The sequence below is a fragment of the Camelus dromedarius genome, chromosome 14 (genome assembly GCF_036321535.1).
Source record: "Camelus dromedarius isolate mCamDro1 chromosome 14, mCamDro1.pat, whole genome shotgun sequence".
Lineage (NCBI taxonomy): Eukaryota > Metazoa > Chordata > Mammalia > Artiodactyla > Camelidae > Camelus > Camelus dromedarius.
This window is the reverse complement of record NC_087449.1, coordinates 69,652,614-69,759,542: the sequence shown is the minus strand read 5'-3', so window position 1 is coordinate 69,759,542 and position 106,929 is coordinate 69,652,614. Positions and strand designations below refer to the sequence as shown.

The window sequence follows — 106,929 nt, the reverse complement described above, 5'->3', positions numbered from 1 at the left end:
CAGTGGATGCTTGGGGGCCATGAGCGCCACCCTGGGTCCCTAGGGGAGGGCCTGCTGGGAGCCCCCCACCGCCACCTGGAACACTTTCCTTTGATTCTCTGCAGCCAGGAATCCAGTTCTGCCAGGACAGAGGTGGGGGGGGGTGGAGATGGGGCAAATTCTAGGAGCAGGGCGGAACACAGCCAGATTCATGGGGCAGGCAGGGCTTCAGCCAGGGGACCCAGCAGCTGGCATCAGGGTTCTTTAACCAGAGGTAAAATCCAGGAGTGCAGTTCCCCGGCCGACAGCCACATCTGAGCATGGCTGGGAATTGAAGGGCCTTAACAAGAGGCTTGGCAGTGACTCATGGTGATAAGCGGCCTGTTTGGTGGGCCTGCTCAAGAAGTCTGAAGCACAGGGAACCTTGGGTCACCCAGAGAGGGGTCCGTCGGGAAGCAGGAGGAAGGTGCCAGGGCAAGCGTGGCTTGGAGCCAGTGCAAGGCAGCCCCCGAACCAGCCGGCCACCCGCTGGGGTGGGTGAGGCCTGGGGGGGCTCCTGAGGTGGAACTTTCAGGTGACTCTGGAAGGGGATGGAAGGCAGCCCCTGTTCACCCTTTGGTACCTGCTCTCCCCCCAAGCATCTCTCTTGAAGGGGACACAGGCCCCAGGCTGGCTGTGGGACGCAAGTGACACTGAGGTCTTGAGTAGGCTCCCCCTGAGCCTGGGATTCTCTCTGAGCAGATGGGACCCCACGACAGATATCTAGCCCTCATTTGGTGCAAAAGAGCAGAGGGCACCTGGGCAAACTGGGGAGGGGCCTGCCCCACCCTCTGCTCTACAGCCCCAGGTGTTGACAGTGGCTGGCAGGTCCCACAGGTAGCAAGGGGGACCCAGTGATGCTCAGTGGAGCCATTTTTGCAGCCAGAGTGGGGCTGGTGCTGGGCAGCCAGCACATTTTGGTGGGTCCCTTGCCTGCGTGTGGGTGGGCTCTGGAGGGGAGGGCAGGATGACTTAGGTGCTGGTTTCCCTGTCGCCCACACCCTGCCAGCTCCGCACCTGCACTAAGGAGGTGCTCTGGCCGAGGCAGAGGGAAGGCAGGACAAGGGGCAGGCCCCACTGGCAGGAAACGAACCTGAGCCCGCGTGTGCCTGCCCGTCTGGCGCTGGCAGTGGCGGTGGGGGGGGGGGGGCAGGTGTCTGCCCAGAACCAAGGGCAGCAGGCAGACCAGGCCCGTCCCCCTGCCCCCAGCTGCGGAGGGGGCAGTTGGCTGGGGCGTGTGTCCTGCCCTGGCCGCTTCCCCCAAGCCAGCTCTCAGCCCAAGTAAGACACGTGCCAGGAGACGTGGTCCAGCCCCCACCCCACCCCAGCTGCCCGCGTGCCCACCCGCGGCGGGATGGCGTGGAGGTGAGGGTTGGGGGGAGGGGGCCGGGGGGGCTGCTCCTCCCCACTTCTTCCCCGTCCCCTTTGGCGGGGAGCAGCTTTGATCCAATTTTGAGTTGTGGGAAATATGAAATGAATGCTGTTAAGTCCCAGCCTGGCCGGATGAAAGGCGCGTTCCCTCCCCAAGTGCGGGCCAGATGGCAGCGCGGCCTCCAAGGCACACGCCTGGCCTTTGTGGGCCGTTTAACACTGTGAATGGGGCCAAAGTGTGGGAAAGTCGCTGGGCTCCCGGCTCACACGTCCGAGGTGAGTGGCCCAGCAGCCTGGGGGGGCTGCGGAGGAGGGAGGGGAGGGGAGAGCTGCAGGCTGCTCCTGGCTGGCAAGCTTTGCGCAGAAGGATCCTAGAATGTAGAGGGGGGTCAGATCCTCCGCCTTGTCTGTCCCCAGAAGCTGGGGAGGGCGTCTTTCCTCCAGCTGAGGCTATAAGGAGGAGGGAGCATCTGTCCTACCCCTGTCCTGAAGAGCTTGGTAAGTCTGAGAGGCAGAAGGTTCCGGTGGGGTGTCTGGAGGTGGTGATGCCCCCCCGCCAGAAATACCCTTTGAAGCGAGGTGCCTTCCTGTGGACATGGGAGCAAAACCACTCATGGGTACAGGGATGCTAGAATTCAGGAACCTGGGATCATAACCCACACCCCTGACTCCACCCTTCCCAGACTGGCTGCAAAGCAAAGGGCACCTTGGTCAGGATGGGGGTGTCCAGGGACATTTGCTCCCAGTGTCAGATGAAGACTTCTGGTTGGGAATGACGCCGTGGAAGCGTGTGGTGGTTCCTCAGCATCAGAGTTACTGTGCGATCCAGCAACAACACCTGTGCTAAGAACCCAACAGAATTGAAAGCAGGGTCAGAAGACACCCTTGTTCACTCACGTTCACAGCAGCATGGCTGGCAATCACCCAGAGGGGGAAACAGCCCAAGGGTCCATCAACAGATGAGTGGATGAGCAAAGCGTGTTATATCCATTGGATGGAATATGATTCAGCCTTAAAAAGGGAGGAGGTTCTGACACCTGCTACATGAGTGGCCCTCGGGAACCACCCACTGAGCACAGTAAGCCAGTCGCAGAAGGACCAGTCCTTCCCCGTCCCACCTCTGTGAGGTTCCCGGAGGAGTCAGAGTCACTGAGACAGGAAGCAGGAGGGTGGGGGCCGGGGGCTGGGGAGGGGCGGGGAGTGAGTGTTTCGTGGGGACAGAGTTTGAGTTTGGGAAGGTGAGAAGGTTCTGGAGGTGACAGTGGGGGTGGTTGCACAAAACAGGTGAATGTGCTTAACGCTGCTGAGCTGTGCCCTTGAAAATGGTTGAGGTGGTAACTTTTATGTTATGTGTTTTTACCATGATTTTAAAAAATAAAAAAAAAGAGGACTCCTTGGAGAACAGTCACACACTTCCTCCCACCAGCACTCCCCCGTCCAGCCCCAGGCCACCCTGCTCCAGACCTCCCAGTGCCCTGCAGGCAGGACTGGGCTGGAGGGACACTGCCTTACCCACCCTGCCTCCACCCCTACCCAGACAAGAGAGTCCCCAGAGCAGGCTGTGCCATCCCCGAGGTCTCATGGAGTACCAGGCTGTCCCCTGCCTGGGCGTTTCTGGTCCCAAGAGGGTTTTTTTCTTGGAGTGTGGGGAGTGGGCAGGCTGGGGAGGGTCAGGTGCGAGGCTGGCCTTCTAGTGGCCAGGTGGGACCCCTGGAGGCACCAGAGGGGTGGCATCTAGGCTGCCGAGTCTGGCTGGGGGTTGGGAGGGGGTTAGGGTCTCTCCTTGGGGGTCCAGGCACGAGTCGGATGGAGGGGAGGTAAGAGTCTCAGTTTTCGAGCACCCACTACGCACCAGGCAGGGAACACGGAGTCCTCCTCGGAACTGTCCTGCAGGGAGTGCCCCTGCCCCACTTCACAGGCAGGAGTCAGAGGGTCGCAGGGGTCCTACGTCCTCAGGGTCAGCTGGCACGGGGATGATGATAAGCTGACGTTTCTGAGGATGAGGATGACACACTGGGCAGGGCACAGGGCTCTGGTCTGTTCACCAGTGTAGGCAGGGTAGACCTGAGGACAGTAGCATTTCCCCAAGAGCCCACTGGCACAGAGAGGTTGCTGAGGCCACACGCTGAGGGAGAGGGCGGGAGCTGGGACTTGAACCTGCGGAGGCGGGGGTGGGGTGGGGGGGAAGGAGTGTGCAGGGCCCAGGCTGGGGGCCCTGGGCGCTGATGGGAGTGGAGCCTGCCCGGAGACTGGACCCAGGAGGGGTGATGCGAACTCCGGGTGTTGGGGGCCGGCCGCATCGATCGTCGGGCCGGAGCCGAGCTCCAGATGGCGGGTGGCCAGGACAGTGGACAAAGGGCAGCCACAGCTCCCAGGCGGCCTGTGAGGCATGTGGCCTGCCTTTGTCCCTGCGAAGGCAGAGAGCCCAGGGTGTGGGAACCTCCGGCCCCCGGAGGAAGTGGGGAGCACCGTGGTGGGGGCCCTGGAGGAAGGGTGCTCTGGGGGGCAGCAGGGAGGAAACCCTGGCCCTCGCCCTCCACTCCCAGGCCCCTCCACCTTAGCTCCCGAACCCAGACCAAAGAACTGGATACAGAGGGGTTCTTTCCTCCCCCGCCCCCCACTGTAGGACACTTCCCTTCCCTGGGGCAGCAGACACCTGGGGACATCTGGGCTGAGAGGGGACTGAAGTCTGGCCCCTGCCCTGGGGGGTTGAGGTGGCTGGAGGAAGGCTGAAGTTGGGGCTGGGGAGACCCTTACACGGAGGAGGTAGCTTTGGGGATACAGTTTGGTCCACGGTGGAGGTACACTGAGAACAGGCCAACTCATGGCCAGAACGCCCACCTGACATGGCAGGGAGGTGGAGGGACACCTCCCCACTGCCAACAGTTCTGGGGCAAAAATTCGATTCATTTTTCTTGTGTCTGTATTCTCCAGGTTTTCTTGAAGGAGCACCTCCTACTTGTGTAATTTCTCAAAGGGAATCTATCCGTTTTGGCTCCTGCAGGGGCCTGGGGAGCACGTGGGCATTTTGGGGAAGGCTGAGACGCTGCTGCTTTTCAGAAGAACTGCATTTAGGGGGTGAGGGGAAAGGCAGGGGCGCTAAGGGAGGGCTTCCTGGAGAAGGCGATGCTTGAGGAAGTCCTTGAAGGGAGACTGGGGGTGTCTCAGGTGAGGAATTCTGGGACGCTTTATCCAGGCAAAGAGAATGGTGGGATATGGACTTGGGGGTGAGCTGAAGCAGGGACCGGAAGTCTCCAATTCTGGTTGGAAGAGGCTCCCCTGCGTATGTGCCAGTATGTGTGCCCGGGTGTGAGATCTGGGCTCTGGAGATGAAGGGCCTGGCACTGTGCCCCAGACCCTCAGCCTGGCACTGTGCCCCAGACCCTCTTTTCTTGGCGGGTCAGTGTGTGGACACATCTTAGGCACCCTTTCCAGCCCTGCCCCACTGCCCTGCCCTGCTGCCCGGCCGTTAGTGACCCCGGCTGGAGGAGCCCCTGGGCTGGGGCCATGCCACCCCTCCTGGAACAAGTGGGCCCCAGGCCCCAGGGGGAGTGTGGGGACCCCCTCCGCTGACCTCCTGCACCATCTGGGGTCAGCGCCCTGCCCAGTGCAACACCATGGCTCTTCTGGGCCTCCAGCCATGTTCAGAGGCAGGAGAGATTATCCCCATTTCATAGGGAAAACCCAGGAAAGCTGAGGTGACAAGAGTGCAGCAACTTGCTAACAGGACGGTGCCGCTGCCGGCCACCTCCTTCCCTGGGAGGGGGCCTTGGCCCAGGGCCACCTGGCTGGTCAGTCAACAGCAGAACCAAGAAGGGGACTGGGGGCTCAGGATGGCCGGGGAGGGGCCTTTCCCCCAGCATGGCCCTCAGTGCTCAGCCCCAGTCCCTCCTCCCCAGGGTCATGCTAGACCCGGGAGACGGACTTGGGGTGCCTGGAATCTGGTGACTGGGGGGGGGGGGGGTGTTACACAGAGCAGGGAGCCCAGGCCCTGAGGAAAGGCGGGCAGGGGCTGGTGGCAATAGTGGGGTCGGATGACTTCTCCTGCCCCCTCAGCCTGGGGCCCTCATAACGGGGCCGCCTCTGCCCAGGGCAGCTGGGGTTCCACAGATGGCTCCTCAGCTGAGTCTGGGTGCTGCTGGCAGGGGTTCCTGGGCGCAGACTCCCTTTTGCCACAGGACGGAACGCTGGCTACAGTAGGTGACTTGGGAGGAGGCCTGCGCTCCTGTCTCCACACCCCCAACATTGAGTGATCGCCTCTGTCGGGGGCTGGGCATCTTGTCACCCCAGGCAGACACCAGTCAGTCCCAGAGGCCAGGCTGCCCGTCGCGCACACTGCCTAGAGGAAAGCTGGCCTTCCATGAGCACCTAGCGCCACCGAGCCCCGAAGGAGGGGCCTCGGCGCCCTGGGGCTTAAGGGCAATTGTTATCAGGTCCATTGCACAAACATGGAAACTGAGGCTTCCAAAGGGGAAGGGACTGGGCCCGAGGCTGCACAGTGAGCCAGCCGGCGGGGGCCTGCAGCTCCTCCTGCCCACAGGGCAGAGGAGGTGCAGGCTGGAGGGACAGGGCCGGGGCGGACAGCCTTGTCTTCTGCGCTCGCTTGCCTCCTTTCCACCCACCCATGAGCCCCGGCCTCTGTTTCTCCTCCTGTGCCCTGAGGCCCAGATCCCCCCGCCCAGGTCCGGCCCTGGGGTCAGACTCCCAGCTGCTGTCTTGCAGAGGCTCCCCAAGGTCCGAGTTCTCCAGGCTGGGCGCCCTCCCTGGAGACCTCACTTCCCCATCCAAAAGGGGTGATTGCTGAGGGTGTCGCTGGGGGCACAAGCAGCTCCGCTGATGGCACTTGGCCCTGTGTGCTGAGCAGGCCGAGGCGGCCTCCAGCAATGAGCCTCTCTGCAGCCGCTGCTGGTTTCCGGGGTCTGCACCGCGCCCACCCGTGTAGGTATGGACCGTCCTCCTGGAAGGAGGCCTCCCTCGGGCCTTTCGGCAGTGCGCCGGGAACTGGGTCCTGGGGGAGCAGGGACTGCAGGGATGGGTGCAGGGTGTGGAGTCCAGGCTGAGTCTGTGCTCTGCCCTTGGCTTTCTGGGCCTCAGTTTACCTGGATAAGATTGGGCTTTCCCTGCCAAGACCACCTGATGGAGGGACTGGCTCCACGTTGCTAGAGGTGACTGAGGGCGGCGAAGGAGGGGCTGGGGTGTGGTCACTAGGCCCCACCACCTAGAAGGAGCCCCCACTGCTGGGGGTCACTGCCAGGGGCCGTCTGTGATTCTCACCTGAAATTCGACCAGTGCACTGAGTCAGGGCCACCGAGTCAGGGGACAGGGCCCTCCATGCCACCCTCCACTGGCTATGCACCAACCTCACCCTCTGCAGTGGGGAGCCAGCGGGAGCTCTGAGCAGAGAAGAGAGGCTCAGGAAGGGCCGTGTGCGGTGCCCAGGAGGCAGACCTGGGCTGGGCTGCGGCGGCAGATGTCTGTTTCCTGGGCCTGCCGGGCTGGGGCCTGGCCACTGGGGTCAGGTCACAAACATGGAACTCAGTCAGACTCTGTGATTCTAGGGTGCTTGGACCCTTCCCCTTAAGGTGTTCTCAGCTGGCCCTCAGCTTCCCCCAGCCTCCCTTCCCTCGTCTGGTCAAGGCCAGACTCTACCCTGGGACCTGACTGGGGTTGGGGCAAGGTGTGGGTAGATATGAGGGACTCCTGTCCTCCATGGAGCGACGGGGAGTCAGCCAGAAACTGCAGGCCTGCCAATCCCCCCTCGGACTTGGGGAGCCCAGCTTTTGTGGAACGGGCCAGGCCCGACGTTCCAAAAAGGGCCTAGCTGCGGACTCCGAGCTGCCTGGGCAGAGGCCCCAGGCCCCGCCGGCCCCAGGTGCGAAGCGAGGCCAGGGCGGCGGCGGCCGGGATGCGCGGAGGTGGGCGGTGGGAAAGCGCGGGGTCCGCGCGTCTCACGGGCGCCTCCGGATTAGGGGCCGCACGCCCACGTGGCCGCGCCCCGCCCCCGCCCCTCGAGGCCGGGGCAGGGCCGGGTCGCTGTCCCCAGCTGGTTAAAAACCCCGCGGTGTCAGAGAGCAGCTCGTTCCCAACCTCTGAAAGGCAGACGAGCCCTTTATTGCTCTATTATAACGCGGAGCCAGATGGTCTTTTGGGAGTTGCCCCCCCCCCGCCCCCCGCGGCCGCCCTCATTCATTCGGAGGCAGACCCCGGCACTAATGCCGCGGGGCGCAGGCACGCTTCCGTGGCCGCCGCCGCCGCAGTGTGGGAACCGCCGGGCCGCGCGGACCCGCAGCCCGCGCCCGCCGGGGAGGGGCGCGCCGGGGCTGGGGCGGCGGCCTCCGGCAGACCCTCCCGGGGGGGGGGGGTCTCTGCACGGTGACCCAGGGCAAGGCACTAACCCTATCCGCGCCTCGGTCTCCTTATCTGTAAAGCGGGCAGATGCCAGTGCCCGCCTCCTACGCTTTGGGGAATCAACGCGTGAACGTAAAGCGCTTAGAAACAGGGTGGGCGCCGCGCCCTCCGCCGTTTCTGCGCCTTCCGACAGGGACGTTGTTCCATTTTTAAATCCTTGAAAACACATCTGAAGAAGAAAAATATTTTGAGACACGTAAAGAGGAGATGAAATTCAAATTTCAGCATCCATAAATAAAATTGTTTTGGAACGCAGCCAGGCCATTCCCTCACTCCAAGGAAGGCTGCTTTCCTGATGCAAGGCGGGGTGGAGTAGGTGGGACACAGTCACCTCAAGCCCTAACACACTTACTAAGGGGGCACCTTTCGGAGGACGTTCGCCCCACCTGCCCTGTAGAGCAGAAACCTCCAACCGCGGAAGCTCTACACCGTCCCTGTGTTACCTGCTGTCCTTCCCACCCCCGGGGCGGCCCCGCCCATCCTTCTAGCTTCCAGGGGGCTGGTGTGGGAGCTCCGCTCAGGAGTGGCCTCCTTGTCGGGGCTGGGCACCTTCGTGCCCAGTGTCCAGGTAAGCAAACTGAGGCTCAGTTGGTACCTCAGGCCAAGCAACTAGTTGGTGGCTTAGGCCAACTGGACGCTGGGTCAGGGCAGATGGGGCACCAGGGTGTGTTCCTGGATCCGTTCCTACTTTGTTACTCAGCCCCCAGGCCCCAAGCTGTGCTTCCTCCTGGCCTGGCGGGGCCCTTCCCCCTGAGTCACCCCCATCAGGTGGGCCCGTGCCCCGGAGCAAGTGTGCAGCTGTGCGCGTGGGCAAGATCGATTCTGTCCTAGCTGCTCCCTCTGGCTCAGGTCACCGTCCTGCCACCTGCCCCTACTTGCTCACTGGGAGCCCCTTCCTCCGCAGCGCTCCAGCTCCCGGCCTGCTGGAGATGCAGCAGCTCGCCCTGGACCTCATTTTCGCCATCTGATTGTCAGGGGGTTGGCCTGGCTGATCTTTAAGGAGCTCCCCTGCCACCTGGTCAGGTCACTGGGGCTTGTGAAACAAGCATGGGGGTGGGGGGCACCCTGCTCTCTTAAGGGGTAGGAAATATAGGAGAGCAGCAGCTCAGAGGAAGAGGGCTTTGCGGGGATGGCAAAAGAGGACAAAGGGCCCCGTGGGGGGACTGCCCACTGGTGGGTCAGTTACAAGGGGTGGGGGCGGCCGGGTGCAGCTCTGGGGTGCTGAGTTTGGAAGTCCTTTCTCTTTGCTTCACTGGACTGACACAGAGCCCACTCCTCACCTAGGACGGCAGAGAGGAGAGGGGAAGCCCTGCTCTGTAGGAACCATCCCAGCCGGGACCCTCTGCTCCCTGAAATTATGGGGACCTGAGGGGTCACAGATGTGAGGTTCAGGCTCCAGGCTCCTCATGGTCATTTCTCTCTGATCCTGGGACTCTCCAGCTCCTCTCCAACCCCCTAGAGGACCCTTGCCCTGACTCCAAGCAACAGACTTCATCAACATCCTCTTTGGGTACCTGCTGGGGCTCCCACCTCCTGCAGACCCCTTATTATAACTGGTAGTGAGAGCCAGGTGTCAGGGGCTCAGGGTTTCCAGCCCATTCTGGGGACCCCTCTGTGAGACTCACCACGGCCAGTGAGCTTCCCTGAGCCCCAACCCCACCCGTGGCCCAGGGCACACCTGATGCTCCCCACAGCCACTGGGCTGGGGGGTCTCCTTGGACCCACTCCGTGGGGCAGGGGACCTGACACCCTGGCTCACAGGTGAAGGCAAGGCAGGCCAGAGCAGCCCTGGGACCCCGGCTGGCCACAGGGTTAGGGCAGGAGGCAAGAAGGAGCTTGCTCAGCCCTAGTCAGACAGTACTCACCCGCTTTTAGTGGTTGCTGTGTGCCAGGCTGAGTGCCCAGAGCCTGGCCGTGGGATGGGACTCGGGGAGGTGGCAGGTAGACAGGCGAGGGTACTGGGTAGAGGAGAGGGCTCTGAAATTTGGCCCTTCCTACTCTGGTTGCCCCCCAAGTCTGGCAGTGACCTCACCTTCAGTCTCCTGCCCCTATCCTCCAGGACTCAGAGGGCGCCTAGTCTCAACCAGGGGGTCCAGCAGGCGACCACCTGGGCTTGCCCAACAGGCTCTGGACCCCAAGGGGAAGCCGTCACCTCCCCTGGAGCCCTCTCTCCGCAGGGAGTGACGACAGCCCCAGTCAGCCCCCCAGGGGTCCGGCTCTCTCGTGCTGGGTGGCGGGGTGGGAACCTCTGAGGTCTCGGGGCCCTGCGGACCCCGTCTGTCCGATGCCACTTGAGAAGGCCCGGGAGTGTGGGGCACAGAGGGTGTGCGCTACCATGGCTCCTGGCTCCCCGGATTCTTTCCAGGCAGCGGCCGCACAGCCCTGCCCGCCCCACCATCCGGCGGGAATTTGGGCGGGAGGCCCCGCTCCGGGTGGCTTCCCACACCCCGCCCCCCCGCCGAGGACATTCATCGAGCACAAAAGGCGCGTGCCCGGCGACAAACTCATTCACAAGTGCCGCCTGGCTTTGTGTGCGGAGTTGCCGGCCCAGAGGCCATCTGGGGAGCAGTCGTCCCAGCGGGGCGGGGCCCCGGGCTGCCTTTGAAAGCTGGGAAAGCCGCAGCAGCCCCGAGCGAGGAGCTGAGGGCCACACATCTGGCCTGGCATTGCCTTCCTGTCCCCCAGCCCCTGGGTGTCCCGTGCCACCCTGGCCTGGAACAGCCAGGCATGATGAGGGGGGCAAGGGGCCTGCCTCCCGCCCCCACCCTTTCAGATTGCTGCTACCCCTTGGGTGCGCCTGCGGGGCCCTTCTGGAGGCAGCATGGCCTGGGGACAGGGCTCAGGATTCAGATCCAGACACTGACACTTAGTAGCTAGGCTCTCTGGACCTCAGTTTCTTCATCTGTAAAATGGGGCTACTAACAGCTCCCCACAGGCATGGGCTGAGGAGGAAGGGAGTGAGTAAAGGCAGAGTATGCAGGCGGCCTCACAGCCTTTGCCTCCACCCACCCCACTGCCTCCCAGTTCCTGGGTGGGCAGTCCCTGCCCACGTCTGGGCTGCCTGGAAGCCGGCTGATGCAACAGGAGAAGGCCGGGCATTGGGGCCAAAGGCGCCCGGGATGGTGCGACTTCAGCAGGAAGCTCAGCCCAGGTCTGTCCGCCGTTCAGTGGAGTAGGAGCGGTCCTGCCTCCTTCTTGGGATTCCGGGCAATGCCAGGGAGAAGGTGCACACCCCACTCAGCCTGCATGCAGAAGGTGCTAAATAAGTATGCCCGCCTTCCCCATCCAGGCCCCCTGAGCACCCTCGAGTCTGGCCTCAGCCCCGGGCCTGCCTTGAGTGAACCTAGCTGTGGGCCTGGCCTCGTGAGCAGGGTTGGGTAGGGGGCTGTCAGCCCCAAGCATCCCCTTGTGCTGACCAATCGCCCAAAGGGCCAGGGGCCCGGACAGTCAGAAGGGAGAGCCCCGCGGGGCAAGGTGGAGGAGGGCTCTGGAAACCCTAGACTGCTGGGGGCAGGGAGCAGGGTGTCAGGGTTTCCACTCAGGGGACCCTTCCTGGCCAAGGGACTTGTGGGGCCAGGGCTTGGCAGACAGGACCGCTGTGGCGGTGCCCTGCCCCCACCCCTGCTGGGAGGGATGTCCTTGAGAGGGTGTCCTGCAGGCCCCGAGATAATCCCTGCCTTTGAGAGGCTGTGAGAGGCTGGCCCGGGGACTTTCCCACAGCCCCACATAAAGGCCGGGCCGCCAGCTGCTCTCCCACAAAAGGCTTCCAGCCTTTCAGGGCCTGGAGACGGGCGGGGTGAGCAGAGGCACGGCCACAGCCTACCTGGCCACCCCCAAGCACCGCCCGCGGCCACAGGGGCAGCGCCTGCCCGCTGACCGCTGAGGGCCCTGGAGGTCCCCAGGGCTGGGCGCTTGGGAGAGTCTCGCACAGCCACCCAGCCCGGCCACCCGCCCCTCCCCGCCACTTGCCCAGGGCTGGCACAGCTCCTGGGCCTCCCGTCTCCCGGCACACGGCACACGCCCGCCAGCCCCTCCCCTGCAGCCCTGGCCTTGCCTCACTTCTCAGCCCCCAAGCCCGCCCGGGCCGCTCCTACCTCCCACTTACATCTACCTCTCACCGCCCCCACCCCAGCCCAGTCTGCCGCACGGTGTACAGACCGCAGGACCGGGACATGGGGAGGGCGGAGGGCTGGGCAAAGCCTCCTTCCCGGGGACCTCAGCTTCCTCATCTGAGATGTGGGACAGCACTGCCACTTTCCTGGGCCAGTCGAAGAGCTCCCTAAGGTTAGCTGTCTAAAAATACTAGGTCCTGGAGAAGCGGGAGGCCGGCAGGACCCCTGCCCCCAGGAATCAACTGCCCAGAACGCATCTGATGATGACCTTGTAATACGGGGACCAGCCTGGGGGAGGGAGGGGAAAGTCAGGGGAGCTTCCTGGAGGAGATGGCAGCTGGGGTCTGGCTTCTCAAAAGCAGGGGGGAGGGTGGGAACGCTCAGAGGCAAAGGCTCTGGCTGACCCCTCTGCGCAGCCCTGCTGGTCAGGACCCTGCTCTGATTCAGCTTGTGTCTCCACGCTGCCCTCACGTCTTGGATGGCCCCTGCAGACACTTTTGTCACCCACTGAGAATGGCCAGGCCCAGCAGGTCCCCTGGCTGGGAGAGCTCTTGGTCATGTGTGAGGAGCTGGGGACGTTCATAGGCGGGACCAAGTGTGTCACCGGTGGACAGGCCGGTGGTGATCAGAGTGGCCGGTGGGGACACCTGTCTGGAGGACAGGAAGGTGGTATCAGGGAAGGAGCTGCCCTGGATTCTGACCCCCCAGGGAGGACACCACCCCTGGCCCTGCATTCTGGGCAGGTGGCTGGACCATGTGGCGGCGGGGGTGGGTGGGTGCATATGGTGCAGGGGGCTGCTCTGTGGCAGTTTGAGGGCTGGACTCCCCCACAACCCCGCCCACAACCCCCGCTGAGGGCGGAGGCAAGTCGTTACCCGAGCCCACAGCCTCTGCCATCAGGAGATTTGTCCAGCTCTGGCTGCCGACTGGCTGCTGGATCAGGGAGGCACACTTGCCCTGCACCCCACTGCCGCCTCCTTCACTCTCATGGCATAAAGGCACTGTCACCGCCGCCTTCCTGCCACCCTCCTACACCAGGTGCTCCAGCCCCTCGTGCCCGGCAGCAGGTGTGGCCCCCTGAGTAGCCCCAAAGTGAACCTCGATCAGGGTCTGTGAGACAGAGGTGCAGGTGCGGTCTGGCAGGGTCCAGCGGACGCCCCGCCACCGCTCCCCTCTCCCTCCTGTTTGAGAAGTTTGCGCGGTGCCAACCCAGCTCCAAGCTGGGGAAGGGAGTTCGGGGAGATGGAGGTGGGGCCATCTTGGGTGAGCACGGCGCCGGCCTGGGGGGGGGGGGGGTCGGGGGCCCTATGGCCCGTGCTACCCCCCCAGCTCCCCTGGCGCCGCCTCACCATCCCAGCTCTCTCCTCACAGCCCCTCTCCCCGCAGCCCCTCTCCCCCGCCCCCACTGCGAGTGCCAGGTATGGCTTCAGGGAAGGTGTGGTGCCTGGGAGAAGCCTTCCCGACCTCTCCCTTCACCAAGTGAGGATGGAGACCCAGGCAGAACTGAAGCTTGCAGAACTCCCCACCCTGCCCCCACCACCCCAGGTCAGCGTGCTCGCGCAGCCCCCTCCCACAAGGGTCCAGCTGAGGGCCCCGGTGGGGAGTTTGCCAGGCCCCTTGGTCCTAAAGGAGAGGGCCTGGGCTGGCCAGCCACTCCCCTTGAAGAAGGGAAAGTGGTTTCCCCTCCTTTTCCTGAACAGGTGGGGCCGTCAGTGTGGGCCATGCCAGGTCTTCACTTTGAAGGAGGGGTCCTGGGACAAGAACTTTGTATGTTACAAAGGCCGTAAGTGGCCGAGATTGTCTGTGGTGGGGGTTGGGTGGGGCAGCGCCTCTGCGGGGCTGGTGTGTCGGGAGGGCACCTTGCAGCTGGACCTCTGCTTCTCCCGGGCTGGGATGGATGGATGCTTTATGTTAGAGCCAGAGCCGGGTGGGGGCGGGGTGCTGTGCTTCTGAAGGGCGTGGCCGCCTGCTGGACACCGGTGGGGGTGTGGTACAGGGGAGCTCTCCGTGGGATTGGTCATGGTCAGTGTCGGACGTGCGGGGCACATACGGTGTCTGCCTCAGGAATGGACTATGTGGGGCTTGAATAAAGGTGCTGGTCTGCAGACTTCCCCTGGGTCTCTGCCTGGCCCCCAGCGGAGCACCACCCCTGAGATTCAGGGTCCCTGCCCAGTGCATGGGAGGGATCTGGGCCTCCTTGGGTGGGGCACCATGCCAGGGTATCGTGGGCTGGACCCCTGCCCTGGATACCTCTTCCCTGGAACCGTGGTCAGTGCTCCCAGAGGGTCCCCTGGCCCCCAGTGACAAGGAAGACCCTCAGGACTCTCTGAGCCAGGGATAGCTAATTCCCGCCAAGGCCCTCCTGGGAGGGGTCTCCCGTTTATGTGTGCCCCCCAGGGGCCAGGCAGTGTGCTAGATGCCCAAGTCATGGGTTCGGAGGCGGAAACGCCATTGTCCCCAGTTCACAGAAAAGCAGAATGGGACCCTGATGACTCAGGCACCCTGCCAAGGACACACCAGGAGTTGGGGGTGGGCTGGAGCCCCTCAGCAGTGAGGCTGGCCTCCTCTGCCCCCACCGTGCCTGCCCAGCCTGGCTGCCCAGCAGAGCAAGGAGTGGGGCTCCCCAGCGTAGCTCTTCCTGGTCCCCCAAGTCTTGCCCCCCCATTTATTCCCTAAGATAAGAGTCATCTCCTCCCAGGTTGGCTGCAGGACTGAGAAGTCACTTGGTCCTGGGCACAGTCAGGGTCCCACACTGAACCGGGGTGTGGGGTGGGAGGGGGAGCAGCGGCCTGCATTTGCCTGAGGCGGGGTATGGTCACAATCCCAAAGGGAGTGTGGCCCCAAACCCCACCCACCACCCACCGGCTCCCAGACGCTGAGGTGGAGGCCGAAGACCACCCAGGAGGGACCAGGACCCAGGGCTGGGGTTTGCTGCCCCCTGGTGTCATGCGGCAGGTCCGCGGGGCAGGAAGCCTGGCCCCGCCACCTGGCAGCTCCTGGGAAGAGAAGCTCCGAGGCCTTCCCCGGGCAGAGGTGGAGGAGGAGGGTCCCTCGGGCGGGCGGGGCACAGTGGGGACTGAAAACCAGGGAACACCTGGGCCTGGGGGGAACTTCAGGCAAGTTCTGGGAAAGAGGGTGGGGAGATGCTGAGAGCCAGACGGGAGCTGTCTTCTGGGGAAGCACCGCCCCATGGAGGAGGGCTAGGGCCCGGCCTCACCAGGACGGGACGCGAGAGGGCCGGGCAGTGACTACAGCAGCCTGCGGCCACCTTGTTAATGTGGCTGCTGCTTCTGTGCCTGGGGCAGCTCCAGCTCCTGGGGTCATGAGCCGCCCCCCCCTTCACACTCAGCATTCTAGTCACCCCATTTACCGGGATGTCACTCCTCTGTGGGAGGGAACAGCCCCAACAGCCATCCCTCAGCTCCATCCCCTGGTATGCAGCAGGTGCTTAATAAATGTGGGCTAACCTGAGCATGGCTTCGGAGGCCTGAGGAGCCTGGACTCAGGGTAAGGCCCCGCTGGCTCAGGGCCCTCCCGGCTTCCCCATGGCGGGGGGCAGGTAGAGGCCCTCAGCCATGCAGTGACCACCGGGTGCCTGGGCAGATGATGCCCCCTCGTCTTCTGGCCAGGCCGATCTCAGGGCCTTTGCCGAGGGGCGGGGCTGGGGCTGTGGACATGGCCCTCTGCTTCCGGGTCGCATGGGCTGTTGGTCAGCATGGCTGGCTGGCAAATCCAGGGAGCTGATCTGTCACCTGCAGTCTTGAGAGGGTCTCCCTGACAAGATAGCATCTTTGGGGACAATTGAGAGCTCGTGCCGAGGGCCTTCGGTGGGACATGGGAGTGCAGACGTGGGGACGGCTACCGAGTGAGGGCAGCAGCCCGCAACCGGCCCAGGTGTCCCTGCCTCTTTAGCTGGCGATGAGCGTCAGGTGTCCCTTTCCATTTGGGAGGCAGGGTGGGGACTCAGGCCTGCCCCATGAATGCTGCTCGCGGGGGCCAGAGTACATGAGTGAGTGGGTGGGGCCTCCCATCACACCGACACCCCCTTCGCTGTCCCAGGTCTTCTTTGTGACAACACATCCCGTGGCCAGGTGGGTGATGATGATTCAGGGGCAAAACATGATTACGGCTCACACTGAAAGAAAAGAAAAGAAACACACGACATTGCAAATCAACTATACTTCCATAAAAAAATGGACACAAAAGAAGGAGCTACGGCTATCCCATACATCCGTCCGCAGAGAGCCCTCTTCCCGCCCTCCACAGGGCTCTCGTCCTTCAGCGCCCCACTGGGCACCTGCCGCCCAGAAGCGTGCTTTCACCACGTGAAGCCGCTCCGGCTCGTGGACGCAGCTTCCTCACTAGACCACGAGCCCCAGGGGGGTGAGGACCCGGCTGCTTTGCTTCCAGCCCCACGCCCAGCCCAGGGCTCACACGGAGCAGGGGGCGCTGCGGCCAGCCTGCAGGCCGGGGAGAGGAGGGGGAGCCTCCTCCCACCCCCAGGACGGGGCTCAGGCGCCGTGGTTCTCATAGTCTGTCTCCAGCTTCAGTACCCTGCAAACCTCCCTCCTGAGAGGAAAGGAGAAATGTGATCGGACTTCCAGAAAGTCCGCCGGGAGACGTCTTGACAGGGTGGCCGGGTGCTGCGTGCCACGGTGGGACAGGCAGCCCCCTGGAAGGCACAGACGGGGCTGCGGGGGACCCCGAGAGGACAGCAGGCTGGTGGAGGCTGGGTTGGGGGAGACTCGGCCTCCTCTTAGGGTCTGGGATCCTGACCAGGCACAGCCTCAGTTTCTCTGTCTGCGCTGGGGGAGGCGTGCGCAGGGCGCCTCTAAAGCTGCTGCCTGGCTCCCCCCGGGCCTCAGGGAGTAGGCACCTGCAGGAGCAACCTGGGGGGTCTCTGAGCACGGTCAGAAGTGGGGAGAGGGGCCCCTGGGTCCCCATGGCCAAGTCACAAGGGGTAGTGGAAGGAGATTGGGGCTCTGCCTTCACCTCCCAGGTAAGATTGGGTGCAGGAGCCCCACAGAGTCTCAGACAGGCACGGGGCTCCCTAAGGGCTCTCCCCAGTCTTGCCCTACTGTCTGATCCTGGGGGCCTGGGGCCAAGGGAGGAGAGGGAACACCCAGCAGGTGACAGCCAGTGACAGGGACACGTGGTGGGTGAGGAAGAGCCCCACCCCAGCCTCCTCCTCCTGTCTCACTTCCTCACAGGTGAATCCTGCGCCCAGAACGGGGCCAGCCTGAAAAGTCGGTGCTGAGGAATGAATGAGTGAATGAATGAGTGCGTGATGAGTGAGCGAGTCAGTGAGTGACGGTGGCTAACAGTGAGCTCTGGAAGCCTGTCTTTTCCTACGTGCGCAGTAGACGCCCAGCACTGACAGTCAGAGTCTGCATCAAGGAGGCAGGGCAGACAATGAACACACAAGACAACAGGGTCACAGGGCAAGAGGAGGGAGCAGGGGAGTGGCTGTAAGTTCAGCAGTCGGGGAGAGCCTTCTGGCAGAGGCCATGTTTTAATAGCAGCTGGGCAGACAGCACGCTGGGTACGTGGCCCCTCGCCCCCTTTGAGGCCGGACACTCAAACCCAAGACCTTGAGACTTGATGTTGGGGTGTGGTGGTGGGGCGCATGGGGAGGTCCAAAAGCGCGCCTCCCCATTCAGGCTGAGACTCACAGATGGGTAATTCCGAGCCCTTGCTGGGCCTCAGTTTCCCCACCTGCCATGGGCGGGTGGATGGAACGATCTCTGAGGCTGTCTCCGATGGGGGGTGGGGAGGTTGAGAGTCAGAGGCTGGGGGTGGGTCCCAGGGCCCTCACCAGGTGTTGGGAGGTGGTCTAGCCCTCGGGAACCCTCCGGCCCACCCCCATCTTGAGAAGCATCCCGGGAGCTGGGAGGGCGGGAGGGCATGGAGTGGAACAGGGGAGGGCCCAGCAGCCCAGACCGTGCCCTAGGCCCCTGCTGTGTGCTCCGAGGCTCCTGTGTACTAGCGGGGTTTCCAGAGCATTCTAGAGCACCCCTCAGCTCATCAGGGCTGAGCAGAGGGTGCAGGGGTACCCCCTTCCTTGGGAACCCCCAGTGGCCTGCAGGCAGCGGGGAGTGGGTGCACGTGTAGATAGCAGGCCAGGAGCCTGTGCTGCTAATCATCTCCCCGGGGCTCCCAAGCTGCCCTGCCTGAGACCCCTGGCGTCTGTGGGGCTGCGCTGGTTGTCCTGGAGGGTAGGGGCCAAGGGTTAACTCTGCCTCTGAGCACAGGGACAGTGGTCAGTCCCCATGCCGATCACCAAACCTGCATCCCTGTCCTGTTCCTTCCCCAGTGTCCCCACTTTCCTCCCCAGGGTCCCCTGGGGATGGAAGTAGGTGGTGACCATGAGGACACTGTTCGACCAGCATAACTCCTGCCTGATGACATCCAGGCAAACCCTGCTGATCGCACGTGCCTGCAGCCTGGGGACTGTGAGCCTTCGGGTGGGTCCCTGTCCTCCTGGTGTCCTGCTCCAGCGTCTTGAGAGGTGGTGCTGTTCCGTCCTCCTCCGGCCCAGGTGCCCAAGAGGGTGGGTATGGTGGCCACCCCCCCCCCCCAAGCCGGCCCCTGTCCACCGGCTCTGAGGACAGCAGTGGAGCTGAGAGGCCCGGGCAGGGAGGGCCCCAGACTGGGCTTTGGGTCCAAGTGCAGCTTGCTCCTGGGAGCCTCTGGGCAAGGCCTGTCCCTTTCTGAGCCCCTGGTTCCCCTTCAGTGAGATGGAGCCTGAATGTTACCCAGCCCCATCCCTTTCCAGGAACAGGTGGGCTGTGGGCACAGTGGGAAGCCCCCTGGGTGATCCAAGATGGCAAAGTACCCCCTCCCTTGCCCCCACAGGGGACTCAGGGTGCCCCCTAGCGTCCCGTGGTCAGGGAGGAGCCCCCTCTGCAGAGCTGTGCTCGGGAGTACGCAGGGGGCAACAACCAGACCTGCACCAGGCAGAGGGGCAGACCCGCCTGGGGCACACCGATGGGGGCCGGCCTTCCGTGCAGGGCTGGCCACCTGCTCCTGCAGAGGATGAGACCCGTAAGCAGAAGCCGAGCTGGGCGCCTTGTTTGCGCAGTGCTGTAGGGAGGCAGCGGGTGGGTTCTCTGGGTGGGGCAGAGCACAGTGGGGAGAACATGGACTTTGGGGGGGCCGCCCACTTCTCTAGGAGCTGAAATGATCCTGCCGTTGAACAGAAGAGGGACCAGGAGGGTGGGCTCAGCCCCAAAGCTGGGCTGGCTCGGTCGGGCAGGAGGGTCAGGGCCGCCTCCTGACTTCCCACGGCCCGCGCTCTCTGCCTGGTCAACTCCTGCCTCCCGCAGAGCCTGCCCCGCACCCCCAGCCTGACTCTGGTCTCCCCAGCCTCGCCCCTGTGCGCAGCCCTGCACCCCAGCTGGGGGCCCAGGAGCCGCTCACTTGGGACTGGAGAGCAAACACCTGCCACAGATGACCCTACTTCACTGGCTTTCCATGGCAGCTTCTCTTCACCGCGGGGGGGCCGCAGTCAGGGTATGAAGGGTCCTGAGGAGGGACACGGAGCCTCTGCCAGGCGGCGGGCCACCACCCTGGTGCCTGTGCCCAAGGCTGACGCTCTGAGCCTGGCAAGATCCCCCAGCCTCTCTGTCTGTCCCACCATCCCCCAGTGTCCCCACTCCTGCCCCCTGGGTGTGCCCCAGCCATGTCCTCTTCCTCATCCCTGGGCCATGTCCCTGTCCTGATCTCACAAGGGCCTTTGGCCCCCAGTATTGGGATTGTCTGGGCCGACCTGGGCCCTGACACCCAGTCCCCCTGGCCTCAGGGACTGGGGGGGACACAAGCAGGAAAGCCAGGCCCACCACCAGCAGAAACTCTCCTCTGCGGGCCCCTCCCCCACAGCCCCACTCAGGGGCCTCAGGTGGGCCCCACTGCAGGTGAGGGCGCTTCCCGGCCTGGCTACTCTCAGGAAGCCTGAGCTGGGACGTGCCCTTGGGTGGGGGCCCTGCGGCAGGTGGCTGATCTCCACCCGCAGCCGGCAGCCCTGTCCTGGTCGATAAGCCCAGACGTTTGTGAGGTCGGGTGGAGACCCCGGGCGGTGGGAGGGTCGAGGGAGATACTCCTTGCCAGTGTGGCTCCCCTGCCAGTCCAGGCTGTGACTCCTCAGGGAGGCCCCCTGACTGCCAGGCAGCATCAGCCCTGGAACCAGGGCCACCAGCATGCTCCCCGCTCCCAGCACCAGGCCCAGAGCAGCCTGTCTCCCTGCTGGGAGTGGAGCCCCAGGACCTCCCCTGCTGGGAATCTGCTGGCTTCCCAGGGCCCGGCAGGCCCCACACAAGCCAGCAGGGCGGCTGGCAGGCTGTCCAGCCCAGAGGCCTCAGGGTTCCCCAGGGTGGGGTTCCCAAGCATCCTGAGGAGGGCGGTCATATTTAGTCAGTCCCAGAGCCTGTCCCAGCTATTTCACAGAGAGTGAGACTGAGGTCCTGGGGCAGCCCAGGGGCTCCTTTCCAACTCCCCCAGCTCCCCTGTGCCCTCTTCCTTGAGAGCTGCACTTCCTCCTCTTGGGGTTCCCCACTGCGCCCTGGCCATGATGCTGTGCAAAGAGGAGGGGCACACATTGGGGTCTGAGTGCTGCCAAGTGCAGCCCCAGAGGGAGCCCCACGAGCCAGCAGTGTGGACTGAGGGCAGACCCCCGACCCCTTCCCAGTCCAGGAGTCCCTCTGATCACAGGGCCCACTACCAAGGGGCATGAAGCCCCTGGCAGGGGGCACAGATGCGGGGGCGGGTGCTCAAGCCCTGCAGGGGACCCCCTGCAGCTTCCACTCTTCCCAGGGACTGGCACAGCCACACTGCACGGATACCTGGGTACCGGCTTGCCCATTTATGGCCAGAGACTGGGGCTCAGAACCAGGCCTAGTGTCCCAGGAGGGCCCCGCATTCTCTCGGCCTGAACTGGCTTTCCCCCAGTGGGCTCACTGGTGGGAGGCGGCATGAGGGGCACGACGGGAGGGGTGGGGAAGCGTTCAGGTGCCTTTCAGTCCCTGCGGGTGGTGTTGTGCCCGCTGGGGATGTCCAGGTGGCAGTGATGGGTGGGCTCCCTCTGGCCCTCCCAGCCCTGAGTGCCACGGACCCGTGGGCGGCAGGGCACCGGATGAAGCAGCCCCGTGGAGAGCTGGCGGACGCTGTGTGCTCCCTCTGCCCCTGGGACCCTGACCACCCACCTCAGTGGCCTGCATGAGTGTCTTACCCGTGACCCGATAAGAGATCTGACCCCGACCCTGAAGCTGTCACAGCACACCCACATCTCCAGGACCACATGCTGCCCCCGGCCCCGCCCCAGCCCATCTCCCAGAGGTGCTCCCTGCCAGAGAGCCCTTCAAAGGACCCCTCGGCCTCTATCCATACCTGTCTGACCCCCGATGGGGGCTGAAGCCCCTCCCTCCATCACCCTGTCACCTGGGCCCTGAGCTCCAGGACACATTTGTGTCACTTGGGCACCCAAACCCAGGACAATCCCTGATGGAGAAGAGGGTCTGGCAATGTGTCCCCCAGCCTGCGGTCTCCAGGGGCTGGGCCTTGTCCACCCACAGGGCCCCCACACCGCACCCCAAGGGCTCCTCTTCGCGGGCTCAGCACTCGGACCCTTGGCCTTCTTCATACCTGGGGCGGGTGGTCTGGGGAGGGGGGGGCTCAGGAGGAAGGGAAGACAAAGGGGGAGGCTGGAATGCTTTGGGTTCAGGGGTGGGGTTTAGGGGCTCAGAGCCTCGAGATCCACACAGATCTCCCACCTGCCGCAGAAAGCACCCCTCTGATCAGGCTGAGGTCTAGGGGCCCAGGCCCACACTGCCCCATGCCCCCGCCAGCTGAGGGAGGGGGTCTCACTGTTCTGTCTCTGCCATCTGACTGGCCTGGTTGGCATGATGGAACCCTGTCTGAGGGGCGAGTCCTCAGGGGTAAATGGCCTGGGACTGGGACCTGCCTCCGGGGCCCACCAGAGAGCTGACTAAGGTTCTCACTTCTTGTCTGGGCCCAGCTGGGGGAAAGTCTCAGCTTCCCCATGAGGCTGTGCCCCCCTTGTGAAGGAGGCCCCTCTGCTATCCTCTCGCTGGACAGCCGTTCCCACTGCGCTGCTGCTGATACAAACATCCTTAAGGCTTTCGGGACGAATGCCCTCTGTGTGCAGCATCCCTGGGCACCATGAGTGGTGGCTGAGCTGGGGGTGCACCTGGCAGATTCCCTGGTAGGGGCAGAGCTGGGCCCAGACACACACACCTGGGCTGCAAAGCCAGGCTGAGATCCTGTCCTTCAGCCCCTGCCCGGACCCTAGAGACACTCTTGGGGTCCACCTCCTGTGTATTTGAGGGATAGAGTGTAGAGGGTCCCTGGGTTGTGACTCCTTGAGACCTGAGTCCTGACAGGACCATATGCTATTGCTCACCAGGTGGACTTCTGGTTTCCATGCACCGTCAATATATTATGCCAAGTCCCAGGATAAGGACAGGGGTGATAACCACAACAAGATAAACACTGCAGCAGAAATGTGGTGTCTGTGCTGCTGGTCCCAGGGTTTGCTTCCATCTCAAAAGGGCTGCTGCACCTTGGAGAGAGGAGAGGTGGGGTGAGCAGCAGCAACGCACAGCACCCGGACACCTGACGCTCAGCAGACCCAGGAGGTGGGCACCACGGCCTCTGGGGGCTGCTCTCCTGGGTTCTGGAACTGCGGCATCTTCCCCCTTGTTTCTTCCTCCCTGCTGGGCAGGGGGCCCTGCCACTGTTAATCTCCGTGTGGCCTCCCCTTACTCTATTCGCTCTGCCTGTTTTCAATAACCAGGAAGTGAAATCCTTCTTTTTCTGACATAAGTCGATTTTGGGTCCTGGACCTTCAGCCACTCCTGCTGCCCTCATCCTCCCAGGCCCAGGGCAGGCTAAGGAGGCAGCAGCACCCCTCTTGGGCCCCAGTTTTCCCCCTCTCTACTGGGGGTCCTGTGGAATACAGCGGCATGAAGAGGGGGCCTCCCCCCTCCCCAAACCCGAGGCGGGCCACTGCATGGTCCAGGCCCTGGGGCTGTCTGCAGGCCTGGGGAGTGAGGCCGGGCGACAGGAGCCCCCCCGGGTGGGCATGGACGCCCAGGTGGGCAAACCCCACTGCCCTGGTTGTCTCGGCTGCACCTCTCTGCCTCTGGCCCTCATCGGCAAAATTGGGTGATACTGAAAGGTGTCACAGGGCTGTCGCGAGTAAAAAACAAGACGAATTCGCAAGGCACCTCGTCAACTGCTGTTATTTCTTTCGGGTCCATTTTATCCAAAGTTTGGGGGTTAAAAGCAGATATTTAGCTGGCATGAAATAGTATTTTATGATTAAAGCCAACAATGACACGTAATTGAGAAAACGCTGCATTCTCATGGGTTTTTAAGATGAAGCAAGATCATAGGGAAAGGCCAAGCCCTCGGACTCCTCTGCCAGCTGGGACCCCTCCACCGGGCCCCCACCCGACCTCCCATCCACGACAGAACTCTCACTCCGCTCGCCTTAACCTTGTCCTGCAAACCGCGCACCACGTCGCCCCCGCGCCTCCTTCGGACTGGAGCTCCGGCTTCCGCGTTCCCCGGGGACGCACGGATCGGGGAATGTGGGGACCCCGGGGGGACCTCGGCCGCCCCGCCCCTCATTACTCCTCAAACCAGGACGGAGCCCGCCCCCGGCCCAGCGTGGCACTGCGCAGGCGCACCGCGTTTCTGCGGCTGAGCCACCAAGCTCCGCCCACTACCAGCGCGGTGACTCCATTGGCTGATAGGCTCCTGCATATACAAAATGGGTGACTGGGAGCCTATTCTGTAAACGGGCGGCTGCCGTAGGCGGGGCTGGGGCCGGGGCCTGGGCCAGGGCGGAGGGGCGGGGCGGGCGGCGACCAGGGGCGTGTCTGGAGGGCGGAGCCGGGCCGCGCGCTGTCCCCTGGAGGGGCGGGGTCTGGGGACGTGTCCGGGGCGGAGCCGGGTGGCGCTCAGGGAGGGACGCTGAACCAGGTGGAGCTCCGGACGCGAGGCTGACCCGGCTGGCGGGGAGAGGGGCTGTGGCAGGGATCCTGGGCGGCCGCCGCCATGAGCACGGTGGACCTTGCCCGCGTGGGCGCATGTGTCCTGAAGCACGCGGTGACCGGGGAGGTGAGGCCAAACGGGCTCCGGGCGGTGGGCGCGCCCGGCACCTGGCAGCTGCATCCGTGGCCGGCGCCGGGGCACGGGGCGGTCGGGGGCGCCGGCTGGGCGTGCGCGGCGCTGGCCGCTGGGGCGGGGCGGGGCTGGAGGTGTAGACGAGCGCTCAGGTCTCGGTCTGCCGCCGCCCCTCACCCGCCCCGGCACAGGCCGTGGAGCTGCGGAGCCTGTGGCAGGAGCAGGCGTGCGTGGTGGCCGGCTTGCGGCGCTTCGGCTGCATGGTGTGTCGCTGGATCGCTCGGGACCTCAGCAGCCTCAAGGGGCTCCTGGAGCAGCACGGCGTGCGCCTGGTGGGCGTGGGGCCCGAGGCCCTGGGCCTGCAGGAATTCCTGGACGGTGGCTACTTCGCTGGAGGTGCCCGCGCCCCCACCCGCCTCCCTCTGCAGCAACCCCTTCTCCAACCGCCCAATCGCCCTGAGACCCTCCTCAGACTCAGGGCTTTCACTGCCTCCTCCTCTCCCAGCCCTGGCCCTTCTGTCTCCAGGAGTGTTCCTTCCCCTCACCTCTCGCGCTTCCTTCAGCTGCGGCCCCTACTCGCTCCCCCAGCCATGATGCTCTTCCCGCTGTGGGGGAACAGTGTGGCCGGGCTCTGGGGTGACTCTGGCCTCGAATCAGGACCAGAAGTCTTTACTGGGTCAGTAGCATGCTCCCCACTGCCCCAGGAGCCAAATCCTGAACTTCCCCAGATGCTTCTCCCCAACCCCAGGAGTAGCAGCTGCCTCCCACCCCCCCCACCCCTCCTCCCTGCACCCATGATGTGTCCTCGCAGAGCCCTGAGCCCAGTGGCAGAGTTTAGATGAGTCCTGCCCCTCCCTTTCCACCTGTCACCCTCTGGGCCTCTTCCCTCCCAGCCATGGGGACACTCAGCTCTGCTCTGCCCCTCCTGGCCCTGGATGGGTGACTGAGCTGGGCACCAAGGGTGGACAGAGGGCCGGATGCAGGAGGGGGAGCCAGGGTGGCAGGTGGGCCTGGGGCACACACCTGTCACCTCTGCTTTCCAGAGCTCTACCTGGATGAGAGCAAGCAGTTTTACAAGGAGCTGGGCTTCAAGCGGTGAGCTGGGGGCTCTGGGTTCACTGCTCCCGTATTCTTCTTCTCCCTGCCCCCTTCCCTGGCCAGGTGGGCTCTGCGGCACCCACTGCTCCAGCCAGCCCTGCCAGGCTCTCTCTTGGGTGCCGGGTGTCTGTAATGGGCTGTAGGTTAGGCTTCTCAACCAGGGCCTCCTGGCAACTGGCTGCAGAGGGGGCTTGGATCCAAGTGCCCTAGTCAGGGGCCATTCCAATCACCTTGGGTGCCGGTGCCACAGGCTGGCTGGCTCATCTGATTGGCAGCGCCAGCTGAGCCAGCTCTCCGGGCTCACTCAGTCCACACTCCCCCAACCTCTCCAGGGCCCCAGGCCCGCCAGCCCCCAGGCTGGGTGCCCCATGGCTCTGGCAGCTGCTTCTGGCTGGGCCAGTTGCTAGCCTGGCTGCCCTGTGCCTCCTGAGCCCCTGGCGAGATGGGGTGGGGCCTGCTTGTGGAAACTGGTGTGTACATCTTGTGGAGACTGGGGGCAGACCCTGGCAGGGTGGGGCGAGGTGCTGGGCCTCAGTCTTTGCTGAAGACACAGAGCCTAGACAAGCCAGCGTATCTTGGCAGGTACAACAGCCTGAGCATCCTGCCGGCCGCCCTGGGGAAGCCCGTTCGTGACGTGGCCGCCAAGGTTTGTGACGGCCAAGGTCCTGTGGGATTTGGGTGTCAGGGCTTGTCTGGGGCTGATGTGGGCCTGCTCCCCTCCCTCCAGGCCAAGGCTGTTGGCATCCAGGGGAATCTGTCTGGGGATCTGCTGCAGAGCGGAGGGCTGCTGGTGGTTGCCAAAGGTGAGAGGCATCAGAGGCCAACACCTGTCCAAGGGTAGGGGGTGGCAGGGCCACATACTCAGGTGGGAAGGTCTTGCTGAACTTGACCCTGCCCTGCCCCTCCCTTCCTCCCCCTGGCTTGTCAGTCTGGTCAGATTTGCCCTTTTGTGGTGTGGTTCAGCTTTGAGTGTCCTCTTAGCTGGGCAGGGTGTGGCCAGAACAGCTCATTCATCTCGGTAACCAGGTGGGGTGGTGGCCACACAGAGCCCCCCTGACTCACCCCCCTCCCACTGCTGCAGGTGGTGACAAAGTCCTGCTACACTTTGTCCAGAAGTCCCCAGGTGACTACGCCCCCCAGGAGACCATCTTGCAGGCCCTGGGCATCTCTGCAGAGGCCTGCACCAGCGAGCCACCCCGGGTGAGCCCCAGCCTGGGGAGGTCCCTGCTTGCTAAGAATGCCCCTCTCCCCAGCCCCTCCTGGGTCGAATGTGTGATGTGGCCAGACGCTGACCTTCATCTTGCAGGCTTCTGTCCACTCAGTGCTCACTGTAGCCCCAGGATGTCACTGTCACCTCACTTTGCATTGATAGGTCAGGGACAGGGTGGACGAGTGGGCAGGCACAGCAGGGCCCTCTTCAGAGGATGGTGGGCTGCTCAGGGGCTGCAGGTCAGAGGAGCAGCCTGTCCTGTCAGCCTTGGGAGGACAGGGGTGTCCAAGGTGACCGCAGCCGGCCGTAACTGCTGGCTGACCTCCTGTGCCCCGAATGGAAGGAAGTGTCCAGCACACTCCTTCCTCTCCTTGGCCATGGACCCCTGGACAGTGGGACCAGCTGCTCGTGGCCCTGGGGGGTGTGGCTGGCCTGATGGGGCTTCTGCTGCCTCCCCAGTGCGACGAAGAAGCGTGCTCGAGGTGAGGGCCCAGGCCTCCGGAGATCTGGGCGGCGCCTCCTGCCCTGGGCGCACTGCAGCTGGATACGAAGAGACTTCCTGGGATCTCTGGGCTGGGGCTGAACTCTGCCTGGACTGCAGCAGCAGTGAGCATTAAAAGGCGGTTGCTGGGCAGTGATTCTTCTTTGCCTCTGAACCCTGCGTCCTCGGCAGCCCCCGTCTTGATCGCTGTTGGTTTCATCCGGGCCGGCGGGGAGGCCGTGTGTCCTGGGTGTGACCTTCCCCGCTAGGGGAACCGCTCTCCCTGGCGAGTTGGGGGTTGTTGACATGCCCCCGCAGCCTTCCTGGAGACTGCACACCTTTGGCACATGCGGGTCAGGGGGCTGAGAACAGGCCCAGGGTGTGGGAGACCAGGGCAGGGATGGGCTCTGTCTGACGGTGAGGAAACTGCCCAGGCCCCAGGTGGGAGCCCTGCCTGAGGGGCCGAGGTCAGAACTCCCGTCTGGTGGGAGCTAACTGGCTTTCCAGGGAGGGGATGGTTTCTGTTCCACGCACTGGGGTCTGGTGGATGGTCAGGGACTTTCAGGGAAAGGGCTGCTCTGCGGGAAGGACCTTCACTCATGTGAGAATCATCATTTGTGCCCTCCTGGGCGTGGTTGGCCTGGGGGCGAGTCTTGGACTAGCTGGAACGTCCAGCTCCCCCAGTGCGGATGCCACATATGATGGGGCAACAGGCAGAACTCCTGTCCCGCTCCCCTCAGGGGCCCTCTCGTCTGAGTGAGTCCGCATGGCCTTCTCAGCACCTCCCCTGTGTCCCCTGGCCCAGGCCTGGATGGCCACAGTGGCCTTCCAGCTGACCTCTCTGCTCTCCCCTTCCCCCAACAGACAGTCTCTGTGGTTATTTAAAAACTCAGGGCAGGTGACAGGGTTGCAGCAGGTTAAGCTCACTGGCTCCCAGTTACACAAAACCCCAAATCCAGATTCTGGGCTGCGTCTCGGGTCCCCTGTGCCCACCTCCTGGACCTCCGCTCCTTCCTGAATCAGTAGCTCCTCCCCCTTAAACGTGGTCCCCCAGGGCGGGCATCCGGGGGCATCCTGCTCAGTGCTGTGTCCCCAGCACAAAGACCCTGGGGAGACTGTCAGGAATGCCCACCGCCTCCTGGTCGAAGCAGTCAGCAAGCGGCAGAGCCTGGTGCAGCCCAGGAGAACTGGGCACTTTCTGGGGTCCTGTCACCCTGACTGCCCTTCCTGGGCACTGCCACACAAACACAGCAGCCAACGGCTTCTTTAAAGCATTTACTTAGCTCAAATCTGAAGCTTGTGGACAACTGAGGAGGACGCGCTTTGGAGAGCGAGCGGAAGACTGATAACCGTGTCTACGGGGCTGCGGTGGGCGGCGGAGGGGGCGCTGGGCTGGGTTGCGCTTATCCTGATGGTCACCCCCGATGGTCCAGGGCGGCGGCTGCACTCCAGGCCGGGCGCGGAGGCAGGGAGTGGTGCGGGTCGGCCACTGGGCGCGGGGCACACGCCGGGTCCCCACCAGCTGCACTGTCTCCGCGAGGACCAGTCGCCTCCTGGTGGCGGGTGGGCGTGGGCTGCACAGTGTGGCTCGGCCTTGGCTACCAGATGCGGCATCGCACCTTCGGGTGCATGGGGGTGCCCGGGGCACAGTGGAACGCATCCGCGAATGCGGCCAGGTTTTGCAGTGAGCCCAGCACCCTGCGGGTGGACGGAGGGGCCTAAGAGGGTGCCAGAGCAGGCGCTGGGCGCGGGGAACCGAGGGCCACTTGCCTGTACTTCAGGGGGCTGTGGACGTCAGTCTTGATGGACTGGACGGCGAACTCTGGCCGGTAGGACCCGCACCACACCTGGGGGGGGGGTCACGAGAGGCATGGCTGCGGGACGCGGTGGGTGGGGCGGGCCTGGGGGGATGGGAGGAGGGGTAAGGGGGGACCTGAGGGGATACTGGAGGGGGCTGCCCCGGCCTGAGGGCCAGGAGGTGGGGCGCCCAGCGGGCTGTGGCAGGGATGGAGTGTGGTCCAGCGCCTCCTGCCAGGCCCCAGCTGCGCTCTCCTGGGTGGGGAGAGGGAAGCCAGCTGATCCTTCCCCCCCTCTGCAGCTACATCTTCCCCAGCTCCAGCGCCCCTGCCATCCTTTTGCCCGAGGAAGCCTTCCTGGCCCGGGAATTCTGGTTCTGCCTAGCTTGCCTGCCCACGGTATCCCCGGAGGCACCCCGCAGCCAGGGCTCTCCGAGGATCTGAGCTGGGAGCCAGTTCCTGGCTGGTGTGGGGGCAGGTGGGACGGGGGCTCGGGCTCCTGCCTGGGCATAGCTGACGAAGAACAGCTGGGTGTAAGTCAGCTCCAGTCCTGGCAGCTGCCGATCCTTGCCGCCCTCTGCCATCCACTTCAGGTAAGCCTGCGGGCACCAAGTGGGGGCTGGGCCCAGGCCTGCCCTCCCTCCTGGGGGCAGCACCAGCCTGGCCAGGGCTCCGGAGTCCTTGGATCGGGGCAGAATGGAGGTCTGGCTCCCGGGCCTACCCTGGTGGGGGTCCTGCCTCTGCTGTGCAGGGCCCTCTGGGTACCCCCAGAGACGAGGGCTCCCCGTCTTGATGACTCAGTGGCCATCCGAGCACGACACCGGCGGGGCTCTGTGGGGACTCACCGCCTAGGCGTCCTGCCATATGGCACCCACCCAGAATGGTCTCCAGACGCCCAGTGCCCGAGGCTGTAGGTGCAGGGGTGCTGCTGAGGCTGACGGGTAACCTGGGCCCAGTTGCTTCCTTCCTAGCCTCCTTGAGGGGCCCCCGCACGGACCCACCTTGTAGGCCTGCCGCAGCCCTCCGTTGTCGGCGATGTTCTCCCCGAGCGTGCTGAAGCCGTTCACCTGCTCGCAGGAGACAGGATGGCGGGGCAGCCTGGGCGCCCCTCCCCCGCCCTCTCCCTGGGCCAGGGCTGCGGCGCGGGGTGCGGGCGGTGGGGGCTCACGTTTTGATCTTCAGCCACGTCCCAGGAGTAGTTCCCGTACTGGTGGACCATGCACTCCGACCGCTGCTGGAAGTGCTGCGCGGAGAAGTTGCTCCACCAGTCCAGCATGTTGCCGTCCTTGTCGAAGTTCCGGCCTGGGGCGTGGGGGCAGGGGGGCTGCCCTCGGGGCCTCTCCCAAATGCCCTCCCGGGAACCCCAGTGTCCAGGGCTCATGTTTGTGGGAGAGAACGGGCCTCTGAGGGGCTGCTCAGGCTTGGGGAGGAAAGGCAGCAGTGGTGTCTGTGCCACCCCGAGATCAGGGCCTGGGGGCTCGGGTTCCAGGATCCTGCAGGCACTGTGCACTCTTGACCCTTGCTGGGATGTCCAAACTCTGTAAACCCCAGGTGAGGGGGGCACAGGGACCCTGGGGAGGGTCCTCCAGCACGTGCCCTCTGAGGGTCCCTGTGGTTTAGCCCCGTGGGAAAGCCAGCCTCCCTGGGGTGCAGCCGGAGGCCCCTGGATCCAGGCAGGGGCCCCGCCCTGCAGCGGGAGGGGTGCATTTGTGACTTTGAGGTGCAGCTCTGACCCCCAGGCAGCCCCTACCGTTGTCGTCAAAGCCGTGGATGATCTCGTGCCCGATCACCATCCCAATGCCCCCGAAGTTCAAGGCCTGTGGCTGCTCCTTGCTGAAGAAAGGGGGCTGGAGGATGCCGGCGGGAAACACTGCTCCGGCGGGGTTGGGGAGGGCAGAATAAACTGTGAGAGCGCACATCTGTGCCCCAGCTCAGGGTGGGCACCTCTAGGAGTCCTGTCTTCAACCCCACAGCCCAGGGGGGAGAGGTTACAGCACACACCCCCATTTTACAGAGGAGAAGACCGAGGCTCAGAAGCCAGAAAGGCAGGGCTAGTATGTGGCTGACCCAGGACTCTGGATCCTTGTACCATCCTATGCTGCCTCCAGTCTCCTCTGGCACTGGAGGGATGGGGGCAGGTGGGGAACGTACCAATCTGGTTTCGGTTTGGGGAGTAGAAGGCGTTAACCACGGCAGCTCCGATGATCCAGCTGTGAGCAACAAGAGGGTCACCTACAGCCCCAGTCTCTGGGGGCCCTCCCCTCAGGGCCCCCTACTCCGCTGACCAGAACCCACCCCGTGGGCCCAGCCATAGCAGCCACGCCACGGGCCCAGCGCCGCCAACAGCCAGGGCAGGTCTGGGCCAATCCAGAGATCTGGCACGTCCCTGGGGCCCCATCAGCAGAAGGTGGGCAGGGGGCTTTGAGTCAGACCCACTGCCGTCCCCAGCTGTCCTGGCCCATCGGTGCCCACATGCTGGCGCCACTCACACGTTCTGGTCCACCTTTTCCCGAAGCTTCTTAAGGCTTCGCTGGGCGCCAGCCTTGAGGTTCTGCAGACCATTCTCGAAGTACAGGTCCTCCGAGAAGTTCAGCTACAGGAGAGGGGTGGTCACTTACGGGCATGTGTGTGGGGTCCTTCAGGGGCCTGGGGCAGGGCATGGTCAAGGGCAGCTGGGCACTGGCCTTGGGACCCACCAGGCAGGCCCACACGCAGCCCACAGGCTCTGGGTGCAGGGGGACTGGGGCCAGCCCAGGCTCTGCACATTTACGTGCGTGGGGGAGACCCCAGTCCCTCCTGGCCTCAGTTTCCCCGTCGGTAACAAAAGGTAATGCTAGGACCCCAGCAGGTGGCTAGGTGGCTGAGTTAGTGATGGAAAACTACCCCTCAGGTAGTTGAGGGCCCATGGTCCATGGGGGCTGGTTCGGGGCAGGCTGGGTGGGGGCGAGGGGACGGGGCTCTTGGGGGCACCCCGGCTGGGGATGGGGCACACTTTGGAATACTCCTCATCCAGGTGTCTGTTCTTCTCCTCCAGGATGTAGTCGGGGTACCCAATCTGCTCCCGGATGCTCATGGCCTGGGGAGGAGGTGGGGGGCCGGTCCGTGCCTGCCACACAGAGAGCATCCTGGCTGTGCCCTCCCCGCCCCTGCCATGTGGGTAAGGGGCTAAGGGACTGAGCACTCCGTGCAGGCTGTGGGGACATTAATGGGGACAGAATGTGGAAGGGTGCAACCAGAGACTGAGCTTCTGTGCCCGCCAGCCAGCCACGGGTCTGGGGAGGAGGCCAGGCAGAGCTGCTCAGCTCTGTTTGTCACCCTGGCCCCGAGGGGCTCCTGTTCCCTGTGTCCGTGGCCACCCCCGAGTGCTGGGGGTCTCCTGGGCCTCGCTTTGGTCTCGCCTCTGCCCACAGTCCCTTCCTGAGCGAGCCGCCCAGGCTCACTGTCCTCGTGTCTGAAGTGGGTGTGGAGACCCTCACCCCAGCCCCTCGCGCTGGGGCTGCCCTCTCCTGGCAGGAGGCCCTGGCCGGGGGACTCCAGCCCCCGCCCACCTTCTCCTTGGCTTTCTTCTTGGATGACTCGTCCATCCAGCTCAGCTCGTCCAGGGTCTCCAGGAACACTGCCCGCATCTTGCTGATGAGCTCTCTGACCTGGGGGAGTGCACGGCCCTGCTGCCTGGAAGGCCAGCACTGGGGTCTGCAGGGGGCGGGCCTAAAGCCTCGTGTGGGCCGCCCCGAATGTGCTGGGGGTTGGGGGTGGGCTACGGCCCCCGGGACAGGGTCCCCGCTGCTGCACTGTGTCCGAGGTGGGCCTCGGGCCCGCCAGCCCCTGCACGCACACCCTGTACAGTTTCTGCCCTTCCCAGGCCTGCAGGGGTGGGGGCTGCTGGCTGGCAGGGGGCCCGGGCTGCGGGGCAGGCGAGGCTTCCCTGCGCCACTGAGCACGTGCGTGCTGCTAGAGCCAGCTCCCCTCGCCGGGAGCCCAGGGTCACCGTGCTGGGGTGGAGCTGTGACCCGCCCCCCGCCCCCACTGCCTCGGCCAAGGCACCCACGGCGCGCTTGCCGTCCTCGGGGAAGGCCTCCCGCACGTAGAGTGAGCCCACGGCGCTCTCCATGTTGCTGTTGACGTAGTTGACGCACTCCCGCCAGCGCACCTCCTCCACCGTCGTGCCGTACAGCGCCTGGCCGCCGTTCATGTCACCATGTCACCGCCATCGACCTCCCCGTCCTTGGCCTCAGGTGCCCAGCGGCCAGTGCAACACGGGCGAGCTCGGAGGCTCCCTTTGAACACTGGGCCCAGGTGTGCGAGGGCCGGGTGTGCAGTTTGGAGGGGACGGCTCCCCACCCAGGCCACCCTAGGGTCAGGGGAGGGTGGGGGCACTGCTCCACCCTGAGTTCTTCCTTGTCCCGTCCCTGCCACTCAGGCCTGGCTGGACTCTGCTCTCAAGGACTCCAGTCCCAGCCCCGAGCACAGGCTGGCATTGACCTTGGGGGCCTTGTCTAGCTCAGCCGATAGCCAGCAGCTCCCTGGGCCCCGGTTTTCCCATCTCCAAGGTCTGATGAGGATGTCTGCCAACCTGTCCCCAGGGACACAGGCCACAGGATGGAAACATGTCCCCCGTCAGATTTCTGGCCCCAAATCTCGGCCAGCCTGGAACTCTGCCCGGCATCTGACCATAGGTTCTTGGGCTGCAGGGTTTCCTGCCCCCTAAGAAGTCAGTGTGACTCCTTCTCTGTCCTCTGAGCTCTGGGACTCAGCTCCCCTCCTGAGTCTTGGCCAGTAGAGTCTCCAGCCCAACAGGAAGGCAGGGGGCCTGACTTGCCCCCAACCTGTCCTGCCGCCATCTCCCTGGTCAGCGTTGGACCTCTGCCCACCCCACGTCTCTGGTGAAGAATGTCAGAGTCCCCTCTGACTCCGCAGGTCCTCATCCCCTCATCCACACTTCAGCTGTCTGCTGTCAGCACCTCCATCTACTGCTGACGGCGCGGTCCAACCCCCACCCCCACCCGGATGGTGGCACCGCCTCCACTCTGCCCGTGCCCCCCAGCAGCAGAATGGCCACGCTGCAGGACATCAGGCTTTGGCTCCCACTCTTAACGCCTCGGTGGCTTTTGCTGCACGTGGGATCCCATGCTGCCCTGGCCCACGATTGCCCCGCGCACCTCCCGCCTTGGCCTCCCTTCCTCCCCCCTGTGTGGCTCCGTGTCCCCGCCCCAGGACCTCCGCACGAGCTGTTTCTGCTCCCTGGGAACCTGCCCTCAGTCTCTTCATGCCTGGGTCATTCTTGCCTCAAGGTCTCCCTGGTCACTCTCACCGAGAGGCTCTCCCTGCTCGCATCTCTTCCTTGCCCCCCGTCCTACTTGTTGGTTTTGGGAGAGTAGGTCTCCAGTTTGCTGACTGCGTGTTGTTCAACTGCCCCATGAGGGCAGGTGCCTGGTCAGCCTCAATCACGGCCCTGGCCCCAGTGTGGACCTCGGCGCTTGGCCCACAGCAGGTGCTCAGTGTCAGAAATGAGCAAATGACAAGCCAGGCTCGGCACAGGGGCGAGAGCCACGCACGTGGGGTGTCTCTCACCTTGCGGTAGTTGGCACGTGCGTCCTTGAATCGCTGGCTCAGGCTGCTGATGCGGTCCAGCACCAGGCGCCAGACCAGGTAGTTCTGCATGGTCCTGGGGCAGGAGGCAGAGGGCGGGGGTGGAATGGCTGGGTCGTGTCTGCCCAGGAGAGGATATGGCTCATGGGCCCTTGGGCAGCAGGTTCCACATCCAGTAGGGGTTCACGGTGGTGCAGAAAACTTCCAAGACAACCCCTGGATACACCCTGCCTGCCCCTGGCCGCCTCAGGAGGGGCTCACAGCTCTCATGTTGGGTTCCATTGACCACTATCGTTTTATCCCATCGTGTCCCTCAGGCCTCAGAGTGAATGCTCTCTGGGGTCCTCTCCTGAGAGGAGCAGCTGCTGGGAGTGGGGAGGGGGGAGCAGGGGGAGATGCGAGGCCTCTCGGGCTCCTCCTCGGCCTCACCTGGCTGAGTAGATGTCAATGATGTCTTCCAGGTTCTGGAGGTAGGGGGCGCCATAGACCACCACCTCTTCATTGGGCAGCAGCTCGATGTTGACATGGGATAGCACAGACTGAATGAAGAGGGTCCAGTTAAATCCCTGGGGAAGGAGGGAGTGGGGAGAGAGAGACATAGTTCTTGGGCATCCAAGAAACCCAGCCCTCACCAAAGAACATTCAAGAACTAAGAGGAGGGGGAGGGTATAGCTGAGTGGCAAGAGTACATGCCTAGCAAGCATGAGGTCCTAGGTTCAGTCCCCAGTACCTCCACTGAATAAATAAATAAAAATCTAATTACCTCCCCCTCGCCAAAAAAAAAGTATACAGTGCTATACATCAATTGTATTTCACTAAACCTGGAAGGAAAAAAAAAAAAGCAACAGAGAAGGTGCAGGTAATCAAAATCAGGAAAAAGGCGGACGTCACTGCCGAGCCTACAAACCATGAACAGAGATTGTGGCAATCTATCTGAGAGCTCGAGCACAGCGGAAGACTCCCGGGAGAAGCACAACTTAGCAAAATGAAAGAAGAAATAGAAAATACAGTTTTATATGTAATAACCTGGATATTTAATTTAAAATATTCCCACACAGAAATTTCCAGACTCATCTGGCTTCTCCGGTGGATGCCATCTGACATTTAATAAAGACACACTGTCAAAAAAAAGAAAAACCAAAACACCACTAACTGGCTGTATTCTGGGCTATCGTCCTCATTAATACCCCGAATAAAACATGATTCTTAAAGAAATACTGTCACTCTTACTCACTTTCCAGAGAAAGGAAAAAGAGAAAACTCAGCCTGAGTCGTGAGGCCAAGAATAACCTTAATACAAAATAAAGACATTGCAGAAAAAGGAAATAATAGGCCAGTCTCATTTACTGTAATTGGAACAAAAAAATCTAAGCAAAATAGTAGCAATTGGGATTCACCCACACCTGCATGAAACAGACAATGCAGCGCAGCCAAACTCGAATACAAGTGTGGCGCAGCATCTGAAGATCAAATCAATACAATTCACCATGGTAACTGAATAAAGAAGGAAAATCACGTGGTAATCTCAACAGACGCAGAAAAGGAATTTTAAGAATCGACTACTCGTGATAAAGATGCTCAGTGAATTAGAAACAGAAGATACGCTGCACGATCTAATAAAAGGATCTGAACAACCGCAGCAGTGACAACAAACAGAAACCAGTCCAGCAGACAGAATCACAGGGCGAAACGCTGCAGGCTTCTCCTCTGAGCTGGGGAAGGAAACAAGGCATCTTCTGTCACGACGCCAGCTCTAGGCTCAAAGCCCTAGCCAGTTCAATAAGACAAGAAAAAATAAGTCAATCAGGATTGAAAGGGAAGAAATAAAACTTATTTTTCACGAAGGACAGGATTCTGTGTATGTAAAACATGAAAGGACAAACTCTTAGAACCAAGATGTGCATCGAGTAAAACTGCTGGATACAAAGTATTTCCGGATGCTAGCAACGCAACGGTAAGAGCAATGACCAAATGACACCACTTACAATAATACTAAAAAACCAAACACCTAGGAGCAAACCTCACGAAAGATGTGTACGGCCTTGAAATTGAGAAGTATAAAACATATTGAGAGAAATCAGAGAAAACGTGAATATCTAGAAGTAAACGTCCAGAAGGGTCACGGATCAGGAGACTCAGCCTTGCGAAGGCGCTGCTCTGCCCCAGATGGATGCTCAGGCTCCAGGCCGTCCCCAGCAGAATCCCAGCAGGACTGCCTGTGGAATTGCCTAGCTGACTCTGAGTCTCCTAAGGAAATGCAAAAGGCCAAAAACAATCATTTTGATCTTGGAGAACAAAGCTGGTAGACTTGTTCTATTGGATGTCAAACCGTGTCACAGAACGGCAGCAGCGGAGACAGTAGGGGCCGGCGCGTGGACAGACAGGGAGGCGGAGAGAGGTCAGAAGTCCAGGTGCACACGCCCGGTGCACACACACAGACACAAACAGGCACGCAGTTTTTAACAAAAGCAGCACACAGCACAATGGCTAATGAGGGAGACTTTTCAGTAAATGGTGCTGGACGGTCTGGACAGCCACAAGGAAGAGCTGAAACAATCCGTCCTTCTCACTGCGTGCAGAAGCACCACCTCCAGGCGGACTGTTCACCTGACCGGCCTTGGCAGGCAGAGATTTCTAAAGCGGAACACAAAAAACACAAGCCAGAACGAAACTCTTGCCCCATCTTTGTTCCGTTGATAAATTGGACCATTTAAAAAAAAAAAAGGACTATTTTAAAACCTCCTTTAGAAAAGAAGCAGTACAGGCTAAAACAGCAAGCTGCTGAGCGGAGAGGGGGGTCTGCTCCGCAGAAGCTGACCAAGGGGTCCCACCCAGCACATACAAAGAGCTCAGCGTCAGCGAGAAGAAGGCAGAGATCCCAGGAAACAATGGGCAACAGACTGGAGCAGACACTTCACAAAAGGGGGCCGCCGCTGGCCAGTCAACACGAAGCAGAGGTCAACTCCGCTGGCCACAGGGAAAGTCAGACGCAGCCCCGATGGAGATCCCACAGCACACCCCAGATGGGCTGAGATGGATGGGACGGACCCCGCTGAGCACTGGGGAGTGTGAGTCTGTGCAGGGACGCTGGTGTGACCCGTGAACGCTGGACACGCGCCTGTCCTATGACCTGACAGGGATGTGCGCGTGCACGTGCCACAAGACGTGCCCGAGAATGAGCGTAGCAACACTGCTCAGAAAAGTCCAGAGCTGGGACTGACCGGAGGCCCGGCAAGAGTAGACCAGGGGCTCAAACTGCCGTGTGTTCTTAGGATCGGCGTGAGTGACGAGCGAGAGGGGACATGCGACGGGAGGATGGTGAGATGCGGTCTCACCCGCAAAACGGAGAGCGAGAGAAGCCGGGTGCACACTCGTAGGGGGAGCATTCAGCTGGTGGTCGCTTTGCGGGGAGGTGGGGGGACATGCGGTGGGGCATCAGTAACGGCTTGAGTCCTAAGCTGAGCCATGGCTGTGCGGATGTGCGCGTGTGGCAACTCTAAGCATGGTAAACGCGTTATAATCCAGACACCCCAAGCCCTGGGTCCCTGGACGCTCCCACACGCCTGCTCCAGGGCCGTCTCCACGCACCTTCCGGCTGTTTGAGGCGCCTTCTTTCCCTTTCCATATTCAGTCCGCAAGGCCTGTGGGTTCTCCCTTCCAAACAGATCTGGAAGCCACCCCTCTCAGCACTCGGCTGCCATGTGTCCCAGGCTGCCACCCTGTCCAGCCTGGGCTGTGCTGCACCCTCTGGACCCCTCTGCCTGCCTCTGGCCCTCAGTCCCTTTAGACTGTTTCCTCGGCAGCCAGATCCCATTCAGTATGAGTCAAGTCCTGTTCCAACAAAGCCAGTGCCTTCATGACGGCCCTGGAGGCCCAACGCAGTCCACCCCTCCCTCCCCGGCCTCCTCCAGTCGCCCTGCAGCCCCTGCCTCAGCACCTTAGCACTTGCTGTTCCTCCCTCAAGACCATGCCTGGCCCTCGTCCAGGTCTTCTCGGACTCAGCCTCCGGGCTGCCCTCGACTCCCCCCTGCCTGCCCTCTGACACGCTCTGCAGGCCACTTCTCTTTTCCCTGACCCGAGCTCCAGGCAGGGTTCGCGTGCTTTGTTCGCTGACGGAGCTGGTGCCAGAGCAGGGCTGGCCCCGCCTCGTGCCTACCTGAGGGGTGGGCCAGCCACTGGGCTGTGTGGGGGAGGGCCATCACAGCAGGCCGCCGCGGGGAGCCGGGAAGGAAGGGCAGGACGCGGGGACCGCAGGGCCTTCTGGGGCCCCAGGTGCCATGAGCCCTGGGCAGGGGCTCCCCTAAATTTTCCCATCTTGTTTCATGGCTCTAGACATTTAGCCTTTCTGGTGGAGGCAGGGCTTTGGGCCCTGCCTCCGGCCTTGCCTTTCTCCCTGTGACGCTGGGCGCTCGCCCATCGGCCCCTCCTCCCTCTGGCTTGAGCCCCCAGTTGCCGCAGTCGGTCCGCGGGGCCCTGAAGCGTGTTCCGGCCCCTCCTTCTGCAGCAGGAGGCCCTCCGACTGCTCGGCTGGGCTGCCCCTCCCCAGCTCCAGCTCCTAAGCAGAAGTCCTGGCTGGAGAGGAGCGGAGGGTCCAAGGGTCTGGTTGTGGGGGGCAGAGCTATGGTGGGGTTCTGAGCGGGCCTTGGGGACAGAAAGCCCTGGGTGAGGGTCTGCCCAATTCAGGCGGGCAAGTCTGCAGCCCTTCCCAGCCTGTTACCTGCTCAGAAAAGGGGGACCTCACAGCAGCCACCTCACAGACCGGGTGGCCCCCATCCCCAGACAGCCAGCTGACCCCAGCTGTCCCGGCGTGGAAACGTCGTGGTTTGGGTGACCAGTTCCATGGCCCCTGCTCGGGTGGGTGTGTCTGGGGCTTACAGGAGAGCAGTAGGGGCGGCGGGTGGCCCAGGCCTTACCTTCAGACCGAACTTGCCCTGGAGCTCCTCCAGGTCCATCTTGCAGTACAGGGTGGTGACATCATGCCGCTCCTCCTGGGGGGCTGTGGCCTGCACCAGGCGGGTGGGTGGTCACATGGGGCGGGGTGGTCAGGTCAGGGGACACTTCCCCCACCCCACCCCGCCCAGGGCCGCAGCCTCACGTTGGCCAGATGCGTCTCCAGCTCCAGCACGTGCTCCATGTCCTCCCGCACCAGGTAGCTGTTCGTAGGAAGATTCAGGTCTGCCCGCAGCATTGTGGCCACCGACACCATGAGCTGCAGGTAGGCTTCCCGGACCTAGGCCAGAGGACGCAGGACACCGTCTGGCGGCCTCGGCCACTTTGCCCCCACGGAGCTCTCTGTGGGGGTGGGGAGGGCACATGACACAGAGCAGCCCTTGGAACACTCGTTGGGTGCAGTTCTGGACGGTCCGTGCCCCCCAGAGCAGGGCCCTCAGTGCTGGGGCTCACACTCCCCAGCAAGGCGGGGTGCTGTGAGCTCCGTGGGGGGACCGTGCCTACTTCCCAGACCTGCACAATGGAACCCCGTGCAGATACTCGGGCCGGGCTGGGCTCCCCTCCCCGTCCCTTCTGTGTGTCACCCTGTCCCTGAGCTCACCCAGGGCCCAAAGACCTATTCTGGTGGGCTGCTTGGCTGTCTATAAAGTGCTGGGGACACAGTGGCTGCTCAGCAAAGGCCCAAGGTCAAGGGTGGGCTGCCTGAGCCAGGCTCACGTCGACCTGGGCACCAGGAACTGGGTCCTGAGGATGCATGCCGTCTCGGACCCGCCTTCTTCACGGCCAGTCTGGGAGGGGCTTTCCTTACTGCAGGCAGGGGCCGTGGAAACCACCTCCGCCGAGTGACTTGGCCTCGGGCTGGGCTGACCCCCCAGGCCAGGCTTGGCTGCAGCTGTCTGGTCTGACCGGCGGCTGCCAGGCTCAAGCCCTTCCAGGCACCCAGGCCCGGCGGCCCTGAGCTGGGCTCCCTGGTCTGCTCTCCTCGTCCCACTGCCTCACTTGTCTTTCCTCTTGGCTGGACCCGTCCTTCACAGCCCAGCTCACAGCCCGCCTCTGCCAGGAGCACCCCCCCCCACGTGGCTTCCTGGCTGTGGGTCACGTCACCTCCTGCCTTTCCAGTTTGCTCCCCATCCTTCCTCCCCGCTGGCCCTGTCCTGTCTGCCTTGCTGCATGTCTGGTTCCCCATTTCTCTCCTCCCAGGTACAGGAGCAGGATGGCTCAGGGAGCAGGCCCAGGGCCCAGGCAGCCTGTGCTGGGATCTTAGTGAGCTGGCAGCGTGGGACCGCAGTCTGGCTCTGGTGAGATGGGATGACATGTGTACCCCTCAGGGCTGCTGGGCTGGGCTTATCCCTGAGCCTGGCTCCAGGTGTTCAGGGACACCCTTATGATGGTGACAAAGGCAGAGGTCCTCATCTGCATTCCTAGCCCTCAGTGCCAGGCTCGATCCGCATGGGTGCCTCCAAAGGCTGGCTTTGAGGGCAAAGGTCAGGTGGACACGCAGGGAGCTGGGCCACAGGTGGGCCCGAAGTGATGGGAGGAGGGCAGTGCCCAGAGCAGAGGAGGCTGGCAGGAAGGCGCCAGGGGGCAGGTCCGGCAGCCCTGACTTACCTTCTGGTTGTTGCCGTCGTTGAAGTAATATTCTCGGGACGGCATGCCCAGGGTGGGCTGGTCTATCTGGAGACACAGAGTGTGGGAACCTGGGCATGGAGCGGGGGGTCCCCACAGCCTGGCCAAGGCGCTCCCAGCCCTGCCCCTGCCCCCTACACCGCCCACCTGGAGTGCATGCTGGTGGTGGGCCCGGGTGCCCTGGGGCTGGGCTGTGGGGGGCTGCGGGGTGGCGGGGGTGGTGTGCGGACCACCCGCATGCCTTGCTGTGCTCCCCACTCCCGGAGGGCCGTGCACGTGCCACCCAGGGTCCTGTTTGGCCTGCTAGCTGTGGCCAGCATTGGCTCTTTGAGGTCAGGTTTCCTGCACCGGGTGCCGAAGGCCTGGACAGACGGTCCCGAGGACCATCCCGGCACCTGGGCTGCCCCTTGGTCGGGACACAGGCCTCAGAAGGCCCGACCTGGACCAGCGGCAGTGCCAGTCCCCTGAACAGCAGAGGTGGACAAGAACCCGGCCCCGGGAGCACACTGAGGGCACACCCGGCCCCTCTGGCCACATCTCCCCACTGCGCTGCGAGAGCGCCCAGCCAGGCACGGGGGGCCCGCCTACCCCGGCCCCCCATGCGGCTCGTACGTAGATGATGTGCTGGCTGGAGTTCTGGTCATCGTTCCAGATGAAGAGGTCGATGAGCACACGCTTGTTGAACTGCGCGTTCATCACGGCCAGCTGCTGCTCCAGCTCCCACTTGGGGCCTGGGGGGTCAGCGCCCTGTGCTGGAGACCCGCCGGGCCCCTCGGGTCCCAGCCCAGTCCTTCGCTGGCTGGTGAAGCCTGGCCTAAGCCCAGAACTCCAGGGCACAGGGGACCCCTGCCAGGCTCATGGCAGCGGGCGCACTGGAGGGCCTCGGGGTCATGCTTCCCCAGATAGTCCACGGGGAGCCCCCCTGTGTGCTGGGGGCTGCTGACCACTTGGTGACCCTGCCCCCTGGTGCAGAGAGCAGAGCATGTGCTGAGAGCTGGGAGCCTGGGTCCCTCTCTAGGGCGCTGGAAGGGATGCCTCTCTGCAGAGCTGGAGAGGACCAGCCCCACGGAGCCCGCCAGCCGCGGGAGCAAACTCCCCGGCACGGGCCTGGAAGGCCTCGGCTCCGAGGAGCCCCAGGCCCAGGGCCACCCATCTGCGCGAGGTGCCCCCTGCCCTGGCCTCACCTATGCTCTCGTTCCACTTGTCCATGGCCACCGGCCAGCCTCCCACCGCCTCTAAGATGTCCAGCAGGGGCTGCGAGTCTCGCTTCTCTATCACACCTGGGAAGGGGGAAGCGGTCCCTCACCAGAGGCCTGGTGGGTGTGACACCCGCCTTCATGCACACCTCGGGGTGCTGCCTGCTCAGCACACAGCCCCGCCCTCCCGTCACACCCTATGGTGCAGGACTTGGAGAGGCCTGGAAAGAGCAGGGACGGGACACAGGCGGGAAAGGGGACAGGGAGTGGATGAAAGCACAAGGGCCACCAGGACAGAGGGTGCGGGAGGCAAGGCAGGCGGGCGGGTGGGTGGTGGGTGAGGAGCCAGCCTGGGGGGCCTGTGGCCAGGAGCAGGCGCAGCTCAGAGCGGCTCAGAGAGGCCTGGGCAATACTCTGAAAGGGGCAGAGTATTGTGTGCTCTGCAGGGGTGAGGGACCAACCCGGCTGGGAAGCCCTCAAGACCACCATCTCCAGCACACACTGGACAGAGGACAAAACATAACTTTCCCCGCGTGATGTTGATCTGGCAGGAAGTCTGGGAGAACTTCAGTCAAGAACCAAGTGAAGGGGGGAAGAAAGGTGGCCCACAGAGGGGCAGAGGTGAAGGAGGGCCTGGCCTGGCCACTTGATCTGGGGAGACTCGATGAGACGGGCCGTGGGCCTGGGTGAGCTCCGAGGCTCACTAGAAGCAGGGTGTCCCATGTGGCCGGTGGGGGAGCAATGAACTTTCTTTTTTTGGTCCTGAGTCGGAAGCAGGGACTGAACTCAGGGAGCCGCCAGTGATGGGTTAAGTCCCGGCCGTCTTGGGCTGATGGTTACAGGAGTTACTGTTCAGCTTCCTGGCTGGTTCCTGTAGGTGACGGATGGGCCTTCTGGCTGCAGACTGTGGCTCAGAGTTGTGTTTCTATACATGGTCTGGCCACCATCTTTTTGTACATTCAGTCTCTCTAGCCAGACCTTCCCGAAAGGTGGGAACACAGGACATCACCTTCACCTGGCAGGTACTGGCCAGACTGGATGAAGTGACCCTCTCCTCCCACGGGGAGAAGTGCGCAAGCCGGGGACCCCACAGAGACACCCCTGAGAACGCTGCAGTCCCTACCGTCGGGTGCCCGGAAAGAAACCTCGCCCTCTGGGAGACCCTCAAGGAAATAGCCTCGAACCCCGGTGCCAAGGAGAGGGAAGCAGTCCCCCCAGAGTAGCCGAAACTGCAGGCTGGGTTTGCAAGTCCTCAAGCAGGTGCTTAAGGGCAGATAGGCTGGAAGTACCCCAAGTGTGTGAATCCTCTTAATAGGAACCAAAGCACTGAGAAGTCCCCAAGCCCCCACAGCACACACATACACACAGACACACACAGACACACACAGACATATGCATACACATGCAAACTTACACACAGACGGACATACACACATAAGACACATACACACAGACACACACAGACATATGCATACACATGCAAACTTACACACAGACGGACATACACACATAAGACACATACACACACACACGTATACACATACACACACATGCAGACATACGTACACATACATACAAAGACACACGTTCCTACATAGACACAGAGACATATACACACACATGCACACATATGCCTACCCACAAACACATACACACAGACATATATACACATCAACAGACCTACACACACACACACACACACGCACACACACTGACGCTGGCAAAGATTCTTGACCAGACGTCAGTCAGGCCGGGCCCATCTTGCTAAACGCAGTTTTAGCAAGAACTCTGTGCGGTCATTTGAACCAGAACTCCCTGCTGCGAGTCTGACCCCTCTGGAGAGCTGATCAGGGTCCTTGGCCCTCTGTCCCCCCAGTGACTTCTGACCACCCGTCTGCCTTCAGCATGAACCCTATTAGCTTCGTTTAACCAGATCTGCACCCCACCCCGTTGCGGATGTCTCCTTTCAGTGATTTTCCGTTGTGCGAGCGCCACCTGCTCTGGGGCCACGCCTCCCCACCTGCCCACACTGCATCTGGAGTGGAGCCACATCCCCTGCCCCTCTTGCAAAACCCCACTGCAGTGGCCCTGCGCCTGTTGAGATGGCCCTGAACAGTCTGCCTCACTGTCTTTCACATGTGTCATGAACAGGCATTTTAACACACGCACGCACACACACGCGTGCACACACACATGCAGACGCATGCACACGTGCACGCACACACGTGCACACACGCACATGCACATTCCCTGGGGCTCCCAGCAGGCCCCCCACTGTCTTCCTCCTGCCTGAATACAGTGCGGCCTGCTGACATCAGGGTGTGAGCTGGTCATGGGCAGCTGGCAGTAAGTCTGTGCCCCAGAGGGAGCCTGGAGCCAGCAGCCAGGTCAGGGCAGCACACAGCCCCCTGGTGTCAGTTTGGAGTGGCGGCCACTCCGCCCTGCTCTGCAGCAGGGCCGTGGGGTCCCGGGGCTGGCGGCAGCCCCCCCCCCCCACTCACTCTCGTTCACGCAGGAGCGGTACAGCGTCTTGGCCTTCTGCACGGCTGGCCGGTCCTCGGAGGCGGGATTCTCCAGCACCCCTGCGGGCGAGGAGAAAGCCGGACACTGGCCTGAAGTGGCTCCTGCGGGGCCCCTGCCCCTGCCACACTGAGTCAGAGGCGGTCCCTCTAGCCCTGCGGGGCCTTTATCCCAGGGGGACCCTCTCCCCTGTGCCCGCTGGACCAGGGTGGGCTCGGCGGGCTGTGCCCCCTCCCCACCGTGGCCAGGCGCACAGTCGTCCCCCCGCCCCGCCCCGAGAGCCGAGCAGGCGCACCGCGCACCGGCCGCCCCCGTGGGCGCGGCTGCTGCCACCTTTGAGGATGATCTCCAGCTCGTCTCGGAGGATGTCGAAGATGCTGTATCGTGAGTTGGTCTCGGGGATCACGTGGCGCCGCAGCCAGCCTCCGCACGCGTACTGGTAGAAGTCGTTGCACGGTTCCTTGGATGGGTCCATGTTCTGGAGGATCCTGGCGGCTGCGTGTCCCGGAGCGGGGAGAGGGGAGACCCCGATGGGCTGCGGGGTGTTCAGTCACAGCCCTGTGCCCCTGGGAGTCAGTCACCCCGGGGAGGTCGTAAGCAGGGATTTCAGTCCCAGGGGGATCACTTAGCCACGCGACCTTGGACCCCTGTGAGCTCGCTGATCCTCCATTTCCACACCCGCAAATCCCAGCCAAGACTGCCCCGCACACAGGAAGGCTCAGCTGCTGGCCCCGCCCCTCGTGCCCCCTCCTGGTCACCGTGTCTGCAGGGTCTGTTTTCTGTTGGAGGGGAAGGCTTTGTCCCCAGGCGTGCAGGGACAGTGGGGCCCCGAGGCTCCCGGCAGAATGCTTTCAGTAGAGGTGGCCGAGATGGACACCCCACCCCAGACCCTCCCTCGCGTCCTGTTCCACTTGGCTGGGAGCTCGCTGGAGCGCACTTCTGAGTTTTTACACTAGCGTTTCTTTGCATCATTTTCCCTGTGTTTTATCTGCCAATAAGGGCACACGGTGCCCAGTTCTAAGGCAAGTTCCTGGGAGAAAGCTTGAGAGTGTGTATGTTTGTGTGACCTTCTTCCTGTAAATGCAGAAAAGGACCTCTGGGGTCCCACGCCAGCTTCGCTGTGGTCACAGGGGCCTCAGCGGGCAGCGGGGAGGCTTCCTGGGGGGCCTGGGCGTGGGGGTGAGAAATGGGAGCAGACCCCTTTCCTCCACCTGCCCTAGAGCCCCTACCTGCACGCACGCCCGGGGTCCGCTCAGCAGCATGGGGGACCCCAGCCCTGGTCGGGGTGTGGAGGGCTGAGAGGGAAGCGGGCCTTACCTGCCATCACGCAGCCAGGGGTGGTGCAGACTTCAGCCGCCTCCTTGCGGGTTTGGATGTCTGCAGGCAAGGAGCAGCATGAGCACGTGGAGAGGTGGGTCAGGGCGCAGGTGGGGTGGGGAGGAACAGGGGTGGGCAGGGTTGAGCCTCAGTGCCACCCCCACCCCCGTGGTCGGTCCAGCCCAGGGCCATGAGGGCATCTGGAGGGCAGCCCGCATGCTCCCCGGGTGGCCTGTGCCTGGGGCCTTGAGTGAAAGCTCATTCTGGCTTGACCTCGGCAGTGACCTGGGAGACCCTTTATACTCTCTCCCTCCACCGACCTCCGCAGCTGCCCAGGCCCCGGAGGGCTGAAGCCAGCCATTCTGCCCTCCTGCCTGTCTGCTCAGCCAGCTCTCACCCTGTCAGGGGTCACCTCCTCCAGGCAGCCTGCCTGTGCTGCCCCGCCTTTGCACGCCCTTACTCTCTCCCAGCCACCCCACCCCCTCGCCAGCTGGTTGTATCAATGTGTACCTGCCGGCCCTCAGGAGCAGCGCCCAAGATCCAGGAGCAGCGTGACTCCTACTGGCTCCCAGGTGCCCAGGAGGCAGCCTGCGTCCAGCATCCCTGCCTCTGTCCTCTCTTCCCATGGACTCTGTGGCCCCACCCTCCTGCTGCACACCCCGGGCCTGACTGCCAGCTCCCCGGCCCTCCACTGGTGGCCCGGCCCATGGGGGTGCAGTTCCCTAGCCCGCCGCTCAGGCATGTTGGTAGGGAAGGCAGGGCTACCTCTGGATGCTCGTTTTATAATGGTCTTCTTTTCCTTTGAGAAGCAAAGCCGGCTAGTAAAGAGTGGCAGCTGCTTCCCTGGGGAGAAACACAGCACTCAGCTCTCCGACTCCAGCCACCTGTTCCTGGGGCGGCACTGGCATTCTCCTGCAGTGGGGAGTCCGGGGTGCTCCGGGGGGGTCCCTGCATGGGGCTGTCACCTAGTGAGGGCTGGGCACCAGGGAGTCAGGACATGGGTAGCCCAGTAGAGCTCAAATCTGAGCAGAGGGGGAGGAGGGCTGTGGGGAGGAGGGGGCTGTGGGGAGGATGGGCGCCAGGAGGAGGGCTGTGGGGAGGAGGGGGCTGTGGGAAGGATGGGCGCCAGGAGGAGGGGGCGTGGGGAGGAGGGGAGCGGGGAGGAGGGGCCTGGAGGTGGGGCCTGGGGTAGGGGTGGGGAGGAGGGGGTGTGGTGTAAGTGGGAGCTCTGTGTTCTCTAGTAATAATTCTGTAAACCTAAAACTGCTTCAAAATTTAGAAAAATGACTTTTGAAACAACCTGAGTAGAGGATCTGAGACCTGCGGAACCATATTAAATGGCTTAACATTTGTGTAGCTGGAGCCCCAGAGGAAGACTGTATGAGTCAGGGCATTCGTTGAAGAGATGATGGCCAGGAATTTCTCAAAACTGACGAAAGACATACACCTACAGATGCAAGAAGTGCCGTCTATTCCAAGCAGCATGAGCACGGAGAAAGCCACACATGTAGCCGCACCACGGGCAGCTCCCCGAGAACCAGAGGGAGAGAAGCAGCCAGCGCAGGGAGAGGACATTACATCAGGGGGGCAGCAGAAAGAGGCATGGCTGGCTTCTCGTCATGAAGGATGGAGGTCGGAAGACGATGGCACAGACCCTCGAAGGAAACAGACCGCCAACTTAGAAAGGATGCGGCGAGAGCGAAGCAGACACCGCAGGTAAAGGCTGCGGGGATGTGTCTTCATTGTGCACTCAGCACAACACGTGCTAAGAAAGGCTTCCCGCAGAAGGAACAGGCGGCCGGTCGGAGGCCAGGTTGGCGGGAAGGAACCACGGGGCCCAGGAAGGGAAACTCAGGGGAAATGGGGTGAGTGAAGTGTGGTGGGGACCCGGCAGTGCCTCCGGTGGATCTGCTCCCTGGCTGGTCAGAGAAAACCAGAACAAACGACCAGCACCGCAGGGGCCACGTCCCCCCGCGTCCTCGGCGGCTGCCAGCCTTCTGGTTGGGGGAGGTTCCGGGGCTAAGTTTACCAGATGCTCCAGCTCAGGACTGGCCGGAGGACACAGTGGGCTCTGGAGGTGACACTTCCAAAACTGAATTAGACGGGGCAGTCGTGTTTTGCTCATCACCCTTTACCTTACGCCGCCTCGCCTAATTGTCACAAGAAGCTCGCGCGTGTCGCCACCTCCATCTCCTGATGAGAGACCTGGCGGGCACGTGGGGCGGTGCGCCCGAGGCCAGTCACCAGCAAGGGGCGAGGTTTGGGCTGCCAGCCCCCGTGTGTAACCTCATCCAAACGCTCCATATTTCTGAGCAAGAGGAAAACCAGACCAACGAGGCCTGCGACACAAAGGCTGCATAGAAGCGACATCATCCCCTGACGCCGAAATGGGGTCAACAGGGCACGAAGCAGACAGGCCACAAGCAGGGGTCTCTCCCCATCAGCTCCCAGCAGCTCTCCCTGTAGCCAAGGGACACCTGGCTACTCTTTGTTCTTTTGACGTTTGCTTGAATAACTTCTGTAATGTGCTAATTATTTGCACGTAGACTGTCTATATTAAAAGGAAAACCAAACTGATGTTCCCTTTGAAAGCCTTGTCCTCCTAGAGGCTAAACTTGATGTGAGCAAGTTGTTTCTTCTTCCTGTCTCTGTCTCTGTCTCTGTCTCTGTCTCTGTCTCTCTCTGTCTCTCTCTGTCTCTGTCTCTGTCTGTCTCTGTCTCTGTCTCTCTCTGTCTCTGTCTCTCTCTGTCTCTGTCTCTGTCTCTCTCTGTCTCTCTCTGTCTCTGTCTCTGTCTCTCTCTGTCTCTCTCTCTGTCTCTCTCTGTCTCTCTCTCTGTCTCTCTCTGTCTCTCTCTGTCTCTCTCTGTCTCTGTCTCTGTCTCTGTCTCTCTCTGTCTCTGTCTCTGTCTCTGTCTCTGTGTCTCTCTCTGACAGAAGTGGGCTATGGGGAACTCTCTTGGGATCCTCTCTGGGGAACGTATGCTCGCAGGCTGGTTGCCACGCTGGTGTGGGCTGCGAGTTTACGTGACCCTGTGGTCAAGGAAACCCCAAGCCGGGAAGTTAATGTTCAGCAGCCCCAGGCCGGCAGCGCCCCAGCGCGCCTGATGGAGGCGCACACACACGTCCCCTGGAGGGAAACCTCAGCCCGAGGGACCTGGGGTTCTCGCAGGTAACGCTGATCTGAACGTAAACTTGGCTGTATGAAAGGAGGCTTCCGTGAGTGAGAAACAGCAAACCGCAGGACTGGAGCCCCAGTCCTTCACATTTTGGGATTATCTGATCCAGAATGTGTGGAAGCTGGCATCACAGGCCGGGAACCTCGATGCCTCTCTGGCTCCGTGCCTTCGCACGTGGCTGTGCAGCTGCTCCCACTGAGGGGCAGAGAGCCTTCCTCCCGCTCCTCACTGTGGGTTTGCCCCTGTGGCTCTGGGAATAGAATGAGGTGGAAATGAAGTACTCCGCTTCTGAGCCTAGGCCCTCCGAGGCCTGTGTGTGTTCTCCTGTCCCCTCGAACTTCTGCAAGGAGAGGGGTGTGCTTGCTGGTCCTCGGAGGAGGGTGAGATTCACGGCACTGGGCCTGACCCTCAGCAGCAGGCCCCGGCCGTCCCAGGTGTGTCGTGACAAATAGCTCTTGTTTTATGCCCCTGAGTGTTGGAGTGGTTTGTCAGGCAGCAACAGCCAGCCAGTGCAGAAATAACCCAAGCGTGTTTGAATTATTGAAAGAAATAAAAATTAAAAACAAAGACAAAGAAGATTTGCAAATGTTAGCTACTGTATATAAAAATAGATTTAAAAAATGGCTTCTGTATGGCACAAGAAATTCAGTATCTCGTAATAACCTTTATGAAAATGAGTGTGAAAATGAATGCATGTATGCATATGCCTGACTGGAACAGGGTGCTGCACACCAGAAACGGACGCATGGTTACTGACGGTACTTCAGTTAGGGAAAAAAGGCCAAGAAAAATGCATCTAGGCACAGCCAACTGCTGTAAACCAAAGATAAAGAGAGCATCTTGAGGGAGGCCCCGAAAGGGAGGCACCTACTGGTGGGGGGGGCGAAGCTGGGAAGTACAGCAGGCTCCTCGTCAGAAGCCACGTGGGCCAGAAGGCAGCAGAGCGACTGAGAGGGAAAAACCTTGTCAACCCAGATTCTATGCCCGGAGCAAGTAGCTTTCAAAATGCAAATGAAATAAAGGCTTTCCCAGACAAATGAAAGCCGAGAGAGTTCTTCCCGGCACACTCGCACCGCAACAGGTGCTCAAGGAAGCTCTTCAGGAAGACCGCGACGCAGGCGGGGATCTGGGTCTACACCAAGAACGAAGCGCACGCAGACGGTGAAAAAAGAACGGTGAGCGAGACGGTGAGGCTCACCCAGACCTAGGGTTCGTGGAGCTCTGGAAAGATAATTACTTCACACTTGTGCGGGCCCCTTCACATAGCACACCTGGTAGCTGCCTACAAACTGCTGGCTCTCAGGCATGGAGAGCATCCCCCGGAGGCGCGGTGAGTCACGCGGGGTCAGGGCCGGTACACACGAAGTTCGAGGCCGTGTCCCAGGTTAGGAACTGTCAGAACGGCATTTCCATCGGAGCTTGGGACCTTTGTAACCACTGGGCAAGATGAAAAGTGGCTGTTTTTAAGAACTGTTTGAAGGGAAGGTCAGAGAGGAATGGAAAAGAACTTTGAAACTGAGAAATGTCATTTGAATGGCCTTGAACCCAGAGTATGTTATCGTGAGTGACATCTGCCAACCGTTAGTACCCTGTGCCCAGGCCGCATGGGATGACATCCCACACTGAACTAAAACACGTTTTATAAGCACGAGATTGATATCTGAGATGGATGAAGATGGGCCTGTGATTAACTAACTTGACAGGAAAAAAACAAACTGAAACAAGTTAGCTCCGAATGATGAGAAAACCGAGCAGCAACAAGGACAGGAAGTACGACCCAGCTATCGCCCGTAGCGCAGCTGTGAGAAGCTCTCCCCCGCAGAACTCCTGTGACGGTGAGCACGGATTTGTCCCAAAGCAACAGCACACCTGCCCGGGCCAGCAGAAGCCTGGGCGCTTCTATCTGCCTCCCAGTCGGGATGTCAGGAACCATTCTGACAGTGAGTCAGCGACACAGTCCAGTATTTTATTATTAAACCTGGCCACAGACAGCACGACAGACATTTTTTAAAGTGTTCCTGATGTATGAAATCACCGAGCCCTCAAGGGAGGTTCTGCCATGTGTGCACTGTTCTGTTCCATTTTACAGATAAGGAAACTGAGGCACAGAGGTAAGCAGAAAGCCTTCCAAGGTCACACAGCTGGGATGTGGGGCTGGGGGGTGGGGATGGCATCACCAGCCAGGCTGTCGGCCTTCGGAGCCTGGTTTTTAACCGCAAACCAAGAATGCCGCCAAGTGATCTAACACTGATGACAAGGAGAGAAGGTCCAAAGATAAGGTTTAGACACACGAGGGGACACTCCAGGCCAGGGGTTGGCAATATTTGTCTGTAAAAGGCCAGATAATAAGTATTTTAGCCTTCGTGAACCACCTACAGACTGATCTATTCGACTTAGCTCTTGGTGCGTGAAACCATCCACAGGCAATACAGACATGAATGGGCACAGCTGTGTTCCAATAAAAAGTTATTTACAGAAACAGGCAGGGGCCAGGTTTGGTCCCTGGGCCGTGGTTTGCTGACCTCTGCACTAGACAGTGAGTGTGGCTGTTTCCGAGGAGCAGAATTCCAGGGTGGGTGGGGATGCGGGCATGGCACCGGATTTCCTGCTTTAAATTTCATAAAGAATTGGTTTTCTGGAAAAGATTTATCTATAACTTCTGGAATAAATATGAAAAGAACAAATCTAAGACAAGCATTAAAAAGACACCGATATAAAACTTCCAAGCCAGTGGAGGGAAAACAGAGTGAAAAAACAATAGATTGACCCAAAAGAAGGCAAGAAAAAAGACAAAAGAGGCATGAGAAGCACGCAAGAACAGAAAGAAACAAGCGTTTCAATGATCACAGTGAACTAAACCCTTCCGGTAAAAGACAGGCCAAAATCTAGCTACACACGCACCTAAAGATGACGAAACAACGTTTGAAAGAAAAAGAATGGAAAAAGTAGACAGCAAATGTTAACTCGTATCAGCAGAACAGAATTTAAATAAAAAAAAACTGAAGGCAAAAGGCACTGTTAAGCTAGAAAGGGTCGCCACGCAGTGACACACAGTGAAGATACGCTGATTCGAAATTTGTGTTCACGTTACAATGTAGACTTAAAATACGCAAATTAATACTTGACATAAAGACAAGGAAAGTTGTTAGTTCAACTATCAGTTTGCCCCAGAGGGCAAGATTTTAGCACATGGGTCTTTGAAAAATGGAAAGAAAAAGAAAATAGAAAAAAGCGAATATATAGAAGATTTGACCGACCTGACGAATAGATCTCTCTCTCTCCCTGTGTCTCTGCTCCCCCCCGGCGGGCGGGGTGTTCCCTGTAAGCGCACACGGATTACTTATAAACCTGGCCCTGTGTGAGCCCTAAAGCCTCAGCAAACAGCAAGGAATCAGGTTCACATAAACCACGGTTTCTGATAACAATGCAGTTAAATTAGAAACCAGTTAAAGAAGGCAATTAAGAAAAATCTCCATGCATCTAGAAATTTAAAAAATGATTCCTAAATACATCATGAAGTGATGAAAAAGACCATAGCGGAAACGAGAAAGTGCTTAGAAATGGGTAGCAGCGTGTGAGCCCGTTAATGAGCTGAACCGGGACCTGAGGCCGCGCTGGGCTGCGGGTCCTTTCTGGGGGGCGGGGCAGGAGTCCTGACCGAGCGGCTTGGCGGGCACCCCACTCGTGTTTAGGGGGCCGTGAGGCGGCGGCGGCTGGGCAGGGAAGGCCCCTCCTGTCAGGACGGAGCTGAGGAGCCCTGCGGCGGGGGTGCGGCCAGGGTCTCACCCCGTCCCCTGGAAGCCTCCAAACCAGGTGTTCGCAGCCCAGGGGCCCCCAGTGAGGCTCCCTGGGGTCTGGGCTCTCCAGGGCTCTCCAGGCAGCGAGCGATCGACCCCCCACCCCGTGCCCAGGGCACTGCAGGGTCCGTCTCTGCTGATAGGTGCCCGCAGGGGCCAGAGCCCGCCGCGGCTGGCACGGTCTGCCAGGCACCCGTTCGGGTGGGAGCAGCCCGGGCAGGTCCTGCTGCAGTGCCGGTGGCTCTGGCCAGTGAGGGGACTTTCTGGTAAGAAAGGCAGTGCTGCTCTATTGCTGAGGGCACCTGGTGAGCACCCCTCCTGCCGATCCTCGAGTCCTGAGCTGCGCCCCGCCGCCTGCCCCTCTGCTGGAGGAGCCAACTCAACGCGGGCAGCCGGGTGCGGCTGGGCTCTGACCTGGGCCGCCTGGTGCCCCGGTGCAGGGCCTGCTGACCTGAGAGGGGGATGGTCCTGGCTCCTGCACCTGGGCCTTGGTGGGGACGGGGAAGACTGTGAGAGGGGGTGCTCCCGCAGGGCGTCCAGCACCCCCCAATCTCCCTAGGACCCCAGCCGGGCCCCTCCCACCATTCTGCTCTCAGCAGAGCCTGGGAAGCCACGAGGCCCCAGGACCCAGGTCTTCAGAGGGGTGGGGGAGGACCAGGGGGTCCGCTCCGCAGGCCGGCAGCCAGCCGCGGAGAGGCCGGCGAGGCCGGCTGGCGGGAGCGATGCCGCCGCGGTCCCCAGCGCTGGAGCGTGGGCTCCTGCTGCTGGGCCGGCCGGGAACTGCAGCGCCCCGGGCAGCAGGGCCGCGCTTCCAGCCCGGAGTGGAGGGGGCCTCACGGATGGGGCAGGGGACGGGTCTGCCCCCTCTCAGGAGTCCCCCAGAGGACCGCCGGCTCAGAGCCTGCAGAACTAGCCTTGTGCCAGCCCACGCCTGGGCAGAGCCTTCTGGAAGGGGACCCCGGCCCCCGCAGGTCAGTGCCCCTCCTTCCCAGTCTGCAGCGCAGCCCTGCAGCCTCCGTCCCTGGTGCAGACCCTGCCTGCCGCATTGGACACTGCTGGCTCGCCCGTCCGGGGTGGGCGGGCACGCAGACCTTCCGGAGGTTGGGGAGGGGCCCGCAGCAGTGAGCAGGGTGCTGGGTGGCGGGTCTCGGGGAGGGGGCGCCCCCACTCACCTCTGCTGTTGGCGTAGAGGAGGCCCAGGGTCACCAGGGCGCCTGTCACCAGGAGCAGGAGCAGAAGCAGCCCCCACTCCAGGAAGCCTCGGTGCTTCGGCCCCGACCGGCCAGCGAGCTCCACTGTCCCCACTGGGCTCTCAGGCTTTCCCATCACAAGTCTCTGGATGGGGAAAGCACACTGCTGAGGAACTCCAAGGCCAAGGGCAGGGCAGCGTCCACCCAGGGTGGGGCACCAGGCAGAGGGGATGTGGTGAGGAGCTTTTGAGGCCCTGCCTGAGGCTGGCTGGGAGCAGGCGCTGGGTTGTTTCGGGTGCTCAGCCCTGCTCTCCATCACCAAGTCCACGCCTGGCCCAGTGTGTCGGGGCCTTCCTCGCTCTCCCGAGGCCAGAGTCTGAGTGCTGGGGGCACCTGCTAGGGGGCAGGCCCGGCCTGCTGGCCCTGGTGGAGGTCCCTTCTCCAGCTTGGCCTCTGCAAGGCTGCTCTCTGGCAGGGGGTGGCCTGCAGGGGCTGCTCTGCTCACAGCTTGGGGTGGGCACTCTGGACCCAGGAGGCCCAGGGGCTCTTGTGCCGAGAGGGGTCCTGGAACTGTGACCCTGGGTGCCGGGTCAGGGACACCATCTGGGAGGTGGCTTGGGCCACCTGCCAGCTTTCCTGCCTGGAGCCCAGGAGCTGCCAGGGGCGGGGCGAGAATGACCGGCACCCATGCAGCAGTGACCACGTAGGCCAAGAAGAGACCCGGTTGGGCACCTCCAGCAGTCACCTCGCTGGTGTGCGGGTCTGGCTGTCTCCCACCTTGTCACTACAGAGAGGGCGCCTTTTCCTGCCAGCCAGGTGGTAAGCAACAGTGGGAGACACCTGGGGCTGCTGCTGTGTGCAGAGAAGGTGCACTGCCCAGGCTGGCCGGGACAACAGATGAGGGCTCTGAGGGCCGCACGTGCTGCCCTGTGTGTGTGCGTGCACGTGTGTGTGAGCACGCATGTGCACATGTACACGTTTGTGCACATGCTCCTGGGGATACGCGTACAAGTGTGTAGCGTGCACTCCTCGTTGCTGGCACTCAGAGCCCTGCCCCAGAAAGGTGCGAGAGGGCCCTGGAGAGCGGGCTGTCCCCTCGTGCTTCAGGCTTCCGGTCCGCACACAGGCTCACGCTCCGGATATTGGAGCCTGGTCCTCACTCAGGACAGAGGAAGGCAGACCCAGGCCTGGCTGCGGGCAGGTAAGCACAGCCCAGAGACCCACCAGGACTGGGTGGGATGCTCTCGTGCACCAACACCGAGGGCTCTGCCTGAGTTCTGTCCTGACTCACGGGGTGGCGGGTGGAGGGGTGGGTCTCAACTCTCGGGCATCACCCGCCACAGCTTGAGAGGAGAAGCCAGGCTCTGATCTCAGGAGCCCTTATCTCCTCTCTGCACGCCTACCGTCCTCTTGCCCCATCCCAGATCCCCACTTGTCCCTCACCCCCCCAGGGGCCCCCGTTCAAGGTCACCTCCAGACAGGCCTTCCCTGGGTCTGGCCCCCACCTTGGCCCCAGCCCTGACCTGTTTCACCAGCTCACCTGTGATTCTGCATCTACGGCCCCTATTTCTATTTCTGTGCCCACCTCCCCCTCAGAGACATCGGCGCCCAGGGGCAGGGGCTCCTTCTGCCTGAGCCCCAGGACCCAGACTGGTGCCCACAACCCCGGAGGCATCCATCCTCATCTGTTGAGTGAATGGATGAATGATGAATGATGAATGAGTGAATAGGGCTGGACAGGGCTGGCCTCGCCCAGCACTTGTGGCTCTGGTTTCACCAGCGTCCTCTTTCTTTGATCAGAGCTGGTGAGTCCACTCACTCTGTGAACCCCCTTCACTCTGTCCTGCTGGTGTCTGGGGACTCCATGTGAGAGAAGGCACATTCATGCACTGGGGGCTGAGGACAAAGCCAAGTGCTTGAGGGTGGGAGAAGGGGGCTGTGGTGGCCAGCAGCCGACAGCCTCCCTGGAGATGTGCCTGTGGCCCCTCTGTGCCTTTGTGGCCGGCTGGGCCGACAGGAGTCCTGACGGGCGGGCACTGGGCCGGGGGCTGCCTGCCCAGGTTCTGGGGTAGCTGCCCTGCACACGGCCTGGGAGCCGGGCTGGCGCTCGGAGGGGGTGGCCCCGCGCGCTGCCCGGGAGAGCCGGCCCAGCAGGCAGGCCCCTCGCGTGGCTCACCGTTAGGTCTCTCAGGAATGGCCGCTGCCCCAAGGCAGGTCTCGGAAGGCTGGGTCAGGGTGGCCCAGAGCTCTGGTGAGCCAGGACGGGAGGGCTCCCAGCGTGGGGAGAAGTGAGGCTGGTGTGGCTTCCTGCCTCCTTTGTGATGCAGGCGTGGGTTCCCTGGCGGTGACCCCCTCCTGCTCACAGTCAGCAAGTTCCATCTGGGTTTGGTGTCGGGGGAGGGGGCCCTGCTCCCTGCTGGGAGGTGTCCTTCAGAGGCTGAGGTCCTGCCTCCTGTCTCGTCCTCCCTCCTTCTTGATTTCTTGGTCCAAAGGGGCCGCAAGGCTCCGGGAAAGGAAGGCCAGGCCCTTCTCCTCACCCTGCCCACCTGCCCACCCTGTCTGAAAGGTTGGAACAGAGAACCACCCTGCCCGTGGGATTCTTTCCCCTTCCATCTCCACGGAGGGTGGTGGGTCCTGGGGGCCGTGGCAGGGCGTGAGGGGAGGGGCATCTCTACTCTTCATGATGGGGGGGCTGCCAGAGAGGGCCTCTGCCCAGAGACACCCCCATCCAGCTGGTGTGGGGCTCGGCTGCGGCCCTCTGCCCTAGAAAGTCTTGAGGCTCAGACCCCAACTCCCCTAACGCCCGGGGGGCAGGCAGCCTGGCCGGGGGAGCAGGAGAGGGCTTTTGGGGTACCCCAGAGTGTTCATCAGGCACCTGGGCCTGCTGATGGGGTTGGAGGTGGGGGGCTCTGGGCAGAGCGGAACCCAGACTTCCCTTCCTCAGGCCTGTCGCGGTCACCAGCGTGGTTCTGCTTCGTTTCAGAATCCTGTGAACTGTGCCGTCTCCCAGGCTCCTGGGAGTCTGCAAGGGTGTCTGCATTGGGCCAGGCTACTGAGCCAGGGGTCTGATGGTGAATAGCCCCTCATGGCCACCCCCTCACTGGGAGGCCCTCACTGGGTCCTGCTGGAATATTCCAGTCCACATTCAGGTGGCCCCTTCGATTGGCTCCCTCCCTGGGAGAAAGGCAGCCCTGTGGGGGCTCAGATCCCCCAAACCACCCCTGGACCTCAGGCAATGCCCTCCTTAGCCCCCTGGCTACCCTGGATCCCCCCCGCCCCCGTCCCAAGGCCCAGAAGCCCAGCCAGAGCAAGGAGCTGGCACCTGGCCTGGAAGCTGCCTGGGCTGCTGGCCTGTATGGGGAGGAGGTCAAGGTCAGGGGACTGAGGAGCAGGAACTGCCCTTCCTGAGGACCGGGGGTGCAGTCCAGCCAGAACGGCCCCCGCCCTCGCCCCAGGCTGCTGGATGCAGGGCCTGGTCCCTGCAGCTCAGCTGCGGTTCCCACCCACGCCATCCCATTCCTGGTTCTCCTGGCTGTAGCTGGGCCACTGAGAGCTAGAACTATGAGTGTGCAAGGGGCCCGGGGGCCCAGCCTGGCATCCCAGTGGGCGCTGCGCTGAGCCTGGCAGGTTCTGGGGGAACCCAGGGACGCTTTGCTGGTGCCCTCCTGGAGAAGCTGGGAGAAGGGTCTACAGGCGAAGGAGCTACAGGTCCCCAGCCCTGGGCAAGTCTGCCCACTGCGGGGGCACGTGCAAGGGACGCCCCCCGGGTGGGTTCTAATCCTTTCTCCTACGTGAGCTCACGGGCCAGCACAGGCTCCCTGCCCACCACTCCCCATCTCTCGGGCAGTAGATGTTGGGTGTGAAGGTCTGAGGTCCAGCCTCAGCTCTGGGGTGCAAGGAGGCAGCCCTTCATGGGGGAAGGGGTTGGGCGCCCCCTTCCTTGTCAGTGCTGGGACCAGGGCAGGTCTGGAGGGTGTTAGCCTCTGTACCTGGGGCTGCCCTCAGACCCTGTAGACCCCTGCCCTTTACTGCTGGGTCCATGCCTTCCCTGCCCCATGCCCTCTGGCCGGGCACTCAGGGGCAGGTTCTGTCCTCTGCATGGAGCCTAGCCCCACCTGGCAGGTGTGTCTCTGGGCCTCAGCATGGCAGGAACTAGACCCCTCACCAGTCTGCCTGGCCATGCGTCAGGTGGGCATGGGGGCCCCGCTTGGAGAAGACAGACTGGAAAAGGTTAAATATTTTCAAGGCACCTGGGGAGCTGGGATGAGAGCTGGGCCTCTGGGGGTCCCCCCGCACACCCACCCTGCTAGCTGCTCCTGAAGTCAGGCCCTAGGGAACCTGGACAGGAGGGAAGTGGCCAGGACAGTCTGCCCCTGCCTGAGGTCTCCATCACCGAGCCCCCAGCCCAGCCCCAAGAGCTAGAACATCAGTCGCCTTCCCTTTAAGATTTGTCATGGAATCAGACGAGAGGACGGATGTGCGGTGCCTGGCACAATGATGTGGCTGGGGAGTACCTGGGAGGGGGCGAGGGGCACAGGCAGAGGAGCTGACGGGGGTGGGTGACGGCTGACAGCCCCGGTGGCGAGGCTGGGCATCTGTCTTGGAACTCAGGGCTGCTACTTCAACGACCTCTAGAGTTATTTCACCCCATAACATAATTAACTCCCTGAAACTAGGAATGGGGCATCTGGTCAGGCTCAGATGAAGCTGAGAACCTTGAACCCTCGGGGTCTCTGAGCCCCTCCAGTGTCCGAGGAGATGAGCCCTTTATCATTATAAACCCTGTGAGACCCTCACGTGGATCAGGTGCCTAGAAAGAGGAGCCTCATTCTATTCAGCCTTCACAGGCATGCCCAGCCCCCACAGACCCCGGACCCATCAGCAGGGTCCAATCTCAGCATGCTCGGGTTGTGGGCTGGGGAGCACAAAGCCTGACCCAGGAGGAAACAGCATGTACACCCAAACAATTTCAACATGTAATTATTGACACTGAGAAGCCTGGGACGTCTGTGTGGGGTTGAAGACTAGGGGTGTCAGACCACGGCAGGGGGAAGGAACACCGTGCTGGGCTGGGTTGGCTCTGTCGATACGGGTGCACCTGCCAGAGATCCTGAATGTGCGTGTTAACTCACATCAGCTTGGGGAGTGACTCCAACAGTTCGCCTGGCTGAGTGAGTTCTGCACCAGACCGTGGTCTGCGGTTAACGAGGCTGAGATGTCAGAACCTCCCGATGTCATGTACAGGAAGAGACCCAAAGGCACGGGGAGATAGAGTGTCAGGGTGGATTTATCGCATGTGGCCGAGCCCTCTGCCACAGCCCCCAGGAGGGGTCCCAGGACTGACTTCTTCCTTAGCTCTGCTCCCGTGGTGATTTTGAACCGTCCTTGCATTCCTGTATACGTTGCTCATACCGCCTCTTTTCAATGTGCTGTTGGACTCAGGTTTGTTGGTGTTTCCTTCGGGCTCTCTGAACCGGGAATTTGTAAATGAAGTTGGTTGGCGGCTTTCACTTGGGCGAGATTATGCTTTCTTCCAAAAAGAACTTGGAAGCTTCTCTGCTTTTTCTTGGCTGTGAAGGAGTTTGAAGGAATTAGGATCCGACTGTTCTTTAAAGGCTGGCAGGTCTCCCCTGACACCATCTGGAACTGGAGTTGCTTTGGGGGAAAAGCTCCTTAACAGCTTTCTCTTTCCCTCCGTGGTAATTGTCCTGTGTAATTTTTGTATCTATTCTGGACTCAGTTTAGTTAAATAATATTTTCCTAGGAACCAATACATTTCATCCAGACTCCACATTTACTTGCAGAGTTGAGAAAATTAATGTCTTATGATTCTTTAAATTTCCCCCATGTGATTTGGTTCTTGTCATCTTTAAAAATTTTGGTTCCTTTGTGCTCTTCTGTCTTTCTAGATTAAGTTAGCTATTGGCTCATCTATTCAATTTTTGAAGCATTATATTATGGATTTATTCTTCTGTCTTTCTATTCCTAACTTATTCATTTCTGCTTTTATTGTTACTAATTCCTGCCTTCTGATTTCTTCTATTGTCTTTTTCTAATTTCTCAAATTGAATGTGTACTTCATTTTCACTGGCTAGTAATGTACTCCAGGCTTGAACTTCCCTCTGGACACGGCCGTGACTGTTTCCCAGAGGTGACTGCCTGGACTGTTTTTGTTACTACGATGTTTCCAATATTCTGCAATTGCAGATTTGATATCCTCTAGGACCCAAGAGCTGTTTTACCTGCAAGGAATTTTTAAAATTTAATTCATATCTTTATTGTCTTGAGAGTAGGTAACGCTGTCTATACCATATACGAACATCACGAACATTTTCTTGGTCAATTAAAACGTGATTTTGTGAGAATAAGGTGCAGCCTCCATTCTCGGTAAGAGTCTGATTTGCATTGTTAGCCATGCCATCGTTCTGCTGCCGGGGCTGTCAGAGCCTGCTAGTTCTTGTCCACATGCGTGCCACGGCGGGAGGCCGGGATAACAGACACCCCCACACGTACCCGCAGATGTGGGACCGTCGCCCGGCCCAGGTGGAGGTGGGAGGACTTGGGCAGGACAACTTTGCCCCTGGAGCTGGCAGGATGAGCCCGTCTCTGCAGGTCCCCCAGCCTGCCTTCTGTTGAAGCTGCCTCGAGAGCTGGGAGCTTGGGTGTGGTTCCTAGACTTCACAGCTAAGTTGACTATGAACCTGGGCAAATCTTTGGATCTTTCCGACCTTAGCTTTCAAAACGGGACGAGGCTTTCTTCTGTCCCCAGGGAGGAAAGGAGAGCAGTAACAGACGTGAAGACCGGGGAAAGGCGCGCAGGGCCACTTCAGCGCTTGGCCGTGAGCTTGCTGGCCAGCAGTCAGCTCCATCCTCCCGGCTCCTGCCCAGGGAGGCGGGGGGGTGGGGTGGGGAGAGGCCCGTCGCGAGCAGTCCTGGTGCCAGGCAGCGGCAGGGCAGACGTGAGAGGTGAGGCCAGGCAGCCAGGCTGCAAGGAGACGGCTGCCCTCTGTCCAGGCACATTCAGGCCTGGCTTCTCAGCCTCCAACTCAGCAGTGAGGAGCCGGGAGTGGGGCAGGTCGGGGCTGCTCAGGGAGCGTTGGGGGCGGGGTCTGCAAAGAGCACCAGGTCCTGGAAAGCGGTGGCAGCAGTCGGGCACCCACACGCTCAGTGTGATGGGCTCCAGCCTTGAGTGGACGCAAGAGGCAGGACGTCTTGGATAGAGGACAGCAGGGGGAATGCGTGGGGTGGGGTTGGGGGGAGGGCACCCACAGGGACATCTCCCCCCTGCCTCCGACCTTCCCGGCAGTTCTGAGGCTGGCCCTTTTCGGCTGACCTTGGGCCCTGGACCAGCTCTCACCTCATGGCCTCAGAAAAGCCAACTGACCCACTCAGACCCTTGTGTGTGTGTCCCTGAACTAAGGTCCACACTGGCTCCTGGAGCTCACTGAGCCAATGAACACGCAGCTGGACACGGCGATGGACAGGTGGATGGGGTGATCCAGCGAGGATCACGCATGGGGAAATGCTAGAGACATGGGAACGGCTCAAAGATCCTGAGAGAGGCTGGCCAAGCAGAGGAATCCAGTGGCAGTGCCCCCGTGGAGCCCTCTCCCCACTCTCCTGGCTCCCTTCCCTGGTCCCTCACCATGGAAGACACTGGCTCCTGGCCCAGCTGTGGGCAGCCCCAGACCAGCAGGCCCCAGTTGGTGCCCCTGGGATGAAGGCTCCCACTTAGTGGTGGGTGATGGGGAGGGGCCCGAGGGGGAGGGGGCTGCCCACCCCATGTGGCCACTTCACCTGCAGCCCGGGGTCTGGCACCTCTGTGAAGGGGGGTGAGGACTGGGGTCACTCCCTGCCTGGGCCCCTGGACGGGTCAATTGGGAGGTGGGGAGCGGAGCCGAGGGCAGCAGGTAGAGGGTCTGTGCATGGGCAGAGGAAGAGGGGACAGCCAGGGAGGGGAGCAAGTTGAGTGCTGAGATGGGAGGGTGTGGCGTGGCCAGTCCCCTCTGCTTCGCCCGACGGCTTGTCCAGCAGCTGCGTTCATGAACGAGACAGAACTGTGTTACTTGGACGTGGCTTCCTTGGAATGCATGGTGGACAAGGGCTGGGCTTCTCCGCTCCCTCCGGGGAGAAGGTTTTCCAAGCCAACTGTGGTGGGGGTGGGCAGGTTTAATCCACGCAGCAAACACCTTTACATCAGACCGCACTGCCAAGAAGCCCGGCTGCTCTGCTCATTAGGGGCCCCTCGGAGGTCTCTCTGCTTGGCTGGGGAGGGCGGGGCCACACCACCACCCCCAAGGCCCCGGGCTCCCTGGAGAGCAGCACTCATGAAGGCCTGGGTCTCAGGCCGGCTCGGGAGTTTTGCCCTCGAGGGGACAGACCCTGCAGGAGCCCGGCCTGAAGGTCAGGCCAGAGTCAAGGGTGCTTCACACCTGGGGACGCGCTGACACCGTCTCCCCAGGGCCACGGGGGGCTGGCCTGGGCCCCAGCCAACCTGCAGGCCTCAAGCTAGGGGCAAGGACCTGGGAGCTTTGGGGGCCAGGTTGCCGTGAGACAAGGGCTCTGAGCCTCCCAGGACAGTCACTCCAGGCAAGCAGGATGTCTCCCTTCCGCTCCCCAGGGCTGGTTGGCCAATGCTGACCCATCCCAGGACTGGGAAGGGTGTGAGGGCAGGTGAGCACCTCCCTGATTTGGGGGGCGGTGCACCGCAGGGTCTGGACAAGGAATGGTAATGATGGGGGGGGCCCCATGGCCGGGCCCGGAGAGTGTTGGGTCAATGGAGCCGGCAGCCCGAGGACGCCTCCCTCTGGATTCTCGCCTTCAGCCTCCTCAGGCCGCCATGCTCGGGGTCCACCAGGAGGCCGCCCTCAGCTGCCGTCCAGGCCTCAGTGTAGCGCTGCTCCTCCAGGCAGCGCTGCCCACGGCACAGGAGCACGCGGGCGGTCTGGGCCCGGCCCGGCCGCGCCCACAGGCTGCTCTGGGCTAGTGTGGGCGCCAGCCTGAGGGCCTGGGCGAAGGCCCCCGCAGCCCTGGCCTCGTCTCCCACGCTCAGCAACAGGCGTCCCTGGGAGCATAGGTCCTCTGCCTGCATCTGAAGGTCGCCGTCCCCTGAACCCTCTTGGAGCACATGGTCCAGGTCCTTGAGAGCCCGGCCAAACTCCTGCAGCTCGGCCAGGCAGGTGGCCCGCAGGCGCAGGTGGCAGGCACCGCCACCACCCGCCAGGATGGCCAGTGAGCAGTAGCCGAGCGCTTGGCCGGGCTGCCCTGAGCTCAGGAGGGTGTCAGCTTCCTGGGCTGCGGCCTGCAGGGGGGACGGAGGGAGGGAGTTGAGGTCAGCCCAGAACACTGCACGCCCCTCACTGGTCCTGCACAGCCGGTCGCTGTTAGCTCCCCGTGCAGAAGCTGCCCGCTACCTCTGGAGGGGGCTGGAGGCACGGGGCAGAGGCCCCCACCCCCACAGTCCCACCACCCTGGAAGCTCTCTGGCAGGCAGACCCTGCTCAGAAGGCATCCTCCTCACCTGTCCTACTGCCCCACCTGTGGGCTCAGCTTCTCCCACCTGAGTGGCTGCCTCCCTCCCTCTGCCCCTCCTAGCAAAGTCACCTCCCCAAAGGGCCCCTCTGATGGGTCTGCCACTCAGCCTCCCACCCTGTTCACCCTGCCAAGGTGGCCCTGGCCCTGAGGACAGCAGGAAACACCACCTTTGCCCAGCCTGGTCTTTGAGCCTTCTCTTAGGCCCCAGGTCAGAATGGCAGGGGCTGCTTTGTGCTAGTACGGTTCTCACTTTGCTAACCAATTAGCCGCGCCTGCAGGCCCTGTGGAGCCAGAGTCAAAGCCAGGCTGATCCCCCTGCTCTGCCAGCATGACCCCCGAGGCTTGGCTTCAGTGTCTGCCCCCCCGCCCCGCCCCGCCCCAGGACTAGCAGAGCGGTGCTTCCAGGAGGGCCGCAGTGGATTCACCCTCAGCCTCTGTGGATCCTGCAGGGCAGGGCCAGAGGTCAGCGGGCGCTGTCCACCCCAGCACTTCTCTCTCTGGGGGCTGCTAGACTGAGGCCCTGGCCATGCCTGTGTGGGTGACCCAGCCCTGAAGGCCAAGGCCTCCCCACTGCCCCCCAGGCTCATTTTGCTTTTCTGAGTGTAGCTGAGGCCCATTCTCTAAACCTGCCAAAGTGCCTTACCTTCTCTCCCCAACCGCCGCTGATAAACCCACTTGCCTCGTTGGGCTCCTCCTGCTCTCAAGAACCCACAGCGGCTCCCCGTGGCCTGAATGGGCACATTCCAGACCCGGCCTTTCCCCTGGTCCCCTCCCTTTTCCATGCGGCCAGGTTGTACCAACACCCCCGCCAGGTCCCCAGGACTCGGCAGGGGGAGCGCGTGGTCCTGTCTTCCCACCAGTCCGACTGCGCACCGAGGCGGGCCGATCTGCTGCTTTATGCGGTCCGCTAACCCGGTGTCCGTGCGCAGCATCTTCCCCACCAGCAGTGTGCCGCCCCTTTTCAGGGCCGCGCAGGCGCAGTCCTGCCGGAAAAGGGGCACGACCATTTCCGCTCCACTTCCGGGCTGGCCCGCGTCGCCCGGCAACGGCCCAGCGTCGCGCGAGTTCTCGCGGCAGCGAAACCCGTCTCCAGGTGGCTCCGCGCGGCTCTCTCCTCCCGCCCAGAGACCCCAACCCAACGCCTGCCATGAACTCAGAGGCAGACCCCTGCCCAGCCCCGTCTCGTGAACTCAGAGACCCCATCCTGGCTCCCCTCGCCCAGCTCAGAGTCCCCCCCGCCAACTCCGGGCTCTGAGACCCCAGCCAGGCCCCCTCCTCCGAGATCCCCGGCCCGAGGCCGCTCCTCCGGGTCCAGGTGCTGATGCACTGCGCCTCGGCCCCTCGGCCCTGCGAGGCAGCAGTTCTCCTGCATCACCCCTGGCTCGCTTTCCTCTTTTTGTCCCTAATGCCCGTTTAGCCAACTCCTCTACTGACCCGCTGGTTGAAACCCCTTGTGTGGTCTCTGTTTTCTCGACGCACCCGAGTGCTAGAGCCCCCTAAAACGGAAGCCTCGGGACGTGAAATACTTGCCGAGGCCGCTCAGGGGTCTCAATCTGAGTCACTCTAACTTCAAAGCCTGCTGATTCTCTTAGCCCCCCCAACCTGGTGGTCCCTTCACCGCCCACCACGCCCCACCCCCTCAAAAGAAAAAACCAGCCACTCCAGGGAAATCCACTCTGCAGTTTCCACTCCCCCAGCCCTGCCTGGCTGGCTCCTGCGTCCAGCAAGCGAAGAGCTGAGGTGGTCAGACCAGGATGGAGGACACCCTTCCCTCTGCCCCCGCCCCACCTGCTCCTCCATCGGACTGGCTTTGCTGGAGTTTGGCCCAGAAACCTCTCCCGGACCCCCAGGCCCTCCTGCTGTCCACACCAGCTGTCTTTTGACCGCCTGTTTCTCGAACACTCAGTGCTCTTTCCTGCCTCCAGGCCTCTGCCCTGGCCTGTCTGTCGCCATCACGTCCTCACCTCTAGGGCCACCTCACAACCCCACTGCCTTGTCTTAGGGTATCCCTGACACTGACACTCTCTGAAGTGAATGGCGTCCCCCCCAAGATTCAAGGGCCACAGTGCAGGCAGTGGCTCCACCCAGCACCTGGTAGAGGTGCTCTTACATTCTTGTTAAATAAACAGTGGAGCAAAAAACCAGCCAGTCAAAGAGGCAGCAACTCCAGTGTGACGTCCCTTCACGGCCCCTCTCAGCTCACCAGCTGCAGGAGCCCACCCTGACCACCCGCGCACTCACAGGGAGGGACCTGCCTCTCCTGGCCTGACCTGGGGGCCAGTGTGGGCTTCTGGAGAAGGCCAGGTGTTCCTGGCTGGCTCAATTTGGCCCTGAGGAGGGGGTACCCTCCCTCTCTCTCCCTGACCCTGAGTCAGCTGTGCCTTATACGCCTCGTCCAAAGAAGCCAAGAGGTCGCTGGGGTTATCAGGACTTGCAATGGCCAGACCTGCTGCCTCCTGCACTCACCTCCACCCACCCCACACTTAACCTAAATGAGGCACATAGCGGGTGCAGAGCTGCCCTGAGCCCTGGCCCGGGGGTCTCCCACCAGAGGGGCTGGAGAGGGGCTGGGGTGGGGGCCCTCTGGGGGGCTGTGCACACCTGGGTGAGGCTCTGCCGCTCTGAGGCATCCAGGAGACGCAGCAGGAAGCGGAGGTCCTGGGCGTCTGTCTCTGCCAGGCACTGCAGGTCCCGTGCGGCAGCCAGCACATCCCCCTTCTTGAGCCGAAATAGGCCACGCCGGGCCTGGGCTGCCTCTGATGGAGAGTCATGCTGGAGGGCTTCTTGCAGGCGGGCGCTGGCCTCCTCAAAGTTGCCTGTCAGGGATTGGGGCAGGACAGTCAGGATGGGGCTAGGGCAGGGCGTCAGGAAATGTGGGACTCACCAGCCCCCGGGAAGCCCAGTACGGCCTTTCTTGCTCAGCGCTGTCTCTGGCAGCAGCTGGCTAATGGAGGGGCTCAGCCCCAGAAGGAAGGAGCCGGGAGCAGAGGGACAAGGTGACACTGTGTCAGACACGAGGACTCGCCTGATGGCCCGGCGTCCCACCTGGGTGTGGTCCCTAAACTCCGCAGCCCCAGGCAGAGTAGCAGGGCTCTGAGCCCCCTGGCTGCGGCCCCTGCAGGGACGTGCTTCTCTCCCGAGCAGGGCTGCATGGGACCAGAGCAGACCCGGGGGCCCCTGAAGGCCTTGGTGGGGGCGCCTCCCAGGCTCGGAAGTGATGCTGACAGGCCTGGGAAATGCAGGCTGCAGAGAGCGCTCCCCTTTCAAACGAGCGCTGAATTGTTTTCCTGAGGTTGCAGGAAAGACCGACGTTTTGGCACATGTGGTCCTAAGACACCTCGCCTAGAACAGGGCACTCGATAAACATGTGCTGAATAAAGTCGCGAGATAATGAGGCAGCTGGGCCTTTTATGAAGCCCCGCATCACTCCCTTGTCTCACCCCCCGGCGGGCAAGGCCACACGGGGACCGGGTGGTGGGTCCTGGGATTAGGGGTGGGAGGGACTTAGAAGCCATTGAGATCAGGGCTGCCTGCTCCCGTTTTATGGAAACGAACCAGGGGAAAAGGAGCGGGGACAGACGCCCAGGTTCCCCACGCACCCACTGCGGCTAGCACGTCCGCCAGGAGGGTGTGCCAGCTGGGCTGCCCCGCATCGATTTTGATCAGCGCTTCCCCTGCGGCCAGGAGGCCCCGGGCGTCCTCGTGGTTGAGGGGCGGCCCGGTGTCCAGCAGCTGGCTCAGGCCGGCCCGGCATCGGGAGGAGAGGCCTTGCGTGATGAGAGCCTGGGCCTCTGGCTTCAGGGAGCGGATCTCAGGGACCGTGGTTCTCGGGTCAAGCTTCAGAGCCGAGAGGATGTCGTCCACCGCCTCCTGCAGGGGAAGAAGGGCTTGGGTGGGACAGCAGTTGTCCCAGCCCCATCCCCTCCATCACCCTTCCCTGCAAACTGCAGCCCCTGCAGCGGCCTGGGACCCCAGCCTCTGCCTCCTCAGCTCTGCAAGCCCGCTGCCCGCTGCCTGTGCAGTGGCAGGAAAGGCTCCCCAGGCAGGAGGCCAGGTTAATGCGTGTCCCCCCTGGGCTCCCTGTTTGTGGTCTCCCTTCACCCCACAGCCTGTCGTCCGTGCCTGAAGACAGGCATCGTGTGTTTTACCCAGTATTTGTTCTCAGCAGCCCGGCACCAGCTCCCCTTCCTGGTCAGAGCTGGGAGCTTTCCCAGATGCCCTTAGAGCCCAGGGAAGGGCTGCTCCTGGGGCAGGCGTGGCAGGGATGCGGGTCTTGGCGAGACGGAGCCCTGAGATGGACGGATGGGAGGACGGTCCTCTCTGATCCCTCCTGCACAGTGGCCTGGGCCCTCCCTCCCCTGGTGCTGGCCCGTGGTGAGCCCGTTGGCTGGTTACCTTTGCCGGGAAGGAGCCCAGTTCTCTGTTGGCTCATAGGAAGTCCCTTATTAGGGGCCAGGCACCAGGCTGAGTATCTGACTGGTTTTTTTCCTTTATTTTATTTTGCTTTTTTTTTTTTTTTTTTTTGTGGTGGGGGGATGTAATTACGTTTATTTACTTATTTATATGGAGGTACTGGGGATTGAACCCAGGACCTTGTGCGTGCTAAGCATGCGCTCCACCATTGAGCTCTACCCTGCCCTCTTGTGACAGTCTTGAATAGGCACCTCCACCCCCCCATTAAGGAATGACAGCCTTGAGCAAGCAATGCACCCCTTAAGGCTGAGCATGTGATGGCCTTGAGCAAGCACCCTCCCCCCAATTTGATGTGGAAAAGGCTCAGAGACGCTATGGGACTCGCTCAGAAAGTCAGAGGAGGGGATCAGGGTTCTGGATTCTGAACCGGCAGGCTGGCTCAGGGCTCCCCTCCTGGTGAAGGGGTGGAGGGCACGTGGGCACCAGGCTTGGCCCATCCGCGGGAGCAAGAAGTTCTGGGTGTGACGGGGGTGGGGTAGCCCTCGCTCCCGTGTCCGGACCCTCGGACATGCAGGCTGACTTTCTCTGCCACGTGCTCTGCTGCCCTGGATGGAGTGAGAGACGTTCCTGAAGCACCTCTGGGAGGAGCTGCTGGCCTGTTGAGAGCCCCTGGGGTGGGCTTCCAGGGGCCCGCCTCCTGCAGCAGGGGCCCTCCTGGCTGAACCCCTTCTCTGTTTCATGGGCTTGTCCCTGAGAACCGTAAGTGCTTGCCCAGCACAGGAAGGGGTGTGCGGAGAGCTGTACTTCCAACCACAAGAGTGCGCCCAGGTGGGAACAGGAATGCAGAGCCCTTGGGGGAAGCGACGCCCTGATGGGCAGAAGCAGCATCTTGAGACGCTCTCATCCCAGTGGACCATTTTTCCTCGTCTCGTAGGACTCCAACCCTTAAGAAAATTAAGAAACCTGGCAGGCAGGTTACTTCGACCTAGCGAAGCATCAGGGCAGACAACTGATTTCAATTACTTGCCAATGATGTTGCTCTTGGCTGCCAAGTGCCCTTGTCCGGGGCTGTTTGGCTGTGGCTGCCTCTGGGCAGGACCCTTCTGTTGAAAACGCCCGCCCTGGGCCTGGCCATGGACCACCGTGCGCCCCAGCCTGAATCCACAGGCCGTGGGTGGACAGCTCAGGGTGGTGCCCAGGAGGCAGCCAGGGTCTCATCACCCTAGGTGGTTGCAGGGCCCTGGTAGCCCCGAGGCTGTGCATGTCTGCCACCCTTACTGCAGCTGGGAGGCACGGGGCTCTTCACAGGAGAGGGAAAGTCTCCCCGAAACCGGGGATAGGACGATGAGGCTTCCGTGAGTCCCAGGGCAGGCGGGTTTCAACGGATGCCTCACCCTCGGGCGGCCTGGCTCTGCGCCTGCTTGCTCTTTCCTCGGATCTCCCCCAAAGCGCGCCCCCCGCCGGGTCCCAGGTCGGGGCGGGGCCGGTACCTCCTGCTGGTCCAGGGCCAGGTGCAGGAGCGCCCGCCCGCACAGCGCCTGCGCGTTCCCCGGCTGCGCCCTCAGCACGCAGTTGAAGTCGAACATCGCGGTCTTCTTCTGGCCCAGGAACCCGTAGCAGCGGGCGCGGGCCAGCAGGGACTCACTTGCCTGACTCCCTGGAGGAGGGGTGGGGCGTCAGGACATGACCTGGTCCAGGGTATCTGCCCTCATCCAGCATTTACTGCGCCTGTCCTGGCGCCCAAAGCGGGAGGCAGAGGGTGCCCACAGACCCCTGGGCACCAAGGTGCGCGGGGGAGCAGACCCTCTGGTGCCCATCCACCCCCCTCCCCATGCTGGAGGCTCCCTGGTCCCCCTGTACCTGGCACGGGATGGGGGCCTCAGGGGTAGGCGGGCCGCTCCTACCTGCAGCAAAGATGGCCAGAGAGAGGTAGGCGATGGCCTCCCTGGTGTGGACCTCACCCTCGGCCCCGCCGGGTCGTGCCCGCAGGATGGCCAGGGCCCGCGCGTGGCAGTGGCCCCGCAGCAGCTGCCGGTCCTCTTGATGGAAGACATCCAGGGTGGGCTGGAGGCAGGCCGTGTCCCCAGACTGGATCACCTTCTTCACCAGCTGCAAGGGCAGGGGGCGTCACCACGGCTCCTCCTGTGCCGGGCCCAGACCATTCCACCCCCAGCCTCCTTGCAGGGGCGTGGCGCATGGGGGGCGTGGTCCAATGGCGGGGGTGCGGCACCCGAGGGCAAGGACTGCGGGTCCCAGTGGGGAGCACAGGAAGAGCTGAAAAGCTGGATCCAGGAAGTGTGGGCCTGCTCTAGGCTGCCTCGCTCTGCTGGTGTCAGGAGTTGGGTGGGGGTCCCAGTGTCCCTGAGTTGTGCCTGCTCCCCCCTGAACTGGCGATGGAGCGCTCACCTTTAGGGCTGACTTACCGTAGGTCTGAGAAGTTTGGGGAAAGAGAGGCTTTCAAATCATAAAGTGACAGAGGGCCCTGGGAGTCCTTCAGAAGGTGCACAGCAAAAGCCCTGGGACCAGTCCCTGCTCTGGGCAGAGTGGGATTCCCGGGGGGACATAGCCCCACAGAGGCCCACTGGATGCTGCCCCTGCCGGCCACCCCTGGGCGGAAGCTGGTCCCAGAGCATCCTTCCCTCCGGCCTGTATGGCCCAGAGACCAGAACCTGAACCAGGCCAGAGCGGAAGAAGGAAGCTGATGGGTCCTCCAGCCCCCAGCCCAAAGCCCAGCACTTCCCCCTGGAATATAATCTTCTGCCCAGTTTCCAACAGGAAGCCTTCACGGGGAGGTGAAGTTACGCTTTTCCTGGAAGCAGGCGGTGTCTGAGGGAGGCGAGGCCAGCAGGGACTGAGGACCTGGGGGCTCCTCTGCTGCCCCCCTCCCCAGAGCAGGGACACCTCCAAGCCTGGTTTACCTGGAAGAACTGGGACTAAGCTCTGCTTACACTCGACTCTTGGCTCTTTTTTTGTAACACAGGAAAAGCAAGTACAGAGCACCTACTGCATGCTGGAGACCTGCAGGGCCCTGGGGTACCTGCAGCGGCTAATTCCCATGAGAACTTGGAAGACCAGGCGCCGATGAGGAGACTGAGGATCAGAGAGGGGAGGTCCCACTGCAGGTGGCTGAGCTGGAGGTGGCAGAGCTGGGGCTGGGACAAGCTTTGCCTGGTCCCAAGTCTGGGCCGTGGGGTGCTGAGCCAGGGCCCGCTGGAGGCCAGGTGCCCTCCACAGAGCTGTGCCTCATTTCCACCTGCCCTGCTGGGGCCCCCCAGGGCCCCCTGACCTGGTTGGCATCGTAGAAGAAGCCCCTCCGGAGCTGCAGCAGGGCCAGGCGCACGAGCACAGGGGCCGCCTGAGGCCTCCGGGAGAGGGCCACCAGCAGGGCCTTGTGGGCGTCGTCCAGGCGGCCCAGGCGGTACAGGGCATCGGCCGCCAGGAGGCGCGAAGCCTCATCCTCCGAGTCCAGCTCCATCAGGAGTGTGGCCAGCTGGTACACGCCACGGGCGTCCCTGCAGAGAGGGCAGCCGGGCAGCGCTGACTCCTTCCCTCACCCCCTCTCACCCGCCCAGGGAGGCGAGGGCACGCAAAGCCCATCCTTGCGCACCCGGTCCGGGCAGCCCCCTTCCTGCTGGCCTGCAGAGGCCAGGCACCTGCTGCACAGACTGTCCGGCCTGCCGTCCCCTGAGCCCATGGCTGCTCCGTCCGACATTCAGCCCTTGGCCCTCACCCTTGTCCCCCCCAGCCCCGGTGGCAGGCACTGTACAGATGAAGAATCGTGGCTGTGTGCTGACCCCCCAGCCTACCCTGCCTTAGTTTTCTTTTCTGCAAAAATAAGATAACAGCGTTGGCCTTGCGGGGTGCAAGTGTGTTGTAGAGGTAACACACAGGCTGCCCGGGAACGATCCCGTGCACTCTCGGGAATCCGAATGAGCTCCCGCGGGGAAGAGGGGCCAGAGCCTGGAGTCTGACAATCCCCGGAGAGACCAGCCAGAAGGGGCCCGGGCTCGTGTATGGGAAAGTGCCTCTTCACCAGCCAGTCAAGGCAATGCGAATTACGGGATGGGAGGCAGAGGAAGTGTGTGCATGTATCTGTGTGTGCAGCGGCGAGGGGGCCCCCAGCTCAGCGCTTTTAGCTTTGCTAGAACACCTTCCTGCTACTGCCCAGCAGCCAGAGAAATGCAAATCAAAACAGCTGCAGCTCATCCGCTGGGCTGGCAGAGAATTTTGCAAAAGGAGCCTCAGGGCTGGAGCGAGCGGCCAGACGGCCGGTGGGCAGCTCCTGAAGGCCAGGATCTCCGGGGCCGTGCTCTCTGACCCGGGAACTCCACCCGTGACTCCATCTTTAGGGCAGAACATGGTGGAGACGGCACCTTCCCCGGGGCGTGTTATAACCAAGAGCAGACCTGCAGGGAATCCCCAAAGGAGCAGAGGCACAGTCACAGGATGGGCTACCGGACTGCCCGTGAGACGTACCTAGCAGCAAAGGAAACGCTCGTGATCTGGTGAGTAAAACACGTGGGATAAAACTGCACACAGAGCACAAATCCAGGTTTGGGAGCTGTATTCTCGGTGCACACGGAGAGGCAGCGACAAGAAAGCGCTAACAGTGGGATTACAGCTGAGGTTTGCTGTGTTGTCTCCATGTTTGAGTTTCTCATTTTCTGTGACAACTAAGTCCAAAATGCACCCTGCTGTTTGGGACCCAGGGATGCTAAGATCCCTGGGCCCCGGTGCTAAACCTGCCGCCGGTGCTTCAGGAAAATTACCCAGCAGCTCCCTGCCTCAGTTTACTCATCTGTAGAGTGGTAAGAACCCCCTCCCTCGCCCTGACTACCTGCAGGAGACCAGAATGAAGCAGCAGCCCCGGCTGACACGCAGGGCTAGTTCTCACCCTTCCTGCGCAGCGGGGGTCTCTATCTCCGCGACAGCGGCCTTCCTGCTGCGGCCCGGCCCGCGCGTGGGTCCCGGGTCCAGCCTGCGCTGCAGCATCCTCCGGCCCTCCTCCCGCAGCACGGTCAGCAGCAGCCCCCGCTGGTTCCAGGGCACGTAGGCCTTGGTGATGAGCAGAGCTTCCTCGGGCCGCAGGCGGCAGGCAGTGACATAGTCCAGCGCGCCCAGGAACGTGCTGCCCGCCAGCACCCGCAGCAGCCCGCGGCCGCACAGGGCTCGCATGCAGCCGCCCAGGTGCGGCGGCCCCAGCTCCACCACCGTCTGGAAGTCCTCCTGGGCGCGCCGCGTGTCGCCCGTGTGCAGTGCGCAGAAGCCGCGCAGCGCCAGCAGGGACACGCGGTCCCCCGCAGGGTCCCCGGGGCGCCGGGGCCGCAGCAAGCGCTCGCACAGTGCCCGCGCGCCGGCCACATCCCCGGCCAGCAGAAGGCACTCGGCCAGGCGAGCGCCCAGTGCCAGGCGCGCCTCGGGCGGTGCCACGCGCATCAGGACACGGAGCGCACGGGTCACCGGGGCAAGCAGCTCGTGGCCCGAATCCTCGCGGAGCTCGGGACGCCTCCGCACGGCCTCCTGGAAGTGGGCGAAGCCCAGGTCCGCGGCCTCCTGCGCCTGGGCCCGCACGCGCTCCTGGTCCCCGGCCGAGAGCACCGTCTCGAACTGACTCCGCGCCCCCGAGGGGCTTTGGTGGAAGGCCTCGTGCAGGTCCTGAAGCAGGTCCTGGACCCCACTGTCCAGGAAGAAGGCCGCGGCAGCGCGAGTGACCAGCAGGGCGGCCAAACGCTCACCTGGGGAGAGAACAGAGGCATTGGTCCTGCCGGTTGGGCCGTGTCCTCTGGGGGGCTACTTGTAGGCTCCCAACAGTCCAGTGCTTTGGACCCTCCCAACATCTCATGGCAGTTCCCTTGAGTCTCCCAGTAGCCCAGGAGGGTGAAGGCTGGCAGGAGGCCCCAAGTCCATTAGTGAAAGAGTAGGATTGAAGCAGGGGCAGCCAGGGTGGACAGCTGCCCTGCACGCCTGCCCGGCGCTGTTCTTCATCTGGGTTCAAAGCCAGCCCAGCCAACATGGGCATTAGTCGCGATGCCCCCCTGCCCTTTCAGTGATGGATTTTAGGATCAAGGTCCTTCTCCTGGGAGCACCCCGCCCTCCCCTCACCCCCGCACCAGGTCAGAGCTGAGGTTATGACCCCATGATCGTTTTTACTGCAACATCTATGTTCAGCACCTTTGTTTTGTGCCTTCTTTGGCTACACTGGGAGCCAACACTTCCCTCTTTGAAATGAGATGGCCCCATCGGGCCCGGAAAGAGGGATGATGCACCTAATGCTGCTTGAAGAGTGAGGAGCTGGGGCTTGGGGATTTCCTGCATCCCACTGCCTGTTTCCTTCTCTGCTTTATAATAGGTCTTATAATGGTCTGCATTCACAGGGCTTCCAGGATGAAATAGATTGCTGCATATACGTGCCTGGAACAGGGTTAGTTTCTGTTGACTTCTTTCACTCCTGACTGTGGTTCACATTTTATTTTTCTGTTTCTTTGCAAGCATAGTAATTTTAAAAAATTGTACACTAGACATCTGGTAGAGTGTTTGTAGAGACTCTGGGTTCAGTTATGTTCCTCTGAAAAGAGTTGACTCTTTTTTTTTTGGAGGGGGAGGTAATTGGATTCATTTATTTAATTATTTGTTTTCCTGGAGGTAGTAGGGATGGAATCGGGGGCCTCACGCATGCTAAGCAGCCACTCTACCGCTTGAGCTTTGCCCTCCTCCCTCTGAGAGATTGGTTTCAGCAGGCAGTTAAACTGGCTGGGATTAAACTCTAAACTCTGTGTTCTTTAGTGGCCGCAGCTGAAATCTCCATTTAGTTCTTGCAGCTTGCACCTGTCATTTTTTCAGGCTACCCAGTCTCTCCCTTGGATGTGTAGCTCAGTGGTCAGCCAAGGATGTAAATGGATTTAATACAGAGATTTGAAGTCTCGCTTCCCTTCCCCCTGGAATGTGGCTCCTTCCTTTTCGGGATTTCCTTTCTACCTTTATAGCTGCTTTTTTATTCCCAACTTCTGTCGTGTGACACCTCAAGCCAACAAAATGGCAACTTTCTGTTCTACATGGATGAAATCTGGATCGGCAAGTTTCCTTGGGCAAAGCTGCATGTCTGCAAATCTCACCTTGTACAGTCTTCATCTTTTAAATCTCCAGTTCCTGCCTGTTCAGTTGCCAAATGTTTGCATTTTATATTTTGCCCCAATTTTATAATTATCATCTGTGGGACACACAGTCTAGTCAAGTTACTTCACCATTACTGGAAGCCAGAATCTTTTATTGTTAGATTTAAAAATTTTGACAATCTGGTTGGGGACGATATAAAATGCTACCCCATTGTTGTATTAATGTTCATTTTCCGGGTGACTGGTGAGGCTCATTTATTTCAGCGAACTCTCTCGCCAATCTGGCGGGTAGGAAGTGGTGTCTCATTGTTTTAATATGCACTTGTATCATTACTGTGATGTCGAACATTTTCCACATGATTATTAGCCATCTGTGTTTCTTCTTTTGGGAAATGCATTTGCCAATTTTTGCACTGGATTTTTTTTCTTATTGACAAGTAGGAATTCATCAGATTCTCTAGGTACTCATCTTTTCCCCGCTGTGTACTTTGCAAATATTTTCTCTCTGTTGTGGATTGCCCTTTCATTTTCCATAGTTACGGGCAAAACAGAAGCTTAAATTTTTCAATTTAATCAAATGCGTCAAACTTTTCTTTATGGCTTTCACTTCTTGTATCTTAAGAAGCCCAGCTGTACACAGAAGCCTTACGATGTTCTCTCATATTTTCTTTTTGAAACTGTAAAACTTAGCTATTAACATAATTCACCTGGAATTTACTTCTTTTTCTTGCGTGGTTTGAAGTAGGGAATAATCAGCAGCACACACTGAATAACGGTCCTCTTGTTTCCCCTAGAGATTTGCAACGCTCGCTCTCACATGTTAGGGAAGTCCCAGGTAAAGACAGGTCTACCTCTGGCCTCTCTAATTTTTTTTCACTTTATTTTATTTTGGCAGGGAGGGAAGGCCATTAGGCTTACTTATTTTTGAAGGAGATACTGGGGACTGAACTCAGGACCTCGTGCATGCTAAGCATGCACTCTGCCACTTGAGCTACGCCCTCCCCCTCAATTTGTTTTATTGGTCTATCTATCCCTTAAGTCAATATCCTTCTATATTGATCAGTATAGCTTTGTATTAACTGGTAGGGGAAATCCTTATACCACTGCCTCCTCCTCCTTCTCCCCCCCCCCACCCCTTCCTTCTCCTTTGTCTTTTCTGTTATTGGTCTCTAGCTCTTCTGTTATCATATCAAACGTTTCTGTCAATGGACATTGGCCATCTCTCTGCGTGTGTGCATATTCTTTATTCTCTTTGAATAAAGTTTTGTATTGTTCTCCATAAAGTCATATGACTCTTTGAGATAAATTATTTTCTTTTGCTACAGTAAGTGGTATATTTTAAAACCATTAGATTTCCATTTGTTGCAGGTGTCTATGAACATAAATGCCTTTTGCATCTCTTGTTAAATTCTGCTCGTATATCTAACACGTTTTCGTTGTTTCTGTTGGGGTTTCTACATTGTCTGGAAGAACGGTTGCTTTCTCTCTTCCTTTCTGGTCTTGCATTTCCCTCCCCTGTTGTGTTGACTAGGATCTCTAGTGCAATGATGGGTAAGTAGGGGAGTGAGCAGCCACCACGTTCCTGATTCTAAAATATCACTATCAAGTATGGTGTTTTTGGTAGGTTTTTGATAGATTTTACCTTTTTCAATTAAATAAATTTCCTTCTATTTTTGGTTTTTTAAATTTTGGAGATGTTAAATATTATAAAGTACTTTTCCCTGATTTATTGCAGGGATAATGTGTTCTTCTTTCTTCCATTAATGAATGTAGTAAATTACATTATTACGGAAACATGAAACTGTAAGTCCTGCATTATGTAACTCAGTTGTGGCTAAGTGTGCATCGAAAACTGATGCTTTGACTCAGTCAGATGTTGTATCGGTTGCAATTGCTGTCTTGTCCCTGTGGTGTCCCAGCTCCAGCACAACCCCTACCCACCCCATAAGCAGGACTTAACCACGCAGTGAAGCAACGGTGGGAGTAACTTCCACCCTGGTGCTCAGCGGGGTGTGAAGGCACTCCTACCTCGGGGTCTGCTGCCCATCCAGTCAACCTCAAGGGCCCGGCTGCATGCCGCCCGGCAGTCCTCATACCTGCCACCGCGGAGCAGGGCTTCGGGAGACAGGGCATCTCTCCAGATGCCCCCAGGGTCCAGGGCTGCCAGGAGTCCCTGGCAGTCGGTCTCCTGCTGGCTGGTGCTGTCCCCGGCCTCCTGGCTCTGAGAGATGTAGTCCTGGAGGGCTCCGACCAGTGTGGGGAGGTAGGTCTGCTGATGGGTGTGAATGAAGGCCACGGTCCTGTCTGCGCTCGATGCGAAGGCCCGGAGGTAGTCGGCCACACCAGCATCCACCTGCGTCCCGGACAGGACCCAGGCCAGGGCGCGGGTCAGCTGCAGCTCCAGCGCTTGCTGGGACTGAGCGTCCAGCAGGGCACTGCAGCGCCGCGCCACCTCCCCGTGGCGCCCACGTGCCAGCAGGCCGGCCAGGGAGTGCAGGACCGTGGCGGGGTGGTCTGGGCAGAGGGTGGCCAGGAAGGCAGAGGCCAGGGTCCCCGTCAGGGAGACCACTGCCATGCCGTCCCAGTGTATGGCTGGGATCTGGCTGTCACCTCGGCACCAGGCCTCCAGGGTGGCTACCACCGGCAACCCCCGAGCCTCGGCCAGGGCAGCTCGGACGCGCCGCACGGCTGAGGGGGCGTGGCAGCTGAAGGCAGCTAAGTAGAAGGCGGTGGCCAGTGGGGTCTCCCCCAGGGCCAGGTGCTGGTCACCCTCCCGGCAGAGGCAGGCCACAAGTTCCTGGGCCGACATCACGCCTGCACCTGTGATGGGCCCATGTCCAGTCCTCGCAGCACCTGGAGGGGGGAGCCTGGTTAGTGCACAGGTGACCATCAGCCCACCTGCCCTATGGCCCCCTGCAGCCCCCAGGTCAGCGCAGAGCCCCCTGAGTGAAGACAGGGTGGATTCAGCTGTTAAGGGGCATTTGTGGGATGAGGAGGGGCACCTGCCTCCTTGTTGGGTCGGGGTGGGGAGCCACGCTGGCCCAGCCGGGGGGTCAGTTACTGAGGTCAGTTCCGGGACCAGCCCTGCCACACGCACGCCTCTCCCCCTCCCCAAACCTCTGACCTGAAGACTTCATGGCTCATGGCGCTTTCTCTCCTGGGTCCCAAAGTGCCTTGCAAACAAGCCCCCCACCCAGTCGATGCTGTCTGGCACACACTGAGACGCAGACACTCACACGTGTGCACACACACGCTCGCACTCCCACGCATGCGCAAACACACATGCACGCATGTGCCCCTACAGCGTGCACACACGCTCACACTCGCCTGTGCTCGGAGGCTGCGCGGGGCGCGAGGGGAGAGGAAAGGCTCGCGCCACGCAGACTTGCTCGCGGCGGGTGGAGGGGCGGTGGACACCGCTGCGCCCGGGGTCCGGACGGCGGCTCCGTTTCCCGGGAGACCGTCAACACCCGGGCGGCCCGGGGGCTCAGCAGCGCCCCCAGCGGCAGGCGCGCCCGGGCCGTCCCGCCCGCAGGCCACTCCCTCTCGCGGCCGCTGCCCCTGCCCGCTGCCCCTGCCCGCTGCCCCTCTGTCTTGGCCGCAGACCCGAGCGCGGGGAAGGGCGGGGGTGGGGGACAGGAGAGCCGCCGCAGCAGGACCAGGCTCCGGGCAGCCTGAACCCCGAGTTTGGGGGGGGGGGCTGGGGGGCGCGGGGCCACTGGGCGCTGGGGACGAGCTGCCCGCAGTGTAGGGCTCACCGCACGCGCATCCTCATCGTCCTCACGGGTGAGAAAGGAGCTCCGGGAGAGCTCTGCCTGGGCTGCTTCCTTTGTGCCCAGCCGCACCCCTCTTCCTGCGGGCCGCGGCCTTCCAGGAATCCTGCCCCCCGTGTCATTCTGCCCGCCTGGGCCCCTGTGGGTCTCCCTACCGGCCCGGGTCTCCCTCCGCGCAGGCTGCTCCCAGCATGGGCAGGCAGACAAGACCTTCCCCCCCACCCCCTCCCTTCCAATGGCCCTCCCGCCCCTCCTGAGCAGAGGGCCTGTCCCCTCTTGAGGTGAGGCCCAGAAGGTGGCTATAGGGGTGGTGACATGAGCCTGACGGTCCAGGGTCACCTTGGCTGTAGTTGAGGAAGGCGGGCAGCATCAGGTGATATTTTAGGAATCACGCCCCCTCCCCAGCAAGAAGGGTGGGCAGGGCTGGGGCAGGGGCTGTTGCACTAGGGTCTAAGACGCTGAGCCCGGCCCCCAGGGAGGTAGATGAGTTGCCTGTCCCTGGAGAGTGGTCCTGTTTTGGGCAAGAGCCCCTCCCAACTCAAGATGCCAAGGTTCCCAGGTGTTGGGCAAACCCCAGTCCTCTGTGGGGCTCAGGGAACCAGGCGGGGTGCCTGCTTGGTGTGGGTTTGGGGACATGGGTGCTGTGAGGCAGGGGCAGGGGAAGGGGGTGCTGTGTCTCTGATGTCCTTTCCAGGGTCCTGGCCCCTGGGACGTGGCCCACCAGCCCATTAAGGGGGGCTCCCTGGGCTGAGGTGGAGTCTGGGGTCAAGGTCTGCAAGAGTCGGCAGGTGTGGCCAGCAGGGCCCAGCCTCCTTGTCCGGCTCCTGGCCCAATCTTCCGCTCCTTGACATTCACAAAGGCACAGCACTGGAGCGGCGAGCGCCGCGGTGACAGCTTATTGAGAGATTTCCCATGGCTTTGATGACTTTCATTTCATTACCCTAATTAGGCAAGAGCTGTAATGGAGCGGGGCTGTCACGGGGGCTGGGAAGGACCCGGGGCGAGTTCGCCATCACATTAGCCTTGATCGGTCCCCTGAGCCTCTGCCCTGACACACAGCGCCCGCGGACGCTTGGGCGCTGGCCAGATGAGCGCAGTGGTCTTGGTGGGCCACAAGCTGCGATCACAGTGCCCACCTGAGAACAGCCCACCTGGACACAGTAACCCCAGGGCACTGGCTTTGTGCCGCGTGGTGGGGGCGGCACGGAGGTTTCAGGACGCAGGGCCACGAGCAGGCATCTTGTATGTAGCTGTGCGTTGCTCGAGGCCCTGGTGTGACAACTGGATTCAGCACGAAGCCGCCTCCTGTCCTTTATGGTGCGGCTCTCCCATTTCTGACTGGGGTCCAGTTGGAGGTGGTCTGCGTCTTTGCCCTTTGCACTGCTGTGCCATCAAGACCTTGACAGGCCAGGCCCGGCCATGTCTTTGTGGGGGGTGTGTGGCTCATCTCTGCTTTAGGGGCACACGGGGTTCACTGCGATGGAAGCATCAAGGCTCCCACTGACTGCGTTTGGATCGATGCCCCACTGAAACAGAGTAAGAACCAGCCCTGTCATGATAGCCCCCGACGAGGAAGTTCTCCGACACCCCAGGGGCTGCTCCCCCTGCCCCGGGGGGTCTGCCTGTCCAGCTGCCTCGGTGGATGCGGTCAGACCTGGCTGAGTTTGGGGGTGCACCCCACTCTCCTTCAGGGGCTCCCTACACTCCCCGAAATGGCCATGAAATGGCTGCCCTGTGGGGCGTGGGTGCCCACGTCGCAGGCCCAGCAGGAGCACCTGGTCCCTTTTCCAGAGACCGTCCTAGTCTCACCCTGGATGCGACAGACACCTGCCAGCTGGAGAGAGCTCTGAGCTCCTGTTTCCAGAGTCGCCTTTTGTGTGAGCTGGAGCACAGCAGAGACGTTGGAAATACAGGCAGTTTATGAAGGTGGACAGTTAGTGGTGGCCTTGAGGCTGACCTTGAACTTGTGTGGCTTTTATCTCAGGCATGGTGGGGAGACCCGGGCACTCCTAGGCACTTTCTGCAGAAAGCGCAGCGTGGTGGGGCCGCTGGCCCAAGGACAAGCTCTCTGGGCCTGTCCAGAGCTCGTTCCCAGTCCCCGTGAGCTCTGTCCCCTCTGAGAGGGGCTGGGGCACCAGGCTGGGGGACGTCCAGTTTACCCAGCACCTTTATGAGAGCAGGTACATTTACTCACCCCTGTCCACTCCCAGCCCCCACTCCCCAAGTGCCCCCCAAGGTCAGGCCTGCTCCCAGCACTGAGCCCAGAAGTTGGGAGGTGGGTGCCAGGCCTGGTCCCGCTTCTGCCATGCCCCTGCCTGGGGATCTTGCTGGGGCCCCGGAAGAGGGTGGTGACCAGGAGGGGGGTCTGGGCCTCCTGGGGCTGGTGAGCGGCCTCCACTCCCAGGCCCGGGGTAGGGCTCTGAGCAGCGGCCTCGGTTCCAACCTGGAGCAGGCTGGTCTTGTTCCCCTGTACACGAGGGAGGAAGGGGTCCATGCAGCCCCCCACCTCTCTCCCTGGGAGCTCCCCCAGGGCTGCCAGCCAACCAACCTCCCCTACACCTGTCCCCTTCTCTCCAGGGATGCAGCCAGGAAGACAGGCTCCCTTCATCTCTGCCAACCTCAGTTAGAAAGGGGAGCTCTTCACAACAGCCCACGACTGCACCCAACGCCCCCAAATGTGATCCTGGGCTCTCAGGGGATGCTTCTCTCTCTCCTCACTAACCCAGGAGCCAGGAGCAGCTCTGGCCATTCCTCAGGGCTCAGTGGCCACCCGCCGTCCTGTGCACTCCAGGGTGCTCTCCGAGGGTGTGTGAGCCCACCCAGAGCCCCCCGGCTGCCAAGACTCAGGACACCCCCACCCCTCTGAGCAGCTCTGGGAGGCTTACCTGTGGAGCAGTGGCCAGACACCAGGACACTGACACGGAGCACAGGTGGGATCCAGGGGATGGGGTGGGCGGGGTCCTGGTCGTCACCGGATGAAATTTCAGCCTCTCATCCCTGCTGCCAGCTGGGCAGGAGTTGCAGGCTGTACAGCCCTCTGGGGTTGGGAGCCTGGAGCCTGGAGCCTGGGAGGGGAGACCCTCCTCTCTCGGGGTCCCTCCTCTCTGCTGACCACCCACAGACCTGGCCCCTGTCCCCAGCTGGTTTCTTGCCCTGAGCTTCCTGCAGGCCTGGCAGCCCACAGGCTGGCACAGGGGCCACACCCATCCCACACATCATCCCTGCATCAATAATGCAGCCGGGGAGCGGCGTGCCCTCTGTTCCCCTCACCCACTGCCCGTTTGTCTTTTAATCTCAATTTCAGCGGCTGTGGTTTGCCAAGGGCCTCCTCTGCCTCCAGGGGCACTGTTGTGGGGGAAGCTCCCATTGAGGAAGGAACAGGTGTGTGATATTTATGCCCCAGGCGGATGGAGATGGGGCTCCCCTAAACTAACAGCTCCTGCCTGTGGGACTCCCACCCCCTCCTGCCCATCTCCCAGCACCCTGGGCATTCAGCCCAGCCATACTGGCCCCCTTGTGCCCGTCCTGCCCTGTCCCCTGATAAGCCTGTTCCTGCCCCAGGGCCTTTGCACTGCCAACCCCTATTCTCCTCACTTCCTCCCTCACTTCCTTCTCTGACCCCTCTTAACTAAAGTAGCTCCCGTTCCTCTCTGCTCCCTTGCCTGCTTCACTGCCAGCTCTGTCCACTTGTCTGTTGTCAGCTTTTCTTGTTGAAATGCTGGTTCCAGGGGGGCAGGGCTGGGCTGCCACTGCTTAACAGGCACCTGACAAGTGGGAGGGAGGGAGGGAAGGAAGGAAGGAAGGAAGGAGGGGGTGAGGCTGACTGGCTCCCTGCGAGGAGCTTGGCCTCCAGTCATGGGATCCCCCCAAATTCAGCACCTTGAACAGATCCCAGCTGCCCTGGCTGTGAGAACGTTTCCAGGGAACCAGCCTCCTAGAAGCAGGAAGTCCGGGAAGTTCGCTTTTGCGCAAAGACGCCCCACTTTCTCCTTCGCCTTTTCCTTCCCCTGAAGCTCTGTAGCCCTCGGGGGCTTGAGATTGATGGGCTGAGTACCCGCTGGTCTGTGTACAGAGCAGATATTGGTTTGAACTAACGAAGTTTATCCACCAGCCACGGAACCATTAATCACACAGAAAAATAACACCGCGAAATGACTTTTCAAAATGTCTTTGGTATAATTATCATCTTGCCCGTTACACTAAATGCCGCCATCTATATCTGTGATGCTTAAGTATGCAAACAGTAATTAACGTGGTAATGAACCCGGGGCCCCAGAGCCTCCCCTCCCCAAGCTAATTTGCATGTTAATTATCATTAGCGACCAGGGAAACAAATTATAAACAGCCTAATTAGCAGACAGATCATTTTTACAAGAAATTGCCGTGCACTATGACACGTGAGCGAGTGTTAGATTAATGAAGTCAGGCAGAGCGGCCCCTCCTGGGCGGGGGTGGGGGGGTGGCCTCGCGGAGTCGGGGCTGCCCGGAGAGCTGCAGGGGGACCGGAGTCTCTGGCTGGCCCCGGCTCTGTCAGGGCCTTGGGGCCCCTCCTTCTTGGGTTGTGGACTCGGGGTGCTCAGGGAGAACTGAGGACCTGGGCAGGGCCGAGTGAGACTGGGGTGGGGTCAGTGTTAGGGAAAGTACCACTCTGACACTTGTCAAAAAGGCAGGGAAGGCTTTACTCACGACCTGCTGCTGCAGGGGGAGATCAGGCTCCGGTCTGACCACACAGGACAAGGGGGCAATAGCCAGAAGCTGGGTTGTAAGGGGGGGGGGCGGTCAGTGGGTGGAAAATGAGAAGAACTGACACCAAGGGAGGGGGACTCCTGCTGAAGGCAGGCCGGGGTGGGAGAGGAGGACTGTGATTGGATGTCGATGGTGAGCAGCTAGCTGTTGGGGTGGGGGCATCCTCACCCCACTGCCTCAGCAGGGTTCTCGCCCCTACTGGGCTTGGTGGGCTGAAGGCAGGGCCAGGGGCGAGGCCCAGTGGGGGACAGGACTGTGTGAGCCTCGCTCAAGAAGAGAGACTTTGTCAACGCAGTGTCCACATCCTCCAGCTTTGCCCCTGCTCCCTCTCCTGCGTGCGCAGCTCCTTGGCCAAACACCAGGTCCTGCTTCACCAGCTCCTGGTATGGGTGTGGCTCTGTGCTGCTTCTGGCCCCCCTCTTCCTCCCCCAGAAGAGTCTTGTAGGGAGTGACCGTGGTATCTGGTGAGTCCCAGGTCACCTCTCTGACTGCACTGTTCTCCGGGGGGTTCCGGCCCCAGGGCCTTTGCACCTGCCTTTCCCACCTCCCAGAGATCTGTCTTTCAGATGAGGGTACCGCCCAATTGTGCTACTCTATTAAGAGTCTGCTAAAATTCTCCTTTTCAGAGAGACTGCCGGGCCCCCTTATTCAGAACCCACACTGTCATGTGTTTTACCATCTATCTCATTTGCTGAAAGGTCAGCTTATCAGGGCAGAGGGGCCCCCTGGACCCCCATTTTCCCAGCGCCTGGCATAGCCTGGCATGAGGCAGGACTCAGGGAGCACTGGGGAGCTGGAGTCAAGCCTGGCTGTGTGTTACTCCAGGGCACGGGTGGCCCGCATAGTGAGGAGCTTACACTTCTTGGGTCAGAAGGTCTGTGTCGCAAATGCTCAGCTCTGGCCAGACAGAGTCTGCAGGGGGACTGGCTTTGCACCAGCAAACTGCGGTCACGGATGCTGACACTTAAATCTCATTATTGTCACGTGTCACCAAATATGACTCTTGATATTTCCAACCACTAAGAAGTGTATAAAGCATCGTTAGCTCAGGAGACCAGCTGGGGGGCCAGGCCTGGGCTTTCTTTCATGCTCTCCTTTCCACGTGGACTTTAAACTCTGCTCGGCTCCAACAAACAGCTGCCCGGTGCGTTTGAGGCGGGTTGTATTAAATGCATTGATTCGTTCAGGAAGGCCGCCAGTTTCATCGAGGGCTTGCACATTTCTGAGCCCCTCCGACCTGCTGGATCTTTTTTTTCCAATTGCTGTTTTCCACAGACGTTTTCCTCCATTGTGTGTTCAGGCATGTTCGTGCACATATGTACCCGGAGCCATGGGTTTCTCGACGTGAACTCTGAACCTGGTCACGTGAGTGACGTTTCCTGTTGCTTAGAATTCCCTTCGCTGATTCCAGTGGATTTTCCCAGCACAGGATCTCGCCCCTGGAAGTGATCTGACTTTCCTTCCTCCTCTTAGTGCCTCGGGTTTCACTGCCTGAGCCAGCTGAGCCGCTGTCCAGTGCTGACGAACGGTGTGGTGGGGCCTCCCTGTCTGGCCCTGGCCCACGGTCAGCGATGACCCTACGGACGCGCTGCCCTGGGTGAGCCCTGGCCCTGGCCTCTGGGTTCCGCTCCTGCTGCTCCAGACACCTCCGGTCACACCTGCTCTTTTCCCAGCCCCCAGAGGTGTGGGCTCTGACCCCTCCCGGCACTGGAGGGCATCCTATCGACGCTGCCTGGGGCCGTGCTCATAGTCTGCAGAAGTGAACACCCTGAGGACCGGGGAGCTGAGGCAATGGATGGCCGCCTCCCCTGCCCTGCACAAGGGAAGACTCTGGGCACAGGCCGCTGCGGGGACCCCACAGATCAGATACAAGGGGTCCTGACCTGGTGACCACTGGCCTCTACTTCCCCATCACTGCTCCCTGGTGAGATAACAGCCCCAGAGCCTCCCGCCTAGGCTCTGCTTCCTGTGGGACCCAGACCAAGGGGGTCCTGGAAGGCAGAAGCTCAGGAAGGGGTTTGGGAGCTGGATCACTCATTGGTCCCAGGGCACTGGGACCCCAGCCTCAGCTTCTCCATGGTTCACAGCCACAGACGGGAGGGCTGCCTGGTGCCGACGGCTCCACAGGGCTCAACTCAGCCTGATTCTGCTCCCCACGCCTTCGCTTTCCAGACCCCAGGCTGAGGTGTCACCCCTCCTGGGCCATGATCTCCCATGAGGTGTGGTGGGCAGAAAATGACCCCCACAAACGCACCCATATCCTGATTCCTGGATCCATGTCTACGTGACCTTACCTGGCATGGGAACTTTGCAGTTGGCGTTAGCTAACAGGTCCTGGGGTGGGGGGTATCAGGGATTGTACGGGTGAGCGCAGTGTTATCACAGGTGTCCCCAGGGACCAGGCGGGTCAGCGTCAAAGAGGAGAAGTGGCAATGGCAGCGTTTCAGAGAGGAGAGGAGGTGCTGGGCTGCTCCTTCGCCGAGGGAGGGGCCGAGGGAGGGAGGGGCCGAGGGAGGGAGGGGCGGGCCGCTGGAGGAGGAGCGCAGGTGCCTCTAGAAGCTGAAAAAGGCAGGAGACAGATGCTCCCAGAGCCTCAGGAGGAACCGCCTTGCCAGCGCCTGGACTTTGGCCCAGCCAGCCCGTTTTGGACTTCTGACCCCCAGAAGTCTCACGAAATACATGGCAGTTGTTTGAAGCCAACACATCGGGACTGTTGTTCTGTAGCAGCTCCAGGAAGCTGATGGGGGGGCAGGGACGAGGGGGGCAAAGCCAATCCTGCATCTCAGCTCCGCCCGATGGGCGCACGTGGTGCTCATACTCACATCCCATTTGCCAAAGCGTGTCATGTGGCCACTCCCGAAGTCCACGGGGTGTGGAAGCACGCCCCCCACCCCCGACACCGGGAGCGGGTGGGGGTGGGAGGGAGCCAGCGGTGTTGGGGAGACCAGCCATCCCAATATTTGGTCTCAAACGTCTGCTTCTCTGATGCATGCCAACACCCCAGCCCCCGGAAGTCTCATCCAGTGCTGGCTTCGCGCTCCGAATCCAGGACCTGGTGAAGCGGGTGCCTGGACGTGGCTCCCTGATGCAGAGACCCCGGTGGTAAAGAGATGAATGGTTGGCCCGCTGGACCCAGCACAGCAGCTGAGCCTGATCCGGACACTCCAGGTTCCAGCTCGCACGCCCTGGAGCCCCTCCGCTGCTGTTGGTTTTTTCTCGTATATTTGTTTATTGAAGTGTAGTCAGCTGTCAATGCTGTGTCAGTTTCTGGTGCACAGCGCACTGCTTCAGTCATACGTGAACGCACATATATTCACGTTCATTTTCTTTTCACCGTAAGTTACTACAAGATATTGAATACAGCTCCCTGTGCTGTACAGTAGGAACTTATTGTTTCGCTGTTGTACGTATAGTAGTCAGTATCTGCAGATCTCGAGCTCCCAATTTATCCCTTCCCACCCCCTTTCCCCCGTCAGTAACCGTAAGTTTGTTTTCTATGTCTGTGAGTCTGTTTGTATTTTGTAAATAAGTTTGTTTGTCTTTTTTTTTTTTAAGATTCCACATGTAAGTGATACAATATGGTATTTTCTTTCTCTTGTTGGCTTACCTCACTTAGAATGTTCACAGCAGCTCTACTTACAATAGCCCAAACATGGAAACAAGCTAAGTGTCCATCGACAGATGACTGGATAAAGAAGATGTGATGTATTTATTCAATGGAATACTACTCAGCCATAAAAACAATAAAATCATGCCATTTGCAGCAACATGGTTGGACCCTCCATGTTTATATCCTCCCTGGCCTCACCTGCGGGATCTTGGGGAAGACCACCTCTTTGGTGTCTGAGGAGCCTTCTCCACTGGCTCCCTGCCTGCAGAGCTGGCACCAAGGGCCAAGTTCCATCCTTAATGGCTGCTCCCGGCTGGCAGCCCACTGACCAGCACTGATGCCTTCAATCTTTCCTGTGTGTTTGGATCCAGCCAAACACCTGTTGCAAAGCCTCCGCACACGCGTCCGCAGAGGTGGCCTCCTCACTGCAGGTTCTCACTGACGCACCTCTGTCCTATCAGCGGTCCTTACAGGTGGCGGGAAGCCCAATTCCCGAACCGGTCTTTGTCTCCGGACCGAGTGTTAATTGGAAGTCTTCCGCTTTCACTCAAGGGAAGGAGCTACGTCTTGGGTCCTGCAGCTGCAGGATTTCTGGATGCCCCTTTGCCGCTTCTTCCCTCCTGTGAACAGACCCTCCTCTCGTGGTACCTTCGATCCAGTGCAGCCGATCAAGGACAGCCCAGGGCTGAGGGCCTGCCTCTGAGCCACTCCCCCGGAGCCCTGTGCTCTCTGGGTCCAGATCTGCCCTCCGGGTGTCACAGGCGTCTGTTTTGGGAACTATGTGGGAACCATGTTGTGACGTAGTCTTCATATTTGCAGCTTCTTACAAGCTTCCTCTCCACCAAAGGCAACATCACAGGCTGTCACTGCCACTGTTCGGGTACCACTTTCTGCCTCTGTCAGCTTTGGCTGCAGGACAGACAAGACCAGCATCTCTGAGGCTCACTACGGCCCTTTGTTTCTTGGTCACAGTCCGTGGGAACCACAGGCCGACTGCTCGTAGTGGGTGGAGGGCAGGAGCCAGAGGGCAGAGCCAACCCAAGCCAGAGCCAGAGTGCGGCACACATCACACGTGCCAACTCGGCCAGCTCCTGAGTCAGGAGTGTGAAGCCCCGACCACGTGGGGCTTGGGAAGGGTGGGAGAAACAGGTAATTATGAACAAAGAATAGAGTCTTCAAAAAGGGTTACATGAAAACACTGTGACATGTTGGGGAGAATACAGGGTTAAATACAATTAAACATACTTCTTCACTGCAGGACTTCTCAGAGCCTTTAATAGGCCAACGTGTTGTGATGCTCCCAAAGTGCGTTCTGGAACAAAGCCTCACCCAAGTACCTTTAATCAGAAACCATCTCTGGGACCCATAGGACTTACTGACCTGTGGCCAAGTCCATCAGGGAGACGCGGCAACGTGTGGTTTTGGAATTGAGCTCAGGCACACCTCTGGGGTGTCGTGGCTTCAGTTCCAGACCACCACAATAAAGTGACCAGCAGAATAAAGCAAGTCACACGGATCTGTGGTTTTCCAGTGCATATCAAAGTCACACTTACACCGTCCTGTAGTCTACTAAACCTGCAGTAGCGTTATGCCTAAAACAACAATGTACTAAAAACACTTTACTGCTAAAACCTACCCAAACAGTTACATTAGTAACATCAAGGGTTGGTGACCTGTGTAACAAACATGACAACAATGGAAAAGTTTGAGATATTTCCAGAATCACCTAAGTGTGACTATGGAGACAAGGAGCGAGCAGTTGCTGTGGGAAAAATGGCACGGATGGACTTGGCGTTGAGCAGCGATGTGGGGTCACCAGCGACCTCCAGTCTGTGAAAGATGCAGGACGTGTGAAGTGCGGTCAAGCCCGGGGTGCCCGTTCCCAGCCGCTGACACGGTCACATGTGAATCCCTGGCGCAGCTCCGGTTCGCAGGACCTGAAGCCAGGGGAGACAGGTGGAACTTAGAGCCGTTTTATTGCCTACAGGAGCTGTGGTCCTGCACCCCGGGGAAGATGAGGCGAATCCAAGTTCCAAGAAGCTGGGTGAGGGGCTGCAATGGGGCTGAGCGATGCCACGATGGTGTCAGGTGTCCATCGCATGGGCTCAGAAGATGCTCCCGTGTTTCCAGAGGAGCAGTGACAAGTACACGGCCAGCTGTGGCTGCAGGAATAGCCACGCCCAGCATCTCGGTGGCTCATGAGAGCCATTCATTTCTTGGCTGTATCACTCGGGGACTGAGGTTGACTGCAGCTCAGCTGGGCTCGCTGGTCTGGACCAGCTCACTTCCAGGAACGAGGCCAGCCCCGGTCTGAGCAGGAGTGGCCAACTTCCCCAGGGGCGCTGAGTGATGACCAGATTTAAACCCACGGGCTTGGACTCTGAGAGCGACCCTTTTTAGGTCTGGAGTCCACTTCGTGGTGGCTATAAAAAGCTTGGCCAAGTGGATCATGAGAAAGGTCACTGAGGGGTGGGCGAGCCATCAGTCCCTGGGGAGTGACCATCCCTGTCCCCTTGGAGAACAGCGCTATGACCCAGTAAAGCAAAAGTAGCCATGGTTTGTTGTTAAATTTGGAAATAATCTCTCCCTATTTGGTATTTTAAGTACTTGCAATTATAAGAGAATTTGGCCAGATTGTCCAGCAGACCAGCCTGGTGCTTCTCCTTGAGAATTTTTAGTAATCGGTTCAGGTTTGTGGTTTAAAGTTGAATGACATAGCTAACTTTACTAAGTGAGAACAGGACTGGAATTTTAAGGGAAGTTAAAGATTTTTCTTTATTGCTTTAATTCGTTGGAATTATAAGGGTTCTTTAACAAGTGCTTGGGGCAGGTTTGTTTTATCAGAAAATGGATGTATTTTAAAAGGAAATACAATGTGTTCCTTTATCAGTGTCTAACATGTTTACAGGCAGTGCTCCAGCACATCTTCCAGGCCTTGGGACTTGAAAAGAGCCTGGTGTTACGCGATGCTGAGACCCAGGGGCCCTGGAAAGCGGGGCTGCCTGGCCCCGGCCGAGTCTGCTGGCCGTCCTGTGGCTGCAGCACTGCTGGGAAGGCCCGTCCATTGCCTCCCCACAGCCCCGGGGACGAGGCCCACACTCCCCACGAGGGCAGCGCGCTCTCCCCTCTGGCCTCGGCCTGCTACGGTGGCTCTGACCTTGACCCCAAAGCACTGCGGCGCGCCAGCGTCATCGGAGCGCTTTTCTTCTCGGACGCAGGCAAAACCTCTTGACCTGGTCTAGGCAGGTGGGGCGTGCAGGTCCGGCTTTTCTGGGCGCCTCCCCCTACCTGGTGTTGCAGAAGGTTCCAGGCCCTTCCTGGCTCAGAGCTGGGCGAGGGAGGAGGGTCTGGGCTGGGGCTGCCCGTGCTGCTGCCCCTGCTCTGACGGCCTTTGGGTGCTGACTGGGGGCCTTGCAAGCACCCCCCTAACTGCCCTGCAGAGACCCCCTCCTTCCGTGGGTCCTAGGGCAGAGCAGGCACCCCTGTGCCAGGGGCCTGGCCTCCACCAGCTCCCGCCCCACGAGCCCTGCCTCTCGCCTCCTCCCCGGGAAGCCCTGAGCTTCGCAGGGCTCCGGAAACACGGAAGCCCTTTGCGCACACGTGCGTATGTGTATGCATGTGCCTCAGTGTGTGTGCTGTGTGTCTGCATGTAAGTACGTGGGCTGCGTTTGTGTGTCTGTGAGCATGTGTGCATGCGTGCAGGTGTGTGCACACGTGCACCCATGTATACACGTTCATGCATGTGCTTGTGCACACGTGTGTATGGTGTGCATTTGAGCGTGGGCATAGATGTATGTGGGTGCATACGTGCGCTTGTATCCATGTGTGTATGAATGTGTGTGCGCTGTGCACGAGTACACGTGTGCGCACGTGTGTGCATGTTGTACCTGTGTGTGCAGGTCCCCAAGCTGTTTGGGAGAGCTGACACCTGCCTCGACCCCAGGGGGCTCCGTTTTCCCCTTGTGGGTGTGGCCGTAAGGTCATGGCCAGTTGAGAGGCTCCAACAAATCGCTGTGGGAGGTTTCCTGGGTGTGAAGGGGGGGTGGGCCCAGTGCCGTCCTGGCCCCGACTCCATGTGCGCAGGCGGGGCTGGAGGGCCAGGACAGGGGTCTGGGGACCAGGGAATGGGTCCCAGGAATAAGGAGCTTTGGGACCGGGCTTTGGGGTCTGGGGTCTGGGGGCTGGGGGCTGGGCAGACAAGGGATTGGGGCTGCAGGTCAGGAGCTGGGGGCTGGGGGTCAGGGGGCCTGCGGGGATGCGAGCCCACCCTCCCAGCGGGCCAGGCCTCTGGGAGGGGCGGGGGGAGCTCAGTCTTGGATGCTCAGTCCTGGCCCGAGCCCCAGCTAGTGTCCTGCAGCAGCGCCCCTCCCACCTCGCCAAGCGGCAGCCCAGTGGACAGACGTGGCCCAGGTTTGCCGGCAGGACAGATAAACAGTCGGCCTGCTGTTTATTTTTGCTGAGACTGCCAGCCCCTCTCCCCGGGGCCAGGGGAGTCACCAGGGATGCGATGTAAGAAGTTCTTCATCTGCCTGGGACGTGGGTCCTGCTGGGCCTGGTGCCCTGGTGGGGGCGTCAGCACGGGACGTAGGACCTGGAACCTCTGATCCGGGCTCGGGGTTCAGCTCCAGGGAGCAGTAGGGTCAGGCCCAGGGGCCAGGGAAGGACTGCTGGCCTCTGGTGGCTTCTGGGCTTGGGGGCAGCACTGGACACTGGTAGGTGCTGGAGTCAGGCCTTGGATGCAGAGCCGCTTCAGCAAGGGCTTGGGAGGCGCCGGGGGAGGGGACTGGGGTGGGGGCTGGGGGCCGGGAGGACGGCTGACACGCAGGGAGGCGGGGCCAGGGGCCGGTTTGGGCAGAGGCCCGGCAACCGGCAGGGAGGAGGCCCAGGGCCTGGCTCCCCTTCACCCGCAGTTGGCGCCCTCATGCACTGTCCGGCCCCACTTGGGCCTCCGGCCCTGCCCGCAGCTGCTTGCCCGATGAGGTCTTGTGGGTGGGAGAGTGGCATCTGGGCCCCACTAGCTGAGGTCCACTGCAGCTCTGCCTCCTCCTTGTCACCAGTCACCTCCCCTCGAGTGCCCCAGACCACCAACCCCCAGATCAATGCCCCAAAGAGGGAAGAGGTCCTGACATGGCCAGCGGGTGAGTCGGTGCCTCCCCTCAGTCTCTCCGCCTGGGCAGGTGGAGGGTGACTCGATGGCCGTGGTGCCTTGTAAGGGTCTCCCTGCCCAGGGGGGAGGGGCCTCTGGAGAGAGGGGCCCCACCCAAGCAAGCCTCACCCCTGGATCGCTGTGTGTCCCCTCGGGTTCCTTCCCCATGAAACTGTCCAATGATGCCCCCTCGAGGCCTTCCCCCAGGACGGCTCAGCCTGCCCTGCTCACGGCAAGTGCCCCATAGACGCCGGCTCTGCCCATGGTGGTCAGCACTGGGCCTTGAGGCACCGCCTCTGCAGCTCTGGCCCGCTGGAGGGGGCTGCCTTCTGGGCTCCATGGTCCAAGGCCTGCGCCGCCCCAAGGTGGTCATTGCACACAGGTGCCAGCAGAGGGGGGCCGCGCTCCACGCACAGCGCGGCCCTTCCTGCAGAGGCTTCCCAGGGTGTGTGTGGGAGGGAGGGAGGGTGGAGATGGCCTCGGACACACAAAGGCAGGGGCTGGGGTGGGGGGGGCTCTGCCATCTGCAGAGACTGGGAGTCGGGGGCTCTGGACCTGGTCTCTGAAATGTCACCGTGAACAGAGAGGGGTGGGGGTGGGAGGCTGCTGGCCACAAGCCCTCCTGGGTGGGTCTGCCCGCCGAGCACCTGCGCTTGGCCCGAGGGGCCTTGGTCTGGTGGACAGTGGACAGAAAGTCGTCTGGCCACCCCAGGCAGCTCCGAGGCACAGGCAAGGGGCTTGCTCGGGGCCACACAGCCTGCAGCTCATACAGGCCTTGGTGGAGACCAAGATGGCAGCCCTTCCAGGCTCTAACCATGGCGGGTGTTCCGGGGATGGGAGAGGGGTTCTCACTACTAACCCCGCAGAGATGGATTCTCTGCACCATTTGCTCTTATCACACAGGTATCGATTCCACGGGACCTGGCGCTAGCAGCGCGGGACCCGGCTCTGGCAGCACGGGACCCGGCTCTGGCAGCGTAGGCCCGGGGTTGGGTGGGATGCCGGTCTCCACACTCGCTGTGGCCGGCCCGATGTGGTCTGTGAGCGCCACCTCGCGGACAACGGGCTGGAGGAGGCCCCACAGACCAGAGAGAAGGGCGCCCAGCCCGTCTGCTGAAAGCTGGCCTCCCCAGGGCAGAAGAGCCCGTGTAGATGGCGGGGCTCTGAGACCTCAGGGACGCGATGCAGGGCCTGCCGCCTGCCCCTGGCCGGGGGCGTGAGTGCCTCCGTCCCCCAAGACAAGCCAAGACTGGAGCGAGCTGGCCAGGATGCCCCCAGATGAGCAAAAATGGGCGTCCCTTCCCCATTCAGGGCAGGGATTTTTAGAAATCATTATGGCAACTGCCTTACAAATGTTTGGACCCAGCGCCCCTACTGCTGGGAATCCATGCAAAGGAAATAATGTGGAACAGTGAGAGGGCCTGGAGAACCTTGACGCCCACCGCAGGCTGTTTATGACGCCAAGAATGCCCGGCACTGGAGGAGCGGCCCAAAGCTTGCTGTGTACTCATAACACGGAATTCTACCCAGCTAACAAACTGAGTCATACGAAGAGGGAAAAACAGGATGTGTGTACTGCGTCCCTGTGGCTGCTGTAACAAATTTACCACAAATCTAGTGCCTTAAAGCAACACAAACTTGTGATCTTAGAATTCAGGGAGCCAGAGGGCTGAAGGTGTGGACAAACCTGGTTCCTTCTGGAGGTGCCAGGCGAGCATCCGTTTCCTGCCTTTTCAGCTTCTGGAGGCACTTGCATCCTTGGCTCGTGGCCCCGTCCTCCCTCCTCAAAGCCGGCATCCCAGCTTCCCAGCATCCCAGCATCCCAGCATCTCAGCATCCCAGCTTCCCGGCACCCTCCAGTCATTCTCTCTGACCACTGCCTCCATCCTTACATCGCCTTCTCTGTCTCTGTCTGTGTCCTGTGATCACATTAGGCCCCATCCAGTTAATTCAAGGTAACCCCACCCCCTGCCATCTCAAGGTCCTTAACTTCATCCCGTCTGTAAAGCCCTTTTGCCAGGCGTGATGGTTAATTTCATGTGCCAGTCTAGCCGGGCCATGGGGCGCCCAGACACATGATCGAAAGTGAATCTGGGGGTGTCTGTGAGCATGTGTCTGGATGGGAGCAGTAGTTCAGTTGGCTGACAGAGCCAAGCAGACCGCCCTCCTTAACGGGAGTGTCCCAGCCAATCAGCCGAGGCCTGAACAGAAGAGGAATGCTGGGCCTCCCCCAGGCAGAGGGCGCGCCTGTGGCCTTCCGGCCTTCGACCTGGGACATCGGTTTCTCCTTCCTGCAGGCTCTTCCTGGGCCTCGAGCCTGCTGGGCTTTGGACCAGAACTCACAGCCCTGGTCCTCCTGGGTCCCCAGTTTGCAGACCTTGGGGCTTGTCATCACCGAGTGAGCAAAGCCCTTACGATGCATCTCTTTCCACATGCGCGTCCTATTGGCTCATTCTTGCTAGAGACACCTGAGTAATTCGCCATCTGAGTTGACACATTCCCAGGTCTGAGGGTGAGGACGTTGCTGAGCTGACCATGTGAGGACACGGTCGTCATGGTTACGTGAGAAAATGCGGGAACCAGGCTGAAGACATGCCTCTGCGGGCACTGGGACTGCACCTCACTGTCTCCCTTCTTTCGACGTTTCTGGGGTTTTCGGTCTTTCTGTCTTAATAGGAAAACTGAATGCAGGTGGGGCCAAGGGGGCTTCCCAGCCAAGGGGGAAGCAGATGCCGGGATGGCCCGGGGGGCCAGCCGTGGGTGTGGGGCTGCCCCCGGGGGCACCCAGCTCGCTACGAGCCCCCACAGAACCTGCCCCCAGGTCTTGTGTCAGGACCCTCTGAAGTCACCGTGGCTTGTTCTGCCACGGAGTGTCCCAGTGGGCGCAGGCAGGGGATGGGCGAGGACGCTGCCCCTGCCGGGTCCCTGGGAGAGGAAGCTGGCCGGCCTGCCTGGGCGCAGGGGCTCCCGCGTGTCTGAGCTCCCCGTCTGGGGGCCGGGGCAGCATGTGTGGTGGGGCCTTTCCTGGGGAGGGGATGTCTCTGGTTCACTGGTGACTCCAGCTGCCTTCACTAACTCAAGCCACTGGCCTGGGGGCAGCTCGGCCTCCCTTGCCAGCCCTCTGGGGCCGAGCGTTGCCATAACAAATACCGCAGACCAGCTGGCTTCCACAGAGCCTGGTTCTCCCTCAGTCCTGGAGGCTGGACGTCTGAGGTCAGGTGTCTTGGGCTGGTTCCTCCTGAGGCCTCTCTCCTCATGTGCAGAAGCTGTCTTGTCCCCGTGTCCTCCCTGCCCCAACCGGAGCACTCCCTTTTGCAGGCCCACGTGCCAAAGGGCAGGCTAGAGAGGCCCAGCGAGCACTGGGGCATTTGCTATGGGGGTCGAGTGAGAGGTCTCTGCAGAATTCCCAGCCCTTCCAGGGCCGAAAGGGTCTGTTCACTGCTTCGTGCTGGTGCTCAGGTTTGTTGAGAATCCCCGCGTCTTGGGCCAGTTTTCCCTCTGCAAGCCCCCTTCCGGTGGCCTGGGGTGAGGAGTTCTCTCCCCTGTGATGGACAGGCTGAGTCTGGGTGGGAGTGAGGTGCGCAGATTCGCTGCGCTGCGCTGAGTGTGTGCCTGCGTGCCCAGGAGTTTTACCATGTGCAGACCCCATGGAGCGGAGTAGGCACTCAGCCAGATGCTGCTTGCAGGCCTTTCAGGGCTGTTTTGGGGATGTATCAGGGTGTCACGAGGCTGGGGACACATGCCCACGTAACCAGCGTGTGAGGACCACACGGTCGCAGGGAACGAGGTGGGACTGGCTCCCGGCAGCAGGCGGGCAGGCTTCTCTCTGACTCCCTGGCTGCGCCCCGTCCTCGTGCAGGTGGATGTCCTCTCCAGGAGCCAGAGCTGCTGCCACGCGCCCTCTAACTAGCCTGGATTTGAGACTGTGCCCTCAGCTTACCCAAGCCCTGTCCTACTGGGATTAGCGACCACTTTGAGGAAAAGTTCCTCTGATCCCCTATTACCCAGGCCGTCCACACTGCCTGGAGTCTGTTGCAGCACTGACTTCGATTAAGGCGGTGTAGACTGGACTTGTGTCCACCCCTCTCTTAGGTCAGCTGGGGAGACCCTTGGGCCCACCCTTGAGGAGCTGCGGGGGCCTGGGGTTGGGGACCCAGGCCTGAGCTGAGGGAGGGATGGTGGAGGCTGGCCGTGGCTCCCCAACTGGCCAGAAGGGTGGTTCGGGCTTTAGGGTGCTAGAGTTGGGGCCCCTAGTTGGAGCCCCACTGAGGCAAGTAAGCTCCCCCAAGTCAGTCCGCCTGCTGGTGACTTTCACCCTGTCCCCTGCTGGTCCAGCTCAGGGACCGCGGCACCATCCCTACCCAGGCTGGCCCCAGGGCCCCCAAGAAGGATACACTGAACTCCCACCTTGTTCCCTCCGGGAACACCCACGTTAATTCTGGTCGAGTGGCGTCCTGGGGACAAAGGATGCCCTCTCGTGATGGTTCCCCCTCCTGAGATGGAGGAAGGGGCACCGCAACTTGCTGGCTCTGGAGGAAGGGGTGCGGGACGGGAGGGAGGGGAGGGAGGGGAAGAGGGGTGCAGGAGGGGAGGGGTGGGAGGGATCCCGGAGGGCCGGGTACTCCACTGCCGCGCGTGTTCCCTGTCGAGTGCTTCTTGTGAGCCTGGCGCTGGAGTGGAAGTTCCTTCTTCAGTCTCACCGCGGTCCATCCAGCTTTCCCCAGCCTGAATGAAAGGAGAGCCCGGCTCCGTCCACCCTCCCCTGGACCCCCATGACGGACCCCAAGGACATCACACCTTGGCATCAGTGCTTAGGGGCCCAGGTGGCCCAAAGTGTCAGACGTGGCTCCAGGGACCCTGTAAGGGACGTGCCCCCGGGGCAGTGAGAACACGAGGCCCCGATCGGGGGTGGGGGAGCCACTCGAGGTCACCCTCTGGGTCACCAGGGCCTCAGCCAGACTCACTGCTCCCCTCTCGGAGGCTGGGAGTGAGCTTCCGTGCGGTTAGCTGGTCTCTCTCCCAACATCCAGCCGCGCTCGGGTCCCTGGGGGCTGGAGCAGACATCTGGGCGGGGGTGGGGTTCGGGACGGGCACCGTCACAGGGGTTCCTCCTAATGAGCAGCACGTGTGCGTCCCGGCTGGCTTCCTGCGCATTCTGCACGCGCCCAGAGGACTGATATTTTCTGGCGACGGAAGAACTTGGCCCCTTTCCCCGTGTGCTTGCCACGGGGGTCCCCACCCCGGCAGCTAGGGTCTTGGCATCAGACTTTGCCAGAAACAGCCAGGGAGGCGCGGTGCCCGCCCTTTGGGGGTTTGCATCCAAATTTGGGTGGAAACGCAGGAGTGGGAGCGACGGCGTGGACGGAGAGGTGCCTGATGTAGGAGCCGTTAACCACCAGGTAACAGGTTTGATTAATTTTGTGCCTAGAGGGTTTTTTTTCTTTTCCCAAAGAATCAGAGAAAACAAAATATTTTTCTAATTAAATAAATCTACGGTGCACGCTAATGGAGCCTGTCTGTGGGTTTGTGACAGGGCAGGGGGAGACGTGGAATAATGATTTTATTTTTTCATTAAATAGAATTATAGGCAGTTACTCAAAGCAACGCTGAGCCTAATTGAAAGAAACCCATTTCTTCTTAATTTACTTTCACGGTTTTGGATGATAAAAGAGTGTGTTCGTTGGAAAATTAAATAAAAAACACACCACGAGGAAAGGGGTCTCTTTACGTGCATCACTTGTCCCTTCCAGCTTTAAGTAACGGTCAGCAGCCTCGGGTGAGAGTCGGGCAGACCTGCGGCTCGGGGATTCCGTCCGGGGTCTCGGGGTTGGAGGAAGCCCTGCGGGTCACAGCTGCCCTCTGGGGGACACCCAGCACACAGGGTCCCACAAGGCACAGACTGCCCGGTGTCTGCCCTGGCCCCCTTCCCTTCGACTTCCATGGAGTCTGGACCCCCCTCCAGAAAGGATTTCTGTTCATCAGAATCCTCGAGAGTTGGCCAGATGGGAAGTTCAAGGCCATCGAGGTCACCAGTCAGTCTTGCCTGGGGGTCTGTGCACCTTGGGGTCAGCACCATCTCTGCCCCGTTCCCTTGGAAGGCTCCGCCTCTAGGGTCTGCGCTGACCAGGTGCCTCCACTGTCTTCATCAGTTCTCACTGCTGGTCCCACTGCCTGCTGCACCACTTCCTCCAGGAAGCCCTCCCTGACCAGCCCCTCCCCACTGCTCGTCCTGCTGTGCCTAGCTCTGTGTTCACCCCCACCACAGGAAGTGAACGAAGATGCAGCTCTTGGTGTACGTACTGAGCTCCTACTGTGTACGGGAAAGCCTTATGAGGTCAGGGTGGGGGGTGCTGCACGGCCTGCCTTGGTGGCCCAGGACATCTGGCAAGGTGCTTTGGAGTTTCCGTGATGCCAGGAGCATCCTGTATCTGCGCTGCCTGGAAGGGTGGCCGCTGGCCACGTGTGGCTGTTGAGCATTTGCCATGTAGTTTATGTGATCCAGGAGCTGCATTTCACTTTTTATTTGTTTTAATTAATTTAAACTAAAATCACCACATCTGGCTAGTGGCCACTGTATCACACCATAGTCTCTGAAATCCTGGCGGTGTCCTCACAAGTTAGATACAATCTTCTGACACAGAGAGGTGGCCCCAGTGTCTCTAACACACACTTCCCTTCCTTGCCCAGTTTTGGGGGCAAACAGCATTTCTTGGGTCAGAGACATATATAGTCAGACAAGCGTGAGGATATTTATTTTTAATTGAATTATATTTTTAAAAACATAATGCAAAGTTCAGAATGCACACCAGTCTCCAGTACGAAGCGAGGTCTCCCCGCCCCCAGCCGGCTGCCGGCTGCCCCCGCCTCGTCGGAGCCCCCTCCCCCACAGCTACTTCCCTTTCACCCCTGGAGTTGCAGCGAGGCTCCGTGGAGGGCAGGGACCTCCTGCGCTCCACTGCGGAGCTGCCAGGGACACCACGCCAACCAGAGCCTCCATCCCGGCGCCCCGTGGGGCTTTTCCAGGCGAGGACCCAGCCAAGGCTGCAGCCTCAGGGCACCCAGGATGGACAGATGCCACAGACCGAGGGCCTTACCAGAGTTTCTCTGGGCATTTCTGGCTGTGAGCTCCCGAGACATGGAGCCCCGCGAGGGCTGACCGGAGGCCAAGGGCGCTCGGGGTGAAGCGCTGCTGGGGCAGCCCCTGGGCACCTGCCTCCCAGACCCCTTCCCCCGAGCCTGCCCTGCCCCTCCTGGCTCCGGCCCTCGAAGGCCTGGTCCCGGGGCTGGCAGCAGGTCGGGGGCTAAGAGCCGGGCCAGGCGGTCTCCTCCGGGTGCGGTCACTCCGCGTGGCGCCACTTTGCTGAGGGATCCGTTTCCACTCACCACTTCCCCTACACTTCGCACTGCTTCCCAGGAAGGGCCCAGTGGCCGCAGAGCATGGTTTCCGGCTGCGGAGCCTTCCAGAACCGCGCCTCACGCCGGCGCGCCCCCTCCAGCCTGCGCTTCGGGCTGAGCCCCAGGGCCAAGCTGCTCCCGTGCCCCAGGGCGGCCTGAGCTCCCCCCGGGGGGCGGGCGCGGGGTCCGCACTGCAGCCACCTGCTCTCCTGGGACCCGGCCGAAGGGGCCCCGGTGGGCCTGCCTGGGTCGGGGCGGCCTTGAGTCTCGCCCAGGCCCCGGCAGGGCAGACGCTTCCCAGGCGCCCCTCGCCCCGGCTGCTCGCGCCCCCGGACACCGGTCAGCCGCCGCCGCCGCCGCCGCCGCGAGCCCGCCCGGTGCTGGGCCCCGAGGCCGGGCGCGGGCGTGCGGGCGCGGCGAGCCTGCGTTCTGGCCTCTTTCTGGGGGAAGCCGAAGAACTCGGGGCTGCCCCTGCCCACGGTTCTGTCTCCCACACGGGAGTTGGGGCATCGGCCAGGTTTCACCTCGAACACCGGGTCTGAACACACCACACTCCACACTGACATCGGCCCCTGGTCGGGAGGGTTCCGGCTGGGTTCTCAGCAGCGAGACACGTGGTGATCGATTAGTGATGCCTGCTCGCGCGAACGATTAGTGACGCCTGCGCATGGTGATCGATTAGTGATGCCTGCACGGGTTGGGGCTGCACAGTCCACTGCGCCCCGTCGGGGCTCGCCCGGCTTCCTGAGCTGGTGAGTGTGGGAGCCACGGGGACGGCCCTGTCCCGGGCCGGGTCACCAGGGCTTTCCGGCACCAACAGCGTCTTCCCAGGAGCGCTGGTTGATTTCACGGACCCCACCGCAGCCCGGACGGGCACCTTGTGTGAGTACATGGGGCACGGGGCGCGGGGTGTCACAGGCGGCGGGACCGCCCTGCAGAGAACGGGGAGCCGCCCTCGGTGTCGGGTGTGGAGGCGGCGGGAGACGCTGCAGTCGCTGGCTGGTGGGCGCTTGGGCGGCGTCCGGCTGCCCGAGCTGAAGTGTGGGCTGCAGCTCTGCGCCTGGCCTGGCCTGGCCTGGGGGCTCTGTGCCCCTAGTTCCCCGGGGAGGGGGCGGGGCGGCCAGTGCCCTGCCCTTCCACCCGCCCCGCCCTGCTGGGCCCAGGCTTCCGCGGGGTGGGGCGCGGGCCTCCCGCCCTCTGGGCCGCACACCCGTGAAGGCGGTGAGAAGGGCCCCGGGACCCACGGGCGGCTCCACGGGAGAGAGGTGAGGAGGGCTTCGGGGGCCCTGGTGCACCGGCCTCGTCGCCGCATCCCCCCGGTGGCCCCCAGCGCTGGGCTGAAGCTGACCCTGCAGGAACTCCGCGGGGCAGTTAGGGCCTGAGGCCGGCCGACCGGCCCAGGAGGCTGGCCGGGGGCGTGATGAATGGGGCAGCTGCTCTGCCCGGCGTGACAAACGTCCCTCTCACTCGCAGGCTCACTTTGGAACTCTCTAATACTCCTCGAAGGTGAAGTCCCATTTTTCCCCTGTAATCACAGTATTAAACTTTAATATCCAGTATTAATAAAACATACTCTCTCTAATAGGGCCAGCCGAGGCAGGGAGCAGGCGAGTGTCAGCATAGTCCCCGGGTGACCGTCTTTAACGCTCCCCCTGGGGGCCGGGTCCTGGGGGGGCAGCGCCGAGGGCGGGAGCAGCATGACGTGTCTCCTGACCGCCCCCACCCCGCCCCGCGGCGCCGGGTCTCCCCCTCGACACAGACGGGGCTTCCCGGAGTGGCCGGGCCGGGCGCCTGGGCTCCCGGGGCCCACGCGAGGCCCTCTGCTGTGGTGGGACTCGGGTCACCGGGAGGGTCTGTGTGCCACCAGCAAGAGCATTCTTGCCACCTGGGAAGTCTCGTTCCTCCCAGACAGACTTCATTGTTCGTTGTTTCCCGTTGTTTTGAGGTGGAAGTCGCCTGTCACACACTTCGCAGCACGCCAGGCGGGATGTTGGCAGAGCTGACCCTCGTTCCTCGCAGAGTCTGTATTTGCACAGCTGCCTCCAGGCGAGCGGTTATTTGGGCCCCCAGTCAAGCCTGTGGCACTTCTGTGTCACTCCAGACACGTGTGGAGCTGGGAAACCATTGTCGCTTGTCACGTGTCCTGGCTGAGCCTCAGCTCCACTGGGGACAAGGGTCCTCCCTGTGGGCTATTTAGTGCCAGGTTTTCCACATTTTCGTGCTTTCCATTGGCAATTTTGCTGTTGAAAGTGGCTTCGACCTGGCTGGGGCGCCGTGCGGCCTCGTGCGGGCTGACTGTGTGCAGACACGCGGAGGGACGCCGACCTGGCTGCCACCCTGTGCACCAGTCGGGCAGAGCATGAGTGGGAGTGGGCCCTGTGACCCACCAACCTCCCTCCTCTGGCAGGTCAGTTCTGCCTGGAGACCAGGGGCTGGTTGGGTGAGGGTCAGGCCCTTTCCTCCGCCACAGCGGAGCCAGGAGGAGGGTCATGCCCTTGCCCCACCTGTCCTGGGCCCAGAGAGCGAGGGGGCAGGCAGGGCCCTCAGGGTCTGCAGGTGGGCAGTAGACTGGGGTGGGGTTTGAGCCCTGCTGCCCCTGCGGCCCCCAAGCCGTGAGGTTTAAGGCACTGATGGAGGCTGAGAGCAGCCAGGAAGTCGGAGACAAAGAGGCTTTACCAGGAGGAGTGGCTGGTGCAGGACAGGAAACCTTCACGGAAAATCTGGATGCGGCTCTCCTGTTCCCTGGAGGGCACGCAGCGGGAGAAGAGAATGGGGGCTTTGTGTGTGCTGCCCCCTCCCAGAGCCAGGGGCCTCCCTGCCCTGGCAGCACGTGGCCCTGCCTGCATTCCACCACTTGGAGCCTTCCAGAAGCTTGGCCGCCTTCTGGCCAGAGCCTGGCTGTGTGGTTGGGGCACGAGGCTCCGGGAACCCCAGGGGCTGTGGATTCCAAGATTGTGGATTTGGAGACCAGGTTTCAAGGCTGTGCCCTGGGGCTCCTGCGTGGTGGGTGGGTGGGGAGGGGGTAGGGATGTCCAGTCCCCAGGAGCCATTCAGAATCAAGCTGGAGCCCCAGGAACCTGTAAGGTCACCTGGAGAAAATAACGGGCGCTTCCGAGGAAGGTGTCAGCTGCCCGGTCCCTTGAATTTCACTGTGGGGCGTGAAACACCACGTGAGAGGTAATTTCGGGCTCTTGTTCAGACCAGGGTCCGTCGGCTGCAGCCCCACACCTGGCTGGCTGCGCCTCCCAGCCTGGGCCCCGTTCTGCCACCCTGGGCCCTGCATATCAGAACCACGCGGTCCTGAAAGCCCGTCCTCTCCCCTCTGCCCCTGCCCCTCCCCGGCACCGCCGGCCGTCCCCTTCTCCCCTGGCCTCAGACCAGAGGATGTGTGGTCCCCGGTGGCCTGCAGAGCTCTTCAGGCAGCCTGGTGGTTTCGGATGAAAAAGTGGTGAAGCAGAAAGGTTCCCATACATTCACTAATGTGAAATTTAAGATTAATTGTGATTTCCACAGAAATCCCATTATGCAAATCATAACCATTTCCTTCTGAAGGTCTGCGTAGGCCGGCAGCACCCTGAGATCCATCTCCCCGCCCCCAGGGCGTTATCTGTTATGTCACACGTGGGGGCGTGGAGCCCTCCAAGACTTTGCCTCTCTTCCAAAAAAAGCCCAGGGGCTTCTGGGGAAATGCAGTTGTGCGTTTTTTTTTTTTTCCCCTCTTCTTTCCTCAGAACAACTGCAAAATGCTTTTCAGGTTTAAGTGGAAGAGTTTTATCGCTCAAGGCTGAGAAGAGGTGAAAACGCTCCAAACCGCAGAAAGCAAGCAGGCTGGCCCGCCACCGCGGGCTGCCTCCCCGGTGCAAGGCCGGTCTGGCCGGCCGGGCGGCTCTTCGAGGCCGCTGCGGGGCAGGGCTGAGTTGGTGCCCCGGGGACCAGGAGTGCTTCTAACCCTGTGTTCTGTTGTGACTGGACATTCAGGGCAGGAGGGACAGCTCCTTCCATAGCACTGTTTCAGGACTGCCTTTGCAGGACCAGCAGGGTCGTGCGCCCCGCAGAGGCCCCACACGTTGGTTTATGCGCAGGGAGGGGGCAGGCAGCCTCTGCCGGTCTCAGTGCAGAGCCGAAGGCACGGCTGAAAAGGCTGGACGTGGCCCGCGTGGCCATGAGCACGTATCTCTCTGATGCGCCACCCAGAGGTGCACGCACACGGCACGGGCTCCTCTGCACCGGGGGTGCCGCCCTCTCTGTGTAGTGACACCGATGGCGACAAATCTGATTCCCGTGGCCCCAGCGTGGGGCGTGGGGGCTACGCCGAGTGCCATGCGCGCCTGTCACTTCTTCACGTTCCTCCCCGAAGCAGCCGCTGCCTCGACCTCCGGCAGCACACATGGGTTTTGCCGAGTCGATGGAAGTGATCAATAAACGACCAATAATGACAATAGAAAAGAGTTTCATTTGAGCCAAACTGAGGACTCCAGCCGGAAGCCCGCTTCCCAGGCGACTCTGAGAACCTGCCCTGGAGCAGCAGGGTTTCCAGCACAGTTTTATGTCTGGTCAGAGCAGAGCATTAAACACGTCAGGGGTACATTCCTTCAAGTTTCCGAAACCGAGAGCAGCCTGGCATGTGCAGCGTGTGCAGCATGGCCCCGGCACCTGGGGAGGGGGGCTCGTCATCAGAGGGGGGCCAGCACTGGCGTCCCGGGGAGAGGGCCGTTTTATTTTTATTTTTAACACGGACATTCTTTTTTTCTGGTCACTGTGCCGTTTCTTTAATGATTAAAGCAGGTGGACAGTGTATGTTTGATGGGCCACAAGCAGGCTGTTTTAGTCAGCACCAAAGTCAAGTGAACTCGTGGATAAGCCAGATGACTTCCCTGTATGCCAGCACGGGATCATTTCTTTCATTGCCTCTTTCTGAACTTCACGTATGTGGAGTCGCACGCGTGGCCTCCTTTGTGCCTGGCGCCTTCCGCTCAGGGGCACGTCAGTGAGGTTCCCCCGTGACTCGTGGGGCTGTGATTTGGGGCCCCTCTTGCTGTGATAGCCCCCATCCTAGAGTTGCCACTGTCTTTGTCCGTCCGGGGCCAGCGGACACGTGGACCGCGCCTGCCTTGGGCCGCCGCTCGTGGCACGCCCTTGAACCCTGTTGCCCGTGTCTTTTGGTGAATGTGTTCACCACCCCACTGAGTGTCCACGCCGTGGAGCGGCTCTGCTGGGTTGTAAGTTACAGATAGGATCAGCTTCAGTAAACACCCCTGCTCGGTTTTCCAAAGCTGCACGGTTTAGATTCTCACCAGGAGTGTATGAGAGTTCTAGGTGCTTCACAGTCTTACCGCGCTGGGTGTTGTCAGTCTGCAACCTTAGCCATTTGGGAAGGTGTCGGGGGGCAGCCTCGTGGCTTTGATTGCATTTCCCTGATGAGTAATGACATTTCAGGGCATTCTTTCCTCCAGATGCTCATAGGGTAATTTTGTGAGGTGCCCGTTCAAATCTTTTACCTATTTCTGGATTATTGGGTGTCTTTTTAATTTCAAATTATTCACATTCTTTATACTCTTTTTTAAAAATTGAAGTCTAGTCAGTTTACAGTGTTGTGTTAATTTCTGGTGCACAGCATCATGTTTCAGTCACACATGTACGGACATAGATTCCTTTTCATGTTCTTTTTTATTATAGGTTACTGCAAGATACTGAATATAGTTCCATGTAGAAATGTGTTGTTTATCTATTTTTATATATGGCAGTTAATATCTGCACATCTCAATTTATCTCACAAACCAGTTTATCTCTTCCCACCCCCTTTCCCTGTTGGTAACCATGTTTGTTTTTTGTGACTCTGTTTGTCTTGTAAATAAGTTCATTTGTGTCTTTTTTTTTTTTTTTTTTTTTTTTTTACGATTCCACATATGAGTGCTAGTATATGGTATTTTTTTCTCTTTCTGGCTTATTTCACTTAGAATAACGATCTCCTGGTCCATCCATGTTGCTGCAAGTGGCATTATTTTATTCTTTTTTTTTATGGCTGAGTCGTGTTCATTGTATAAATATCCCACAGCTTCTTTATCCAGTCCTCTGTTGATGGACGTTTAGGTTGCTTCCAGGTCTTGGCCGTTGTAAATAGTGCTGCTGTGAACATTGGGGTGTGTGTATCTTTTTGAATTAGAGTTCTGTTGGGTGTCTTTTGTTCTATTCTGGATAGGAGTCTTTTACCAGATGTATTTGCCCTCAGTCTGTGGTTTGCTTTTTGAGGGTCTGTGTTTGGGTGTTCAACTTAAGAAATCTTTGCCTACCCCAAATTCATGCACATTTTCTCCTAAGTTACCTTCTGGGAACTTTTGTTATCTTGTCTTTCATATGCAGAATTCACATTGTCCAAGGAGTTGATCTTTCTGAGCGGTGTGAGGTAGGGGTGAAGATTTGTTTTTTTTCCCTGTATTAATATCTGAGTGACTCAGTCCTTTTTCTTGAAAAGTCACCCCCCACCCCCTGCAGTGTCACCTTTATGCTGTGCCAGGGGCCTGGGTCTGTCTCACTGGTCTGTGTCCTCCCCGCACCAGCACCACAGCTCTTTAGTTGCTGTGGGTCTGTGGTAAATGCTGCCCCGGGCCCCTGCAGGTCCTCTGCTTTGTTCTCCTGTGAGAGTGTCTCCCTATTCCTGACCCTTTTCACTTTCACAGACACTTTAACACTGGCTTATTGACTTCCACCAGTAACAACTTGTTGGAATTTCAACCTTAATATTGAATCCATATATTAATTTGGAGATAATTGACATTCTTACAATATTGTGTCTTCAATTCATGAACACGGTATGAGTCTCCATTTACTCAGATTCGTTGTTACGTTTAAAAATTTCATGTTTCCCTGTAGTTTTATTGAGGTGTAATTGACAGACAGCACTGTATCAGTTTAAGGTGTGCAGCACGACGAACTGACTTATGTCACGAAGTGACGGTCACAGTAAGTCTAGTGAACATCTGTTGTCTCATACGGACACACAATTAAAGACAGAATTTTTTCCCTTGTGATGAGAACTCTTAGGATATTCTCTCTTAACAACTTTCACAGACAACATAGAGCAGTGCTAAGTACATGTATCGTATTGTATTTATCTTATAACTGGAAGTTTGTGTCTTTTGACTGCCTTCTTCCACCCCCACCTCTGGTAACCACAAGTCTCATCTGTTTTTCTGTGAGTTTG

At 60.9% G+C, this 106,929-nt stretch overlaps 3 protein-coding genes and 1 long non-coding RNA gene across 4 annotated transcripts; 1 reads left to right on the top strand and 3 right to left on the bottom strand.

The window, feature by feature from the left end:
• Positions 1 to 22,338: 22,338 nt before the first annotated feature.
• LOC116156703 (uncharacterized) lies at positions 22,339 to 23,603 on the bottom strand. The gene is made up of 2 exons (XR_004140489.2): positions 23,421 to 23,603; positions 22,339 to 22,482 (listed from the first exon to the last, which is right to left on the bottom strand). It is a non-coding gene; the product is annotated as an uncharacterized LOC116156703 (long non-coding RNA).
• A 212-nt stretch (positions 23,604 to 23,815) lies between these two features.
• PRXL2B (peroxiredoxin like 2B) lies at positions 23,816 to 26,995 on the top strand. The gene is made up of 7 exons (XM_031463861.2): positions 23,816 to 24,047; positions 24,245 to 24,449; positions 25,097 to 25,148; positions 25,734 to 25,797; positions 25,879 to 25,954; positions 26,233 to 26,351; positions 26,821 to 26,995. The coding sequence occupies exons 1-7, from the start codon at positions 23,985 to 23,987 to the stop codon at positions 26,845 to 26,847; spliced, it is 606 nt and encodes a 201-aa protein (XP_031319721.2). The 5' UTR covers positions 23,816 to 23,984; the 3' UTR covers positions 26,848 to 26,995.
• A 1,047-nt stretch (positions 26,996 to 28,042) lies between these two features.
• On the bottom strand, positions 28,043 to 54,136 carry MMEL1 (membrane metalloendopeptidase like 1). Its single transcript, XM_031463862.2, has 23 exons — positions 53,983 to 54,136; positions 46,602 to 46,679; positions 45,837 to 45,896; positions 44,853 to 45,014; positions 44,501 to 44,581; positions 41,988 to 42,083; positions 41,416 to 41,534; positions 40,786 to 40,851; positions 39,323 to 39,457; positions 39,141 to 39,230; positions 34,657 to 34,793; positions 34,210 to 34,303; positions 32,687 to 32,815; positions 32,187 to 32,285; positions 31,631 to 31,714; positions 31,128 to 31,231; positions 30,790 to 30,848; positions 30,389 to 30,508; positions 29,807 to 29,940; positions 29,640 to 29,705; positions 29,142 to 29,237; positions 28,613 to 28,689; positions 28,043 to 28,540 (listed from the first exon to the last, which is right to left on the bottom strand). The coding sequence occupies exons 1-23, from the start codon at positions 54,134 to 54,136 to the stop codon at positions 28,441 to 28,443; spliced, it is 2,340 nt and encodes a 779-aa protein (XP_031319722.2). The 3' UTR covers positions 28,043 to 28,440.
• A 4,721-nt stretch (positions 54,137 to 58,857) lies between these two features.
• TTC34 (tetratricopeptide repeat domain 34) lies at positions 58,858 to 77,891 on the bottom strand. The gene is made up of 8 exons (XM_031463863.2): positions 77,087 to 77,891; positions 72,841 to 73,681; positions 71,233 to 71,458; positions 69,851 to 70,055; positions 69,437 to 69,603; positions 67,133 to 67,403; positions 66,135 to 66,349; positions 58,858 to 63,301 (listed from the first exon to the last, which is right to left on the bottom strand). The coding sequence occupies exons 1-8, from the start codon at positions 77,865 to 77,867 to the stop codon at positions 62,774 to 62,776; spliced, it is 3,234 nt and encodes a 1,077-aa protein (XP_031319723.2). The 5' UTR covers positions 77,868 to 77,891; the 3' UTR covers positions 58,858 to 62,773.
• Between the last annotated feature and the right edge of the window lie 29,038 nt (positions 77,892 to 106,929).

What these genes read in the sequence shown, in the direction of transcription:
- PRXL2B (XM_031463861.2), top strand. Translation starts at nt 23,985, where the DNA reads ATGAGCACGGTGGACCTTGCCCGCGTGGGCGCATGTGTCCTGAAGCAC. An exon ending in TTCGTGACGTGGCCGCCAAG is followed by an intron (nt 25,798 to 25,878) that starts GTTTGTGACGGC and finishes CCCTCCCTCCAG; the next exon opens with GCCAAGGCTGTTGGCATCCA. An exon ending in GCACCAGCGAGCCACCCCGG is followed by an intron (nt 26,352 to 26,820) that starts GTGAGCCCCAGC and finishes CTGCCTCCCCAG; the next exon opens with TGCGACGAAGAAGCGTGCTC.
- MMEL1 (XM_031463862.2), bottom strand. Translation starts at nt 54,136, where the DNA reads ATGGGAAAGCCTGAGAGCCCAGTGGGGACAGTGGAGCTCGCTGGCCGG. An exon ending in AGGGCAAGTTCGGTCTGAAG is followed by an intron (nt 34,794 to 39,140) that starts GTAAGGCCTGGG and finishes CTCCTTCCCCAG; the next exon opens with GGATTTAACTGGACCCTCTT. An exon ending in TGGATGAGGAGTATTCCAAA is followed by an intron (nt 31,232 to 31,630) that starts GTGTGCCCCATC and finishes CCTCTCCTGTAG; the next exon opens with CTGAACTTCTCGGAGGACCT.
- TTC34 (XM_031463863.2), bottom strand. Translation starts at nt 77,867, where the DNA reads ATGTCGGCCCAGGAACTTGTGGCCTGCCTCTGCCGGGAGGGTGACCAG. An exon ending in TCTGGCCATCTTTGCTGCAG is followed by an intron (nt 69,604 to 69,850) that starts GTAGGAGCGGCC and finishes CCCCTCCTCCAG; the next exon opens with GGAGTCAGGCAAGTGAGTCC. An exon ending in AGCGGCAGAGCCTCACCCAG is followed by an intron (nt 63,302 to 66,134) that starts GTGTGCACAGCC and finishes TCCCCCCTGCAG; the next exon opens with GCCGCAGCCCAGGAAGCTGA.